This window comes from Cricetulus griseus, chromosome 2, assembly GCF_003668045.3.
Source record: "Cricetulus griseus strain 17A/GY chromosome 2, alternate assembly CriGri-PICRH-1.0, whole genome shotgun sequence".
Classification (NCBI taxonomy): domain Eukaryota; kingdom Metazoa; phylum Chordata; class Mammalia; order Rodentia; family Cricetidae; genus Cricetulus; species Cricetulus griseus.
In genome coordinates, this window is record NC_048595.1 from 192,947,535 (window position 1) to 193,091,713 (window position 144,179).

At 38.0% G+C, this 144,179-nt stretch overlaps 1 protein-coding gene across 3 annotated transcripts; it reads right to left on the minus strand.

Annotated features, from left to right (window-relative positions):
* Positions 1–41,309: 41,309 nt before the first annotated feature.
* On the minus strand, positions 41,310–101,411 carry Ythdc2 (YTH domain containing 2). 3 transcript variants are annotated; one of them, XM_027400849.2, is made up of 30 exons: positions 100,970–101,393; positions 99,522–99,612; positions 94,806–95,002; positions 93,274–93,473; positions 90,812–90,978; positions 89,855–89,957; positions 88,538–88,694; positions 84,823–84,930; positions 83,369–83,517; positions 81,993–82,128; positions 77,456–77,582; positions 77,168–77,233; positions 73,703–73,881; positions 73,394–73,490; positions 73,225–73,312; positions 73,057–73,137; positions 70,480–70,562; positions 66,809–66,914; positions 65,217–65,336; positions 64,655–64,927; positions 62,398–62,524; positions 60,706–60,911; positions 60,211–60,406; positions 55,859–55,968; positions 53,723–54,015; positions 51,383–51,560; positions 45,636–45,839; positions 44,525–44,707; positions 43,361–43,454; positions 41,398–43,258 (listed from the first exon to the last, which is right to left on the minus strand). In XM_027400849.2, the coding sequence occupies exons 1-29, from the start codon at positions 101,163–101,165 to the stop codon at positions 43,374–43,376; spliced, it is 4,302 nt and encodes a 1,433-aa protein (XP_027256650.1). In that variant the 5' UTR covers positions 101,166–101,393; the 3' UTR covers positions 41,398–43,258; positions 43,361–43,373. The 3 variants fall into 3 exon arrangements, with proteins under 3 accessions (XP_027256651.1, XP_027256650.1, XP_035296045.1); XM_027400850.2 differs by lacking the exon at positions 84,823–84,930 and having other exon boundaries at positions 41,310–43,258; positions 100,970–101,396; XM_035440154.1 differs by lacking the exons at positions 41,398–43,258; positions 43,361–43,454; positions 44,525–44,707; positions 45,636–45,839 and adding an exon at positions 45,899–46,944 and having other exon boundaries at positions 100,970–101,411.
* Positions 101,412–144,179: the final 42,768 nt, after the last annotated feature.

Sequence of the window (144,179 nt, forward strand, 5' to 3'; positions counted from 1 at the left end):
TTTTTAGTACTGTAATAATAAATACCTATAACCACCAACTCACAAAGAGAAAAAGATTCATTTAGCTCAGTTTAAACTCTTGGTAAAGATCAGTTGGCACTGTTGATTTGGGACCTGTCATGAGACAAGGCACTGTGTCAGAAATATTTGGTACAGCAAGCCTGCTCACCTCTTGGCCAGGTGTGAAAGAGAAAGGCAAGGAACAAATGATGTTGCAGGAAGATGTGGACATTAAATCTTTATTTCATCTGTGGGTTGGGAAATGTCAAGAAATACATTTCCCTTATGTACACATTCTGGGACACTTAGAAATCATCAATCAAAACCCACAATATGGTTACTGTTTTCATTTGATGTTACTGTCATAGCAAGCAGTTCCATAGTCGTAGCATAGCAAGGATACTTATATTTTGATACTCCAGTTCCTTCATAACACACCCATACACATATGTGTAACAATAAGTCTTTCTGCCAAGCCACTCAAGCCCCGCCACCACGTGTGCACCCAAAATAACACACAGAGTCCAATATTAATTACAATGCTGCTGGCCAATGACTAGGATTTCTTATCTGCTATCTCTGTCTTAAGTATCAACCATATTTATTAATCTATATATTTTATAAAGACTTGTCTGATCAAGGACAACAGCAGCAAGCATCTTCTCTTGTCAGGCTCACATGGCGGCTCCTAGAGAAGAGAGCAGGAGGAAGAGGAAGAGAGTGATTTCCTGCTTATCCCTGCTTATATTCTGAGTCTACCTGCTATGTCACTTCCTGCCTAGATCACAATATTTCTTTTTACTACATTTCCCAGAATCCTCCTAGACTCCTAATCCCACCTAACTTGCTTCCCTGTTGGCCAACAGTGCTTTATTTATCAACCAATAAGACAAACATATACACAGAAGGGCATAGTTAGACTCAATAGGTTATGTAAGAAAGAGAGAGAAAGAGAGAGGGGGAGGGAGGGAACGAAGGAGGGAGGGACCGAAGGAGGGAGGGAGGGAGGGAGGGAGGGAGGGAGGGAGGGAGGGAGGGAGGGAGGGAGGGAGGGAGAAGGCATGAAGTTCAAGGAAGAGTGGATGAGGGAGCCTGGAGGGAGTTAGAGGCAGGGACTAAGGCTGGCTATGATCAAGACACATTGTACACATGTATGAAATTTTCAAAGACTAAAATTGTAAAAAGAAACACTAGCAGAATGTGTAAGTTCTATGTCTTTTCGTCTTTCATCTAGGCCCAGAGTTTCTCTCCTTTAGAAAAGCCAAGTTACACACCTGGAAGATGTTGGCAGTACCTGTGGGAAGACCGACACCAGTTCTCCAGTCAGACTCTATCCATGAGAGACCATGGCTTCCCTCTGTGTGATTTTCAATAGAGAATAGGGAGGAGACTGGCTGGAGAATGGCAGCAGTGTCTGGTCTACCCCACAGTCTGCAACCTGTGAATCCTCTAGGTCAAATAGGCTACATGGAAGTCATCTAGGCTGAAGGTGTGAGGCTGGGGACTGACCACTGTGCAGTCAGAGAACTGGCATTACATGCCTGCCCTATAGAAGATGTGGTCAGGAATGGAAGAAATACAGCATTTTTATATAGGAGCTATATGCTTTTTCCCTAACCACCCCAACCCTAACATATCCCCCCCCAAAAGAACACTCCCAAGGAATACCAGGAAGGAAAAGAAACAGCAAGCTGGACTCCAGCCACAACAGTCCCTTCACAGCAGAAACTCCAGCCATAACAGTCTCTTCAAAGCAGAAACTCCAGCCACCACAATCCCCTCATTGATGCAGGTGCTGTGCACCCAGGGTTCCTGAGGATAAACTTTTTTCTCTATTGGATATGAAACAGAGATTTTTAAAGTATTAAATTAAACCAGTGCAGAATTTCATGACCCAAAATGTCCACAAAGCAGTGAAATTTTCCCAAAATAATCTTAAGGTACAAAATATTTGTCAAAAGTTTATAGTTACAAAAAAGAAAACAGACATATCTACTTCATATTTGTATCACCAAATTTTGATTAGCAAGAAATATTCTCAGTTGATAATTTCTCTACATCAAATCAGTAAGATAATCTTTACATGGGTGGACACATTTCAAAATTAACAAGCTAGTTAAAAAAAATGCTTAGTACTTAAAGATATCTCCATGGTCAACAATTGGAAGAAACAAAGAGATTTTAGTTCTTGCAAGCAAATAGTAAATTTACAGGAAAATATAGCAGGCTCATAGTATTGGTTCATTCAGGAAGTACTTATCAAGTGTTCTTCTGGGTCAGGATGAACACGAGATAAATTCACTTCTAAGCTCGTCACTTAAGGAGAAAGTACACTAAACCAAATAAGAAAAGTATACACCATAGCAGATGCCATGCTTAAGGAAAAATCAAAGCATAAGAGTAAGGAAGTCTGTGTGCAGGGAAGCAAATGGCACTCTGTAAATAAGAATAACCAGGGAAGGTGGCCAAGGAAGTTGGCATTTGAACAAAGTCACAAAGGAGATGAAAGGGCAGAGCAATTCTGCCAATACATGCACTGTCACCACCACTAAGGCTGCTGCCTCTGCAGATAGTCACCACAAGGCCCATGACTCCAGCATGGGGAAACCCTCCTATCATCATCTCCCTCACCCATTCCTCCTCATACTTCAGAGAGAACATCTACATAGCCAAGCCAGGGTTATGTGTACTTCTGCCCTGGTCCCTGAAAGTGGACAGTGGGAGTGATGCCTTGCAATTATACTCTTTGGGAGTTCCCTAAAGGAGGTGACTGGCTATCTCACTGTTGTTTAACTTTCTCTAAGGCATTAGCTCACCAAGGAGCAATTCTGGCTTTGTAGGAGTAAATTGCTGATCTAACAATGCAGGGTGGAACAGCTACCAGTCTCAGCTGTCTCCAACTCAAAGAGATCTGTTTCCCTCTTATTCTATTGCCAGTGTGCATTAGAGGAAGGCACAGATTGTCCCCAAGTATCCTAGGTTGTTTTCTGTTGCTGTGATAAAACAAAAACAACTTGGGAAGAAAATAGACTAAGTGGCTTATACTAGGTCACCATCTGTCACCAAGGAATGGCAGGGCAGGAACTATGGAGGAGTGCAGCTTACTCAGCTAGGTTTCTTTCTTTATTCATTTATTTACTAATTATTTCTTAATTTACTTATTATACATACCTTTCTGTCTCCTTGTATGCCTCACACCAGAAGAGGGCACCATTATAGATAGTTGTGACCCACCATGTGGTTACTGGGAATTGAACTCAGAACCTCTGGAAGAGCAGAGGTTAGTGTTCTTAACCTCTGAGCCATCTCTCCAGGCCCTCAGTTGGGTTTCTTATCTGCCTATCTAGGGATGGTGCTGCCCACAGTGGACTGGGCCTTCTCGTCTCAATCACCAATCAAGAAGGTTCCTCACAGACATGGCCACAGGTCAAGCTGATCTGGGCAATGACCCCAGTTGAGACTCCCTCAAATGACTCTGCGCCACGTGACACTGACAGCTGAAACTAACTAGGACACCAAGGATCCTGTCAACTACAGGCTTCCTTGAAAGTATTTCACATTAAGTCTCCTGATCTTTTCTCTCACTGTAGGCATTCCCTTCAGCTTCCCTTACCTGCTTGTCTCTGGGAAGCAGACATTTCCTAATCAAGCCCAGTGGGTACATTGGCCCTGTAGGTCAGTGTTTCTCAAAATGTGGTCTTCAAATGATACACGAGCACCCTTGGGAACATGTTTGAAATGTAAAACCTCAGATTCCACATACAAATACACTAAATCAGGAAGAAAGTTTCCTCTTAATATGACTCCCTGGTAACTCTGATGAAGGCTTCTATTTGAGGATGCTGCTGTCAATTGCACAGCTGTTCTGGATGCTATGGCAACCCAACAAAGTTCCAGACACCTGGAATTGCTATCATTCTCCATCTTAGCAAACCCTAATCATCTGCTATGGGTAGCCCAGAGCATTCAGGGTGTAATTTCAGTCCCTGCACAGGGATAGCCCTGCCTTAAAAAGCCTTTAAAAACCTGACCTCACCTATGATGTCTATATCAAACTGATAAAATCACAAGAGAATAAAATAAACATGCTCACAAAAGCAAAGTGTACATAAGTACATATGCATGTAGGTAGGTACACAGACATATTGTATTCAGACAACCAAAGGAGCAAGGCAGTCCATACCTTGAGCTGTGACACAACAGAAGGAAACACAAGCCATTTTCTATAAGGCATGCAAGGTAATAGGCAGCAGGTACTTAAGTACCGTCCACTGTCACTACAGCTGGATCCTGAGCTCTGTACATTACTGAGTAACTCCATACTGTGGGCTCTTGGGTTCGGAACTGACCCACAGTACAATGAAAGCCATGAGATGGCAAGATGACTAGAAGTAAGGCTTTGCTGACATTTTTACAAATACAGATTCATGCCATTGGAAATGAACACAGCTTCACATTGTTCTCTTTTTCCACTGAAGCAAAATGAGACTCCTCATTTTCCATGGATTTATGATTCTCATGGGTCCTAAAAAAAATTTTAGTCTTCTTCCTCAATTAGATTTTACCTCATAATACTTAGTAATATAACTTACTTTTTTTATTTTTCTCTGAATAGCTCCCCAGTGTCTTTTGACAGGTAACTTTCTTTATTAATAACATTAAATTTTTCTTATTATAAAAAGCATATGTTAATTCTAAAACGACAAATTAAACTCAAGTATTTGGTATTTTCTTCATTTTTATAATTCACTTTTATAATTAGTAGTATTCATCAAAAGACTGGAGCCATTTTTATAGCTATAAGCAAGAAAGCACTTCTGGGCTCTCTCTAATGCTAAATAGTAGTGTTTATCAATCTGCTTAAAATATACTGACTACCAGTATTTAATACCATTGTGTTTCAGTGAAAGAGGAGTGGAAAACTTAATACAGAGGTTGTTGTTTTCATTAGAGATTCTATGTAGCTTTCTGAGAAGTAATCTTCCTACTCACCACTTCCTTCTACTGCTGCTAAAGAGAACATCATCTCACTCCCTATGGGAGCCATAAGGACACTCACAATTTATTTTATACAACAAAGCCAAGTCATGGTGTTTCTTATAGCTTTGTGTTTTGTATTCAGATAAAGAAAATGTATACATGGGATCACATAATCTAGGTAGGTCTAAACATGTTTTGCTATACATAGTAAATCATAATTTATTGGATTATGAAAGCACCGCTAAATTTCCAAGAAACAAAAAGAATTCCTTAAAGACTTTAAGTCGTTAAATAAATAATTGTATTAATTCTTTTAAAACTTCTTGTCATGTTTTTAATCATATTCAAGTCCAACTTCTCTCCTTAACTCCTTCTAGATAGACTCTACCCCTTTGCCCTCACAACTTTGTGAATTGTTTTTTTTTTTTCAATTTAATTTAGTAACCCATCAACTCCATTTTGTTCTGTCCATATATTTCTTGGTTTGAGGTCATCCACTGAAGTGTGATCAACCTACTAGAGAGCACACCCTTAAGAAAACCGACTCTCCCCACCCCAGAAGCCATCAACTATAGCTCCTCAGTTGGGGTGGGGCTCATGAACCCCTCCCTATCTCCATTTATGTTTGACAAGCACAGAATTTTTGATGCACAGAATATAATGAAGAGCCACTTGTGTCAGATAAAAGGTAGTTTTGTGGGGAGGGGTGTTGAGGTCACCTATGCCCATAAGTCTCAGCCAGCTGCAGAGATTTCTCTGAAGTAACCTCAGGAGCACAAATGGCCATTAATGACCAGCATGGCTTTGGGTGGAAAATACAATCTGGAAAGGGGAATTGCTCTTAAATGACAACGTAGCAAATAGGAAGCTAGGGTTTTTACAGAAAATAATGGGTACTTCATTTCCTGCTGTCAGCCATGGGGTGTGACCCACAACCCCCACTTCTCTGTGTTGACACTCTTGTGAAATGTCTTTGTGCATGGATGAGCCTTATGATGGGATGCTATCCCCATAGCTATGTTATATAAGACTCCACCTCAGCAAACAGAAGAGAAATAATGCTTGGTAGCATTTCAAGTCTAGTTAATATAGGTTTCCTTATAAAATATACAGAAAATAAATAGTTTAAAAAATACCCAAAAACTTAGGGATCAGTTCTTGTTGTGAAAATATTTTGTGATTCATTCATTTGAAAAGTAGTCAATGAATTCCTTTTGCTACTATTGTTTCTTAAATAAATCCTTATGTATTTATTTTATAGAACAGGCTAGAGAATGTGTTTGATTCCATTCAGTAACCCGAGTCTAGTCTTCTCATCCATGATAAGTTAATCATGGGTCATTTTAAGCCAATAAATTGTGATAACTTATTAAGCATGGTGGAAAACTCATATATGGAGTCAATAAATACACTGTCAACAGCTAGGACCTTTTTTCACTTTGAAATAATCAACATTTAGGAATATCCTCTCTGGCCTATTTGTGATGATTACAGTTCCCCAATCTAAGAGGCATGGTACTTCTGCCTAGGTTTCTTTCTTTCTTTTTTTCACTTTCAAAAAACCAAGAGTTTCAGCTTAATTCCTGGAGATTCTTATCCATCCTTTCAGACTAATGGCTAGCCATTGCTGGAAGACAAAGGGACTCAGTAAATACAACTCTTGGTACATGGCAGCCTTGTAACTAAAAATCAACAACGAGGAAAAGTATATTAGTTTCATGAATAGTAGAGGAGGAAAGGAGTAAGGAAGGACAACTGAGCAGCAGGGACAATGGGGTGCATTGTAAAAGAGGTACGGGTGGTAGACCTCCTTTAGAATATAAGATATGAGCAAAAGATTTTTCTGCAGGTGATAAATTTGGCTGTCAAGTTATCTGAGAAAAGCAAGGTCCAGAAGGGAGCAATGAGAGCCGAGGCTCTGGAACTAACATGTTCCCACCTCTCCTCACTGAGCATCAAAGAGCCCCTGATGGGAGTAGCCCCAAGATCCCAAACTTCCTGTGATCACTCTAGTACAAAATAAATACTTAGACATTCCTTTTGTTAAGTAATAGAATAGAAATAAGGTTTCAATGCCAACAATTCTAGAAATCATCCAGTTTAAATCATTATAATATGTTTTTAAGAGAGAAAGTCCTTTAGTCTGTTATGGCAGCTTTCAGAGACTGTGAGAAGCAGCAGCACCCTTTTAATTTAATGTTTATTTTATTCTATTATTTAATTTTTGAGAATGGAATAAGCAGTGGCTTTAGAGGAGGAAGGACTGGAAAGCACCTCCCTGCCATGAGGATGAACCACGGCCTCTTCCTTTCTCCAAATCTCAAGTCACCTCTGACAGCTCCTGTGACACGGTGGTAGAATGACTGCTGCTATAGCCCATTACTAATGCCACACACTGTGAGACAGAGCTGCCAGCAGCCTGGCCTTCTCTCCTTAAAAGTGAGAACTAAATCAAATTGAACTTGCTTTCTGCAAGATAAAATAATACAGTAGGCCTCTGTCCCTCCTCCATTATTTTGAAAGGTCATGATTCCGTGTAAAGTATAATGAGAGGGAAATTACTTAAATTAAACCTCTGTTATCTACACTGTGGGCTAATTACAAAATTAGCAACCCCCTATCCTCCACCCCCGGCACTGCCAGCACCCTACAGTCCTTATGGTGATAGAGCTCCATCTAGTGGGGATATCCTCATGTGCATTCAAAAGCAGGTGAGTAGACCCTTAAAATGAGACTATAAAATCAAGTCAAATCAACAAATACAAGTGTCTACTCAGTAGCTTTCATCTAGCTTTCTTTCCAGCTCTGGATAAAGCTTTAAAGAACATGAAGTACTCTAGGTTTTGAGAAAATTATCTTCATTGTCAGAGGAAAAAAGAAACACTTTAGTTGGTTGGAAATTTTACCAGTAACTTATATGGGGCTAATTAGCATTTATATCCCATTAGCTTTCTCCAAACCACTTTGCAGAACTTCTCAGGCTAACTCCCCAGCATCTCTGCAAAGTAGTTATTATGCTGTCCTATGACCTTCATCATGAAAGTTATGGACGACCCCTGCCATTGTATGTCACTGAATGGAACTTACTGAAGAAAATTTCCCCAAAGATCTGTGCCAAAACAACTAGCTTAGTAAACCTTTATTCTCCTTTTACAAAGAAGCAAAGGTTTATAACCAAATGTTCAGCACAACACTTCTTCCTATTTAAAGAGAAGAAAGTCCATAAGGAAAACATGTGGCATCAGTACATGTTGCTCCCCTATTCTCTGCTTACTGTTCCACACAAAACATGCTCCCCTGAAATCACAGCAGTGTGTACTCAGAGTACAGAGAACCCAGGCGGTCAGTGAGATGGGAGGAACTCTTAAAAGCAGGAATACACTTAGGAACTGATGTAATTTGAACACCCATCATGTCTAATTTAACCAACTTTCATTATCTACTTATGCAATACTTAGCTTAGTAGCATGATATAGGAAAAACAGTAAAGAGAATGTCATTTTAATGAGCCACATTCACATTTTTCCATACACAATGTAAGTGTGAATGGAAAGACTTGAGTCTTTTCTTTTTGAAAAGAAAACAGTAGTCACATATGGTGATATGAACCTGTAACCTCAATACTTTGGAGGCTGAGGCAGGAGGATATCTATGAGTTCCAAGCCAGACTGAGCTACCAAGCAAACCCTTTCTCTGCAAAAGAAAGAAAACAGTTTTAAAATGGCATTTTTAGACCACAAAGCTTGTTAACCATGCCATCCCTACACTCTATGACAAGTTATGAGTGTGTCAACAGGAAAGAGCCACATTAAGACATATCTTCTGTTGCGGGGCGGGGGGCGGGGGGGGAAGAAAACAGATCAGGCAGAAAAGGTGGGACTGGAACCTGAACAGAGTGCAATGGCCGGGGTGCACACTGCAGCAAAACACAGCAACACGGTGCTTGGGGGGCTCTTTTACCATCTTTCTCTGGTGACATTACCAAGAGACACATGACAAGTATTTCATAATTGACATTTGATGACTGGAAAGAATTTTGACATTAGCGATAATCATCTATTTTTTTCGGCTTTAAACATTTTTAAAGAATATTCCATGGCATGTGGGAAGCAACGAGTTGGAATTAATACTTCACACGTCATCTCCTAAACCCTCTCTGCAGACCGGGGATGTTTTTAGTGGTATTGCATTGCCAGCTTTTGAAAAAACAATCTCTAGTTATAGCCACTTTATATAAGGAGACTCATCACCATTCTGTTATCTAAAGTATTTTCATATATTTTAGGATTCAGGAAAAGGAGATATGTGAACTAAAAATATACATAATAAGCATATTCATTAGGCCCGATTATTTTAGAGCTTAAAAGAAATCCCACGGTGAGAACATTGAACCTCATAATTTGTATAAAAATTCTTTTATTTTGGGTTGTAGTGGAAGTAAAGGTGGTTTCTGTTCTTAGAGCTGGGCTTTCAGGAGAACAAGGAGGTCTGTAATAGAGAAGGTGCCACTGCCACCTACATCAGGGAACCTTCAAAGACATCCACTACCTTGGAAATCAGAGCCATCTCCTCAGGCCACAGTCTGATGCAGCCAGGAAGCTGCATTTCCCTTGATTATCTTCCTCATGAACTCATTTTGTTAAGCAGCATGGATAATTTTGATTTGCAATTACTAATATTTTAATCTTTTCTATTTAAGGCAGATTAAATGATGAGATAAATAGATATACTGTCATTCAGAGTTAGCTTTATCTAGCGTCTAGTTTTGGCAATTTCCCTAAGATAACAGATGCTTTTTTTCCTATTGTTTAGTTTTTCTGATTTTGCTCTCTCAAAACCTACTTTCCCTGAGTTTGTCAGTATCTTTGTAAATGAAACTTACTCTGACATCCTGGACAAGGCAGAAGGAAGATCTTTGACCTTTATAGCACACCCTGGCCATTGATCCTTGCTACAGAGTGACCAGACTGACTGATCCCTAAAGAACAAAGGCACATGTCTGGCTCTTTGAAGGGGATGTGAGAATACCCCACTCTGGGACTGTGATCCTAGTCATCAGCCCCAAGGCTATGGAAGGCAGTGGTAACTCCAGTAAAAGTCTGTGCTCCAATTCAAGCCCTCATCACAGTCAGTAACACACTTTCCTAGAGCAAATAAGAAATACTCCATATCACCCCAAATTCATGACCAACCAGAAGACTGCCACAGGGCTGTTTACAGAGGTCTCCCTCTCCATGTTGTTGGTCACCAAAGATTGTTGCCATGTTAGTCAGGCACATGTATTTAGACAGCTCAAGTCCTACATTCCCTGTTCTCTCTAATCCCTGGAAATCCCCTGCCCCTACTTCCCATCCTCATGGCAAACATAAAATGTGATGATTATTCCACATAATTGGGTTAAACTTGAAAGTATGTCTGGACATCTTATACATGGCTTATTGAAAAACTTACTAATTGCTGTACAGAGTGGACTTATTGAAGGGACTCTGGCCAGCCCAAGCATGGTGAACATGGCTCTGACAGGCCTTCCCCTTCCCCCATTCATTCTGCCTTACATTAGATTACACCACTAAAGCTAGCCACCAAAGTCTATTCCCTTATTTTGTCACTTCCTCCTCCTGGGGCTGACTACCAAGGTCCAGCTATCAAAGCTGTGAAGTCCAGCAATCAGAAGCCCCCTTTGGCTCACCTATTTAACATGTCCAATTAAAATTAAACACCTCATCCCAACATGGGGTTTCCCCTTGTACCTTTATAAACCACCATTTTGCTATGAGCCATATCTGTCCCCTCTCTATCAAGTGACAGTCCTTTGTTCTCCTGGACAAATGCCCCTGCCCCCTCTTCTTTGTTCCCTTCCCCTCTACCCTCATCCTCCATCTTCTGTCTTTGTCCCTTATCCCTGCCCTCTGTCTCTCTGGGGTAAATAAATCTTGATGAGGGACGTCCTTCTGTATATGTTTCTCTTATTGGTTGGTGACTAAAACACTGATTGCCCAGTAGCCAGGCAGGCTGTATAGGCGGGGCTACCAGATGAGGAGAATTCTGGTGAGAGGAGGCAGAGAGGAGCTGCCAGGGAGATGCCATGTAGCCACTAGGAAGGAAGGATCCCCAGGCATTCTCCGGTAAGCCAAGACCATGTGGAAATACTTAGATTAATAGAAATGGGTTAATAATTTAGAGAGATCTAGCCAATAAGAATCCTGAGTCATCGGCCAGTTTATGATTAATATAAGCTTCAGTGTGTTTATTTGGGTCCAAATGGCTGTGAGGCAGGACCAGGAAGAACAGAAACTCCGTCTACAAAATCTCCTTTGTGCTAAGAAGTTGATCTTGAGGGCCCTGAACTGATACTTTTCCTTTCATTTATAATAAATATGATGAAAACCTTCTGAATTTGGATAAAACATACAAGGTATATTTCATTCTTTTACAAGAACCTGGAGATTGATTCTAGGGACTTAAGTTTTCAGTCTTCAGTCTACATCCTTAATGAACAAGCAGAGGCTAGAGATATGTTTCCATGGTTAAGATGAACTGTTGTTCTTGGGAAGGACCCAGATTCAGTTCCCAGCACCCACATGGTAGAATATAGCTGTCTGTAACTCCAGTTCCAGGGCATCTGATGCCCTCTTCTGATCTCTGAGGGCATGAGCATACAGGTGGTACACAGACATACATGCAGGCAAAACACCTACTCACACAAAATCAATAAATCTGCAAGCATTTAGCAATAGGCATAAGCAATTCCTAATTGTAATGGTTTTGCTTGTTGACACAGATTGGTTAAAAAAAAGTCTAGGCAGTCTCTCCCAAGTATGTTGGGGATACAGGAAGCATCAACAGCACCAATAGCAAAGGGGTAGTAGACCTGCCTTTATACTTTGAAGATTTCCTAAGTATTAACCACCCTGCAACTGTGGTTTTCAAGTAGACTACTAGAGTTTCAGTCTAAAAAGTAGCCACAACCTATCTCCCTGTAGTATTCACCCCCAAATGTTGTTGCCAATTTAAGCAATGTTCATTCATTGAGCAGACTTCATGCAGCCCCTTTGCTCTTCTGTTGCTCTCCTGCCATTCTGTTTAGGAAGCCCTTCCTTTCCTATCTTTATCTGCTTATTTTTAACCACGTATTTCTTCCTGTTCACATTTCCTGCTGAGTCTCTCATCGTATTTACTCTGCTCCAAACTTGATACAGCTCTCACTCCTCAAAACTCTTGCAGCATTTGCATAGCTCCTTTATCCTGCTTTACCTTGTGAATCCTGAAAGTTTGTCTGTTTTGTTTTTGTTTTTCTAGACAGGGTTTCTCTGTGTAGCTTTGGAGCCTGTCCCAGAACTTGTTCTGTAGACCAGACTGGCCTCAAACTCACAGACATCCTCCTGCCTCTGCTTCCCAAGTGCTGGGATTAAACATGTTCGCCACCACCACCCAACCAAGAGTTGTCTTCTAAACAGGTTCATAAGCTGTTTGAGAGTAGGGACGACATCATATCCTGTTCACATGTATGCCCATTCAATACTCACAGACTTGAGTTTAAAATAATAAGGGGAACCCCCTCAACTAGAAGAAGAAGGTTTAGTAACAGCAACATATACAGGAAAGTAACAGTAATTGAAATACGAAACAAAAAATAGCAGAGAGAAGCAGCCAGCACTGCCATCAGCACCCCTAAGAGTTCTCTTTCTGCTTTGGGACCTTCACCCTGGAAGACTCAATCTTCAGTCATGACAAAGAAAAGAAATGAACTTCTAAGTTGGCCAGGGGACAGCAAATCTATTTTCTTTAGATCTAAATTCAGAATTTAGTCCCTAATTCTATAGTTAACTATTTTTACTTTCTTTTTATTTGTTCTTTGTGTCTTTCACATAATGCATCTTGATCCCATTCATTTCCCCATTCCTTAATATCTGCCCTCTGCCTGTGCAACACCCCCCATAGAATAAATTTTAAAAGAAAAAAATGAAAACTCTTCATCATTGAAGCTGCAGTATGACATAGTGAGTCCTGCAGTAAATCCTTCTATCCATATATCTTCACTTGCAAGTGTTCATTGCAAAGTCACCTCTTAAGATATGCCTGTTCATGGGACATAAACCATTCTGTCTCTTTCTCCCATATCACACAATACATTTGCTCACACAATAGTGCCCATCTACCTGGTACTGCAAGGTGCTAGGTGGACACGTTTTCTCCTTGGATCACTGGCAGGACCACCCCAGGCCTGCATGTGCTTTTCCTTAATCTGTTCAGTCCATCATGGTGCTGGGAAAAATCATGCTTGTTCATCACAAAAAGATCATAACACTGCCCTACCTCTCCATGCCTCGGTGGGCTCCTGGTTGGTTGAGAGGTGTTGCTAGAGTCCTCTCATGGGTAGGATCTAGAAATCCTGGGCTGTGTTTGACTGAGTTCCACCTGCCCCAGTGGATTGTATTGTGTGGGTCTTAATTGTTGCTGAAGTCCGTTCACAGGCCTGGGCTAGAGAAAACTACAGATAACTATTATTGACTGCATTTTGGCTAGACTTGACTAAGATGAGGACCTGGAAGAATCTCTCTTATAAAAGACTCAATGACTTGACAATTCTAAATAAGAGGGCAGATTTGAAGCTGCATCTGTCACTCCAGGTGAAAGCTAAAAATCAACATTACAAAACAATAATGATGTCTATCCCTACAAAAGAAATCATGACAAGAGAAGAAACCTGGATAAAATCTCTACAAAGAAGGACTTGATTTGATTTGGGAAAGTAGGATGTCCTTGTGAGTATGGGGGAGGGGGACCTGTTTAGCCCCAGTGGATTGTAGGGCAAATTTGTGGGGCCAGAGTTCCAGAAAAAATTAATGGCTATCAAAGGTCTGTTCATAACCTCTGATTTCTTGACTTGAGAATTTGAAGACTGAAACTCATGGACCAGAGAATTCTGAGTTTCAGAAGAGAGCTTTGTTCTAGAATTATAGATAGGAACATAAGAGATAGAGACAAATCCTCTATACAGCAGGAGTGGGACCTTGGAAATGAGATGGCACTAAACTGTCAGCCAGAGGCTCTTCTTTATAGGGGACATAAACTGGGGTGAGGCAAGCTATGGAGGTATGAGGTAGTATGCCCAGCTAGCCCACACATAAGGTATCCAGATGCTCAGTGTCAATCATATCTTCATGCATGGATTCATCAGTATGCATCTCTCCTTACATTGGTTCTAAGTCCCCTACCATAGCCGCAAGTCATTGCATAATCTTAACAGACTAGGAAAATTAGAATACAGTAAATATTTACCTAAATTTTCTGTTGGTTATCTACTTCTCAAATTGATTTTTCCCTACAGTATAAGTCTGATACAAGTAAGGAGCTATTATAGGCATAGCTCATGTGAACATATATTATACCAAGCTGATGAGACGTTTTATAGTCTACTTTAAGATGTGCTGAAAACTTTAATAAACCCCATAGAATTTGTTTCATGTGCTCCATGAACTCATAGCCAAGGGACACAGGAAGCTCATTTTAAAAAAATGAGCACCCATTTTGTGTAATATAGTTTTTTTAGTAGTGGGATGTCAAGATCAACATCAGTCATAGGGTGGAGATTAACGGAGTCTTGAGTGATGAGCAAGGAAGTTTCTAACCGATAAAATAAGTAGGAGAAAAGAACACAGATATAAAAGTATTGCCACAGCAACATATATCTGACAATTGTTTGTTTTGTTTTTTGGCAACACACCCCAACTTCCTTTGACATTCCATTCTTCTTTGCTCTTCAGATATTACAGCTTAGGAATCCTGAGAAAGACATTAAACTCCTAGATTAACAGACAAACCAGTTCCTTATAGTAAGTAAATAATACACATTTCCTTTGTGCCAGTGTTAATCCCTCTTCCCCAAAATGCAACAACAACAGAACCTAGTAGTGTATGGTATGTTACAATAACCAAATATTTTACAATGGATCACTGGGCATGGCTGAGAAAGAAGACCTGTTTGTGGATTATTCAATCAGTCAGCTAAATGCCATCTGTACCTTCATATACCAAAACAACAATAACCATAAAAAGGAAAAGCCAGATCTCTATCTGGTACTATATAACTATACCTTAGAAAAAATCACAGGCACTTTGCTGAGAACTTTTATCCTAGACAGCAGCTTCAGAACTTTAAATCTGAGAAAGATCCAGCTCTCTGGAGAGGGAGCATCCATTTCAGAAATAAGCAGTCCTTTACTGGAGTAGAACGTACGGTGTCTTCTGCCTGCTGTAAATTATTTATTCATGTGTCAGGTCACTTTCAAGCTATCTCATCTACAAGATAAGTGTGCATCACCAGAATCAAAGAATCCTTTACTTTATTTCCTGTGTCTGATGAAATAGCAAAGGGTAGCATTTGCATCTAAAAAAAGGTAACTTGAGAATAAATAATACAATTTCTTGTTGGCAATATGGACAACAAGTTGAGAGAGCCCATTACCTTTAGGAGATGAATCATTCAAGTGAAGATTTTTAAAGTCTTGGACAAATTCATGAATGAGAAATGTCTCAGCCAAGGATGCCATAAAAAGGCCCAAGGCTGGGTAGCTTAAATGACTGAAATGTAGCTCTCTCCATTCTTAACATGGAAGTCTGAAACCAAAATGTCAGCGTGGTTAGATTCTGGCAACAGTCCACTTCCTGCCTTGCAGGGGGTGACATCTTTTGTGTTGGGAGTATGGTGGCAAGAATGGCATTGGGCAGTATCTGAGAGCTACATTCTGGGGGAGGGAGAGAGAGAGAGAGAGAGAGAGAGAGAGAGAGAGAGAGAGAGAGAGAGAGAGAGAGAGAGAGACTGGGGCATTGGGCTTTTGAAACTTCAAAGCCCACTCCCAGTGACACACTTTCTCCAACAAGGCCACACCTCCTAGTTCTAATCCTTTTTAAATAGTGCCACTCACTGATGACTAAGTATTCAAATATATGAGCCTATGGGGGCCATTCTCATTCAAACCACCACAAGCACCTACTAACTAGCTGCATTTTTGTTTTAGTTTTTTGGAGGCAGGATTTCTCTGTGTAGCTTTGTAGACCAGGCTGGCCAAGTAGCTGTGTTTTAATTCAATCTATTGCTCTGTCTACCATCATACTTGTCTCTTTTCGAAGGCTGCAAGGCAAAGTTGCAAACGAATATCATGTAAGAGACAGATGTGGCCAAATTCTTACTGAAGTTTTCAGAATATTCACTGTACCCAGAATATTCAGACTCCTTCCCTTACCCTCAGTGGCTAGATTAGTGTGGGACAGGAATAAGCTCATCGTAGAATGTCTGAAATCTGGTGAGTCCTCTGGTTTCTCTGACCTCTCCATCAATTTCTATGGACCAGATGGTTCTTTCTTCTTCTGCCAGGTTTTACACTTACCCTTGCACTGTAAGCTGCACTTTGGATTGAACTGGAGATCTAGGAGTCTCATCAGCTTACCCAATCCTAGGTTGATGTGTATAATCCTCCCCAGCTGCTCTGCTTTTCAGCCTTAGGTTCTACTTTGGATTTCCTCCTTCCAAACCCCACAGCCCAGAGCAAATTATTCCACTAACCCTTACCAAATCCTACGTATTTCCCTAAAAGGACCCTGGAAACTGTTGAATCTTGTCTCAGCTACCAATTAACAAGCTGCATGTGTTTCTTGGGTTAGAAAAGTAGAAACTGTAGGACGCATAGAAAGTAAAAAGAGAAAAGTACAATTCTATGTGTATTTAATTTGTACAAAGTTTGTGACATTTATTTAACTACTGGGGGGACAGAGAGGCATGTGCATTCCACAGCACATGTGTGGAGGTCAGAGGACCACATGAGAGTCAGTTCTCTCCTTCTACCATGTGGGTCTCAAGGATCAAATGAGATCATCTGGCTTTGTAGAAAGTAATTTTACTCACTGGACTATCTTACCAGCTCCTATTTAACATTTTTAATTGTTTATGTTTTCTAATTCACTTTTCTTTTTAATTTTGACTGACATATTAATATATAAAGGGTACCATATGATGTTTCAACACATGCAAAGGCTATGTAATATTCAAATCAGAGTAAAAATATCTGTCTTCAAACATCATTTCTTTATGGTGAGAATTTCAAAATTCTTTAATTTTTCAAAAGCCTTTAAAAAAAACTACATTATCATTATCCATCATCTGTGAGGTAGAACACAAAAGTTCTTGTGCCCATCTCATTCTAACTTAGTGCTCTTTAAGTTGTGTTTCCCCATCTCTCTCTCCCCCTCAGTGCTCATCTTAGCCTCTGGCCATCAGTATTCTATGTGATTGAAATCAGCTGTTTTAAATGCCATACAGGAGAGCATCCACTATGCTCTTCTATGCCTGACTTATTTAGCCTATGCGATGAATATCATCCCATCTGTGTTGTCAAGAACTTGGGGAGAAGCCTTGAGTGAATGCCTTTCAACTATGAAGCCTTTTCAATTCCCACCAAAAAAAAAGCTAGAAGAATGTATGAAAATGTATGCAACAGCACCATCTAGTGAGCAGAAGATGGTAACACTGGCAACAATTACCAAGGCAAATGCTAATTAAGTTGAACTTCCCATGTACTATTCTTCAACTTTTTATAGATTGTGAACTTGATGGAGAATCCCACCGAAGTTATGGATGCTGTCACCTTCTGAAATGCCAAAGGCATACAATGTTTCTCCACATGGTTTAGGAAATTACTGACCTGCATAGCTCCCCTCAAGGATCTGAGGGCCAATTAAAAAGTTTCTACGGAATATGTGATTTCAATCATTGGGCAAATGAAAAGGAACCTAGAAACACCATAGTCCTGTCTAATGTCTTTTTAAAAAACCTGGCCAGAATCCAAAGCCACTCTGTTTCAGGGATAGCACTGCATTAGGAAGGGTCTCAGCTTCCATGGCAGAAGAGGCCAGCTCCTGCTTTTCTACCCACTTGCAAATAAGGATGACAGCTTGATCATACATTTGTTCTTGTTAGCCATTGTTTTTTAAGAAAGGGTGACAAGGGCATATAAAAATGAAAAATGGCAGAACAGAGAGGAATAGCACTAGGAGAATCTAGTGGCAGCAGGTATGGAGGAGATGCTGGACTAACCTTTGTTTGTTTGTTTGTTTGTTTGTTTGTTTTTGAGACAGGGTTTCTCTGTGTTTCTTTGGAGGCTGTCCTGGAACTAGCTCTTGTAGATCACGCTGGCCTAGAACTCACAGAAATCTGCCTGCCTCTGCCTTCCAAGTGCTGGGATTAAAGGCCTGTGCCACCAACACCCAGCTTGGGCTAACCTTTTATCAGTTCAAATTCCATCTCTACAAACACTCATCCAGTTGCTACCTGACTGTTCAGTCTCACTGACTCTGTGAACTGCTTAGTATCCTACCAATAGACCTCTCTACTGCTTAAATCAGAACCGGCCAGTTACAATTGAACGACAGGAGAACTGTTGATGGACACTGCATCAAATATCTGTTTGTTTATTTATCTATTTGTTGAGTTTCTTTATATTCTTTATTTGTTTGGGTTTTTTTTTTTTTGAGGCAGGGTTTCTGTTCTGGAACTTGCTTGATAGGCCAGGCTGGCTTGAACACACAGAGATCTGCCTGCCTCTGCCTCCTGAGTGCTAGGATTAAAGGCCCGAATCACTATACCTAGCTAATGTTCTAGTTTGCTTGCTGTTGCTGAGATAAAACACTGACCAAAAGCAACTTATAGAGAGTGGGGAAAGGATTTACCTGGCGTACAGGTTACAGTCCTTGATGACAGAATTCAAGGCAAGGACCTGGGGGCAGGAAATGAAGCAGAGAGCATAGACAAATAATGCTGCTTACTTCTCCCTCCCATCCCCATCTTATTTAGCTTGCTTTCTTATATAGCCCATGCCTACCTGTCCAGGAATGGCATCACTCTAAGTGAAGAAGGGCACAGATAAAAAAATTTAATTAAACTATACATTAATTTTATATAGACTTATGTGCACTGTAGTTTTGGGGGATATTTTGTTTGTTTGTTTGTTTGCTTACTTGCTTTTGGTAGTTAATATGTTTTCTCATGGCTTTTTCAGAAATCCTTGCTGTTATTTTACCATCTTTCTTCTGTACTTATCTCCATTCCCCTCTCTAATTAGAGCCCCCTTTCCCATTTCCCTGATCAGATTACTTATACACTGCTATGTTACAATAAATCTTTCCTCCAAAGCCAGCTGAGCCCCACTACCACTTGTGAGCTTTACGCCAGTCGCCCACCCCAGTTAAGCCCAAATGAGTACACAGAAACTTGTATTAGGTTCAAAGTTGCCTGGTCAATGGCTAGGATTCCTCATCTGTTAGCTCAGTCTTAATTATCATAAATCTATATATTTTATAAGACTTATCTTATCAGATGCCTTATTGGCGTCCCTCCTTGCCGGGGATCACATTGTGCCACTGGAGCAGGAGCAGAGGGGAAAAGAGAGACCCTTCCTGTTTCTCCTTCGCTTAAATATGAGTCTCCTTGCTATGTCATTTCCTGTCTGGATCATCACTTCTCTACTACATTTCCCAGGATCCTCTTTGACTCCTAGTCCTGCCTATCTTCCTGTTTCATTGGCCAAACAGAACTTTATTAAACAATCAATATGATAACATACACAGAAGTACTTCCCCATCATCTCCTCTTTTCTGTCTAAATAAAAAAGAAGGATAACTTATCTTTTATAATAACTGAAGAAAACTATAACCATAACTATCTGTCTTTAACTCTATCAAAGACCATAGAAAAAAATATAAACTCTAAAATTGACAGGACATCCGCTACCTGGACCCAAAGTTTCTCTATAACATTGGGGCATCCATCTTTAGCCTATAGGCCACAGTGTGTCTAGCACACTTCTCCATTTCAACAGGAATCTTTCAGTACTGTCTTGTTTTGTAAGTTCAGTAGTCACTTTCTTGTGGGTCCTGCATGTCCAGTTTATTCAGCAACAAACAGTCCAGGCAAGAGCAGTTTCTTGCCCAAATGGCTAATCTTGCCATGTTGAAAGTAAACTCCATAATGAGTTTCTTCGATGCCCATCCTTCTTTCTGATGTAATTGGTATGTCAGGAGCAGTTGTGTCTTACTGCCAAGAAAAACCCTAAACCATTTAAATGCCATATTTTTGTAGGTCTTTGAAAGGTTTGAAGAATACCTATCCATCTCAAATATATCTCTATATATCTAGAAAACCTAACTAGCCTAATTATAAGTTCTGACTATTATAGGTAGCTATATAACCTGTATTTCATTATGCATATCATTTTAAAAGATCTATATAAACACAATACCTAAACAAGAGGAGACATATACATATCATAAAATTGACTTTAAAGTTGTATCAATAAATGAAAATCTATACCAATGCAAAGTATTCATTCCTATATCCTATTTCCCTTTTCTTTCTTTAAAAAAGAGATTGACTATGCTCATTATCATTTATAGCTAACCCCATTTAAATGAAAACAAACATTTATAAACAATATTTGGGAATGTGGGTGTCGTTCTTTCTAAACTGCTTCCTGCTGATTGAGGGCAATGTTCATATACCATGGGGATCATGATAAAACATAGAAACCTGACCAAGTCCTTGTTTTTGTAGTCTGTAAGGCTGTATCATCTCAGCTTCAGGGGGTCTTGCTTGATCAAATCATATTAGTCTGGAAGGAATCCACAGCTTTTCATTTTCTGTGGAAATACAAGCAGAACCTTTATTTCTAAGTAGCCTGTCCTTAAACTTAAATTTTGAAGTTAGAGCATTTCTAAAATGTATAAGTTGGATTAATTTAGCAGTATTTATAATCAAATGTATTTTAGCAGCAGTAATTCTTTCCTTGGCAATCAAACAATTTAGAGACAACCATATGGCATGTAGTATCCAGATTCTCTGTGTATTTTCCATCTTTATGTGGCTTTTTTATTACTTTATTTTTACTTTCTTTTGTTTCTTTTTTTCTCTGTGGAAATCCTCCTGCCTCTGCTTCCTTCTCACAAGCCTACATATATTTTTAAACGCAGTGTAAACCTTTAGAGGTTTTTCTTTATCTGGATCTGTCTTTACTGTTAATCTTTACCTTTCTCTGACCACCAGTCTTTTAACTGTTAAACAACACTGCCAAAATTAAAGTGGCAGCTTTCTAAGCTGCTGTCTTCGGTTTTTTCCCGCTTTTGCTGAGTCAGGAAATCTCTCTTAAAGCAACCACTCAAGTCTCTTCTTGTCTCTAGCAAAACAGAGATCACCCAAGAAAACGCTGCTATCATGAAGTTGCGCTTGTCTCTGATCTTTTGCTGTTAAAATCCCTTTTTAAGCTTTTGTAAAGTTTACATGGAAGTTAGTAACACTACCTCCAGCTGCCCTCCACCAGGGACCTTCAAAATCTGTCATATCATTTGGGGGAGGGCCTAGGCCCTCTGCTGTATCTGGGCTGTAATAGTATCCCTCCATAGGGAATGGGTTTTCAAAGTCCATTTGTGCTATAGTGGTGAAGACTGGCTCCGCTGTTAGAGATCCCATAGACAGTCTTGGCCTCCTAGCTGGTACCCACATTCAGAGGGCTTGGTTCAGTCCAATGCTGTTTCTGCAGCTTTATGACTAGGATGTCCATGCTCTCACTAGGTCAGGTTTCTGCAGGTCTCTCCAGCCCCGTGTTGACTCCTTTGCTCATCCCTCCTCCCTCTCCACAACTGGATTCCAGGAGTATGGTTCAGTGCTTAGCTGTGGGTGCCTGTCTCGGCTTCGAACAGCTACTAGATGAAGGCTCTAGGAATAGTAAACAAGGTACACATCAATCTCATTATAGGAGAAGGGCATTTTCTCTACCACTGCTTGGATTTTTAGTAGGGGTCATCCCTGTGAATCCTCTAACATTTCCCCTGTGCCAGACCTCTCTAAAAATCTTTACTATCACCCTCTATCTAGGCATCTCCTTTCTTGCCCTCCTCTATTCCTCCCCTGTCTCAGTCCTCTTGTTCTCCACCCCGTCCCTCTTTTCCCTTCCCATCACCTTCCTCTCCACCTTCACCCCATGCTCCCACTTTGTTCAGGGGTTCTTGTCCCTCTCCCCTTCTTAGAGGGAATGTGCAATCTTCTCTTGGAGTCTTCCTTGTTTCCTAGTTCCTCGGGCAATATGGATTGTAGACTGGTAATCCTTTGTTCTATATCTAAAAATCATGTATGAGTGAGTACATACCATGTTTGTCTTTTTGTGACTGGGTTACCTCATTCAGAATGGTTTCTTCTAGTTCCATCCATTTGCATGCAAATATCAAGATTCCATTGTTTTATTCTGCTGAGTAGTACTCCATTGTGTAAATGTACCACATTTTCTGTATCCATTCTTCAGTTGAGGTGCAACTAAGTTGGTCTATTACAAATAATGCTGCTATGAACATAACTGAACATATTTCCTTATTGTATGAATGTGTGTTCTTTGGATATATGCCCAAGAGAGGAATTCCTGGATCTTGAGGTAGACTGATGCCCATTTTTCTGAGAAACCACCATACTGACTTCCAAAGTGGTTGTACAAGTTTGCACTCCCACCTGCAATGGAGGAGTGTTCCTCTTTCTCCACATCCTCTCCAGCATAGACTGTCATTGGTGTTATTGAGTTTAGCCATTCTGATAAGAGTAAGATGGTATCTCAGAGTGGTTTTGAGCTGCATTTCCCTGATGGCAAAGGATATTGAGTACTTGCTCAAGTGTCTTTCAGCCATTTTAGACTCCTCTGTTGAGAATTCTCTATTTAGTTCTGCACTCCACTTTTTAATTGCATTGTTTGGTGTTTTGGTGGCTAGCTTCTTGAGTTCATACATTTTGGTATACAGCTCTCTGTCACATGTGGGGTGGCTGAATATCTTTTCCCATTCTGTGGGTTGGCATTTTGTCTTGCTGACTGTGTCCTTTGCCTTATAGAAGGTTCTCAGTTTCAGGAGGTACCATTTATGAATTGTCGATCTCACTGTTTGTGCTACTGGTGTTATGTTCAGAAAGCAGTCTCCTATACCAATTTGCTGGAGGGTATCACCTACCTTGTAGGAGGTTCTGTGTGGCTGAATTTATGTTGAGGTCTTTGATTCATTTGGACTTATGTTTTGTGCATGGCGATAGATATGGATCTATCTGCAATCTTCTACATGTCTGAATCCAGTTATGCCAACACCATTTGTTGAAGGTACTTTCTTTTTTCCATTGTATAACTTTAGCTTCTTTGTCAAAAATCAAATGTTTGAAAGTGTGTAGGTTAATATCAGGGTTTTCAATTCGGTTCCATTGGTCAACCTGTCTATTTTTGTGCCAATACCAAGCTGTTTTCAGGACTATGGCTCTATAATAGAACTTGAAGTCCAGGATCGTGATGCTTCCAGCAGTTCCTTTGGTGTACAGCATTGTTTTGGCTATCCTGGGTTGTTTTGTTTTTCCATATAAAGTTGAGAATTGTTCTTTCAAGGTCTGTGAAGAATTGTGTTGGGATTTTGATGGGGATTGCATTGAATCTGTAGGTTGCTTTTGGCAAGATTGCCACTTTTAGTATGTTGATCCTACCTATCCAAGAGCAAGGGAGATCTTTCCATTTTCTGGTATCTTCTTTAATTTCTTTCTTAAAAGACTCAAAGTTCTTACTATACAGGTCTTTCACATTTTTGGTTAGAGTTACCCCAAGATATTTTATGTTGTTAGCTGCTATTGTAAAGGGTGATGTTTCTCTGAATTCTTTCTTAGAGCATTTATCATCTGTATATAGTAGGGCTAGTGATTTTTTTGAGTTAATCTTGTATCCTGCCATTTTGCTGAAGGTGTTTATCATCTGTAGTAGTTCCCTGGTAGAGTGTTTTGGGTCACTTATATAAAGCATCATATCATTTGCAAATAGTGAAAGTTGACTTCTTCCTTTCCAATTTGTATCCCCTTGATATCCTTTTGTTTTCTTATTGCTCTAGCTAGAACTTCAAGTACAATATTGAAGAGATATATATGGAGAGAGTGGGCAGCCTTGTGTTGTTCCTGATTTTAGAGGAATCGCTTTGAGTTTCTCTCCATTTAGTTTGATGTTGGCTGTTGGTTTGCTGTATATTCCTTTTATCATGTTTAGGTATGTTCCTGTTATTCCTGATCTCTCCAAGACCTTTATCATGAAGGGGTATTGGATTTTGTCAAAGGTTTTTTCATTATCTAGGGTGTTGATCATGTGGTTTTTCTTTTTTGGCTTGTTTACATGGTGGTGGATTACATTGATAGATTTTCATATGTTGAACCATACCTGCATCCCTGGGATGAAGCCAACTTGATCATGGTGGATGATTTCTCTGATGTGTTTTTGGATTCAATTTGCCAGTATTTGTTGAATATTTTTGCATTGATGTTCATGAGGGATATTGGTCTGTAATTCTCTTTTTTGGTAGTGTCTTTGTGTGGCTTGGGTACCAAGGAAATTGTAGCCTCATAGAAAGAGCTTGGCAATGACTCTTCTGCTGCTATTGTGTGGAACAATTTGAGGAGTACTGGTATTAGCTCTTCTTTGAATTTCTGGTAGAATTCCGCACTGAAAGCATCTGGCCCTGGGAGTTTTTTGGTTGGTAGACTTTTGATAACTGCTTCTATTTCATTAGGACTTATAGGTCTATTTAAATTGCTTATCTCTTCTTGATTTAAGTTTGGTAAGTGTTACAATAAATCTTTCCACCAAAAGCCGCCGAGCCCCACCACCACGTGTGCACTCTACGCCAGCTGCCCGCCTGAGTTAGGGCCCCAATGCACAGAGATACTTGTATTAGGTACAATGTTGCTTGGCCAATGACTAGGATTCTCATCTGTTAGCTCAGTCTCAATTATCATAAATCTATATATTTTATAAGACTTATCGGATGCCTTATTGGTGTCCCTCCTTGCTGGTCAATCACATTGCACCACTGGAGGAAGAGCGGAGGGGAAAAAGGGACACTTCCTGTTTCTCCTTGCTTAAATATGAGGCTCCTTGCTATGTCACTTCCTGCCTGGATCACCACTTCTCTACTACATTTCCCAGAATCCTCTTTGACTCCTAGTCCTGTCTAACTTGCTGTCTCATTGGCCAAACAGTATTTTATTCAATAATCAATAAGATGAACATACACAGTACATTCCCCATCAGGTAAGTGATATCTATTCAGAAAATTGTCCATTTCCTTTAGATTTTTGAATTTTGTGGAGTACAGGTTTTCAAAGTATGACCTGATGATTCTCTGGATTTCCTCAGTGTCCGTTGTTATGTCTCCCTTTTCATTTCTGATTTTGTTAAGCCCTCTCTCTCTCTCTTCCTTTTGGTTATGAAGGTCTGTCTATCTTGTTGACTTTCTCAAAGAACCAACTCTTTGTTTCATTAAGTCTTTGTAGTATTTTCCTAATTTCTACTTTATTGATTTCAACTACAGTTTGATTATTTCCTGGCATCCACTCCTCTGGGCAGACTTTGTTTCCTTTTTTTGTAGAGCTTTCAGTTGCGCTGTTAATTCTCTAGAGTGACTTTTCTCCAGTTTCTTAATGTGGGCACTTAGTGCTATGAACTTTCCTCTTAACACTGCTTTCAGAGTGTCCCATAAGTTTGGGTATGTTGTGTCTTCATTCTCATTAAATTCTAGGAAGTATTTAATTTCCCTTTTTATTTCTTCCTTGACCCAGGAATGGTGCAATTGTGCATTATTCAATTTCCATGAGTTTGTAGGGTTTCTGCAATTTGTGTTGTTGTTGAATTCTAACTTTAAAGCATGGTGGTCTGATAAGATACAGGGGGTTATTCCACTTTTTTGTATCTGTGTAGGTTTGCTACATTGCTAAGTATGTGGTCAATTTTAGAGAAGGTTCCATGTGGCGCTGAGAAGAAAGCATATTTTTTTGTGTTTGAATGGAATGTTCTATAGATATCTGTTAAACCCAATTGGGTCATAACTTCTGTTAGTTCTTTTGTTTCTTTGTTAAGTTTCTGCCTGGTGGTCCTATCTAGTGGTGAGAGCTGGGTGTTGCAGTCTCCTACAATAAGTGTGTGAGGTTTTATGTGTGATTTGAGCTTTAGTAATGTTTCTTTTAAAAATGTGTGTGCCTTTGTATTTGGTACATAGATGTTCAGGATTGAGACTTCATTTTGATGCACTTTTCCTGTGACGAGTATAAAATGCCCTTCTTCATCTCTTTTGATTGATTTTAGTTTGAAGTATAATTTGTTAGGTATTAGGATTGCTACACCAGCTTGTTTCTTGAGTCTATTTGATTGGAAAGTCTTTCCCCAACCCTTTACTTTGAGGGAACATCTGTCTTTGACATTGAGATGTATTTCTTGTATGCAGCAGAAGGATGGATTCTGTCTTGGTATCCATTCTGTTAGCCTGTATCTTTTTATAGGCAAGTTAAGACCATTGATATTGAGGGATACTAATGTCCATTGATTGTTAATTCTTGTTTTGTTTTGGATTTGTTATTGTTGGTGTTATTATGTGTAGATTCCCCTCCCTTTTTTCTTTTGGTGCTTGGTAAAGTGAGATTATCTATTGCCTATGGGTTTTTGAGCATAGTTATCTTTGTTGGGTTGGAGTTTCCCTTCTTGTAATTTCTGTAGGGCTGATTTGTGGATATGTATTGCTTAAGTTTGGTTTTGTCATAGAATATCTTGTTTTCTCCATCTACAGTGATTGAAAGCTTTGCTGAATACAGTAGTCTGGGCTGGCATCCATGTTCCCTTAGCGTTTGTAGAACATCTATTCAGGATCTTCTTGCTTTCAAAGTTTCCATTGTGAAGTTGGGTGTAATTTGGATAGGTCTGCCTTTATATGTTACTTGGCCTTTTTCTTTTGCTGCTCTTAATATTTTTTCTTTATTCTGTAAGTTTGGTGTTTTGATTATTATGTGGCAAGGGGACTTCTTTTTGTGGTCCAATCTATTTGGTGTTTTGTAAGCTTCTTGTACTTTCATATCCTTCTTTAGGTTAGGGAAGTTTTCTTTTATGATTTTGTTGAACATGTTTTCTGTACCTTTGAGCTGCATTTCTTCTATATCTATTTTTCTTATGTTTGGTCTTTTCATGGTGTCCCATATTTCCTGGATATTTTGTGTTAGGTATTTGTTGGACTTGAGATTTTCTTTGGTCGATGACTGTATATCCTCTAGTGAGTCTTCAGCACCTGAGATTCTCTCTTCCATCTCTTGTATTCTATTGGTCATACTTACATCAGTGGTTCTTGATCATTTATCCGGCTTTTCTATTCCCAGCATCCCTTCATTTTGTGTTTTCCTTATTGTTTTTAATTCTGCTTTCAAACCATAAACTGTTTGAATTGTTTCCTTTACTTGTTTGTTTGTTTTTTGTTTGTTTGTTTTGGGGTTTTTTTTTTGGCTTTCTTTAGATTTTTTAAGAAATTTGTTTATTTCTAGAATTTTTTGGTTTGTCTTTTCCTCTCTTTCATGTAAATTTTTGCTTGTTTTTTCTTCTATTTCCTTAAGTAATTTTCTTGTTTCCTCTTCAATAGTCTCTATCATCTTCATAAGATAATTTTTAAGGTCCATCTCTTCTTCATCCTCTGCAATGGGCTTTTCAGATCTTGCTGGTGTGGAGTCCATAGATTTTGGTGGTGTCATATTGATCTTTCTGTTGTCATGTTCTTATTCTGTCGTCTTCCCATCCCTTCTTCCAGTGGGTGCACGTGGGGTCTCTCCCTCTCTTCTAGTCTCCTCAAGCAAAGAGCAGAGGTCAGAGGGGGAACCAAGAGTGAGGTGTGTCCAGTCTCAGAGTGGGCCTTCCGGTCTTGGTCGGTCCACTCTATTTGAGGGGCAGGCTCAGGAAGAAGCGAGGAGGGTGTAGTGGAGGAAGTTGGGGGCAGAGCAGCACCCAGACTCACCGCAGGTGGCAGGCGGAGGGCAGAGAGCACAGGGCGGACAAGGGTGAGGTGTGGCCATTTTCATTATTTTAAGAACATTTAGGTTGTTTTCATTTTCTAGCGATTGTGAATATAGCAGGCTGAGCAAGTATCTGTGGAGTTGGATGACAAGTTATTTGGGTATATGCCAAGGAGTGACATAGCTGGGTCATGTGTTGATTTATTTTTAGCTTTTGGAGAATTCTCCACTCTGATTTCCATAGTGGTTCCACAATTTGCAACCCCACCAATGGTGACTGAATCTCAAAGTTGTCTTGAGTTGCATTTTCCCCTAATTGCTAGAGAGAACAAACATTTTTTGGTGGGGAGATACTTCTTAGCCATTTGTTTTCCTTGGGATCCTACTTGTCAACCATTGGCCTTAATTCTCGTACAAATGAGTCCTGTTGAGAAAGTCCTTTCCTGTATCGGGTAGGGTGCAGTCTATGTTTTTTTCTAGCAGTTTGAGTGTCTCAGGTTCCACATTTAGGCCTTTGCTGCATTTGGAGTTAGTTTTTGTGAAAGGTGATGGACATGGGTCTAATTTCTTTCTTCTCTGTGTGCATATCCAGTTTTCAAAACCCCATTTGTTGGAACTGTTTTCTTTTCTCCAGCTTATGATTTTGAAATCTTTATGAAATATGAACTGGCTGAAGGTATGTGTACTCATGCTTAGCTCTTCCATTTTGGTTCGTTGGTTTACATATCTGTTTTTGTGGCAGTATTATATTGCTTTTATTGATATTGATCTATAATATATCCTAGGATCTGGAATGCTAATCCCTCTAGCACTGTTCTTTCTGTCCAGGATTTTTTCCCCCTTATGTGGAGTCTTTTGAGTTTCCATATAAAATTTATTTTTGCAAAGAACAAGAGGAGTATTTTGATTGGGATTGCACTGAATCTGTAAATAGCTTTTGGTTAAATGGTCATTTTTCACAATATAAATTCTGACAATCCATGAGCACAGGCAGTCTTTCCATTTTCTTGTATGTTTCTTAATCTCTTTCTTCAGAAGTTTATTTTTCATGTTAGAGGCCCTTCACTTCCTTGGTTAGTGTTATTCTTAAACACACACACACACACACACACACACACACACACACACACACACACACACACACACACACATTTTCAGGCCTTCATGAACAGGAGCATGTCCATGATCTTTCTCTGTATGTTTTGTTACTGTATAGAAAAGCTACAGATTTATGCAAGCTGATTCTGTACCCTGCCACATTAATAAATTGGTTTATCATTTCTAGAAGTTTTCTGGTAGAATTCTTGGGATCTCTGATACATAGTATCATGTAATCTGCAAATCAGGGTAATTGGACTTCTTCTTTCTCTATTTGTATCCCTTTGTCTTCCTTCTCTTGGTTGCTTTAGCTAGTACTTCAAGGACAATACTGGAAAAGAGTGTGGATGGCAGGCATCCCATTTATGTTCCTGACTTCAGTATGATTGCTTCAAATTTTTCTCCAGTTAGGTGTTGGATATGGGATTCTCATATATAGCTTCTATTATATTGTGGTATATTCCATTTGCCCTACATTCTCTGGGGCTTTCATTGTGGAAGCATGTTGGGATTTATTAAGGCCTTTTTTTCTGCATCTACAGAGATAATCATGCCATGTTTTCAAGTTTTCAAGTCAATTTGTGTGGTTTATTGCATTTATTGACTTGTGTATGTTATACTATCCCTGAATTTCAGGGATGAAGCCAATTTGATCATTGTGCTTAACCTTTTTGATTTATGTATCTGTTCAAATATATTTTACTGAGAATATGTTCATCAGCAATATTGAACTATAGTTTTCTTTTTAATCTTTATCAGTTTTTGGTATTAGATGATACTGTCTTCATAGAGGGTGTTTGGGAGTGCTTCTTCTATTTCTATTTTATTTTGAATAGTTTAAGGAGGATTGGCTGCAGATCTTCCTTGAAAGTCTGGTAGAATTCTGCTGTGAATTCATCTGGCCTTGAACTCTTTAGCTGGAAGGCTTTTAATTACTATTTCAATCTCCTCATTTGTTATGGATCTGTTTAGGTTGTTGACTTCTTGTTTTTTTTTAATTTATTTATTAGTTCTAGTGGGCCCTTCCCCATGTGTCCAGGGCCAGAGTGTAATCCTTCACGTGGGATGGACAATCAAAGTCCCTTCTTGCACCTGGGAAAAATACTAATCCACCACCAGAGGCTCCCTGGAGTGCAGAGGCCTCCTTATTGACATCCATGTTCAGGGGTCTGGATCAGTCTTACACTGGCCTCCCCGACAGCAACTGGGGTCGATGTGCTCTCCCTTGTTCAGGCCAACTGTTCCTGTGGGTTTCTCCAACCTGGTACAGACCCCTTCATTTTTCATTCCTTCCTCTCTACAAATAAATTCCCGATTTCAGCTCAGTGTATATCTGTCTCTGCTTCCATCAGCCACTGGGTGAGGGCTCTAGTATGGCATAAAGAGAAGTCATCAATCTCATTTTACGGGAAGGAATTTTAGGTTATCCTCTCCACCTTTGCCTGGAATGTCAGATAGTGTCATCCTTTTAGGTCTCTGGAGATCTCCTGGCTACAGATCTCTTCTCAGACCTATAGTAGCTCCCTCTGATATGGTATCTCTCATCCTGCTCTCTTTCCTCTATTCTTCCCCCAACTCAATATTTCTGCCCCTCCATTTCCTCTCCTCTACTCCTCTTCTGTTGCTCTTATTGTAGCAGCTCCTTCTCCCCTACCTTCATGGTCCCAATTAGTTCAGGAGTTCATGCCAATTCCATTTCTGGGGCCAATTTATCCCTAAGAGTCCTTCATGTTTCCTAGTTTCTTTGGTGAAGAGGATTATAGGCTGGTAATCCTTTGCTTTATGTGTAAAATTCATATATGAGTGAGTACATAGCATGTTTGTCTTTTTGTGACTGGGTTACCTCACTCAGGATGGTTTCTTCTAGTTCCATCCATTTGCCTGTGAATTTCAAGATTCCGTGGCTTTTTTTTCTGCTGAGTAATACTCCATTGTATAAATGTACCACATTTTCTCAATCCATTCTTCATTTGAGGGGCATCTAGGTTGCTTCCAGGTTCTGGCTATTACAAACAATGCTATGAACATGGTTGAACATATGTCCTTGTTGTATGAACATGCGCTATTTGGGTATATACCTAAGAGAGGAATGGCTGGATCTTGAGGTAGACTGATTCCCATTTTTCTGAGCAACTACCATACTGATTTCCAGAGTGGTCTTACAAGTTCACACTCCCACCAGCAATGGAGGAGTGTTCCATTTTCTCCTCATCCTCTCCAGCATAGATTGGCATTGGTATTTTTGATTTTAGCCATTCTGACAGGTGTGAGGTGGTATCTCAGATTTGTTTTGAGTTGCATTTCTTTAATTTTGAGCACTTTCTTAAGTGTCTTTCAGTCATTTCAGATTCCTCTGTTGAGAATTCTCTATTTAGTTCTGCACCCCACTTTTTAATTTCATTGTTTGGTGTTTTGGTGGCTAGCTTCTTGAGCTCCTTATATATTTTGGAAATCAGTCCTCTGTCAGATGTGGGATCGGTGAAGATCTTTTCCCATTCTGTGGGTGGTCGTTTTGTCCTACTGACTGTTTCCTTTGCCTTGTAGAAGCTTCTCACTTTCAGGAGGTCCCATTTATTAATTGCAGACCTCAATGTCTGTGCTACTGGCATAATGTTCAGGAAGTGGTCTCCTGTGCCAATTTGTTCAAGGGTAATTCCCACTTTCTCTTATAGAAGATTCAGTGTGGCAGGATTTATGCTGAGATCTTTGATCCATTTGCACTTAAGTTTTGTGCATGGTGACAGGTATGGATCTATCTGCAATTTTCTGCATGTCCGAATCCAATTATACCAGCACCATTTGTTGAAAATGCTATCTTTTTTCCATTGTATAGATTTAGCACCTTTGTCAAAAATAAGGTGTTTGTAGGTGTTCGGCTTAATATTATGGTTTTCAATTCGATTCCATTGGTCTATCTGTCTATTTTTGTGCCAATACCAAGCTGTTTTCAGAACTATGGCTCTATAGTAGAGCTTGAAGTCAGGGATGGTGATGCCTCCAGAAGATCCTTTATTGTAAAGAGTTGTTTTGGCTATCCTGGGTTTTTTATTTTTCCATATAAAGTTGAGTATTGTTCTTTCAATGTCTGTGAAAAACTGTGTTGGGATTTTGATGGGGATTGCATTGAATCTGTAGATTGCTTTTGGCAGGATTGCCATTTTTACTATGTTAATTCTACCTATCCAAGAGCATGGGAGATCTTTCCATTTTCTGGTATCTTCTTTAATTTCTTTCTTTAAAGTCTCAAAGTTCTTATTGTACAGGTCTTTCACTTTTTTGGTTAGTGTTACCCCAAGATATTTTATGTTGCTTGTGGATATTGTGAAAGGTGATGTTTCCCTGATTTCTTTCTCATTGGATTTATCATCTGTATATTGTAGGGCTACTGATTTTTTTGAGTTAATTTTTGTATCCTGCTACCTTGCTGAAGGTGTTTATCAGCCGTAGGAGTTCCCTGATAGAGTTTTTTGGGTCACTAATTTGGACTATCATGTCGTCTGCAAATAGTGAAAGTTTGACTTCATCCTTTCCAATTTGTATCCCTTTGATTCCCTTTTCTTGTCTTATTGCTCTAGCCAGAACTTCAAGTACAATATTGAAGAGGTATGGAGAGAGTGAACAGCCTTGTCTTGTTCCTGATTTTAGAGGAAACTCTTTGAGTTTCCTCTCCATTTAGTTTGATGTTGGCTATTGGTTTGGTGTATATTGCGTTTATCATGTTTAGATATGTTCCTGTTATTCCTGTTCTCTCCAAGATCTTTATCATGAAGGGATGTTGGATTTTGTCAAAGGCTTTTTCAGCATCTAGTGAGATGATCATGTGGTTTTTCTTTTTCAGTTTGTTTATATGGTGGATTACATTGATGGATTTTCATATGTTGAACCATCCTTGCATCCTGGGATGAAGCCTACTTGATCATGGTGGATGATTTTTCTGATATGTTCTTGGATTCGGTTCGCCAATATTTTATTGAGTATTTTATCATCGATGTTCATGAGGGATATCAGTCTGTAGTTCTCTTTCTTAGTCATATCTTTGTGTGGCTTGGGTATCAAAGTGATTGTAGCCTCGTAGAAAGAGTTTGGCAATATCCCATCTGCTTCTATTGTGTGGAACAGTTTGAGGAGTACTGGAATTAGCTCTTGTTTGAATTTCTGGTAGAATTCTGCAGTGAAGCCATCTGGCCCTGGGCTTTTTTTGGTTGGGAGGCTTTTGATGACTGCTTCTATTTCATGAGGGGGTTATAGGTCGATTTAAAATGTTTATCTGATCTTGATTTAATTTTGGTAAGTGATATTTATCCAGAAAGCTGTCCATTTCCTTGAGATTTTCCAATTTTGTGGAGTACAGGTTTTCAAAGTATGATCTGAAGATTCTCTGGATTTCCTCAGTGTCCGGTGTTATATCCCCCTTTTCATTTCTGATTTTGTTAATTAGCATGCTCTCTCTCTGCCTTTTGGTTAGTTTGGCTAGAGGTTTGTCTATCTTATTGATCTTCTCAAAGAACCAACTCTTTGTTTCATTGATTCTTTGTACTGTTTTCCTAGTTTCTACTTTGTTGATTTCGGCTCTCAGGTTGATTATTTCCTGGCGTCTACTCCTCCTTGGTGTGTTTGCTTCTTTTTGCTCTAAAGCTTTCAGTTGTTCTGTCAATTCTCTAATGTGACTTTCCTCCAGTTTCTTCATGTGGGCACTTAGTGCTATGAACTTCCCTCTTAGCACTGCTTTCAGAGTGTCCCATAAGTTTGGGTATGTTGTATCTATATTCTCATTAAATTGTAGGAAGTCTTTAATTTCTTTTTTTATTTCTTCTTCAACCCAGGAATGGTGCAATTGGGTGTTATTCATTTTCCACGTGAATGTAGGTTTTCTGCAATTCGTATTGCTGTTGAATTCTAGCTTTAATGCATGGTGGTCTGATAAGATACAGGGGTTTATTTCAATTCTTTTGTAACTGTGGAGGTTTGCTTTGCTGCCAACTATGTGGTCAATTTTTGAGAAGGTTCCATGTGGCGCTGAGAAGAAGGTATATTCTTTTGTGTTTGGATGGAATGTTCTATAGATATCTGTTAAACCCAGTTGGGTCATAACTTCTGTCAGATCCTTTGTTTCTTTGTTAAGTTTCTGTCTGGTGGTCCTGTCTAGTGGTGTAAGGGGGGTGTTGAAGTCTCCTTCTATAAGTGTGTGTGGTTTTATGTGTGGTTTGAGCTTTAGTAATGTTTCTTTTACAAATGTGGGTGCTTTCGTATTAGGGGCATAGATGTTCAGGATTGAGACTTCATCTTGATGGACTTTTCCTGTGATGAGTATGAAATGCCCTTCTTCATCTCTTTTGATTGCTTTCAGTTTAAAGTCTAATTTGTTAGATATTAGGATTGCTACACCAGCTTGTTTCTTGAGCCCATTTGATTGGAAAATTTTTTCCCATCCTTTTACTCTGAGGTATCGCCTGTCTTTGAAATTGAGGTGTGTTTCTTGTAAACAGCAGGACCGATTCTGTCTTCGTATCCATTCTGTTAGCCTATATCTTTTTATGGGTATGTTAAGACCATTGACATTTAGGGATGTTAATGTTCATTGTTCATTGGTTCTTCTTTGTTTTGGATTTATTGTTGGTGGTGTCATTGTGTGTGGATTTCGCCCTCCTGTTTCTTTTTGTGTTTGGTAAAATTAGATTATTTTTGCCAGTGTTTTTGTGAGTGTAGTTATGTTCGTTGGGTTGGAGTTTTCCTTCCAGAAATTTCTGTAGTGCTGGATTTGTGGATATGTATTGTTTAAATCTGTTTTTCATGGAATATCTTGTTTTTTCCATCTATAGTGATTGAAAGTTTTGCTGGGTACAGTAGTCTGGGTTGATATCCATGCTCCCTTAGTGCTTGTAGGGTATCTATCCAAGACCTTCTGGCTTTCAGAGTTTCCATTGAGAAGTCGGATGTGATTCTGATGGGTTTGCCTTTATATGTTACTTGTCCTTTTTCCTTTGCTGCTCTTAATATTTTCTCTTTATTCTGTAGATTTGGAGTTTTGATTATTATGTGTCGGGGGGACTTCTTTTTGTGGTCCCGTCTGTTTGGTGTCCTGTAAGCTTCTTGTACTTTCATAGGCACATCCTTCTGTAGGTTGGGGACGTTTTCTTCTATGATTTTATTGAATATGTTTTCTGTACCTTTGAGCAGTGTTTCTTCACCTTCTTCTATACCTATTATTCTTAGGTTTGGTCTTTTGACGGTGTCCCATATTTCCTGGATATTTTGTGTTAGGGACTTGTTGGGCTTGAGGTTTTCTTTGGTTGATGAATGTATATCCTCTAGCGAGTCTTCAGTAGCTGAGATTCTGCCTTCCATCTCTTGAATTCTATTGGTTATATTCACATCTTTAGTTCCTGATTGTTTATCCAGCCCTTCCATTTCCAGCATGACCTCATTCTGTGTTTTCTTTATTGTGTCTATTTCAGCTTTCATGCTTTGAACTGTTTCAAGAGCTTCCTTCATTTGTTTGGATGTTTTTCTTGGCTTTCTTTAGATTCTTTAAGAGATTTATTTCTTGAAATTTTTGGTTTGTCTTTTCCTCCATTTAATTTTTTGTTTGCTTTTTCTTCTATTTCTTTAAGGGATTTTCTTGTTTCCTCTTTAAAGGTCTCTATCATCTTGCTGAGATAATTTTTGAGGTCCATCTCATCTTCATGCTCTGTGTTGGGCTTTTCAGATCTTGCTGGAGTGGAGTCCCTAGATTCTGGTGGTCATATTGGTCTTTCTGTTGTTGAGTGAAATCTTATTCTGTCTTCTTCCAATATCTTCTTTCAGTGGGTGTAGGTGGGGTCTCTCTATCTCCTCTTGTGACCCAGTGGTGTGTGGGGGCCAGGAATTCAATGCCCACAACTCTGGATGGTCGTGCCTCTCCTGGTAGTCTCCTCACTAGTTCCTGGGTCAGTCGGTGGAATGGAAGAGTGGGGTGCTACCAGATTCAGGGAGCAGGGAGCTCCTCCCTGCCTGGGTGTGTCTACTCCAAGCCAGCAGGCGCAGGCGGGGGTGGGGGGGAGGAGGGGGTAGTCAGGGCGAGTGATGTTTTGGGCGGGAGTTGGGAAAGGGCAGAGACTCACTCACCTAGTTCCTGGGTGGGTCGGCAGAATGGAAGAGTGGGGTGCTAGCAGATTCAGGGAGCAGGGAGCTTCTCCCTGCCTGGGTGTGTCTACTCCAAGCCAGCAGGCGCAGGCGTGGGGTGGGGGTCTGGGTGAGTGATGTTTTGGGCGGGAGTTGGGTAAGGGCAGAGACTCACCTAGTTCCTGGGTTGGTCGAGGAAAGGAGTTGACTTCTTGTTTTAATTATGGTTTGATTGAATCTAAAATTTCATTCCTTTTTTTTTTTTAAAAAAAAGATTTTCCTGCTTAATGGAGTATAGGTTTTAAAAGCATTTCTTTATAATAGTTTAATAGTTGATTTTCTTTGGCATCTGTTGTAATGCTTCCCTGTTAATTTGGGTCACCTCGTTCTTCCTTTTGGTTAAGCAAAGAGTCTGTCAACTGTGGTTATCTCCTAAAGATCCAACTTTTAGATTCATTGATTCTTCATATTGTTTTATTTCTACTTCATTAACTTCTCTGATTTTCACTATATTTTGCTATCTACTGTTTTTGTTGTTTTTAGATGGAGTCTCCCCTAATAGTTCTTGCTGTCTTGGAATTCATTATATAGATCAGGTTGGCTTCCAACTCACAGAGATCTGCCTGACTCTGTCTCCTGAGTGCTGGGATTAAAGGCATGCACCATGACACCTGGCTTCAAGCTGAGTTTGGATTTAATTTTTTCATGGTAGCTCATATATCTTGCATCACCCTTTCCTGTATGGTATTTTTTTCTCATATTATTTGGTTTAGACTCTCTATTTTCAAGCCCTGATAGAATTCTGCTTGGTTCATTCTCCTTGTAAGCCTTTTATGTTTTCCATCTTCATTTCAGACTGAGTCCTCTTCAGTGTTTTTATTTCCTTATTGAATTCTGTTCTCAGGCATTTATTTTCCTTAAGTTCTTTGTCCTTAATTTTACTGAGCTGTTTGTGTCTTTTTTAAATTCTTTGAACTGTTTCTTTGTGTCTTCCTTTATTTCCTGAATTCTTTTTTTTTCAACCTATCTTCCACTATTTCCTGAATTCTTATGTGTCCTGACGTTCAGATGACTAGTTTTCATTGGCAAATATTTTGACAGGACTGGTAGGTTTTAGAGAAGATACTGGCTCAGTCTTTCATATTATTTGTGTTTTTGCAATGATATTGGACATGTGAACTTTTGTTATAAGATTAATATTAATCAGGCAGGTTAGGGCAGGAGAGGATTTGTGGGTGGGTTGTTGGAAATGAGTGAAATAAAGTCAGGTAGACAGAGGGGACTGGGCTGGTGTATAGGATGTGCCTTGTGATCTAAGCCAGAAAGGGTGGGGGTAGAATAGACTGGGTAGAGAAATTGGATGTAGCACAGGCAGGGATGGCAAGCCTAGGCAAAGGCAGGAGCATTGGATGTGAGACCACAGCTAGATTTGGTGGGCTGGGGAGGTTCAGAGAGACTCACAGGTCTAGACCCTGGAAAAAGTTGTAGGAGATCTGGTTAGATGGAGAGGCTGAATGTGGTATGAGAGGGGCCTGGGAGTTGTGACAGACAGGGAAGGCCTTGGCAAAAGTCTAGACTTTTGTTACAGCACAGGCAAGAGTAGCCAAACAAAGCCAGGACAAGGATGTTGGGTTGGACAGGATTCAGGGGAGTGTCAGGGAAATTCACCAGTCTAGACCCTGGAGAAGGATCTAGCTGGGTGGAGAGATTTCTTTGTATTGTGTTATTTTGTTTCATTGACAATCTCAGCCTTGAGTTTGATTATTTTGTCTGATCCACTATTTTTATTGCTCCTCCTTGCTTTTCTAGGGCTTTCGTGTATGTCAGTAAGTTGCTAATGTGAGATCTCTCTAGTTTTTTGTTTGTTTGTTGATGTTGGCACTTAGTGCTGTGTCTCTCATAGGTTTGGGTATATTTTCATTTTCATTCAATTGTAAAATGTTTTTAAATTACTTCTTGATCTGTCATCCAGTTTTCACTCAGTAATGAGTTATTTTTCATTATTTTGTGTACTTTCTGCTGTTTCTGTTGTTGGTATCCAGCCTTAATCTATGGTGGTTAGATAGGAAGCAGGGTGTTACTTCAATTTTCTTATATCTGTTGAAACTTGCTTTGTGTACCAATATGTGGTCAATGAGCTGCTGAGAAGAAAGTATATCGGTTACTGTTTGGATGTAATGTTGTGTAGAAGTCTGTTAGGTCCATTTGTTATGTATTTAACTTTGTTTAGTATTTGCCTGAATAACCTGTTGGTGGGGTCAGGTACTAAAGTCCTCCACCATCACTGAATGAGGGCCAATATGTGATTTTAGCTGTAGTAATGTATTTCTCTTATGAACTTGAGTGCCTTTGTTTGATGCATGTTTAGAATTATAACATCCTCTTGGTGGATTTTTCCTTTAAGGAGTATGTAATGTCCCTCTCCAGATTAGGTTTGAAGTCTACATTGTTGGAGACTAAAATAGCTACATGTATTTGCTTCTTGTATCCATTTTTTAAATAATACCATTTTTCATGATTTTACCCTCAAGTATGTCTTTGATGATGATTCCTGTTAAGACTTTTATGGTATGGAGGTGCCTCATGCCATCTCTGATTTTCTGGTATTATGTATTCCTTGTGTCCTCTTGGGTGTAGTTAATCTCTTCCAACTAAAATTTTCCTCCTAGTGTCTTTTGTAGAGCGGGATCAGTGAATAGAAATTAAATTTGGTGTTATTATCACTTTTTTTTCTGTCAATTGTGATTGATTGGTTTGCTGTACATAGAAGTTTGTGTTGGCATCTGTGGTCTCTCAGAGCTTGTAGCATATCCATCCAGGATCTTCTGGTTTTCAGACTTCATTGAGAAGTCAGGTATTATTCTAAAGGGCCTGTCTTATATGTGACTTGCTCTTTTTCCTTGCAGCCTTTAACACCCTTTCTTTGTTCTGTACATTTAGTGTCTTGACTATGTATCCTAGAGAATTCTTTTTTGGTCCTGTGTATTTGGTGTTCTGTATGCTTCATGTACCTTGATAGACACCCCTTTAGATTCAGAAAGTTTTCTTGTAGTTTTATTAAGAAATACTGTCTGTGCCTTTGACTTGTATTTATTCTCCTTTCTCTATTCCTATTATTCATAGGTTTGGTCCTTTCATGATATCTCAGTTTTCCTCAGTGTTTTGTGCCTAGATATTTTTTAGATTTAATATTTTCTTTGACTAAACCATCCTTCTTCTACTTTGCCTCAAGACCTGGAACTCTCCCTTTCAAGTCTTTTAATTGGTTAGTTAGGCTTACCTGTGAGGTTTTTGTTTGATAGCCTGACTTTTTCATTTCCAGTTCTGGTTTTCTTTGGGGGGTGGTGGTTCTTTAGTGACTATTTTGTTGTTAAATTCTACTGTCACACTATAAATTGCTTACATTACTTCATTCCACTGTTTTCAGTCTTTATTAAGGCATTTACTCAGAGCCTTTTAAGGTCCTTGAACACATTCTTAATTGCTATTCAGAAGTCCTTCTCTTCTGTGTCAAAAGTCAAATTGCTTCTCTTAGGGCTTATTGCAAAATGGTTGCTGGCTTCTGGAGGTGGCTTTTTGTCTTGGTTGTCAATGGTTGTGTTTCTGTACTATTATCTAGGCACCTGGAGTTGACATCTTTAGTATTTCTTAGCATAGATATTTGGTCTTACTTTGTTGAGTTCCATAGGGGATGGAGGAAGGCTAGTGTATTTATAGTTTTCTAAAACTGTCATTTGATCCTTCCAATTCTCCTATGAGAGATGTTAGAAATATTATTTTCATTCTTCACATATAAAAATTTGAGGCAAGAAACTTTAAACAATTTTCTGTTTTCATACTGTGTTGGTACCTGTCCTCAAATGCAAGCACTTTAGTTCAAATCCAAAGTTCTTTCCTGATGTAACATGGCACTTATCCTATCAAGGTATTCATAAATACTTTTAATGTGAATATTGCAGGCTGGTGTCATACAAGCTTTAAAGCATATATCCAAAAGAGTATCTTTGGATGTACTGGCCTAATTCAGCAAAACACACAGTTTATCTGAATTAACAATGTCTGAGGCATCTATTAAAATTAGGTTCTTGAGCTCTACTAAAAAGCTATTGATCTGTCAACCAGAACCTGCATGAAGGCCAAAAATGTCTTTTTACAGGTATCTCTATTTGCATATTAAGTTCAAAATTTTTTAGGTTTATTTACCATTTCTCAACTTTTTTTAAAACAAACCTATTTCACCTAAAGTTCTTACCTAACATTTTAGCAGGTAGTAATTATGTCATAAACTCCCCAAAATATCTTGCTCTTTCCCAACTTATCACTACAGTTTCAATTATCTTTCTCAATTATTTTACAAAATCTATCAGTTCTTAAAAGGCCTCAAATATAGGGAGGAGAGAAATGACTCACTCAGAGGCCAGGAATGCTTCCTGATCTTCCTGAGGATCTGGATTTGCTTCCCACATCCCCACTAGATGCTTCACAACTGCCTGGATTTCACAGACATCTGCACTTACATGATATACACTCACATACATAAAGAGCTTAATCATTAATTTTTCAGTAGCCATCCTCCTCAAATGTTTTAGTACTTTGTCTACATTAACTTAATTATGCTACACTGCACAAAACAAAATTGCCACCTTCAAGCATATCAGCTCTTTCTAAGCAGCAAGAACTGTGGCTGATATATCTAAGTATTCCATTATACAGTATACTAAGTATTTATTATCAATAGAGGCTCCTGAATTTGCTTCCAGTGAATTAGTAATAACAAATTTTAAAATTCAAAGATTAAAGGACTGATGGAAGTCAAATTTCTCAGGTACTACTACTTTTCTACAAAGATACAGGCAAGTGGTGTCTGGCAAACAGCAAGTGTTCTTATTTGCTAGGTGGAAAACGACTAGCATTTGAAGGCAAGGTACTCTTTGTAATATGCAAAAAAATGTTTCAATATGGTATAAATCCCCACTTTTCAACAACTAATTAGTAGTTAACAGATTTCATGCTAAAGTATTTTTAAAGGTTTTATACTAAACACTTCTTGAGATTTTTGCCATTGGAAGAGGGTTACTGATAATATGAATCGTCTTCAAGGTAAATGAAATTCATTGATATCAGAAGTATTATCAATTATGGCTACTTTAGTCTTAGTATCAGATAAGTGTCTAAAGCAAGCTTCAAACAAAACAATCACAATTACAAAATGACTGTGGTAAATGTTACATGGAAGGGAGGAAGGATATGGTACACAAGACCTGAATAACTTCATAGAATTTCATTTAATAAGTATATTTAAATTCATTTCTCCAAAAGACAGCATTTTAATTACATTCAAATTATATTCACTCTACTAACAAACACATCATTTATTTACAAGGCTAGATATTACAAAACAGATGAAAATTTAAACAAGTTTTATGTTTTAAAAGTCCTTTCAAATTTGGAATCTTGAAAACTTCTACATATACACCTAAAAAAAAGTATACATTATCAGGAAAACTGTAAGTTTTTTGAATAGGAAAAGAAATGTAATACACATACAATGAAGCATAATTCACTTTGGCTCAGGTTACAGGTATGTATCCAAGTGTGTGAGTGAGTGGGTGAATGAGTGTGTGTGTGTGTGCACATGTATGCATTCATATATTATATATTTATCTATATATCACAATTTCTAGTACAGGCAAAAGTCACAGCGGATATCTTAAAGCAATGCACCAATACGTTTTCTCAGAGAAAGTAGAAAAGCTCTCAAGACTTCATGCTGATCCATGATTTTTCAAATCTTTGTTCTCAAATATAGAACCAGACTTTTGTTTTCTTTTCAACTTTAAATTCATTTTATAACAATGACTCAAAGGCCATGAAAAGAACTGTCAGGATTGCTCTATTTAGAGCTCAGTAACACAGACATTTCTATTGTTTCTATCCTGTACTTCTACTCTCTCTAAAAAGTCCGTAAGGAAACCTTTAACCAGTGATAGGAAAGACGTCAAACAGTTACTCTGAGATGGTAAAGAAACATGAGACTTGGCATTCACAGACTTACAACAATAAATGCCCCATTTATATAAAACATAGGAGAGGAACAAAGATTGAAAACTAAATGGAAGAAGACAAAGAATTGTGGTCCTTGTGAGCTTTAGTTTCACAGATAATATAGCAACCAAGCTACCAACAACCGATGAACATTTTTTTAAAAACTTGTATGAGTTTTCATAAATTTTAGTTTTGCTAAACTGTGTTTCTATAGTAAAACAAAGAGGTCATAATGGTAATAATTATGTGAAGGTTGTTTCATGGGAAGAAAAAAAGAATGAGTATACCGTACATTAGCTAAAAGAGTCAGGACCAGGAATAAAATTAAGCACTGGTCTAATCAAAGGCAAAGAGAAACTACCTTTCTTCAGATCTTATCTCATTCTGTAATCAGAGAAAAGTGGCATTCCTTCTGTTTTTTTTTTTCTTTCTATATCTCAGGTTAAAATAACAAAATGAATAGCCCTTATAAATACACTAGTTCTTCAAGAGATAACTTAAACTTTTAGGGTTTTATTATTTCTTTTCTTTCTTCCTTCCTTTCTTTCTTTCTTTTTTTTTTTTTGTTGCTTAATGATAAACCTAAAAGCTGACTCTTCTAGAAGGGTGTTTAGATGTACTGATATATCCATGCCTTTCCCAAATTAAACAGTCAGCAATTAAGAGTTTGGCATCACTGGGAGGTGGTAGCATATGCCTTTAATCCCAGCACTCAGGCGGAGGCAGCAGGCAGATTTCTGAGTTCCAGGCCAGCCTGGTCTACAGAGCTAGTTCCAGGACAGCCAAGGCTACCCAAAGAAATTCTGTCTGGAAAAACAAAAACAAACAAACAAAAAACCCAAACAAACAAACAAATAAACAAAAAAATCCAAAAAGTTTGTCATCATCAACAGAATGTTTTAAAGAAATATTACAAATTAAGTGCTGTTGTATCAAACATCAAAATTGCTATTTTGTACATCAGAAACATATCATTAACATTATATAATCACTGCCTACAATCACTACAAAAATGTAAATGATCTTTTCCTCTAAATGAAAATGATGATTCGGTAGTAACACTCTAAGCTACAGAACCCACTCATGACATACAACACCTCACCAAGGCTTAAACAAGTCAGTGCATTCAGTAGTTACAACAGGAATAATGTTCTTCCACATCCAGGAGTTCTGAAAAAGTTGAAAAAAAAAAAAAAAAAAGGTGAATCACTTGAAAGTCATTCCAATGAGAACAAATATTTTGAGTAGTGCCCAAGTCAAATATTGTATAACCTGAATGTCAATGTCAATCAGCTGGAGTTTTTTCTCCCAATGGAAGGCGTTCCCATAACTGGAGCAACTGTTCACCAACCTGAGGCTCTAGCTCCTAGAAAAGTCAAAATTTAAACATTAAAAATAATCTGGGCTGAATATTTTTTAATCATTAAAAGAATATGTGAAAAAAGCACTTTAAATTTCACGTTTAAAAAAATCAGATCACTCTAACCTCAGACAGTACATACTATTTCTAATTCTCTGCTTTTATAGAGTTGACATTTAGATTTGAAATTCTACTTAGGGTGAATCTCTTTCCCTTTTTGTGATGAACTGGCAACAGATTTTCATGTAATGAATTTTGAATTTTGTTTAGATGGAAATCCTGCATTATTTTAAGTGGAGATTCAATAGAAGTGCTTGACTTAAACTTTTAAAGGTTTGAAACCTAGAAGCTTTGAGACTTTCTCCCCAAGAAAGCATCTTGTGACTACATATTCCTACCTTAGAAATTACTTGAATGATACCTCTAAACAGTATATAGAAAGAACTCAAGTTTTTGCTCAGGGTGGTCTGAAGTGAGCCCCTATGCTTCTAATAAATTACTGGATGTAATTTTTGGTAAAATTGACCTCTGAATTTACTTTCTCCCATGTAGACTGGGACCAACAGCTCACTGTACTGTTAGTAAGAACAGATTACATGATGCAGCTAGCACAGTATTCTACCACTATTCATTGATTCTCATCATGTTACTAGCTTAAATGCACAGGGACAGCATCAAAAAAAGCAGAGGAGACAGAATTAAAGCAAGCCACTAGAATTAAAAGGCTACATAATGTGCTTAAACTACAAGGAAGCTGACAGGGCTGTCAGCGTGAGACTTCAGTCACATTACCTCACGATGGTACTCTGCTTTGGTCACATGTCTCATTAATCAGACAACAGAAACCTCCAGGATGTGACTTATGAAAGATTCCATACAGCAAGAAACAAAACTTAACAAAATGTTTTAAAGGATATATACAAGATTTGCAAGCTTTTATACTCTTTATAAGTCAAAACCACTGTTGTTCATGTGTATTTGGTATATGCAATTTATATTTATACATTTTTTCCTTTGAGCAGTAACAACCAAAGAAAACAAAATCAAAAGAATAAACTTAAGATGCCAGTATATACCTGCCCATCTCTGCTTATCTGTACTTTCTTGTTGTCATTCCAAGGATTGAGTAAATGGTGTGCAAACTGAAAGGGTAGGCTTTCTTTGCGTATCCACTCCACTTTAAATACTCCGCCTAGTCCAGCTGATCCCCAGTCCTGGCTCTTCTCCCTTCCTATCTCAGAAGACATCCTAGAGAATCCCTGTATAAAAAAATGAAGGGAAGAGAACGAAGCAAAGATGATATTAAAATATCTATATCTATCCAATAGGGTTAATTACAACTTTTAAAGGAATTTTCAAGAAAAAGATATAATATTAAAATAATGTCAATTTATCAAGAACCAAAAAAAGCTTCTTTATCAAATTTTGGAAGATAAACCAATTCTAGCTTAACATAATGCCAAACATTAATAATTTCTAAATAATGTATCAACAATTCTAAGTCAGCATTTATTATATAAAATAATCATCAAACTTGGAATTTTTATCTTTGAATACTGTAAATATGAAATAATTCACTAGTTTAATTCAATGGTTTGAAAGTTAAGTCAGAGGCTGTTAAGAAACCATCTCAGAGATATAGATGGCTTAACAGAGAAGCGCATTAGCCGCTCTTCCAGAGGACCTGGGTTCGATCCCCACCACCCATTTGGTGGCTCACAACCATCTATAACTCCAGTTCCAGGGGATCTGACTCCCTCTTCTGGCCACTACAGGTACTGCATGCATGTGGTGCACATACTGACATTCAGGCAAAACACCCATATATAACATAATTTTGAAATTTCTTCTTAAAAGTAGCATGGTCTTTTAATTGTCAATAGCTTTTCTAGTCCACACAAACATTTTACAAAGGCAAAGCTTCATGGTATTTCATCCACTAAGAGATCCAAAGCTGCTGTCAGAAGGAAGACGACTCACCCGAAACACTCTGGAAAGTCAAGGTAAAAGCACAGTTCTAGCACCCCCTCACAGAAATGTGAAATCAACCTCACTCCCAGTCACTACAGACAATTTTATTGCACCCAATACAATAAAAACCTATGGCCTGGTTTTGTTTTTCTCTGAATTTGAGAGTGTAACCTACAGGCAAAACAAAGCCCATTTTATTGATTCAGGATGGCTCACCTGGAAATGTCCAGATCCTTGAACAGAAAATACCAAGTAAACCATGCTGCTCTCCCAAAAGGCTCGGTTTAGCTTCCGCTCATTACTAGGGGTTGTAGACCAGATACCCTTCTGTTGAGAAATTTCAAGGTTTCTCAGATTGCTACTCTTCATTATGAAGTAACGAATAGGCATGTTTGGTCTTGGTGAAGGAGATTTTGAACCCTATGAAAGAATGCATATGTTCTTGAAAGGTAATTTGACCTTTCAAAGCCAGTAGGCTCTCACAAACATCTTCATAAACACATAAACTTTACCAAATATTCAACAAATGTAAACAGTTTTCATGCATTGAAACCTTTACAATCTTTAATCAAAAAGCCAAAAAGCAGCACTTATTTCCAAAGAATCCAAAATGCCTTGGATCAAGAAAAGAATTTTATTAATTTTAATTTACACTTAGAATGAATTTTCAGAAAATGTTTTTAAAACCTTTCAATGCTGGAAACACAACCAAAATTGCTCCAGTTTACTGCCTGGAGGCAGTTTCAAGATGACAAAGAGGAACAGTCTAGTACTCCCACAAAAGACACCAAAATGACTAAAAAAGGTGCACAGCAATGCAAAAAGGCATTGCACAAACAGCTCCAGAGAAACTGCAGAAGGACCCCCAAAAGTGGATGGCTAGGCACTGACCTGACCAAGCATTTACAAAGACTGTTCTGAGAATAGGCAAAGAATGAAAGGAAAGCAGTACACTAAATAGCTCCCATGTCTCCCACACAGCTGGGAATACTTGCTATCCTCAGCCAGAGCAGAAACATTGTCATACACAATGCACCTGCCCTTAGAAGGTCGAACCTAAATAATGGAAGAAAACTAGGACCAGAACAAAGATTACTCATGATCTACTGGAACACATCTTTTAAGCAAACCTCAATAGTTCAGCAAGTTAAAGTGCTTGACAAGAAAACATGATGACCTGAGTTTGATCCCCAGGGACCCATGGTGGAAGAAAAGAACTGACTCTTGAAAATTGTCTTGGCATGTGAATGCACACATGCACATGCATGTACATGAACACAAATGGTTTTCATAATTTAAAAAGTATTAAAGTAATTGTAACTAACCTAGATAACAGAAACAAATCTAACACTATTCAAAGGAAGATAATAAGAATCTAGCAGCCAAACAAATGTATAAGAAATGCAAAGAAAATAAAGGATAGAATCCATAACCAGGAAAAAAATCAATATATGCAGACTCACATGGCTGATTTTGAAGACGGTAGACAAGATTGGTAACGTACCTATTATAAAATGTGTGAATACTGTTGAAGAAGATGAAAAAAAAAAGCATGAATACTATAAAAATGTATTTTAAATAACAGGAGATATTAAAGACACACGGGGAACCCTGAGACAAAATAGTAATTAAAAATAATAACATTACAAAAACAAACAGTTTATACTCAAATATATCACTGAATGAAGAGATAGCAATAACACTATCTAAAAATGAAGCCAAGAGGGAGAAATGATTAGGAAAAAAGTACCACACTATTAAATATTGAGTGGTCTTGTATACATATACACATAGATATTGAGCAAGAGTTCCAGAAAAGAGGGGAGAAAGGGTAGATATGAGAAATAATATGAAGAAGCTATATACTTAGATTTTCTAAGAACTGATGGAATTCTAGATATACAAATTGAAAAACAAAGATCAGAGGAAGTACTATCAAAATCCAGTTCCTCAAAAACAGTGATTGATGACTCCCTTAACTGTTATCATAGAACCTTCATTCAGTAAGTGATGGAAGCAGCTGCTGGATGAAGGAGAATCAGTTTTCTTCAGGGACCAAGTCCCTGATAGGTTAAGTAATCCCAAGTGATCAACTCTAGCACAGTAAGGTGTAGGTGTGTGTGTGTGTGTGTGTGTGTGTGTGTGTGTGTGTGTGTGTGTGTGTGTGTGTATACACATATATGTGTAACAATAATCATAGAAGGAAAGATCATGAATGTGAAGAATTGTTGGAGCAGGGAGTGTTAGGGGTAGAAATGATGTAAACAGAGTACTCATGTATGGAATTCTCAAAAATAATTAATTTTTTAAATGGCTTTACTAGTGAGTTCTACCACAAGCATAAGGAAGAAACAATACCAATTCTAAACATGTATTTAAAAATTCTGAAATTGAGTATTTTATAACTAATCTCATAAGACCAGCATTAACCAGGTGTCTTAGTTATTGTTTTATTGCTGTGACACCATGACCAAGGCAAGTATTACAAAAGAAAGCATTTAATTGGGGGTTTAAAGTTACAGAGTGTTAGCCCATTAAAATCAGAGTGGGGAGAATGGTAACAGGCAGGCATGGTGTAGAAGTAGAGCTTTACATCTTGATACAAAGGTGAAGAGAGGGGAGATGGGGGGAGGGAGACACTGGGTTTGACGTGGTCTTTTGACACATCTAAATTCATCCCCAAGGACACACTTCCTCCAATAAGGCCACACCTCCTAATCTTTCTAATCCTTCTCAAACAGTCCACCAAGTGGTGCTAAGCATTCAAATATGAGCGGCTGTGTGAGGTCATTCTCATTCAAAACATTACACCTGGTTTCAAAATTCTACAAAAGTAACACAAGAAAAAAAATAGTACTGAACAGTAACCCTCATGAACAACACTGACAACCAAAATCCCTCACAATAAAAATTTTGATTCAACAAAGCCAAATCTAGCAATATACAAAAAGGCTGGCATGACTGAACTACTGTGGTGGTTTGAATATGTATGATCCCCATAAGTTCATATATTTGAATGCTTGGTCATTAGAGTGGAGAACCACTTGACAAGGATTAGGAAGTGTGGCTTTGTTGGAGTAGGTGTAGTGTTGTTGGAGCAGGAAGAAGTATGTCACTGGGGGTGGGCTTTGGGGTTTCAAAATGTCAAGCCAGGCCCAGTGTGTGTGTGTGTGTGTCTGCTGTTTGTGGATCCAGATGCAGAACTCTCAGGTGCCATGTAGGCCTGTGTGCCATCATGCTCCCCACCATGAGGAAAGTGTACTAACCCTCTGAACTGTAAGCCAGCTCCAATTAAATGCTTTCTTTTTCTAAGACTTGCTATGGTTATGATGTCTCTTCACAGCAAGAGAACACTGACTAAGACAAGTAAAAGTGTCAGAAAATGAACAAAATCTATCATCTACACACAAATAATTCAGGCAGAATAGGTAGAAAGAACACTGAACTTAATTCTGACTCATAATCAAAACCAAGAAACTAGATCCAAAGAAAATGTTTATAGTTACAGTACATCAAAAGGTGAAACACTTAATAACTTCCTGCTAAGACCAAGACAATGGTTACTTTTCTCAGTACTTACACAGCATTTTACTAAAGTCCCTAGACAGAGAAATAAGAGGTAGAGGAATAAACAGAAATCAGATTGGGAAGGAAAAAATGTGGCAAGTAAAAGTAAAAATTATTGGAAAGAAAAATTATATTTATAGACAGAAGTCATGAAAAAGGCATGGAGATACACACCTATAGTCACAGCTGTTTAGAAGAAAAGGTGACAGGTCAGAAATCAAACACTAACTGACTGCAAGTCTCATTACAGTCTATATAATCAAGTCAGTGTAACACTGACAAAAAAAAAAAGAAAAAAGAAAAACACTTATCAATGAAACTCAATAGAATCCAACAGAAAGATCACACATTTATGATCAAAATATTCATAACATATGCCAAAATAATTTAATGGGAGGGTGATCTTTTTGGAAAATGATAATAGAACAACTGTATAGATAAGAAAAAATTATCTGTATGATAAAAATTAATTCAAAATAGTATCACATACCTCTATGTAAGAGCTCTAATTTTTGGATTATGAAAAAATTTCTCAGTACACAAAAAGTACAAGTCATTAAGTGGAAAAAAAACACTGAAGAAATAGATCCAATCAAAACTAAAAACAGAAGGGCATGGTAACATATGACTTTAACCGTAACACTTGCAGTCTGATCTCTGTGACATCAAGAACAGCCTGGTATGCATAGCAAATTGAAGGTCACCCAGGACTAGAGTGAGAACCTCTCTCAAAGCAAACCAAAAAAAGCTATAAAGAGCTGTTTTTCAGAGGAAGGTTAAAAAAACATACTGTAGGTTAGGGAAGAAATCTGCAAAACATGTTAAAAACAATTGCTCTAAATATATATATATATATATTATATATATATATAATATATATATAAAGTTCTTATAACTTAATTTTAAAAAGATATCCAATAAAGAACAGCATAAAATAAATAAAATCTGAAAACATAATTCACCAAAAACTATACACAGAATGGTATGTGAGCACAAGAAAAGACGTTGAACATCAACAGATACTTGGGAGATGGAAATTAAAACAAGGAACTATCATTATATAATCCACTAGAATGACTAAGTTATAAAATGAAAAGTTTTGTCAATATGGAACAAAACAAATTCTTATAGATTGTTAAAATGGGAACTAGTTCAGCCAATTTGAAAAGCAGTGGGGAGGTTATTTTTAAAGCTAAACAAGCATTTATGATACGACCCACAATCCCACTCCTAGGATCCAACACCAAATACAAAACATCTGCATACAAAGGCTCCATTCACATGTTATAGCACTTTTAGTACAAATACAAAGTAGAATAACCCAAATGTCCACATCAACTGGTAAATGTGTAAACAAACTATGGCATATCCATACAATGGAATACTACTCAGAGAAAAACATAGTTGTTAAATTTAACAGCATAAGTGAATTTCAAAGCAATTCATTAAGTAAAATAAACTAGACACAAAAACAGCACTATTCCACTTATAAGATGTTTAGGAAAAATAAGCAGTGCTTACTGGGGTGCTTACCAAAGGTAATAAAAATGTTCTGTATATGACTATGGTACAATTACAATTATATACACTTGACAAAATTCACCTAAGTTGTTCAGTTTAAGCTGATAATTTTTCTATTACATATATTTCTTTGTGTGTGTGAGGAGGGGTATGTTCACGACACAGTATACTCATATGGAAGTAGGAAGACAACCTGCAGGACTCCATTCTCTACTTCTACCATCTGAGTCCCAAGAGTCAAACTCAGGTCATAGGGATTGGTGGAAAGCACTTTTACTCACTGAGCAATCTCAGTGGCCCATAAACTAGTAAGTTTTTTGAACAAAGTATACCTAACAAAGGGGTTTAAAGTAACCCCCCAATAAAATGTAAGAATAAAAATGTACTCTCTTCTTATTTAGCAAGTGTTCAGCAGACATTGTTCACCAAACACAAGTAACTCTCAATCAAATACTTCCTTATTCATGTACTAGTAACACAAGTAAAAGTAAACACTTTCTATATGTGTGAAACCACTCACATTTTTAAGGCAGTTTTCAATTCTATATCAAAGATTTCTATCTTTCATATTTTTTTAATTTTTATGTGTTTAAAATACTCATTGAGCTATAGAAAACACTTGAAAGAATTATAAAACAAAATTATCAAGGCAGTATTTTTGTTCTAACCAAAAAATTCTACAGAAATAAAGAAGAAAAAAAATGAGCTGCATGGCTATCTGCCATCAATAAAGAATCACATTTAAAATACAATAAGTGGTAGTAATTAGAACACAGGCCACAGCTACAAAAGTACAAGTTTTATAATTGTGTAAAACTACGTACATGAAATGTGCTGTGAACCCAGCTCCTTACTATAGATTGTGGATGCCCTACCTTCCCTGAGGACGGAGGAGAGGGACTAGCACAAGGACTTGGGTAACTGCTGCTGTCTGTAGATTTCACAGATGATTGATCTGATCGGTCATCAGTGCTCCGCTTAGGATGTAAAATTCCTCTGTCTTTGTACTTCTGAGGTGGATGTAAGGCTGGAGATGGAGATTTCATCAGTACTCTTGAGCAAGAAGAAGCACAAGTCAGTTATACATGAGTTTATAATACAAAGGGAATGCTATTTCATAACAAAATCTCAATGACATATAATTTATGGAATACTTTTAAGGGAATTTCATTTTTCTATTTACATTAGTAAGAAAGAAAGAATGAACTAGAATGGGTAGGAGTGTAACTTAGTGATATAAAACTTACCTAGTATGCTTGAAGCCCTGGGTTTGATCCCCAGCACAACAATGAATAAATAAGTAATATGTAAGTAAATACACATATAAGAAACAATAGAGAGGTGGAAGATGGCTCAACTCAGTGAAATGCTTACTGGTTCAAATGTAAAATGCCCCCATATGCTCTTCTGTCTGAATACCGATAACCAATCCTGTTCAGGAAGGTTATGAATACTTGAACAGCTGAGCCTTACTGGAAGAAGTAAACCACTGAAGGCAAGCTCTCGCTACACTTCTTGTTCTTTGAGGAAATATGACCAGCTCACTTCCTGCTCCTACATCCATGCCTGCTATGCCTTTCCTCCCTGTTACCATGTCTTCCCCACCATGATGGACTCTATCCATCATGGAAATGTAAGTCAAAGTAAATCCCTTCTCTCTAAGTTTTCCTTGTCAAGTATTTTATCACTGCAACATAAAAGAAACTAATCTACCATGCAATCACGAGGATCTGATCTCAATACCCAGTACCAATAGAAAAGCTGGTTCTGTAATCTTAGAACTAGGGTGCCAAAGAAAGGCAAATCCCTGGATCTCATTCCCCAGCCAGGCAAATTAGTGAGGTCTAAGTTCATTGAGAGACCTTGTCTCAAAAGTGAAGGTGGAAAGCTACTAAAGAAGACACCTAATATCAATTTCTGACACTGGCACACACATATGTATTTGTGTGTATGCAACACACACATACACACCACACACACACACACACACACACACACACACACACACACACACCCCATATAAGACAACAATAACAAACAACCTCAGACTATAGGATACATTTTAAAAAAGAGGTAAAACCACATTTTGAAAAATCAGAAATAGTATTGCATAAAATAGACTTAAAAATAATAGTATGATGACACGGAAAGAATACTGCACTAGAGAGAGGAGACTGAAATCTATATATTAGAATAACACTAAATGAACATATAACTCTGTGCATGACACTGAACTTTAATTTATTTGTTAAAGTTATCTTAATGAACTCTAAGATTGTTCTAAAATTCTATAAATATCATGAACATATCATTTAAGCTTTTTAATTTTTTAAAAAAATGTACAGTATGTACTCTGTGGTACAATCAGACAGTATATTCTGGTTTCAGTATAAGGTTTCCAATACCATCTAAAAATAATCTTGCTAAAACAAGGCATATACCTTCAAACCTTGAAAGCTAGCCACTAATTTACACAGAATAGGGTAGAAGATTTAATGATGCTAGTTGAAAACAGACAAGTTCAATATGTTGGGCATCTCAAAGTAGCACTGACCTAATTTCTTCTAAAAGGTGAGAGGAAATACTCCATATGGCAATATATTAAAAAACAAAAACAAAAACAAACAAAAAAAAAACCCTTAACATCCTACCTTGTACAGACACAGAATTCAAATAAATCTACAATTTACAGCAAGTGGGAAAAGTTCAATTTTGCTAGAATAGAGAAAAAATATCTTTCTTCACTACTGTTGTCCTCACATCAAACAGGCATCCAGTGCATCACTGAATAGGCAGCATGCTCTTCTGTAGCACTGCTACCTCGTAGTACTGACAGTAGGTAGTGGTATACAAAAACTGCTCCTTAAAGAGCACTGCCAGGGTTTTCTATGCAGTGTGTCTAGGAAAAATGTCTTTTGACATGTATCCACTAAAATGGATCTTTTAGAATTTATTATCTTCCAAAGAGACCTTAAATTTATGAATTCTAGATATATAATATTTTCAGTTTTTTCTTAAAAGAATGGCCTTACTGAATCAAAAGCACTAACTTAAAAATCATTCATATTCTCTTATTACTTATAAGAAATATCTTAAACAAATTCTATTTTATTGTGATCCTTTACATACACTACATTATGTGTGATTATGAAATAGTACAAACAGTTCACTGTCCTGGAGAAAATGTAGCCATCTAAATAAAATGCCAGATTCACCTTTCTGCAGTAGTGGATCCATCAGCAAACTCGGTGTCAGCTGAACTTTTCCTACTATTATTGGATCTCCAAGATGAAGCCAAAGGAAGTTCTTCTGAAGACATGGGTCTTGGCCTCTGGCCAATTCCAGATGGTTGCTGTAAACCTGCAGACTGCTCTTCAGTGCTTAAAACAGCTATAATTGCTCGTATGGTAGCTTCATCAACTTGAGACCAAGGTTTAGATGGAGCTCTCATTCGGCGTAAAAACAAGCTATGCCACTTCTGCCTCAGCTGGAGCAATAAACTGGCAGCCTGTAATCAAAGCATCCTCAGTTCAAATATAAGCAAAATGTGTATCATATATGTAAGAAGGTTCTTTACATTAGTTATGGTCTGTAACTGTATGAAAAACAATACAATTTTCTATTCATTTATTCTGTTGCATAAATGAAATTTTTAGACATCATATTCTAGGCACTAGACACACAGAAGGAAACAAAACAACTAATAAAGGAGATAGTAAACATTGAAGGTTGTATGTGGTTAATATTGAAAAGGCAGCAGTAAGGTAAATAAGGAAAAATGCACTTAGCCTATTCATATCATACTTTAGCATCTACAGAGCAAATGATGACAGCCAGGACGCACATGGATGAATAAGAAGGCTGAATCTAGAGATAGACTTGAAAGACATAAGTGCCGTCATTTCTAAATCTACAGAGAAATAAAGTTAGCAGAAATTATGAAGAGCAAGAATGAAGAAAAGAGCAAGGCACTTAGAAGTAGAAAATATTATTATTATTATTATTATTATTATTATTATTATTATTATTATTTTGGTTTTTCAAGACAGGGTTTCTCTGTAGCTTTGGAAACTGTCCTGGAACTATCTCTGTAGACCAGGCTTACCCCAAACTCACAGACATCACCCTGTCTCTGCCTCCCAAGTACTGGGATTAAATGTGCTTGCCAGCACCACCCTACTACAAAATTTAATTAAGGCACAAGTACCTACAACTTAAAGCAAAGCACACAGGTAAAAAGAAATGACTACAAAGGAAAAAGAATAAAAAAGGATTAACTTTATATAAAGCAGAGAATTTGGAGTAGGATTCAAGAGGAAAAAAAATGGAGAGGAGCAATATTAAAAGGGGGAGGCAATACACAATAGTGCCAAGTATTAGAGCAGGTTACCAAAGACAAACTGGCAAATAACACAGAAATGCAGTCTCAGTGAAGTAAAGGACTGATGTGAACGGGAATGAGATTGCAGTATGCTCATGTGATAAATACATCAGTAAATACAGTGATGGTTAAGAGTCAAGCTAGCCAGTGCTGACCACTGACAGCTCGGTTGTACCCCCAAATGGACAGAGAATAACTATAAAAAACAACCAAAAACAAAAACAAAAACAGACCTGGAATGTCAAGAGAATCTTAAATTTGAAAAACAAAAATTTATTTCTCCCAATTCAGTTATGAAAACAAAATAACTCATATCTTTCTCTAAGGAATGGCAAAAATGAGTGCTCAGTGGCACAATCAGTGTGCGGTACTTATATGAAAGAAATGGCAAAAATAAATGGTGCTCTGTACTCAATGCTCAGTAGTTTACATATCCAGAAATACTAAAATATTACTACTATAGCTTTAGATGGTTTTGGTCCCTCTAAAAATTTACATCGATACTTAATTCCCAATGCAACAGTATTGGGAGATGTGATCTTCAGAAAATGACAATGACTAGACATCCTTCCAAAAAGATAATGGAGTCTATGCGTTTTGCCCTTCAGCTTTCCATCAGATATGGACACACAGGGTTTAAGATGTCATCTGGTTAACTCTCATCGGCACCCTGATCTTAGAGTGAGGAATTTCTGGTTTTTAAAAATCACTCAGCCTATGGCACTGTGTTATAGAAGCACAGATAATAGTCATACATAAATGCTAGGCTGTAACTATGTTGTTTTGAGTCCTCTGACAGAAGAAAAGCCCAATGTGGCAGAGAATGCATGAGGACTCTATGAAAACTAAAAAATAAGCCATAGGTATTTTCTAATATTATGAGATCAATATTGAAGATAAAAATTTTAACATGCTATTTTATAATTCATATTAACTAAAAAAAATTATGTCATATGAAAAAGCAACTTACCTCTGGCTCTAATTTGAAATTAAGCCACTCATCAAGTTTCAAAGCAGCCAAATTAGCAGTAGTTCTGTCCTCCATTTCACTGTCACTACTATCATTGGGAATGCCATCCGCTGTTAGAACACACATGAAAAAAAGTAATCACTTTACCTTCTTATAATATGGCAGAGCAGTGGAGCAGATATTCTTATATGCAAAACTCCTTTTCACAGTGTAACAATCCATTTGGTAAATTCATCTAATTAGATTATAAGCTTAATCTAAATACATAAAATATGGTTCAACAAGATGGCTCAGCACTGTACAAGCCTGACATGTTGTCTGATGTCCACAACCCATAGTGGAAGAAAAGAACAGACTTCAGAAATACACCCAATCTTTACAAAAGTTACCAAGAGTGTACTACTAAACCTAATATATAGTACTGTTTAATAAAACAGACTGAACTTCCTGAAAAAAGTTAAAAAAAAAAAAAAAGAGCTGTTGCATTCAGAAAGGAGTACAAGAAGGCAACAACCAAATTTTAAAAACAGGGACAATTATCAAAGAATACTTTAGCAATATAAAGGCAGCAAAGAGTTACAGGTAGGTCCTTCATTAACAGATATTGAATTTACTGGTAAACAAAAATACTAAATGAATGTCCAGTGTAAAAATAATTAATAGTTACATTAAAGAAGATAAAAGAATATGCACAAAGCTTACATAAAGATTCCTAATTTAAAAGGCATCTTTAAGCATTCTAGAAAATGATACACAAGTAGTATTTAATAGGTGATGCAGATAAGGGAGAAGCACTCCCCAAAGTGGAGGGGAAATACATTAAATCAAATCTACCTCATTGACAAAAATAAAACTCTTAAAAATCAAATTACAGAAAATAAAAACTATTCATCACAGCAATGGAAAAATTACAATTCCTCAGCTCTGAAAGTAAATAGTTTAAGATTAATCAATCTGAACATATAGTAATTCAAACAACTCAAAGTGTGATAGAAAAGGCTAATACCTTTAAAGCTATATAGCCACATTCCTAGGTTGGCAAGATTAATACTATGAAAATATCTATACTATTAGAAGCAATTTACAGATTTCAGTGCAATCTCTATCAAACTCGCAAGGACATTCTTCACAGAACTAAAGAAAAATAAACTAAAATTCATATGGAAACACAAGAAACTATGGACACCAAAGCAGCTTTAAGCAAAAAGAGCATAGCTGAAGATCTCAACATTATTCAACCTCACACTACACTATGGAGCCATAGTGATAAAGACAGCATGGTACTCACAAAGAGACTTCTAGCAACTGACCAATGGAATGTAACTGAGATAAACCCAAACAGTTCTGGACATCTAACTTTTGACAAAGGTACAACAATCAAAAACCACTGGAATACAGAAAGCCTCTGCAACAAATCTTGCTTATAAAACTTGGTATCTACTTACAGAATGAAATTAGATATATAGCTCTTACTCTGCACAAAAATCAACTTAAACAAACAAACAAAAAAAAAAACACTTAGAATGTTTAACAAAGAAACAATTCAAACAAAGGGAAAACAATTCAAGGCATTTGCCAATTCCTGGACAGAATCCCCACAGCAAAGGAAAAAAGCCTCAGCAACTGACAAATGTGATTACATAAAATTAAAGCTTCTGCATGGCAAAACAAATTATCAGAATTAAGGGACAGCCTTCAAAAGAGGTTACTTTCTAAAATAAATAAAGAACTGAAAAAATTAAACAAACAAAATATGCCAATCAATATTGGCCAATAATCTGAACAAAGTTCTCAAAAGAGGCAACACAAACAAGCACTAAACAGTTTTAAAAATGTTCAATATCAAGCCATCAGAGAAATGCAAATTAAAACTACATTGAGATTCTACCTCACCCTTGTCAGAATGGCCACCATCAAAAAATAAAGACAATAAATGCTGGCAAGGATGGACAAAAAGAGGAGCCGTTATCGAGAAAGACCACTGTGGAAATCAGTATGGTGCAGCTCAAAGGCTAATATAGAATTAGAATATGCCCAGCTATACTAACCACATGCACATACCCAAATGTTCCATGCATTCTTCTGTAGAGATGTGTTTATACTATTCTTTTCACAAGAACTACCAGATTGTAAATATGTTAAAGGAATGAGAATGTTTTTGGAGAAGAGGAAGAAAGTGCTGAAGGTAAATATGTTTTAAGAAGGAAATGGTTGGCTCTGTTAACTATTACTTTGTATGAAAATCTATAGACTGAAAATTATAAGTTGTGTTTGACAATATGACATTTATCAATGGTCTTGTCAAGAACAGTTTCAGTGACATGATTGGCTCAGAGGAGATTTAGTTTCATAGTGAGAGAGTAGAATTAATATGACAGGGACCCAGTATGGTAGTATACCCTAGTAATTCCAGTCCTTGGGTGGCTGAAGTATCAGGATAGTTGTAAGTTCAACGCCAGTCTGGTTAACACACTGTGTTCTAGTCAGGGCTACACAATGAGATACCATTTCAAAAAGCTTCAAGAGAGTTGCTATAGTAGGAGTTTTGGTTCATTGACATCTTTAATTCTTTTTATTCATTTAATAATTTCCTTGGCTTAAACTTTATCAAGTAATTGCTTGATAAAAACATGTAAATGTTATTTATGGTTCTTCCTTATACCCAGGCCATCCAGAGTAAATGGCTCTTTCCTTGCAGTTGCTATCATCTTTAGGTGCTAGTGTTTAGAATGCTATTTAAAACATTAAAGATTTCATTTCTGACATGTCTACTTCCCACTGTCTCTTTTCTGAACTCCAAGAGATACAGATAGCACCAAATGCCTTCTAAAAAGACTTCCCTTAAGGTGTCCTAAACATCTCAGCCTTAAGCATATATAAAAAAAGACTTCTTGACTTTTAACCTACATAGCTTCAAGGTTTAATCTACTCCTGGTTTTTCAATCAAATGTGTGACAGCAGAGGCTGGAGAGACAGTTCTAGGCAGTAGGACCACAATACAAACCTGGTACATGAGCTAGCTTGTTGGAGCCCACTCCCTATGGTAGGATGTCATGCTCAGCCTTAATGCACGGGAGAGGGGCTTGGCCCCAACCTATTGTGCCAGACTAATAGTTGAATCCTCATGGGAGCCCTTACCCATGAGGAGTGGACTGGGGCTGGGCTGGGAGGAGGTGAGGGGGGACTGGAGGAGGTATGGGAGAGAGAACTGTGGTTGGAATGTAAAATGAAATTAAAAAATAAAAAAAAATAGAAAAAAATGAATGTCTGATGCACAATGACAGAGTTAGGATGCCAACACATATATAACATGCCAGGTGTTCTGGCCACACACAAGAGAATCACAGGGCCTTGGTGGCTTCCAGCCTAGCTGAGAAAGCACAAGCCTCAGGCTCAGGGAGAGAGCCTGCCTCAAAGTACTAGGCAGAGTGAACACCAATGCCATTTTCTGACAGTACCCCAACACTTGCAAATTTATTAAATTCTTTTGTTTTTTTGTTTGTTTGTTTGTTTTTGTTTTTGTTTTGTTTTTTTGAGACAGGGTTTCTCTGTGTAGCTTTGGAGCTTATCCTGGCACTCGCACTGGAGACCAGGCTGGCCTCGAACTTACAGAGATCCTCCTGTCTTTGCCTCCCGAGTGCTGGGATTAAAGGCATGCACCACCAATGCCAGGCAAACATTTATTACATTCTTTTAGACCACCAAAACACAAAATAAATAAAAATGGGCATCATTATTCAGCAACCTTCTATAACCAGAAACCTGGGAAAATACAAAAAATAGTATGGGAGGCCTCATCCTCCCTGGGGAGTGGATGGGGGATGGGATGAGGGGAGTCAGTGGGGGTATGGGAGGATTCGAGGGAGAGGAAACTGGGATTGATATGTAAAATAAGACTGTTTCTAATTTAAATAAAATATATATACATATATAAATAATTAAAATATATGTAGATAAAACATATTAAAAAGTATTTATATAAAGATGAGAATATCAGTTATTTGTAAACATTATCTTTATTTATATGGTCACTTACACTTAAGTAGAAAACAAGCATCTTCCCATCAGTAAGATTAATAAAAATAAAACAACAATGTGTTAACTGAAAGTCAATTTCAACAAAAGTGGTATATCTTACTACAGTATTTCCTACTTGTCTCACTGTATCAACTGTACCTTAGTACTCCCTAACTAACTCATTATACCAAATACATCTTTGCATTTCCTAATTGTCTCAATATATCAAATATAACTCAGTATTTTCTGTCTCGTGTTACAAACGGCACAAGCTTTTTATTTTTATGTTATTAGTTTATTTCAAATAGATTTTTACTTCTTTATACTACACTTACCTCTAAAGGATGAAGGTTCCTGGAGAGCATTACTTGCCAGCCTAGCTGGTCCACAGAACACCACAACAGTAACAGGTGTCACTGCTGAACAACACCTGATATTAGCAATTCTATGGGCTCTGGTCATTTCATCATAAATAAGCCAATCTGTGGGCAATGCCTGAATTGCTGCAGCCTGACCATTGGCTGGAGGAATCTATTAAGACAGTTAAAAAAAAAGTGTTAATTAATTTATTGGGAATACTTTTAAGTTCTTTAGTGAAACAGATGATGTACATTGATATTCAAAAATTAAAGCAAGTCATTGCTCTTCTGGTTTATAAGATTTCTTCAGTACTTTTCCAATGTTACCTCTGCGATTTCTAGAATTTAGTATTTCATTACACATATTTTGCAAATTAATTTGCTAAAGGAGAGATAGTTGGAATATTTTTTTATCTTCAACTACCTAAATTTGATTCACCACAAGGTCTAAGAGCATTAAAAATGTTTTACCTTTTTATACTGAGGCTGACTGAGAACTGAAGTGGGATGAAATCGTACTTTTTTTTCCTTTGGCCCTGTCAATACTACATTCTCTCTGTCCACATGGACTAAATTAGGATACATGCCTGCTACCAATGCAGCTTTAACAACGGCCCAGTTCTCGGAGTTTGTGTTAACATCTCGAATGTCACCACCACCTCGTGCTCTAACAAAACCTGGATAGACAAAAAGGGCACACCAATCTTCTCTGTTATGCAAAAAGCACTTTAGCATTTGTATATGTTTGACAACAAAAACTGTAACCTCCTATAAATTTAACAATATCCAACTCCATGATTAATACAATCCATTCTAGCAAGTGTGAAGTATAAAACTAATAGGGCAAAGTTTAGATCTGTTCAGGCTAGATTAAGTACAGTATTTACTGGCACAAGATCTCATTATGTAATTCCAACTAGCCCTGAATGGATTCTCCTGTTTCAACCTCCTGAACATTTGGAATGTCAGTGGATAGCTACTATGCCTGGCCTTATATGAACATTCTTTAGTAAGTTCATTCATCAGTGTGTTGGTTAGCTTTTTCTCAACCTGACAAAAGCTAGAGTCATCTAAGAGGAGGGGAACCTCAATTGAGAACATGCCCCCATCAGACTGGCCTTTAGGCAAGTTTGTGTGGCATTTTCTTGATTGCTGACTGAACCACAAGAGGCCAGCCCACTGTAGGCAGTGCCATCCCTGGCAGGTAATCCTGGATGGTATAAGAAGAAAGGCTAAGCAAGCAATGAAGAGCAAGTCAGTCAGCAACATTCTTCCACAGCTTCTGTTTAGTTCCTACCTGACTTCCTTTGGTGATTGACAACTGTAAACTGAAATAAGCCCTTTCCTCCCCATGTTGCTTTTGATCATGGGCTTTATCACAGCAAAAGAAACCAAACTAAGACAGCTACTATTAGAAACATTCTCCAAGTTCACAACTTGAAAACAAAATCATTATTTTTACTTGTATGCTTTCATTTTCTCAGACATCAACTTTAGAAGTACAGTTAAGTATAAATGCTATATGCTTAAGTTTCAAAAATTCTTCATATTTCCCCATATTTAAAACAAATTTAAATTCTCAATTCTCTGGTTTCCTTGAATACTTCAGCTAACCTGTAAATCCAGATTCTGATACTATTGACTATCACTTCAGTTAACGATGTTATTAAGAAAAAACAAAAAACAAAACCAACAACAAAAAACCTTCAAAATAATAGAAAACAGTAACATTAGAGTCTTCTCAAAAAAGAATGCAGTACCTTCAAGTTATTATCAATCATTTTAGTGTTCAACAACTATACACACTGTTGGCCATATCAATCTACTTAAATTCTTATAATTGCTGTTCTATAGAGTTAAATAATTTCTGACTGGTAGAGGCAAAAGTAAAAATAACATCTTATTAAATCTAAACTGATCTTTAACAAAAATATAAATTGCTCACTACCAACAGTTATCAAAAGGGTTTAGAGACTATAGTTTACTTCTACAACCTGTGTAATGTTTTATTTCATCAATAAGCAAAAATCCACATAATAGAGAAGGATACACATCAGCTCAAGAATACAGACACATAATATGATATAAAAACCACAGAAACTGGCATCACTTTAAATCTAGAAACATGAAGGATAAGCAGGTGTTCTACATAGGAAACTTTACCTGATGCTCTAAGCTGACCAAGCAACTGTGTTCTCATGCCTATAATGATTTCCATCGTGGCTTGTGAGAGAAAATTCTTTTCACAAAAGGCTCTCTCCCAGCCATCACTTCGTGCTTTCTGCCATGCCTACAAAAACAGGATATGTACAAGACGTATTTACTAATTACACCTCAGTGATGAAACAAAGTAATGCCACTATGATCAATCACTAAAGGTAAAGTATTATTCTGATAATTTACAAAAATGTCTAAGATCTTATCATCAAATTAAACTTGTCATTTAGTTTATACAAACTGCTATCATGTCAAATGAGTTTACAAAATTCCAATGAGAACTGAATATCAAGTGACTCAAATGACCAATTCTCTAAGAATTATACTTATAGATACAGTTTTTGGCTGGTATAGATAGCTAGTTTTATTACACATAAGTGAGAGGCTTTCCAGTTACATTTTCCATTAAAATGCTTTCATATCTAGGAATTCTGAAACTCCTAATAATAGTAATAACAATAATAATAACAACCTCTGTGTTACTCTCTCAACTGACTGGAAATAGAAAGTGGGATTTTGAGGCCTAGAGAGATGGCTCAGTTGTTGAGAGTATTGGCTGATTTTCCAGAGGTCCTGAGTTCAATTTCCCAGCAACCACTGGTGGCTCAGAATCATCTCTAGTGGGATCTGGTGCCCTCTTCTGGCATAAAGTCATACATGCAGATAGAGCACCCACATACATGAAATAAAAAAATCTATTTTTTTTCAAGTGGGATTTCTAAAAACCATACATATATACAATATAAAAATCTGGCCTTTGAAAATACGCTATCCTGGCTTGGAAAATTAAAAGAAAGCTGCATCTTATCTCATCAGCTTTCAAAAGAGCTGGAAAGAACACAATGCAAGGAGTCTCCTCCAGATTTATGACTATTACTTAATATATAATAGAGTATAAGATAGTATAATATATACTACCTAATATCTGAACTGAACAATCCATCATTCAACAATAATCATAAAGGAACTTTATTTATATTACATATGTTGGAAAAATATTGAATACCTGAATGGTTGTTTTCCACAAAGAAATGCAAGACTACAGATAGAGGCATAGCCTCTAGTCAGAAATTTGAAGAATTAAAAACAATATTTTTAAGAAATAGTATATCCTTTCCTACATATCTAAATTTCTAAATTACATTGCATTTTTCTACTCAGAGGCTACTTCAGTCTTAACATTTTCTTTACTCAATATCTCACTATTTTTAAAAGTTTTAAATTACCTTCTTTTGCTTTATAAAATTAAATTATTGGCATAGTGTCTTGAGTACAAATGGAAAAGAAACACTGTAAAAAAGAATTTTACAAAAACTAAATTGAAGATAATATTCTTCCAATCTTTGTGCTATGTCCTCCCTCTACATAGCAGAGACATTCTAAATAATTTAAGAGTATTTCTCGGCCAAGTCATTCATTAATATGCATATATACAGCCTAATTAGGAGTAAATAGTGGTGACAAAATAGAGACAAATTGGTCATGTTAAACTACAAAGAGCAATCAGATATTTTTTTATTATTTTTCTTTTTTTGATATTTATACTATAGTTACATCATTTCTTTTGTCCCCTTCTCCCCCTCAAACTCTCCCATACTACTCTTCTTGCTCTCTTTCAAATTCATGTCCTCTTTCTTCATTAACTGTTATATATTCTTAAATATTACCTGCTCTGTCTGTCTGTATAATGTTACTTATATGCATGTTTTCAGGGCTAACCATTTGGTACTGGAATCAACTAGTGTTCCCTGGGGAAGAATATTTCTCCCACCTCAGTATTCCTTAGTTCTTTATGTAGGATTGTGGCTCATGGTCTTTTCTCTATCCTCTTCTGCTCTATTGATAAAATGTGACTTCTGAGACTAGAGAGACAGCTCAGTAGTTAAGAGCATTTGTTGCTCTTGTAGAGGCCCCAGGTTCAGTTCTAAGCACTGACATGGTGGTTCATAATACTCCATAACTCTAGTTCCAGGGAATTAACCCTTCTTCTGATGATCACAGATACCAGGTACACACATGACACACATATATACATGCAGGAAAAACACATAAAAATAAGTAAATCTTAAATATAAACAAATAAAATGTGGCTTCCTAAGTAAAACAAAATTAACAGAATGTTATTTAGTCTTTTTATTAATTTTTACTTGCCTCAGAATGTATTTAACATAACATGTTTAGCAATAAACAAAAGTAATGGTACCTGGAATGCTCTGAGAAGTGCCATGTGGTCACTGAAAGTCCCTGCAGTGAAACGTTTCCTACAAAGCATAGCTGCACGTTTTTGAGAGGCCTGGGTAGGCAGTACAAAAGGGTCTCGATAAGCTAGAGTGCAGGCAATTGTAAGGATGGGGTCCAGACATTTTAAAACAACAGCACACAGGACCATTTTACCAAGATGAGGTTCTACTGGCAAATCAGCCAAATGATACCCAAGCTCAGTCAGATCTTCCCAAGCATCCATTGCATCTATTGTCTAAGTAAAAGGAGAAAAAAAGTTGACATAACCCAAAATGATACTTAAATTAAAAACTCATTAAGTATAAAATAACACATAATTCTTTTGCTGTCACATTGCATAAAATACATTTTGTATTAAATGTATACATATATATAAGAACTATATCTACTATTATAAATTATAGGAGTGCTATTTAAAGTACTCTTCAATTAACATTTTAAAAAGAATAAAATTACTTAATATCTATTCTCACTTAGCTTTAATTCCCCATTGAAGAAACAAGTAAAATAATTAAAATACCAACCTTAAGCATCTGAACAGCATTTCTTACAATTAAAGCTGGAGGTGGTTCAGGAGCTTTCATAAGGAAATCAGCAATGGTACAATTAACTGGGGCTAACAGCTTAGTATGTAAGCAAAGCTCCTGTAAACCACAAGAGCAAAAGATTTAGAAAAAGTAAAAATCTAGTACTGACTCGTATTTTAAAGAAACCATGAGAATGGTTTCTTTAAAACCATTTTTTAATGGCCAGCCTAGCAAAGTCTCAGAGTCAACGGAATAGGAGGAACATCTTCAATGAAACACATGCTTATAACACCCTCAATCAACTTATATCAAAATGATCACTGCCCCCTATAGCGATATTTTCTCACATAGTTTTCACCCATAAAACTTAAGAATCACTACCCATATAGCAAGTCATTTTCCTCCTATTATGCTCACTTCATTCTATCATCTTTTTCCATTCAACAAACAGACAGGCACTATGCCACAAGTCAGAGAAAGAAAAGACAGTGCCTGTTCTTTTGGAGTTTACAGGAGGGAAAAACAGACCTTACAAAATTTAGCAAGTTAATTATATCTGTGCTAAGTGCTATGAAGGATACTGGGTGCCAAGGAGGGTAGGGGTGGGCATAAATTATAATCAAGTTCCAGCAAGAACAGGAAAGTCAAAGACAGTTTCCTTTCTAGGAACACCTACACTAAGATGTAAGGAGTAGCAGTAGAAATTTACCATAGAAGAAATACAGACAAGGAATTTGGAAATGGAATAGCACATTAAAGCAAAAGATATACACAAAAGAAATAAATATAACTTGAAAAACCCCACTAAATCTTTTTATGAGAAGAAACATGAGGATGGGGGGATTGGAACACCTGAAGAGTTTATTTAGTAATTTAGGTTCTAAGAATTTTTAATTATATATAAAAGGAACAAAAAATCTTGCAAAGACACTGGGAATAGGGAATCATCATAGGGATATGGATGTCAAAAACATGATTCTGTATTGTTTGAATGATAGAAGCAAGCATCCAGACTGAGACTAAAGAATCAAAGGCGGGTGGGCAGGCGGGTAGGGGGTAGGGGGAATGCTGATGCACGACACACAAACATGCATATAAAATTAAAATAAAGTAAGTAAATCTTTTAAAATACAGGATCAAACTGATTTTCTTCTAGTAGTTTTGCACGAGGTCAGAAAACTCAAAGAAAAATAATAAAAGTTTGGAAATCTCAGTGAATGCAGTTTCAAAATTACAAAGGTAGAGGTTCAGAATCCTACACTATGATGTTGGCATTACCTTTTGCAACTTAAATAATTTGCAACTTAAATAATTCCTATCCAGAATTTACAAAATCCATACTATGTATTTGAGACAAAATGTAACAATTAAACACACACACATGCACAGCTCCATAATTTAAATGTATTCCAGTAACTTCAATTACTGAAGGTTCGGTAATATTTGTATTAAGAAAAATCTTTTTTATGGATACGTCCTCCTTCATACAATTTAACTTAAGATTCAAGCTAATTCAAGCCCAGTCTGTAGAAGCTGAAATGGCAGCTGTCCCCTCACTCACAGACAAAGCCTTAGAGCTGTAGGTCTACCTGCAATGGCATTCTCAAGAGCTCTGGCGTCTGAAATTCCAGCATGTTCTGAAATCGGAGTCTACTAAACAGACGGAAACAAATTCCAGGTCTACATCGTCCAGCTCTTAAAAATAAAACACAAAATTCACACTCAGATAAGGAAAATAATAATGGAACTATAAACTAATGTGATTTAGGAGAGCAAAAAACTAATCAAGATCAAGACATCTGAGTTCTAATCCTTATTTATCCTCTATGAATACTTTTAGAAGACGTTTTGTGCTCTAGGACTCAATGTTATCATTTTACTGAACTAGATTAAAACACAATACCTTCTACAGTTATAGCTATGCCACATCGCACATGCACTGGTCAGAGTACATGGCTTTCTGGGACCAAATTCAGGGTTATGAGCCTTTCTGTCAGCCCAGCATTCTTAATTCTGCTTAATTCCTTACCCCTCACCCCCATACAGATTTAAAATGCCCAGTATTATTTGTGCACTATACTTTGAATATCCATCTCTCTGTTTTCATCCTGCTGCAACAATTCTGCCCATTGTCTCTCTCTTATGGAAGTGAAAGTATTAACAAACCCTTTATCCGAAGTGCTGAAAGAATACTATAACCATAACACCACCTTTTTTAGCGAGTATGAGGGTTGGAAAAATGGCTCAGCAGTTAAAAATGAATACTGCTTGTATAGAGGACACAAGTTCTCCCATATAACTCCAGCTCCAGGAGGTCAGCCTTTCTGGCTTCCACAGTAACCTACACACAGGTACTCACACACTTCTTTAAAAAAGAGAGAAAAATGAAATGGTCCCTAAGGACTTGTTCCAAACTTTCAACCTAGTTTTCACCATCTTCTTCCAAACCAAACTATATAAACAACCTTCCTGCTCATTTTGTCCCACAGGCCTATCTGACTATTCACTGGTTCCCCTCTTTCCTTTCTTTCTTTCTTTCTTTTTCTTTTTCTTTTTCTTTTTTTGTTTTGTTTTTGTTTTTTGAGACAGGGTTTCTTTGTGTAGCTTTGGAGCCTATCCTGGCACTTGCTCTGGAGACCAGGCTGGCCTCGAACTCACAGAGATCCGCCTGCCTCTGCCTCCTGTCTTTATTTCTTTTTCTTTCTTTCTTTCTTTGACATTTTTTTATTTAGAAACAATCATTTTACATATTAATCGCCCATTTCCTCTCCCTCTCACCCTCCCATGCTCCCTACCAATCCCCCCAAACAACCCCCCACCAACTCACCAAGGATAGTGAGGCCTTCTATGGGGGAATCATTAAAGTCTGTCACATCATTTGGGGGAGAGCCTAGGCCCTCCTCTGTATCTTGGCTGAAATAGTATCCTTCTCCCTCTTTCCTTTCTTAAATTCACCCACTCCTCTAAAACCATAACCCAATTACAGCAAATAATACTACTCATACTTCAACATGGATTATACCATTTATTTCATCTTAAAATTAACCTACTCTACTTCAGTCCTTACTATTAACCCAATACATCACAACAAAGGTTGCCAACTGATATGTATGGAAAATATAACAACGAGATTTACTCTGATTTATGACCTAGAATAACAGAGAGTTAATATTATAAATCAGCTCAATGTATCAAGAACATTTTGTTATAAAGAGAACAGCCTGACATAATTGTAACAATGTCTGACTATATGGAGTTACACAGCACAGAAATCCTGTCCTTAAAGCCTTTCATATACAAGGTATCTTTTCTGTTGGTACTTTTGAGTCAGGATACAAGACATAGCTCAGTTTGTCCTTGAGGTAGCAATACTTTTGTCTATATCTCCCAGCTGCTGCCATTGCAAAAGAGGGCATGTAACTGTGCCTGAACATTTCACTATTGATGGACTCTATCCAGTTCCCAGATCTTTAATTATAATGTTGAAAGAACAATGTTAAAAACATCTTCACATACATGTAATAAGTAAAATTAAAATATATTGTAAGGCATGGATTACACAGTAAAACAGAGACTTAGAAACATTTCTAATTTAGCCTCTGAAAAACTCATACCAATATACATTCTCATTAGCAAAATACCAGAGCCAATATTTTTGCCTCTATGTTCTAAATTCTATAAAACAAGTTCATTAGTCTCAGAGTGATAAGAAAATAACAGTACTTCCTTAACTTGCATTTATTTTGGTATATATGAGGTAAAAATGTTTTTGAGACTATTCTTTGCAATATTATAAAAGATAAAAGAGCTGGGAACTGGGTAGTCTCCATCAATAGTGAAATGTTCAGGCACAGTTACATGTCCACTCTTGTAATGACAGCAGCTGGGAAATACAGACAAAAGGATCTAGCTCAAGGACAATATGTGAAGCAATGCATTAGCAGGACATATACAGTATTTGGATAAACTATTTTGACCTTTACTAAAAGCATTTTGATTATAAGGATTTTATTTGTATACTAAAGAAATTATTCCTTTGTCCTATATTTTAAATGTTCATAATTTTTGCTTCCTTTAAATGTCTTTTATCTTAGCATGAATTATAATATAGTTTCAATTTGTTGTTTTAAATTTTATTAATTCCTTGAGAGTTTCATTTAATGTGTTTTGACTACACACACACACAAATCCATCCCTACTTCCTGTCTATCCAACCTTGTTTAAAATAATAATAATAACTTCAAGACCAATTTGTGCTGTCCAAATAGTCTCAGATGTCTCATCTTCCACCAACACATGGTCAACTTAGCAGAAGCTACACTCTTCAAGAAAACTGTCTCTACCTCTCCCAGAAGCTTAACAACTGTCAATAGTTCCACAGATACAGGCAAGAATATGTGCATAACTCCCCTCCTCTCCCTCCATGCTGGGATTTGGTCTCACATGGGCTTGAAAAACAGCCTAAATTTAACTTTTGAAAAAGTACCCCAAGAAAGGACAGTGAGATTGATGGGGGAGGTCCTTCTGTGTATATGTTTGTCTTATTGGTTGATAAATAAAGTACTATTGGCCAATAGGAAAGCAAGTTAGGAGGATTCTGAGAAATGTAGGAAAGGGACACAGCTACCATGTGATCCCAGGAAGAGAGGACACATTCCTCCGGCGTCCATCATAAGCCTTATAAAATATAAAGATTAGTAGTTATGGTTGATAATTAAGACTGAGTTAGCATATAAGGAATCCTAGTCATTGGCCAGCAGCATTGTACCTAATATAAGTCTCTGTGTATTATTTGGGGCCCTAAAGCAGCGGGCAGAACTTGGGTGGCTGGCAGAAAGATTTATTGTTACAGTGAGATGGTACAAAGGTTAAAAGCACTTGTCACCAGGCCCAAACAAAACCTTAGTTCTATTCTCAGGAAACACATGGTAGAAGGGGAAAATCAATTCTTGAAAGGTATCCTCTGAATGCCACATGTGCACAGACAGACAGACAGACAGACACACACACACACACACACACACACACACACACACAATAAATAAATAAATAAGTATAATTTAAATCTTTTTAGTTAATTAATTTTAAAGCACCAAAACATTTACTTGGCAAAGACAATATAAAATTAAGACCAATATGAAACTAACATATAAAATGAATATACTAGAAATATATAATACATATAATATTACTATCACACAGGCAATTAAATGAATATAGATTATGTATGTAATTATAACATAAAATGTACATTAATTACCTGCCTTTCCGCTGTATGGCACTAGCTTTGGAAATCCATACCATTTTTAACATTGTAACAAAATTCAGTGCATCAAAGGATTTCTGTAATATGTAAATCATTTTTATGTGAAAACATGATTGGTACTAGAGAGGAAATAGATATTATCAATATATTTCACATACCAAGCTAAACGTAAATCTCCCTCTTGATTAATTAAAAAAACTGATTCTTTTTTGTTTGTTTGTTCTTACATATATATTTTTTATTTTCTTGTTTTTAAATCCTAACCAAAGCTTCCCATCCCTCCCCTCTTCCCAATCTCCTCACATCTTTCCCCACCCCATCCACCCCTCCTCCACTGAAGAAACTGATTCTTAAAAACTCAGATTTGTTGGTTATAAATGCTGTCCTTTGTGGAGCAGTCTGCAGTTCTCTCCTACTGATTTAATAACAACTGATTGTCACAAAACACTAAGACTTAATCATGGCATGAATATGGCTGCCTTGACATGACCAGAAAAAGGATGACACCAATGGACATCCTAGCATGGAGAGGCAAAGTTTGCAGGGTTTCAGCCCTAGACAAAGAACTATAGGCAACTGGGGAATGCAGAGAGCAGGAGAAATGGTCTTTCTTGAGCAAAACACACCAGTTAGTTATCCTATATCAAGTGATCAGTCCTGAGATCACATGGGTACAGGTTACATTATATATACACACTGAGCAGGCTGGATTTATATATGTAGGAACAGAAGACATGGATTTTTAAATAGCAATAGAGAAACAAAGGATCAAAAGGAGAAAAGAAAGGGAATGATGCTATTACCCTGTCAAAAAATAAAAATTATTATAAAAAACAAAACACAGTACAGAATACAAAAATAGGATTCTCTGGTAATTATTTTCTGTCACATTCACATCATTCTAAGAGGTAGGAATAACTAGAAAAAAACATTTGCCATAATATTTCTCAAGGAGTAAAGATTTGGAAGAATGAGAGTAATAATTACCAAACTAAAGCCCTCAAAGTAAAGTATTTTTAGCCCTTGCTACTTAACATGCTGCTGAGTTACCAAGAAAATAACCTTTCTTGAATGTCTCAAACAAAAATATAATCATTACTAACACCAGACTTCCTTAAATGGCCTAGTAGAAATCTGTTGTAGAAGAAATGGTTTTAAATACATTTCTAAGTAGAAAATATACTTCAAACATTCAGTGCCCTTGCTTTGTCTTGCATAAAATTAATTACATAGAGCACTTATAAATGTATCCTCTAATAGGTTTAGTCAAGAAATTTTAGAAAGTATGCTGCTTAGCTTATAATATTTGTTTTATTTGTTAGTTTTGTATGTATGATAACTTTTGATACTGTGCTTAAGTCATGATTTGATAACACTTGAAAGAATTCATTTCCAAAATACTCAAAACCTACTCCCTTCAGCTTTAAATAATTTAAGAGCAATAAATCTGTACATTTTGCTTTTTCCTTTTTGAGACAGGTTCTAGCTATGTAACCCAAGATAGCCTTGAAGTTTAGATCCTCCTGCCTCAGTGTCCCCAGTACAGAGAGGGCAGGTATATAGCACATCTAGAAAAGCTTGATATTTAAAGGTTCATCCCTTACATTTAGTAACACTATTAGAGCAGAAACAGTTTATTCTTCTTTTATGATGAATTTGATCAAAACCTACAATAAATTTTATTCTCTGTAATATAATCTTAAAAGTAGATTGAAAACATGAATTTTCACACTAAAAACAATTACTTATATCCATTTTATCATTTCTTGCTTGCGAAAACAATTACCTTTATCATTTGATCTACCAAAAGTTAATGGCACTGGGAATTACTATCATGTTGACAAATGTTATCACTTATTTATCAGGGAAGAAAATTTTTTGCAAAGGGCCCAGTATAAATAGTTTATGCTTTGAGATCTCTGTTACAATTTATGAAAGGCTACAGCTGTATGAAAGCATCAACAGACAGTAGATAAAAGAGTAAGAAAATACTCTTTTTTGCACAAAGCCAGGTGGTGATTTGCATTGCTGGCTAAAAGTGGTGATGTTCAACCCAATTTATGTTGCTGTTGGTTTTGTATGCATGTGTCTGTGAATGTGTAAACGGAAGCCCAAGGTCCACAACATACATTTTTCTCAACTTTTAGGATTTTGTTTTCCTTTGTTAATCAAGGTTAACAATCTAAATGCCTAATAAATACTATATGTGGGGCATTAGGTTCTATCACTGAACACAAGTGATACAACCCATCCATACATATAAGAGGAAAAATACAATGTATAATCAAATTGCCACAATGTGACAAGTTTTTATTGTGCATTATTTAAACTCTCTACTTTTTTACTACTAGTTAGTAAATACAAGGGAATCTTCTTGTCTAATTTGTTAGAACACCAAAATATATTCCATACTAAATATAAGGTAGAATAGTTTAGTACTAAACAACATTTATTGTGCTAAATTCACCTATAAAGAAATTTGCAACTAAAATGAAGTCTTTTATTATAGTAGCTGTTGGAATGGAACACAATCTTCTTCATCTGATACAAATATAACTTATTCACACATACCTCTTTCACTTTACCAGAATCAATAACAAAGACAACATCATTGACAGTGATGCTTGTTTCAGCAATATTGGTGGAAAGAATCTGCAATGGAATGTTATTTTATGATTAATATGAAAATAGATCAATGAATAACAAAAATAGAACATAAAAGATCTTTATGATGCTTACTATTTTTCGAACACCTGCAGGAGGATTTTTTAATACCTTCTTTTGATCAGATGTCTGCATATTTGAATGAAGCATAAAGACTTGATATCTGTTTATAATTGAAAAAAGAAAATGAACTATAGAACCTGTCTGTTAGCTTAAGCAGCAAGTACAAAGCTTTATAGTTTACCTGTGTGTATTGTCAGCAAACCGCTTGTCATCAAACAGGATACGATCCCTCAAACCAACAATTTCATCATACCCAGGTAGAAAAATTAATATTGCACCTTGGAGAAAATATTTTCAGTATTTAATCTTGTGAAGTCAGACACAATCAACAAAACTAATTACAATAATATGGTGTGATTTCACACATTGGTACATGATTATAAAACAACTACTACTCACACATTACTATCAATTGAATTACAGAAAACTCTGACAACTAAATACTAATTTTTCAACAAAGTTTACTCCAATTCCTTCAGACAGTACTTACCAGCATCACAGCTATGGCAGATATTATATAGAAGATGCATGATCAAATCCAAGTCTACTTTTTCATCATCAAAACTATGATGGTAAGCTTTCAGCAGCTCTCTGTCTTCTGCACTGAGGTCATTTCCGTTTGTTTGAACCAAAGAACTTTCATCTAGATTTCCAAATTCTAATGAAGCACTAAGAAAAATACCAAATCAATTTTTATTAAGAAGAGAAACACTTAAAGACTAAGATTTCCCATTATTTCCTCTGAATTTCCAATATGCCCTAAGGAAAGTGTCCCTTAATGTACAGTTAATTTCTGTGTTGGTTGCAAGCATCTTTTTAAAGCTAAAATTGAAAAGTGATAAATTTCATGAGAAAAATCACAATCTGAAGACACTTTATCAAAAAATTCACTAATAACTTACAAATACATCAAAATATTTAGCATCATCTGATAAGGAACAAGATCGAACCTGGGATAGGTTATTAACTGGTAATTTATTAAGAAGATACACTCACACAAGGAATCAGTAACCAGATTTGGCACTCCAAGAAGTCCCGTCCCAGATGCTTCCAAGACCTGGCCTGAACCCCAAGAGACAGCATGTGCCTCCTGTCCTCTGTCTTTATCCTATCCTCTATGTACCTGTGACCATGCCCAAATGGACGTGGTAAATGGAACAGGTATCCAGAGTCTCTCCCTACAATCATCTGTCACTAAGGAAATATATTACAAAACTACAATGGTACTATTCCACAACCAAAAGGAAGGCTATGTCAAAAGGACAGTTAAGTGATGGGGATGGTGAAGAAATATCAGAACATTCCTAGAGTAAATATAGACTAGCACAGCAATTTTGGGACACTGTGGCAGTTCTCTAAAGGATAAACAGTGTTTACTACATCCCTTAGCAATCCTACTATTAGGTCTAAATGGAAGAGAAATGGAAATGGATGGATGAGTAGATAGATAAACAGATAAATAGGTAGGTAGATAGATAGCTGCATTAACTGTCAATTTAGAGATCTGTGTTCATATTCATAATAGCCAAGAGTGAAAATAACCCAAATATTGATAAAATGGCAAATGCATAAACTATGCCATATCAAGAGAAGGGAGTACTGGTTAGAAATAAAACAGATAAACTTAGAAATAAGTAAAAGAAAAAAAATAAAGCTACAAAAGGCTATCTATCATATGGCACTATTACATAAAATGCCCAGAACAAAGCTACAGAAAGAGGAAATAAATTAATAGCTAGCCTAAGAACTTGGAGAGTTAAATGAAAAAGAAAGTAAATGCTGATGGGCACCATTTTTTGTATGAGACAAAAATGTCCTAATACTGTAATGACACTATGAACATTAAAATAATGTACTGAATGCGAATCAAATTGTATATGCAATATTTCAACAAAACTTTATTTTACAAAAGTATCATTTATATTTTTCTTAATAGATTATTTATATTGTCAGTTCATGTCATCCTTGTAGATCTCTGGAAATCTCCCTAGTGCCAGATCTCTCTACAGACCTATCTGACAATCTAGGCAATGGTGGAGAGGATAACCTAAATTCCCTTCCCCTATAATGAGACTGATGACTACTTTTTATGCCATCCTAGAGTCCTCATCCAGTGGCTGATGGAAGCAGAGGCAAACATCCACAGATATACACTGAACTGAACTCTGGAACCTAGTTGCAGAGAGGGAGGAATGAAGATAAAAGGGGTCAGTACCAGGCTGGTGAAACCCACAGAATCAGCTGGCCTGAACAAGGGGGAGCACATGGACCCCAGACTGCTGTCTGGGAGGCCAGCACAGGACTGATCCAGACCCCTGAACATGGATGTCAATGAAGAGGCCTCCGCACTCTAGGGGGCCCCTGGTAGTGGATTAGTATTTTTCCCTGGTGAAAGGGACTTTGAGAGCCCATCCCACATGAAGGGATGCACTCTTGGCCTGGACACAGCCCAGGGTAAGGCCTAGGCCCAGCCCAGGATGATGTGGTGAACTTTGGGGAGCCCCGTCGAGGGCCCTACCCTGACTGGGGAGTGGAGGATGGACGGGGTGGGGGCAGGCAGGGGGTTGGGGTGAGGGTTGGGGGGAAGGGAGGGGGAAGGGATTTACATGTGAAGCCAGCTTGTTCCCAATTGAACTAAACTTGGGTCCCATGGACCCAAGTCTGACATCTGGGGAACCATCATAAGACTGAACCAAGCCCTCTGAATGTGGGTGTCAGTTGAGGGGGAAGGGGTAGGCAGTCTATGGGGCCTCTGGCAGTGGAAACAGTATTTATTCCCAGTGCAGATTGGGCTTTGGGAGTCCATTCCCTATGGAGGGATACTCTCTCAGCCTAGATACATGGGGGAGGGCCTAGGTCCTACCCCACATGATGTGACAGACTTCGATTACCCCCATGGGAGGCCTCACCCTCCCTTAGGAGGGGATGGGGATAAGGGAACAGGGATTGGTATGTAAAATAAGATTGTTTTTAATTTAAATAAAATTATTGTAAAAATAGATTATAATTGGTCAGTATTATAAACAAAGATGATAATAATAGTCTCTATGTATAATTCTATAATTAAAAACAAATTCCTTATATGGTTTTTCAAAAGTCAAAATCAGGACAAATGCTGGGCATTGGTGGTGCACGACTTTAATCCCAGCACTTGGGAGGCAAAGGCAGGCGGATCTCTGTGAGTTCTGTGAGTCTCCAGAGCAAGTGTCAGGATAGGCTCCAAAACTACACAGAGAAACCGTGTCTCGAAAAAAAACAAAAAACAAAAAACAGAAAAACAAAAAACAAAATCAGTACAAATTACTGAAATAATTTGCTTCTTCGTTATATTTATAAAAATATTAATAATAGCTATCATTAAAAATTATTGATAAGACTTCTAGGAAGTTCAATTCTGCCCAGTTCTCCTCAGTGCAGCACTCAAGGGTCCACCAAAGGGAAAAAGCAAACAAGATTGTTTCCAATAGGGGAAATACAAAACTTTTTAAGTGAAGTATTTTGAATCTCCAGTTTTGTTTACAATTGTTTTATTGCTTCAAGCCAACAAGTAAATGAACACATATTTTTTTAAAAAAACATAAGATTTAACTAATAGTTTCAATAATCTAGCAAACTTAATAAAACTTCAATATATATGGCTTTCTTGCAAGGGTTCTAATGCTCAAATTTGGGTCCTCATTCTTGCCCAGTGAGCACATTACTAACTGAGCCATCTCCCCATTCTCAACATACCACGTTTAAGTGGAAATCTCCCTTCCAATTTTTCAAAATTGTTAAATAAGGTAAATATAGTACAATGTGTCTTATTAACAATATGAGGAAAACTATTTTATAATTACAAAAATAAATCTCTGGATAAAAGACTATAAGTAGCTTACCTGTTTCAAAATCTATGATTTATATGACTAAGATTTTTTTAAAGATAGAATTAATTTTAAATAGTGTAAGGTTTTACCTGTAAGATTCTAGAAGATCCACAATTTCAGTTTGTCCAAAGTGCTTAGCCCAATCTAAAGCCATCCTGTAAAATTCAAATATATCAAACTGAGAAATAATTTGTAAATTTGCAATTACAAATTTTTAAAAATCACATAACTAGTCATCCAAAACTATTTATTTACTCATTAGAGATGTGCTAGTAATTATTATATAAAAGATTTTAAAATAGGGATAATCATAAGAATTTTAAAGGTATATGCAACTATATCATGACATACAAAGAATGGATACAATCTAAAATTACCAGCCATTTGATGCTTTACTGTGGACATTGGCTCCCATACTAATTAACTGCTCTACTTGGCTTGTAAAACCCCGTCCTGCAGCAACCATCAGAGCTGTTGCACTGGTCTCACTATGCCTATAATCAACTAAAAGAAGAAAAAGATGAAATGTTAAATGTCCAAATTTTAAAGACCTTCATTGTTTCAGTTAAGTAGCAGAACTAGCATAACTAACCTGGGACTTGTTCCTTCATTTTAAATGACAGCAATATTATATAATCTTTAACTATCCCATTCACAAAGAAATCCAAGATGTTCTTGCATAAACAAGGTAGAATAAAAACTATCTTTGGAGGGATAAGAAGAAATTATTTAAGGTTTACTTCTATAATTAAGAAAAAAACTACTGGGTTGCAAAAATCTTTAAATGATGATTTTTTTTAATCTGCATGTTGCCATGTTCACTTAGTAACAAAATATACAAAGAATTTAAAAATTAATTTTTCATCAATAACTAGTAATAAATGCTTTAGGACTTGCAGCAAAGTTCTTCAAACTTTTCTTCATATGACTTAAGACACTGTAATACTGAACTCAAAGAAATAAAAACTCAGGAAGAAAGATAAACACTACACACTTAGATGACCATTATCAAAATAATCTAGTAATCAACAGAGAAACCAAGGAAGACAGTCAAGAGTCATAGTTTATTTAGTATTTAAAATACTTTATGGATCTTTTAAAGCAGTACTTTTAAAGCAGATTTTAAATCTATAAACTTTCACATAAGACAAATAAATTATGCAGAATAAATACTGAAATAATGGAAAAAACTAGAAAACAGCATGAAAAATTATGTCTGTTTCAAAACAAAATACTACCTTCCCAGAATAATTTTTAGAAACAGGATGAACTTTAAAAATGTATGTCAATAGAGGCCAAATACATTTACGATGAATAAGAAATCCTAAAAGATCATTTTTATGAAGAGCTCTGTTGACTGGTAGATGTACAGGATTATGACTTAATAACCATACCCAAATATTAAACTAAATAATATTTAGGTTAATACACAATAGTTGACCCAGCCTCACCAAATTAATAAACTAAGAAATTAACATAAGGAACAGAAGGTTTTAAAAATTGTTTTTAAAACAGCAGGACAAATCTACCTATAAGATGAAATCCTTGAGGAACAAAAGGAATTTTTTACACTTAAAATAATTCAAAACAACAAATACAAAACAGAGGTAAATGTAACGAATTTCCATGTTTAAATCATGAACTAGAATTTTCAGAAACAATATGAATCAGCAAGACAGTGTAGTAGACAGAGTGATATACCAACAATAGGTTTGATTCATATATGTAAAAATAGTAATTTTAAAAAGAACAGACAATTTTAAGCTCAGAACCAGAGAACAGGCATTTACATTTATTTACTTATTTATTGGGGAACACATGATATGGCATCGGTGTGAAGGTCAGAGGATAACATGGGAGGAGTCCGTTCTCTCCTTCTACCACGTGGACTTGGGATCAAACTCATACCCTCCAGGCTTACAGCAAGGCTCTTTATCCTCAGCCCCTGCTAACTTCTTGAAAGGGTTCTTAAACTAAAATATATCCAAAAGTGGTGGAACTAAAGGCCTAGATGATATGTCATGTTAGAAAACAAACAACAAAGAAAAGTTGGTGAAATAAAGCAAGTATGGAGGGCTGAAGAAAGCGTAAAAGGAAAAACTGTCTTCACAATATATAAAGTTTGTCAGGCATAAACAGACACTAAATCTCGTAACACACCAGAAGCAGAAAAAGACGTAAGATATATATGTGAGAAACATATATTGATTCAATATATTAACAGACAATTGAAAAACACCCTCAAGTAAGAATGCTGCAAGGTGTTGTGGTGTCCATATTTAATTCCAGAACTTAGGAAGCGAAGGCATGAAGATCATGAGTGTAAAGCCAGGCTGGTTTAGGAAGCCAGATCCTCTCCAATAACAAACAAACCAACACAAAAAAAAGGAAAAAAGGAAAGAGAAAGGCAAGAGGCAACCTGTCACCTTACATATTAGACATGACCATTTGGTAAAAATGCTTAAAGGTAGGATCATTGAACAAATATTTGATCACCTATTATGAACCCTTTGAAGCCAGAGAAGAGTAAAGCAGACAAGGCTTCTGCCCTCACAAAGATTACATTCCAGTGTAAGATGGGTAGTGAATAGCAGCAGCAGCAGCAACAACAAATGACAAATGATCAAAATCAATTAAAAAAATAACATAGTAGATTAACAAAATGGTAAGAGTAAGGGTACAGCTTTATTTATTTACCAGAAAAGGCCTCTGTGAGAGGCAATAACTAACCAGAGGCCTAGATGAATGAGGCCATTGTCAGATTCTAAAGTCAGGATTCCAGGTAAAATTAAAAGAATTAAAAGCTGAAAGACAGGAATGTATCAGCACATAAAAGGAAATCAGGTCCAGCGAAACAGCTTAGCAGGAAAAGACAATTGCCCACCCGGCCTGAACTGAGAACTAAGTGCCATCCCTTAGAACCCACAGGGAGGAAGGAAGGAACCAACTCCTGCAAGTTGTTTTAGACCTTCACATATAATCCAGGGCATGTGCGCCCCCAAATACATACACAAACACACTACATAAAATGTAGTAAAAATATTAACAAGAAAGGCAACTCATGTGGCTAAAGAACAGTGGAAAAAAAAAAAAAAAAGAGTGGTGGAAAATAAGATTCAGAAGCAAACAGAAGGCTCTGAGTCAGCTACCTTTCACTCACTATGATCTAGTACCTGACAAGGAGCCAGTTAAGGGAACAGGTTTATTCTGGTTCTTAGCTTGTGAGTTTATAGTCCATCCTAGAGGTGAGGACATGGTAGTGGCAGTGGCTGATTGGTGTGGTGGCAGGAGCATGAGACCACTTGCTCACATTTTACAGCAGGAGGCAAGGCTGGGCTATAAAAGCCTCCCTCTAGCAAGTTCTGCCTCCTAAAGCTTCACCACTGTCTTAAGCAAAGCCACCAACAGGAACCAAGTGTTCAAATACATGGGCCTACAGGGAACATTTCACATTTTGAGCCACCACAGATTCAGTCATGGAAAGGACTTTTTCCCCCCTTCACAGTATAATCGGAAGCAAGGGAAAAGTAGGTCAGTGGGATTTTTGTATAGACAATCTGATCCCTCTAAAAAAAACAGAATGTGCTGACCAAAGAGAAATGGTTGGTGGATTACTACTACAGTCACAGGACATCATTTAAAAACAATTTTTTTAAAAAAAAAAAAATTAGGGTTTATTTAAAATGGATGCTTAAAGCCATTGTTCTAGCTTTAGTTCTGTTGCTATGATATACTGATAATTAGGAATGTAGGGGAAAAAAAGGTTTTTATTCAGCTTACAATTCCAGGCTATGGTCCATCAGTTTGAGGAAGTCAAGGCAGGAACTTAAGAGATTCAGTAAAAAGTAGAGAGAAATGAATACATAATGTTACTTTTTGGTTGTTCTCAGTTTGAATTCTCCACTCTTACCCCCACCTGAAGCCCACAGTGGGCTGGGTCTTCCCATATCAATTATGGCAACCCTCCCATACACCAGCCCAATGTAAACAATCATTCTCTTCCCAGAAGACTTCAGAGTTTGACAATTAATGCTAACCATCACAGCCATTAACAGATGAGATCCATCTAAGAAGTAGATGTAAATAAAAAAAATAAAATGAAAGCCTTAGAATTAAGGCCCATGGACTTAAGCATGACAGGAAGAGGAGGAAAATTTTCTGCCAGACAAACCAACAATTAATAGAGTGAAAAACAGAAAAAAAGCCAAGTTGAAACATCAGAAGCTGAAGAAAATGTTTAAAAAACAAAATGGTCAGTAATCATAACAGTAACAATGCTAAGTTTAGGTAAGGAGGTAAGAATATTTGACTTCTAAAGCCTTCCCAATGCTGTTTTTCTGTGACCATTCTGCCTATTGACTAGAAGCCTACAGAACTATAAAGTGCATGCCTGATTATCAATATCCATGACAGTCAGCTAGTAGAACAGGATGACTTCATTAGTGAAGGTATATCACATGACGTCAAGTATGTAAGTGTATATAGATCAGAACCTAAGCCCATACAATAAACATTAAAAAAAAATCATCATTTAATAGATGACTTTAAGAATCCCAAAGTTATTACCCATTTTTCATCCATTTTTTTTTCAATCACAAACCTCTTTGAAACCCTAATATTTTTCCTACAGCAGTCAAGGACCAGATTACATGGATACACACAACACAAATATAGAAATGATTACGTGGGTGCATTACAACACAAATATATAAAAGCATTTTTGTAAGTAACAGTCATATCTGTGAGACCCTTAGAAAATCATTCTGGAGACATCAGCAAATTTGAAACAATACAAAGCACTTCAAAATAAAATTAATGACAGTAAACAAAATGTGTCATGCATACTTTTAAAATTAGACTCTATTTGTATCACAAATAATGGCAAGAAAAATTTTTTAATTTAAATAAACTTACCACTAACATTTTCAGTTAAAATAAGGTGAAAGACCTGAGCAAAGGCATCAACATCTTTATGCAGCCATATGTCAGAAAGGCAAGCATCCATTTCCTTAATTAACCATGGTTCAAGGCAATTCACATCTTTTTCTGTCTTTTAAAAACAAAAAAAGCAAAGATTACAAATTATCTAATTGGTTAATATTTGATTACCACAGGAAAGTAAAATGGCTACAATCATCACAGGAACTAAACAGCATATACATACAGTACTCAAAAGTCTCGAATTTCATCTTATAAACATTATCTTTCATAATACTGTATTTTGATATTATAGTCATCTTTTCTCTAAAAGTGAGCTTGTCAGCAAAGTACTAGCCACATGATCTAGCCACATGAACTAATTGTGCTTCTGATAGTAAAAGTACCTATGTACCACAGGGCTCTTTTCCAGCTACAGAGGAAACATCACCCTAGAGCTTAACTAATACCAGTCTCTGTTCTATATCAAGTACATCAGAGTCTCTACTGGCATGGAGGCTCTCACCTATAATCCCAGCATCTCAGGAAACTGAGGCAGGAGAATACAAGTTTCAAAGCCACCCTGTGCTATATACCAAGTTCCAGACGACATGAGCTGTCTCAAAAAGCCAAGAAGAATTCTTTTCCTACACTAGCTCCCCCAGAGAAGCTCTGTAGGGAAACAAATTATACCAGGCTTTAGAAGTTTCTCTTATGTATAATGTCCAATTCGGTTCTTAAAACCACACTAATATAGAATGTGAGCATCCATGCATCTCATGCAAAACAAAGAAAAAGAAAAAGAAAGGAAGAAAGAGGAAGGAAGGAAGGAAGGAAGGAAGGAAGGAAGGAAGGAAGGAAGGAAGGAAGGAAGGAAGGAAGGAAGAAAGTCAGCTAAATTCAGTTAAGAGCACTTGCTGCCTTTGCATAGAACCCACATTTGGTTCCCAGCAGCATTTACATGGTGGCTCATAATTACCTGTAACTCTAGTTCCAGAGGACACCATTCCCACTTCTGGGTTCTGAGGGTATCTGCACTGATGTGCACATACATACATCAGGCAAAGCATTCAAACACATAAAATAAAAATAAATAAACCTTTAAAATAGCTAAATTCTTCTTCTAAAGACAAAGTTTGGAACCATGAGTATAGCTCAAGAGTAAAGTGTTTACAAGGCCCTAAATTTAATCATCAACCCTTTAAAAAGAGTTAGATTATTCTGAAAATATGTTGTAGAGTAAAATAAACTAAGAAAATTACCCCCTACTAACAAAGTAAAAAAGTACAATTATCTCATTAAAGTTGTTTAACCTATAAAACTTTTGCTAAAAATATCATTATGAACCATTATATTAAAATATCTTATCTTACCAACTGACTAAATACAGCATCACCTCCATCATCCAATAAATCATATTCCTCAGACACACTTGCAACAGCCCGCTGCCTCTGAGATTCGGGCTTGAAAGTATTCTCTTGAGCTGAGTACCATTCTGTGAGTGTGGTCTGCTGTTTCTCCTCTAAATTAAAAGGGAAAAAAATAAGACAAGTCATTTCATTTTGATAATGTGTTCATTTGTTTAAAAAATAAGAAAACCAAAAACCTAAGTGAATCTCATATCACTTGAAAGTTGGCTTTACTTTGAAGTCACTCTTAAAAAATATACTGGGTCTTTCATAAGGCTGTGCAACATAAAGACATATGAAGCTACATAAAAATGTTCATTCATCTACTGGTAAGAAGTTTGCTTCGACCCCAGAGTTTCAAGAAGAGCATCTTTCCCTATAATATACCTACTGTTTAAATCAATAACTAATATTCATAAGGCACTTTTTAGAAAACTATTAAATATATCATCTCAAATGTTTCAGATACAAAAAGTCAGAAGTTTCAAAATTTTCAACATCTACATTTCATAATTTACATGAATGATGTATGTTGCCGTGACATAGGAATCACTAATTACATATTCAAGTGGAGAATCAATAGTTGTATGTCCATAATCATAAACAGTAAACAAGATTATAACTAAGTAAACTATAAAAAGGAAAAGGGGTCCCAGCAATCGGGAGGCAGAGGCAGGCAGATCTCTGAGTTCGAGGCCAGCCTGGACTACAAAGCGAGTTCCCTATAGGACAGGCTCCAAACAAAACTGAGAAACTCTGTGGATTCAGACATACTCAACCTCCTTCATTCCAGAATGTGGTTTACACAGATTATATATCTGTGCAAAAGTATATCCCAGGGGTTAGAAAGATGGCTCAGCAGTTCAGAACACTGACTGTCCTTCTAGAGCACCTGAGTTCTGCTTTCAGGAACATAGTCATAGTCACCTGCAACTCCAGTTCCAGGGGATCCTATAATCTCTTCTGGCCTCTGCAGGCACAGCATGCATATGGTACACAGACATACATGCATGCAAAAACCCCACACAAATTTAATAAAAATAAATAAATTTTCCTTTAAAAACTATATTTAGGGGCTGGAGAGATGGCTCACTGGTTAAGAACACTAGCTGGTCTTCCATTGGTCCTGAGTTCAATTCCCACCAACTACATGGTGGCTCACAACTGTCTGTAATGAGATCTGGTACTCCCTTCTGGCCTGCAGGAATACATGCAGACAGAACACTGTATACATAATAAACAATCTTTAAAAACAAAATAAAACAAACTATATTTAGGACAATAGTATCACATAATTTTATCTAATTACACGTAAGGGAAAAATGTTTGCAAGTGTCCTGTTCTTCTATAAGCTAAAAAAAAACTACAGCTTTATAAGAAATAATTCTTCACAGAAATTTCTTTGCTAAAAACCTCACCTCGTTGCTTTTCCTTTTTGTACTTTAACATTTCTTTGTTGGTATAACCAGTAGTTCTTAAAATATCTTCCAGAAACATTTCTTTTACTTCAAATGGTCTTCCCTGTACTAAAAAATAAAAATGTTTAAATATCTACTCTGCATCCTATAGATAATTCACAAAAAAGCAAGAATTCCCATATTTAATGAAGCCTGTTATCATATGCAAAAGCTGTTCCAAAACTCCAGTGACTCTCCTGATACTTCCCAGTAACTGTAATGATGCTCTACAGTCATCTGACTACAGTGGACAACTGACTTCATATGCTGGACAAGTGTTCCCACGCTTTCCCCCCTAGTGTTTACTATCTACTTGCCAAGTGTGTAGCATCACATTAGGGACCTGGAATACTACGGTAAGTACAAACAGTGCTACTTCCTATTTCCATGAAGCACACGAAGCAGGGAAGACCAGTAACATGAAAAAAGAATGTAAACAGAAAGTTGTGCAAAGTCCAATGAGAAAGTACTACAAGAAAGAAGTATGGGATATCATGGCAGTATACCACAGGGAAGTGATTACATCAAGAAAAGGTTTTTACTGAGACATTGGAGAACAAAGACATAAAGGAACTGCATGCCACAGAAAGTACATAGTATGTGAAGAAAACACAACATGCACAACGACACTGCGGTGGAACCAAAATGAGGCTGTTATCAAGAAACTAAAAGGGAAGTGTGAGAATAGGAGAGGCAAAAGAAGTTAAAGCCAGAGAAACAAATGAAGGCATATCAGGGTGTTTGTCTTGAAATAAAGGTCACTCAAGGCGTAAGAGAGTGGTAACCATCATCAGAATTTGACTTCAGAAAGAACTACCCGGGAAACAATATAGAGAGTGGATTTTTAAAAACAGAAGAGTAGAACCAGACAAAGTAGTGACATGTATAATAGTTCAGGAATAGATGAAAACAAGTTATATAACAATAGTGAGAGTAAAGATTAAAAAACAATACAAAAACATAGATCGATTATTAAAACAGAAAGTAAAATAGAGAAATCATAGTTATATTTGTTATAAGAATATTTTTTAATCTGTTGCAATACCTGGCTATCTGGTTTGCCCAACAAGAAGGCTGTTTCTCTGAGTAACAAGGAAAGCTAAAGAGAAATATGTTGGGCACTGAGAGGTGAGCTTTCCTTTCATGCTTATCAAAGGTGACAAGCAAACTTTCAATTGGCATAGGTATCAATTTTATGTGCCAAATCATCCAAGAAAATATTACTAATATTATCAGATAAATGTACAAGTTTAAGACTTAGGTGACTCTAGATATCACCCAAAATACACAAGACAAAAAGAAAACCATAATTTATTGCCACACCAAATCCAGTAGATTCTGTGTGACAAGTTCCACAGAATGAGGCGATAACTTCAAAAGAAGGAGGTCTCCTGGAAATAGTTGTGGAACTCTCAACCGGAGAAAAATATTGGGCTGTGATTCTCGTGGCAATTTCTGTTTGTTCTTCTATTCCTTCTTTTTTCACATTAACGAAATGTTCCTAAAAGCCTATGCTGACATTTTAAACAAAAGAAATAGATAAGAAACCATCCCCTAAGATGGGTTACTAGCCATGATCTCATCTCAGGAAAAACCAGCACTTTCCAAATCATTCACGTCATTCACTTAAGTACAAATAATAAAAACTTTCCCAACAATAAAATTTCATATGGCTGTACATATGTCACTGAAAGTGGGCTTAAGTGTCTGGTAATGAACACTTTTAATAAGGAAAAGTTAAAATAGTTTAAATAGTTCAATACTTCAAAAACTCACAAGAACTAGGTAATAGATGTTAAACAATAACTGACCATAAAAACATATTAATTTGATTTAAGAAATATGTGGTTAGCCTTGGATGATACTATGTTAATCAAGGATGGTCCTATGTTTTTACTAATCAAAGACAAATTTTATGTTTTGATTAGCCCTGGATGATTCTATGTTCTGGATTTCTGCATCACTGTGCCAAGTAACAATAAATGTCATATGTTTGGGTTTATTTAACAAAAATATCCCCTGAGAAAATATCTCTATAAAAAACCTTGTTTGAGAACTGCAAAATACACTCAGATTCAAACTACTTCTGTGTTTGTTTCTGTTTGTCACCGCTAAATCCTTGCCCACCTATTCTTTGAGGATCCTCATCCCAGGGACTCCCATAACCGACTGGGGTGGTCTGTGGCAATTTATGGTTGAAGTATTCAGTTTAGGACATATTAGAGGTGATGCACCCATAAAATCTCTACTTCCAAAACTCTGGAGAAAAATTATCAGTATACAAAAGAAAGTAGGAACCACACGCATTAAATAAAATACTCTCCATGAAAATTAAATGCACATCTACAATATCTAGTAGAGTTGCAAACAAGGGCAGAAAGAGAGAAGGAAAGAAGAGTGAACAGAAACAGAAAGGAAAGAAATTTAGGGAATAAAGGTAAAAAACATCAACATATCAGTACATGCCCATGAAAAAAAGCCCAGAGAGAAAAGTAAGAAAAGCTATAATGTAGATCAAGACTCAAGAAGTAATGATCCCAAACAAACTGAGCTCTGAGAATCACAAACACACACACACACACACACAAAGAAAAAGAATAAAATATAACTTCAAATAAAAATGCTAAGTGAACAGCTTCCAACAATTGAAAAATGTAAATCAATCATCCTTTAGAAAAACTTATATAGTGAATCTTAATAAAATAATGATGAAGGGACCTCAGGATATGATGGCAAATTAGAAGATGTCTTCCTGTGACCCAGTGAAGAAGTACCAAGATAAGAAAATCAAATGAGGAAGGGCTTGGAAAACATACAGAGTTATAGTATGGATGAAAAGTGCAGGGACACAAAACAGAAAAAAAGCAAAAGGGATGCATAGTTCTCTAGTATATGGAAGGGAAGCAGAAGCCTCCTCCAGAAGGTAAACTAGGCAGCCCAGAAGAAAAGAGGCTACAGTGTCTATCTACAGAACTCAGATCCAGCTAAGACAACTGACTTCTTAAGCAGAATAGGTCAGGAATGGACAGGGGGCCCCCAGCTTAGAAGTGGTAGATCATACTAAGAAAAAAATCTATTGTTTAAAACTGACATACATTGGTATTCTGAGACCAAAAGTACTCAACAAGTCATGGAACCTAAATTCAAACTGTCACAATTTCAAGGTTAAAGACAATGTAAAGAGGTAGCTGGCCTGGACTTTGACAAGCCAAAACATGAAGATATAAGATGTATAGCTCAAGCAGGACGTGTACAGGGAGTACAGGGAATGGAAGTCTAATGTCCTAACATTAGGAATAGACCTCACCAACCAAGAGTTAAGTCTGGAGTTTGACAGACTCCAGCCTGGAGTCAACAAGTAGATAAACTTGACAGTATACATGACTGTCTCCAGGCAATAAAGTACAGAAGCTGCAGAACAATGTTTGAAGAGAAACACAGGACAAAAAGAAGCTCATTTCTTTTTAAGATTAGAAAATTGGATTTGCTACACAGCATCTGAAACTACTGAAGCAAAAGAGAGGTCAAAGTAGAGACAGACCACTATGAAGTCTGTCTCAGGGGAAGCATAAATGAATATCGTCTACTTCAGAGTATCTCCCAAATTCTGATTAAATAAATAAATACAACTGAATCACACTTCAAAGAAATTATAGAAGATAACTGGTAGCCATACTATATATCACTGGACAACTTCCAAAATATCTGATGAAGAGGTTCACATCCAAGGCAGCACTAGAAAGGATTAGTTTCAAAGTGGGGTGTTTTTGCAACAAATCTCTTAACTTTGTAAGTAAAAAATCACTGAATCGATCCCTTTCATGCACTTCATCCTGCAAGGAATAGAAACAGAAATGAAACCATGGATCAGGTTAAACTCTGTGGATGACTCAGTCTTTAAAAGAAAAACACCACTAAACTTAAATTGCTCAAATTAAATAAGGAAAGGCCAATCAATACCACAGAACATTTGCAGTATGTACAATTCAGAAATCATCATACATTAATAACTTACTGTAGATGACAAAGTATTGTCCCTTTTCATACAAAATGAAAATCAACAAACTACAAAAAATCTAAATTATCTCAGCCTATTAAATAAATGAAGTCTTAATATAAACAAAATCAATTTATATATACAGTAGTGCACCCTTGTAATCTCAGCTACTCAGGAGACTGAAGCAAGAAGACAGCAAGTTGGAGGCCATCCTAAGCAATATAGCAAGATCCAATCTCCAAACCAAAACCCATGTATGTGTATCTGTTAGCACTAGGGAGCAAGTGAATCCTTTGGTTAGGCAAGGCCTCTAAAAGCCCCTTATTAAATGCTACAACTTTATTTTTTTTCTGACAGAAACGAGAAAAAAAGCTTAGAATATTTTAATAGAAGGGTAGTTCCCACTTTACAAGTAGCTAATTAATTCAGAAACTTAACCATGAAGTTAAAATGACTATAAAGTATATAGTTGTCATTAGGAAATATGTGACACTAAAGGAGTAATTAGAAAGCTTACTGAAGGTGTACAGTAGTGGCACACATCTTTAATCCCAGCACTCAGAAGGCAGAGGCAAGCAGATATCTGCGAGTTCTAGGCCAGCCTGGTCTACAGAGTGAGTTCCAGGACAGACTCCAAAAGCTACACAGAGGCACTCTGTCATGAAAAAAACAAAAACAAAAACAAAAGCAACCATAGTGACTAGAGGAAAGTTTTTACCATTTCTAGAAAATTATAAATACATGCATCATTTTCACAGATGAAAAGCTTATTTTCAAAAACAACTTTCTACTTGTTTATTTCTCCATGATACCCAGTGGTAACAGCACCTTTATGTAATATAAGATATATTCCTGATAGTTACACCACCAAATTACCTTGAACAGAATGTACTAAAGACAATAATTCATTCTCAACTTACCCTATTCTAAAATTATCATTATGTAATTAAATACTAAGCTGTCTCAGTAATATGGCAAACTCAACAGCAGTCTTACCACAATGACATGGGTCACAGTTGACAATGTACTATCGCCTGCCATCAACGTACGAAGTAATACCCCATTAGTGCAAAATGTCAGAAGTGTCTTTGGAGAAACCCTTTTTAAAAATCAAAATAAAGTGCACAATTACAAATCTTTTACATAATTAAAATACAATTACTTTAAATGTCTACCATATATACTTCAGCAAATAATATGAATATAGTATGTATATTGTTATATTATTAATGTTCTACTACATGTGGCTTATTAGAAAAGTTATATAAAACATATATGTAATACCTGACAATCACAAATTTCATCAATAATAGCTTTTAAGTTATATATTTTGTTAAACATAATTAATGTTTGTAGGTTAAAAACAACCTTTAAAAATTTAATTTAGTTAAAAGAATTATACTACAAGTGAAAAAAACTTTTCTAGTCATTGCTACAAACCAAGAAATGCTAACACTTGTCAAGAAGGTATTAGAACTATTAGAGCAGGCTAAGCATCCTTGGTCTGGAAATTCAAACTCCCAAGTGTCTAGCTTCAGATTTCAGAACATTCCATATGCTCAACCAGTAAAGTTTGTTTGTATATACATTGATATACAAAATCAAAAATATTCTAAAATATGATACACATGACCCCAAGCATTCTGTAGAAGGAATGTACCCCCATATTTTCAAGTGACACCCTTTTTCCTTATTATTGTTACATATATGTGCACAAATAGCTACATTCAACCTGCTAAGTACAGTTTTGTTGTTCATGTGTTCATAGTTTCAGAGATGACCACTTAATTCTCCCTCTCTCCAGTACTCATTGCCTGTGTTCTTTGTCTTGGAGTGGGACCCTTGAGACTTTACCCCTTCTACTTACTATGATCATTTAATCCTCTATTTTTAGTCAAATGTATATATTTAGCCAGCTTTAAGCATGATGAATGGTAGGAAGACTGTCTTTACCTGCTTTCTAATCGGATCTGATAACCAATTGTTTGGCCAATTCTTTCCCTTCTTTCTGCAGCAACTCTTTCAGCCACAGCAATAGCAGCTAATCGTCTTGGTTGAGTACAAAATATTCGGCAGGGGATGCCATTTTTAAAGCAGTCATCTAATAGGAACTGAGGAATCTAAAACAAAAATTTTAAAGTACTATGAGATAGCATTCACTTTGCATACCTAAAATATCAAAACAAATCAAATTTCAAAATTCCATAACATGTCAAGATATTAACTAATCTTCAAATCAGTAAGTCTCATATGACTGCCAATAATCGATGAGAAAGTGTATGTTAACAGATTTTGTTTACAATGAGAAAAAAACAAATATTTTAAATCAAATCTAACAAGAAATATTCAAGGTAAAGAAGACCTTCAAATACTTCTGAAAACCAAAAATGACCAGACTATACTGATAAATGACTCCTGGATGGTTACAATCACTACTGTAATGTTAATTTATCCTATAAAAACAATGACAAAGTCCCTCTGTGATCTTTTAATATTCAAATCAACAAGAAAACAAAAATAACCTACTATATATATATATATATATATATACATTCTCATAATAAAATTCAGAAAGATCATAAATATCTACAATGAATCTTTTTTTTTTTTTTTTTTTTTTTTTTTTTTGGTTTTTCGAGACAGGGTTTCCCTGTAGCTTTGGAGGCTGTCCTGGAACTAGCTCTTGTAGACCAGGCTGGTCTCGAACTCACAGAGATCCACCTAGCCTCTGCCTCCCAAGTGCTGGGACAAAATATTTGGAGCCAGAAAGATGGCTCAGTAGGTAGGAGTACTCATTGTCCTTCCAAGTACCTGGTTCATTCAATTCCCAGCACCCACATGACAGTTCACAACTATCTGTAACTCCACTCCCAGGGGATCTGAGACCTTCTTCTGGTCTCTGTTAGCACTGCAATCATGTGGTACACAATGATAACTGAGATAACCCAAACCCAGAAAGACAGGTGCTATAAATTCTCTTTCATACATGTATACTAGCTAAAGTGCATTTAAATTGGAATAACAAAGAAGGGAGGAAACTAAGGGCAATGAGGGTGGGTAATTTCAGGGGATGGAGGTAGAATACAGGGGAAAGGGGAATAAAGTAATAGAGTTCAACTGGTGTAGGGGAACAGAAGGCAAGGTAAAGGAGAGAGTGCAGAAAGAAATAACTAATGCTAAAGACCTCTAAAATTACCACATGGAAACCTACTATTGTAGGAGTTTCCTAAACTACATATAAAGGAGTTTTAATGGAGTTGCCCTATATAATAGGCAACAATGTTTCTCCCAGACACAATAGGCTATCATATAAAAAGACCGTAGGATTACATCTTTTTGAGTTGTTGGTCATTGGGGTTCCATAGGCCCACACAAACATTACAGGCTATTGTCACTGTTCTTGGTTACACTTCAGAACTTGGTAGGAGCCTACTGTTGAAGATACCACATACTTGAGTCACAGGACATGAAAAATCAAGCTGGTAATAACCTGGAAGCATCCTCCCTACTGGCCAGCTTCCATGGTGCTGAAGGTACTATGCATACTACTAGAGAAGAAAAATAATTAATAGTCTTACCCAGATGTGAGCCCTGTGAGCTATAATAGCAAATGGCCTACAAAGATATGCTACCTGAACAACTGTGGTATGAATATCCATTTCTGACTGGATAAAGCCTGCTCCACAAGACAGAATTCATACCTGGTACTGTTAACTGGGCCAAAACTCTGAAGCTGGCTAGGTCATAGGCCCTGGGGGATAGTACCGAATAGTATTATTCTGTTCAATAGATATAGTAATAAATCCCTCCTATTCTTACCTTTATAATCATAGATAAGTACAGTACATCTCTAAACCCTCATTGGAGAAGCTTCTTTACACAGTAGGTGATTAATACAGAGATCTATAACTGGCTACTGTGCTGAGAATAAGATACTATGTTCAACTCTAAATGGCACAGCAATACCACATCCCTTCCCCCAAGGCTCAGGAATCATAAACAGAACAGAAAGACTGCTAGAGCCACAGGCAGTAGATGTCTGCAGGAAAACAGTGTTTGCTAAACATGTCAGTACCACTGTACACATGAACTCACAGTAGCAGTGACTACTTGCACAGGATCTGCACAAGATCTACCCAAAATCCCAGCATGGATAAAAGAAGGGTTCATGAAGCTCCACTACTAGCTGAGGACCTATCAGCAACTGACGGTTGTTGGTGAAGGGAAAGTCAGTTTTCTTCAGAATGTAGCCCCTACAGATTTTCTGTATGCACTCAGTAACAATTTGTGTATGAAATAACTATTAGTAGAATAACCACTGGCTTGTTTTTAAACATATAGTAGAAATTTGACATAAAACTATAAAATAAAATAAATTATATTTTCTTTAGTAAACTAACAAAGAAAAAACAAACCTGTGTGGTCTTTCCAGAGCCAGTTTCTCCTACAATCAAAACTACTTTATTTTCTTTTATTATTTTAACTATTTCTTCTTGTTTCTCAAAAACTGGTAAAGACTGCCTGAATGAATCAAATTCAGATTCTCCCCTTTTCACAGGAACTTGAGGTATGCCATTGTTGAGTCGCCCACTTGTCTTGCTCATTTCTCGGTTTTCTTCAAAAATGAATAAACAGAAAATAAGCTTAGGATCTACACTCAAATGACACATTGAAAATGAAGATATATAATTTCATATGCTTCTTTTGGATTTTTCTTTTCTATCCAGTGCCTCAACTATTGCCCTTCTGTACATGTTATTTTATACGCTACAAGTCTTGCATCAATTACACAGCAAGTCTTTTTCAAAAGTGTTTCCAGTGCTTAACAAATAAAAGCCAATAAAAATTACTCCACAATCACTAAAACAAAACATAATCTTAATCACATAAATTTTTTCAAGTTTGCCATAAGTTTCTATCAGTAATGTCAAAGAAAATTAAAATTTTAAGCAGGAAATAATGTACATTATAAAATCTGATGCATATAATATAATGTGAAAAAGGAATATAGTCTACATGTTTAAAATGACACATATACAATTAAATGATTCACAGAGCAATATTTGTAAATACAAGGTTCTAATGCCTAACAAATTTTCCAACACAGCATTTCAGCCAATATCCACACATACCTAAGCTGGTGTAATAAAGAATATATTCTCCAAATAGCTCAAACTATTTCTGTGTGTCCACACTTAAGACACTCTTTTTAGGGTTTGGGTTATAGCTTAATGGTAGTGTGCTTGCATACCATTCATGAGTCCCACAGTATGGCAAAACAATCAAAACTTTAAAAATATATGAAACAAGCCCTTTGATATCTAGGACCATGTATGACCTATGACTTGTAGACCCACTCCTTAGACAACAATAATTATGTAAAGTCTACAGTAGGCAGCTAGATAACTTTCTCACTTTGAAAGCTATTTTTCTGAATAAAATTATGACTTCACTTTATAACTTATATACAAACTGTCTTTGAATAATTTAACATACTACAGATTCTTCCCCAGCCCTTAGCAGAAGTTAAAGTCCCAGTTTAAACTCTTACTCATTAACATATCAAAGCAGTAATAGAGAAAAGGCCCAGACTTTGGAGTGGAATCTCAGCAGTGTTTACTGGCTAGCTGAGTAACATGAAGGAATCATTTCACCCTTCTGAGCTCCAGCTTCTCCACTGCCCACAGTTTCACCTCTCAAAGATAGCTACTGTGAGGCTATAAGGAATGAGGATACTACCAAGTGCAATGAACAGTAGCTATTACTACAATCTTTAAAAATCTTGGTTTGATTGCATGATATACCTTAATACCTTATTTCAAACTTTTTATAATTCTTAATCATCTCTAATTCAATATTAAAACTAGAAAAAAAACTTACACCATATTAGTTCTAAAAAGCAAATTTAATAATAGGATAAATAAGGAAGCTCCCAGAAAATACATACCAGCTTCGACTGCAAACACATTTCCTCTTTCTGTTTTAGGCAGAAGTTCAGTACGCTCTTTATTGGTGACAGGAAATCTCTGAATTAGGCTCCTAACAGCATGTTTTGTATTATGAGTCAAATTACAGGTCATCATTGCATGAGCTGTTTCTGATCCATCTTTCTTCTTCACAGTTAGGTATCTATTTGCTCCCTTTCTGAATATTAATAGAAATCATTTATTTACTATATATAGTCACCTTGTCCACATATGACATATGCCTACTTAGAAAATAAATCTCAAGCAAAACAATGAAAAAACAAAAATTCTTTGAGATATTAAAATTCTCTCCAAAAAAACAACAAAGAGAAATTAAGCTGTCACAAGAGTATTTTCAATTAAACTATCAAAATGCTACAAATCCAATTTTAAATAAATAATAACAAAAGAAAAAGCCTAATATATCCATAAATGTTAAAATTTGAATTTAGCAGACTGTGGTAGATAAACCATCACCAGTTAATATGTACTGGGAAGAATATAAAGATAGGTGAAATCAGAACAAAAGAACCTAATACTGAAAAGGTGATGGCTGACTATTCATGTTAGCACACCCCACAGCAGGTTTGAGAATGTGTTAACAATGTTTCATTCCCAGGAGAGCCTATTAAAAGAGCCACTTTTAACAACTGAACCCAAACTGTGCAACACAGCATTACCAATAATTACTTTAAGCACATACTTTAGAAATGAAAAGATTTTTCCCAAAGCTTCTCATATATTCTTCAACTCTGTAACAGCTCAAGGTCCTGGCTTTAAGCCCAGAATAATAATATATACTTTGAAGGACTATTTATATAATTAACAAGATAGATGTGAAATTACAGCATTTGTCACAGAGCAGGCTTTAAATGAAAGCCATTACAATAAGAAAAAAAAACATGTCTCAAAATTACCCAAAATATTCCAAAACAGCATTTTCATTTGCTTATATAGCTATCATATAAAAATCAGCAAGAGAACCACAAATATGGTGAAATGACATTATTTTATACTTTTCCCAATTTTCATTACATTTAAATTCTGTCAACAACATGTTCTTCATAAGAACATTAAACTGGAACCAGACTGGTCAACCCTGACAACCTAAGTTCAATCCTGGGAATCAACAGGATGGATGGAGAGAATCAACTCTCCAAGTTGTCAGCTGACGATACGTGCTGTAGCATTTGTGTGCATACTTATGCCCTCAAATACGTAAGTGACTACATAAATGTAAAGAACACTAAAAGGTAGTTTTAACTGAAAACACTAAACTGTAGTTTTAACTGTGTCTAAATACAGCTCTTACTTTACCAACATTTAAATGTCTGCATTTCCTTACTGAATACCATAGTGAATGATAAGTTCTCAATGCTGTTGTCTACTCTCTGAGTGCTTAGCAACACTTAAATGGGATAAACAACTGTCCAGATTAGCTGGGTGTGGTGACACACACCTGTATTCCCAGCACTTGGGAGGTGAAAGCCTGATAATCATGGCATTCAAGGCCAGCCTAGGCTACCTTAGACTCTGATTCAGTGGAAAAAAGAATAATTAAGATATAGCCTGGTCTAGAAATTTATTATAATTTCCACGGTGAACTGGAATTACTAAATTCTAAGCATGCTCTCCATAGTAGGTTCTTTCCCTTGTGTTGCTCATTCAACTGCTCATTCTCCTGTGCTGCTCTTTGCATAAATTTTAACTACAGAGTGATGTGGGATGTCTTTCTGTATGCTGCCGCCAGGGAGGCAAAATGCCAGGGCATCACTGGTAGGTCACATCCACGCAGTGACACACAGATTAGTAGAAATAGATTAATTTATAAGAGAGAGAGCTAGACAGTAAGAAGCCTACCATTGACCAAACAATTATATATTAAGTCTCTGAGTGGCTATCTTAAAAGTGTCTGCAGGGACCCTGTGGGCAGAGAGAAGCCAGTCAAGTGGGACCAGGATAGAGAAAAACCTTCCATTTACAATAGAGGGTGGAAATAATTCTGAAATGAAATAAGCATGAAAGAAGTCTGAAAGCTAATGTTCATTCTGTACTACTTTTTCAATTAATTAACTATCTGACCAAAAGTACATCATTGTAGTTCTCTAACACTGTATGCTGGTTAATAAAACCATCTCTAAGGTATCTGTGCTATCAAGACACTTTCATTTTCTTTAAAAAATTATCTCGGCAAGGTTTGTTATTTTTCACCTTTTTCTCTCTGAAATTACTCATAATTCATAAATATATGCCAGACACTATGGCATAACCTGTGATTACAAAATGAAGTAAAATATACTACTCTTTCCTGAAGCCCACAACCAAACCAATGGATCAAACTAAAACTTCCCTAACACAGGCTATCTCTGTGAGTAAAATAATTTAAATAAGCAGGTTCAAATTTAAATTACCATTGAACATTTAGTTTCAGTACATGTAGCAGAAAGATAATAACTTGATAAAGATTTTATCCTTGGCAATTACCATTCGTGCTTATACATTAAGCACCACAAAGACAATGGTATATACATGATATTTGGGATAAAATATTCATATTATCTTTGTGAGAATGAAAATATAAAGTAGAGATTTGAATTAGTATGAAAACTAAAACACTGGGATCCCCTCATCATGTATCTACTCCAATGTAACTGATGCTACTATGGCTTTGATAAAACACAAAAAGCACCCTTTCCCAAATAAAACTAGAAACTAGCTGTACAGGTAGAGTGCCACTAGATAAGTGGATTGCCTTGGAAAGTTTTAAAACAAGATATAATCCCATATGCAATTATTAAACATAAAAATAAATTTTGAGCACCAGCAAGATGGCTCAGTGAATAAAAAGAGGCCACACTGCCCAAGTTTGACAACCTGACTTCAACCCCAGGGACCCAGAGTAGAAGGAAAGAACTGAGAATGGACTCCTGAAAATTGTCTTCTGACATCCACATTCACAGCCATGGCATGCACACACAAAAATATAAACATACACGCTATAATTTAATTAAATTAGAAGTCAATGTTAGGGGAGGAGGGAAGTGAAGATATTCATCAACATGCATAAAATTAGGAGAAGTAAGTCTGGTGCTCGTTGCTGGATACCAACTACTGTTAACAATAAGGTGTTTTTAAATAGCTACAAGAGGATCCTAAATGTTCTCATCATAAAGAAAGAACTATGTAAAGCAACAGATATGCTAACTACCCTGTTCTCCCTAGTATATATGTGTGTGTGTGTGTGTGTGTGTGTGTGTGTGTGTGTGTGTGTGTGTGTATATATATATATATATATATAATATTATATATATATATATATATATATGTCAGTTAAAAATTAAAATTAAAAGGACCGGAAAGATAGATCCATGGTTTAGAGCACTTGTTCTTGCAGAGGACTGGTGTTCATAACTAATATGGTGGTTCATAACCATCTGTAACTCGAAAAGATCCAACACCCTCTTCTGACCTCTGCAGATATTATAGGCAAAGGGTGCACAGGTATACAGACAGACAAAACATCCATAAAATACAATAAAAATAACTCTTAAAAAAAAAAAAAACTTCATTGACTCACCAAGCTAGACTTCAGTGCAATCTTTACTTTAGTCTGTCCTAAATTATTTCTCTGAGTTAATAAATATATATGTGCTATATCACCACATGAAAAAAAAACTGTCACTCAACACTCATTACCAAGAATACCAATATAACTCAATTTCAGAGACTACTTCTGACTTAACCTAGAAAGAGTACCAGAAGAGCCCTTATAAAACTTGCTGAAGAAAAAAAAAAACCTCTATCTTCTCACAGTTAGATCCTATGTTCCCTTCCCATAATTTGCAACTGTTCGTTCAAGGATCTTTCCTTTGTCACGTCTTCACTAAATTCTGTATGCATATGTGCAAAGCAGTTTTTAATAAACCAATTTCTTTCTCACAGCCAGATGTAGTTGTACATGCCTTTAATCCCAGCACTTGGGAGACAGAAGCAGACAAATCTGAGTCTGATGCCAACCTGGTCTACAGAGTTAGTCCCAGGACAGTTAAGGCTACACAAAGAAACCTTGTCTTAAAATAAATTAATTTGTTAAATGAAAAATAAAGAAACCTGTTTGTTTCTGTCATTAATCTGCCATTCACCAGTCTAATGGTAAAGAACCTAAGATGAATATGGAAGCAATATTCACTTTTAAATTTTTTCAAACTTATTTTATGAATATATACAAATTCAGGGCTTCACATGTATGTCATTGGACAACTATCTGGAATTAATTTTCTCCTTTCACATACTTAAGGTTGGGTCTCACTCAACCACTGTGCTAACTTTGGGCCCATTCTGCAGTCTCCTGCTCCCACTTCACCATGAGGGTATACAGTTGCCGTTGTTTTAACCAGAGTCATCTTTACTTTACTCTCTTTTTTTCAAGGTGGGTTCTGGGGATGGAATTCAGGTTGTCAGGCTTACAAAGCAGAAGCTGTCCCCAGATGAGCCATCTCCCTGGCCCTAACTTATTTCTGCACCTGGGTGGTAAGGCCAGTTGGAGGAAGAAAAGCTGACCTTGGTACAGGCCTAAATGAGTTTATCTACATATTAAAAACATGGAAGTTAAAACAAAAATAATGATTAAAATTAGTCAGACACATTTGTCCTCTTTTGTAGTAACTTTGTAAAAATAATAAAAGTTGTAAACTTACCCTTTACTTTTAGAAACTAAACCAAGAGACTGACTCAGTCGGTGGATAAAGGCTCTTTCCGTACTGGTCAAAGAAGAAGGAAATTCCATTTCTACACAGAAAAAAAGGTTCCACTTATAGACAATGATAGGTATAAAATATGAAAAAATACATGTAAGTATACAATCAAGTTATACATTCATGTGAAAGCATATTAATTCAGTAACTCATATCTAATAGGATATTAATCTTAATATTTATTTAATCGTGTGTGTGTGTGTGTGTGTGTGTGTGTGTGTGTGTGTGTGTGTGTGTGTCTTATATGTCCACCATATGTGTGCAGTGCAGTGCCCACAGGTCAGATCCCCTGGAAGTGAGTTATGGATGATTTTAAGTTACCAAGAGGGTGTTGGAAATCAAACCTGAGTCTTCTGCAGGAGCAGCCAGTGCTCTTTAACTACTGAGCCATCTTTCCAGTCCAAAATTCTGATACTAATTTTTAAGCTACACATAAAACCTAAATATGATAAAGGACTATGAAATTCAGCAGAGATTATACATCTGTGTTGAAATCTTGAATTGACATAACAACTATGGACATATTTTACTAATTTAACTTATTCCTGTTTTGCTTGGCAAAAAATTGTATTTTCTTCAAAAATGAGGTATGGTCAAGCATTGCAAATTCTAAAGTTGAAACTCCTATGTCACTGTTCTTAAAACTGCATAGCTCTCCTATTCACTATTTCTGGATTTGTTGTGACATTTTGCAAAGGCGTTGCTTCTGTCAAATATATGTTCAAAATCATTTCGTTTGCCACTTTGAATCGTTAAGCCTCATCAGCAAGAGTCTCCCATTTAATAAGTCAGCAAATCGGAATGAGGGATGCAGACACTATGGGTCACTTCAGTACTGTATTAAGAGGACCGTGGCAAACAGGTCTCTAACCCGTTAAGGCATGAAACACGCTTAGAATACCAAAACAAGTTTAATTTGTGTTTGATACGATGCTTTTAGAATTTCAAAAAAGTCCTTAATATTGTCAGGGTTTTTACTTATCTGTTTCATTTCCTTCCGCTCCTTTGAAGATTTTGCAGCTTAAAGTAAGGCTACACCTTCTTTTCAATAATAACCAGGAGGAGGACGTTGGTGATGGTAGGGGCTTATCAACTCCTTGAAAAATAATGTTGACTTAGCATAGCAGCCTAGGGCTGCAGAAAAGTACCCAGGAAAATAAAAAAAAATCCCACCTGGGAGCACCTAACCTTTTCACCCTCTGTCACCCGGCCCCTGCTCTATAAGTCCCCCTGACCCCCTGACCACAGGGCATCCCACTCCACGAGCGACAGTCGTCACGCGACAGGCGCGGGTTTCACCTCTGCGGCCCGGCCCTCGGTTCCTCTGCCCCAGTTCCAGGCGGGCCCGGGGGCGGGTGTCAGCCAGCCAGGACCCCCGTCAGGAGCCTCACCTCGCTGGTCACCATATCGGAAGCGCTCCAGAGCGATGTTGACGGCGATCTTCACCTCCTCGTCGATACGAATGTCTTTGAGCCCCTTGGCTCGGCCACCGCCTCCCGGACCACACGAAGCCGGGCCGCCGCCGCCTCCGGTGCCGCCTCCGCCAGGAGCCGGAGGACGCGGCGAGACGCTGCTCGGCCTGGACATGGCCCTGAGGAGAAGCTCGCTCCGCGTGGGAGCGGCCAGGCCTGCTGCCAGCGAGCAGTGACAGAGATGGAGAGCCTGTGGGACCACGGCCGACCTACCGCTCGGCAGGCAGCGCCACGGGCGACGAGCGGGAGAGCTCCACTCACAGCACCGGTGGAAGCGAAAGCGCCGGCACCACTAAATCCCAGAGAAGCCCTGGCGCGCGTGATGACGTCACCGAGGGCGCGACGCGCGTGACCCCGGGACGCCCGGCCGCTGGCCCGCGTTAGGGGTTGCGGTCCCCGGCGGGATGATGCGGTCCTCGCGCCCCTGAGGCTTTGGTTCCCAGACAGTATAATGTAATTGGAGGACATGTTACTCAGTTACCCACTCGTTCATTTAATGATTCACTCCTTTCTTCGGAGCGGGCTTCTTGCCCACCGCTAGACTCACAAACTCGAATGCATTGGAAGCAAATGTTTTCCCGCCTTTCCGGGATTCATGGTCTAGTGGGAACAGAGTAAGTACAATGAGTACACCAACTGGTTTAATTCTGAATAACAAATAAGCTTCTTAGTATATATCTTTCATTCTGAGGCACATGAAAACCTGGTTGTCGGAAATAAAGATATAACTGTGGTTTACCTGGGCAACCCTAAATGGGAGTGACAGCACCAAAAGGGAAAATAAAAGGTAAATGATGACATAATAGTGAGTGCTCACAGTTTGAAGGAACAGCCCATCGTGGAGGCAGGATGCATAGCAATGAGATCAGCAATGTTTTTGTGGCAAGATTAAATACAGAGATAGGACCTTCTCAAGAGTTGCAAAGACTATGAGAACTCCCATTGGCTCAAAAAGCATCCTGCTAACGTGAATCTATTTCTAATTAACACCATTGCTTCCACACTGGTGTTAACCACTGGTTTACACATCCACAAGGATGCCTCTGTACCATGATTTAAAACATGATTCTGTCCCTTACATAGACATGCTTTCTAATCTTGTGTATCATTTGCCACATTTGAAAGTGTTTTACCTGCTCTTGCCAAAAATTCTAAGCACCTAACAACATGAAGGTTACCTCGTTTGTCCCATCACCACACACAAGCATTTTTCAAATCTAAGGTTAAAAGTGGCAGCTCTGCTCCCAGAAATTATACACTGTTGTCCTTGAGATAGCTGTTTCTTTGACTGCTAGAAACAGCTTTAGGTAACTAGAGGTGGGCCTATAGTAAACCTTTTCCAAAACAAGTAACTAGCTTTGATGGTAGACTAAGCTAATTTCCAGAAGCTATATTACAAACTTTGTTTAGAAAAATCAGAAAATATCCCACAGACACCAATTATCTACTTCACCAACAAAGAAATGACCATGAAAACCCTGTACATCTATACAGAATTTGAGCAGAGATCCCCTTCAGAGTCATTCCTAGTTTAGGTTCTCTCCAGTGAGTCTGAATTTTCACTGGTTGGATCCTTTGATGGATGGAATCTTGCCCTAAGAACACCTTTCTTATATCCCAGTGTAACGTGGACGGTTTCTCTTTAAAGGTGTAGTCTCTCTAACAATTACACTTGTTTTCTACATGCCTGCCTTATTTGCAGCTTAAAACTGGTTTAAACTCCTTTCCTCACCAAACTTTACATCTCTCATATCTTTTTGTTTGGTCTCACTCTCTCACACATGCTGTAGATCTAGATAAGAGCAGTAAACAATAGCCACAGCCTGAATGCTACCCTGTCATTAAATTTCCTCCTCCAAACAAATTAGTCCATTTCTTTTTTATTCAGTCTCACACAATTTCTTGTGACGTGGGCAGTATGAAACCAGATTCCTTGTCAGATTATAATGCAAATGGTTTGTAGCCCAGTTCTTAACCAAATTCTTACTCTCTTTCGAAACTTCATGCACCAGGCCTCTACAGTTCACTTTTCTCTTAGCATTCGCATTTCTAGATCCCTACCAGCCTGACCCATTAAGCTCTGTTTACAGCATTCTATGATTTCTCTAGTCTGAAACTCCAAACTTTTCCTCATTCCTCCTTTCAAAGGCCTAAGAACAGAATGGTCATGGTTACTTTAACAGGAGGCTACCTGGTAGCCAACCACTGTATTGCTTTTCTCATTGCTGTGATAAAATTAACAACAAAAGCAACTTAAGAAAGTAAGAGTATATTTCAGCTCAAAGTTTGAGGGAACAGATCATGCCATAGGGCGGCATATTGATAGGAACTGGTGGGGGCCATGTGACTTCTTCGGGGGACAGAATGAATGGCTCTCCTTATGGCAAGACCCTGGAGATCCTGACCCACTTGGCAAAGACCTGTGGACAGTTTGATGCATAATTCTGGGCATGATCCCAGGAGCGTGTATGCTACATGCTCTCTTTGCTTTCACTATGCTAGCCATAATGTAGGCCTGAATAAGTCATAGTAGGTCATGAAGTTTAAGTCTACATATTTGTATAACTGTTCTGGAAAAAATGACTTTAACAAGAATCTTTGAGAAATTTTAATGAACAGGTGGTATCAGGAGATAATGGGAACAGTCTAGGAACAGGGAATGAAGCAGAATCATAGAAACCCACAGTTCCCTCATTTCTAATAACTGTGCCAATGCCCTAAGAAGTTAAGAGAGACAGACACAAGGACAAGGGATTAAACAGTACCACCTATTAACTTTCCAAGTTATGTTGCCTATAGGATAAATGGGAAAACCTGGTATATCTCCAGAGGAGATGGAGTAATACAGAAGGTAGAATGGATTGATCCAGCTTTGGCTGGTGAGCTGATTGTGACAACCCAGACCCTACCAGATGTAAATATTAACCATTAGAGACTAAACTGTTTCTCCCCCTGCATGAGGCTGTAAGTGCAAACGATGCCAACTGGACATACTGCTCTACCTGTAGGTGTACCTAGCTAGAAAAGTTCCTTTGTAGCTTGCAAGATTTGCAAGACTACTTATGCAGTAGAGATATAGATCAAAAAGGTAATGGTTACTAGTGAGAGACTTAAGAAAAGGAAGGGGAAAGAATGCAGGAACAAACTGCCAATTGTTGTAACCATTTTTAGAAACTTAGGAAGTAAACACTGATTGTATAATTGTTCATGCAAACCATTGAAAGTGTATAAAGACAGCCCAGGCTATCCAGGGCCACTTTTTTTGAATAACAGGTGGTCACAGTCTCTTCTTGGCACCTTCTTTCCAACTTCACCCATCCGTCCCAGGTCATCTAACTGTATGGAGCAAGGCTTCCAGCACAGAACAGCTCTGATTTTGTGACCCCAGTGGGAAGCAGCTGGTCACATGTGCATCCACAGTCAGGAAGGAGAGAGATGAGTGCTGCCACTAGACTCACATTCTCCTTCTGTATTAGTGTAGGGCTGAAACCCAGACTGAAAGTGCCTTCACACATATGCCCAGAAGTTTGTCTCCCAGGTGACTGTAAATACTGTCACGATTAACCATCACACCACAGGAAAGGCCTCTTGCATGTCTACCCAGAATGTTACAGTGAGTGTGTGTTAAGTTCCTCCCTTTCTTAAATAGGAATTTTTAATACAGTTATTCTAGCTCTGCTTATCATTTTATGTACAGCATATGGGTGGAGACATTGAGTGTACATATTTACACATTACATAACTTGCCTGACCATGTGGTGAGACATTTGGACCTGATTAGAGGACTGTGACTCAACAACAGATCCTGGTTGTGGTGAATAAATAGAACTGTGTATTTCTTGGTCACGGAATATATGTGCTCTGTGCAGGGCAAGAAGTAAAATTACAAGAATTTTGTTTAAAGGTTTTGATTTTCTTCATGATTCTAGAATCAGGCAAAGACTTGGTTCATAAACTAGAGGATGCCAGCTTTGTGAAAACTAAAGGGCTGAAGAAAGCAGAAACAAAGGACAGATTGGTCATTTTTAAATTACTTGCCTTGAGGCAGAAAAAGAGGGATGTAGCAATAGAAACCTGGTTCACATGACATTACTTCAGCTTATTTTTGTTGTTATTTATTCTGTTGACACAGGGTCTTATGTAGAGCAGACTAATCTTGAACTCACAATCCTCCATCTTAACCTCATGATTGCTAGGATTGTAAACATGCCTGCTTCCTCTGTTTCCTTTGGTTTGTTTATTGACTGGTTGATTTAGGGGAAAGGTTAAAGAGACTGAAAGCAGTCTACCTGTGAAAATTGCTGATTAGTCTCTCACTCCCCACCTCTGCTTTTCCTTCTCCTTCCTGCTCCCCCACCTCTGCTTCCCTTCTCTCTCTGACTGTCTCCCCCACTCAGGATTTCTCAGAAAGCCAGAGAACAACTTAGTTTGAGTTAGGTGGCATATGACTTTATTTGGGCTTTCTTTCTAGTTTGTTGGATTCTGGTGCAAGAATTTAGTACAAAACAATATTTTTGTTTTGGGTTTGGTTTGGGTTGGGTTTTAATTTTCATTTGGCATTGTTAATCATGTCAACAAATTGCAATGCTCACAAACAAATGTGCTCATTGTCCTTTGGTCATTTTATTAATCCCATCTCCCTTTCAGTGAGAGACTAGCTATAAGCCACATGGCTAAGTGCTATCCATTGGAATGTTGCTGGAAGCAACATACACTGATTCTGGGATTTCTTTCATCATTCCTCCATTTTCTGCTTTTACTGGTCAGCTAAAAGTTCTTAGAGAGTGATAGAGACTCTATATAAAAAGATGCTGCTTTCTATGATGATTTTGATAGAGTCCCCTTACCAAACTGGTTTGATCTGAGTGAGAAATAATACTTAACTGTGGGAGCCACTGAGGTTGTTGGGAGTGTTTTTATGACACTGTATAGTTATTGCATGAATTGCTCCTGATGAATCACACTTCCTTGTACTCATATTTTTATATACTTATACTGACTCTGTCCTTCAGCTATGAACATACCTTTCACCATCTGACATCAATGAACAGAGGTTTGAATAATACTCACAAATTCATATTTAAGCTCCTTTACTGTGAGGCATTCTGCTTGCACCATGTAAAGGAGCTGAGGCTAGTCAGCAAAGGCTTATGGACACACCATTAGTCAACACCAAGGGCTAGATATATGGAAAACAATATATTGGAAAAATGGAGCTTCCAACAAGTTTCAGAGAGGGGAGAGGGGAATGCAGTTCACATATGATGCAAAATAAAATCAAAACGCTCTCCTGATCGCATATCCCAAGTTTTTTTGCTCACTGAATACATGGATAAATGAAATGCATATTACACTGAGCAGTAAAATTTAAGTTTGATTTGTTATACAACAATAACTAAGATATAAAAGTTAACTTATTCTTCTCTGGAAAGTGGCATACACCTGTAATCCTAGCACTTGATAGGTAAAGACGGAGAATCAGGAGTTCAAGATCAGCTTCAGCTACATAAAGAGTTTGAGGCCAGACTAGACTTCATGAAACCTTTTACAAAAAAAAAAAAAAAAAAAAAAAAAAAAACTTAGTGTGTTCTGACTATTATAGAGAGACACAGATAAGGGTTATCTTGCTGGGAAATCCTGACTGAATCCATCCCTGAGGACCCAGGGACCCTGACTCTGCTGAGATTGCTGGGCTATTCCGGCCCCGACAGAGTGCAGAGTTGAGCTGCTTCAGCCCCTGCCTTGGGCCCACCTTCTGCCTGCCCACTCTGGGAGATCCCACCCCGGGGTCTACAGACAGACTGAATCAGTCCCTGAGGAGCCAGGGACCCTCACTCCATGAGATCACTGGGCTACTCCATCCCCAGGCAGTGCAGAGAGTCCAGAGGTGAGCTACTTTGACCCCTGCCTTGGCCCCAACTTATGCCTGCCTACTCTGGGAACTCCCACCCCAGGGGTCTACAGGCAGATTGAATTGGCCGCTGAGAACCAAGCAACCCAGAGTCTGCTGACATCTCTGCACCAATGCTGCTCTCACCCACCTGCAGGGCCAGTGCCTCAGACCTGCCTGCACCCAACTTGAAACCCATCAGAGTATCAAAGCCAATTGCACACACCTGAAGAGAACCCATACACACCAGGAAAGGAAGAGACACCACCTGCACCCACTGGAAGAAGAGACGGGAAGACGACAATATAAGAACACATCCAACAACAGGAAAACCAATATGACACCACCAGAGTCTAGGGACTCTACACCAGCAAGACCCGAACATCCCAACACAGATGAAGCAGAAGAGAGCAAACTTAAAAACAATTTCATGCAGATGATAGAGACCCTAAGAGAGGAAGTCAGAAAATCCTTCAGAGAAATGGAAGAAAAGACAAATCAAAAGATGCAAGAAATCAAGGAAAGCCAAGAAAATACAATTAAACAGCTGAAGGAAACAGTTCAGGACATGAAAATTGAAATAGACACAATAAAGAAAACACAAACTGAGGGACTGCTGGAAGTGGAAAAGCTGAGTAAACAATCAGGAACCACAGATGCAAGCATAACCAATGGAATACAAGAGATGGAAGACAGAATCTCAGACACTGAAGATAAACTAGAGGAAATAAATTCATCAAGCAAAGAAAATCTTAAGTCCAATAAATCCTTTACACAAAATATCCAGGAAATATGAGACACTGTGAAAAGACCAAACCTAAGGATAATAGGTATAGGTGAAGAAAGCTGACTCAAAGGTGCAGTAAACATATTCAACAAAGTCATAGAAGAAAACTTTCCCAACCTAAAGAAAGACATGCCAATGAAAGCACAAGAAGTCTATAGAACACCAAATAGAGTGGACCACAAAAGAAAGTCCCCTTGTCACATAATAATAAAACACAAAATGTACAGAATAAAGAAAGAATATTAAGAGCAGCAAAGGAAAAATACCAAATAACATATAAAGGCAAACCTATCAGAATTACACCGGACTTCTCCATGGAAACTCTGAAAGCCAGAAGGACCTGGATAGATATTCTACCAACTCTAAGAGAATATGGATGCCAGCCCAGACTATGATACCCAGCAAAGCTTTAAATCACTATAAGTGGAGAAAACAAGATAATACACACACACACACACACACACACACACACACACACACACACACACACACACACAAAGAAACTGATTTACAAAATATGCAACTACTATTCCAGCCCTACAGAACGTACTGGAAGGAAAACTCCAACCCAAGGAAATTAACTATACTCAAAAAAACATAGGCAATAGATAATCCCACTTTACAAAAACCCAAAAGAAAAAGCAGGGTAAATCCACATACAATACCACTACCAACAACAAATAAAAAACAAACAAGAATAAACCTTCAATGGTCCTTAATTTCCCTCAATATTAATGGTCTTAACTCGCCTATAAAAAGACACAGGCTAGCAGATTGGATCTGAAGACAGAATCCATCCTTCTGCTTCATACAAGAAACACACCTCAAATTCAAAGACGGATATTACCTCAGAGTAAAGGGTTGGGATAAGATATTCCAATCAAATAGACCCAAGAAAAAAGCTGGGATAGCTATCCTAGTATCTAACAAATTAGACTTCAAACTAAAATCAACCAAAAGAGATGAAGAAGGCCATTTCATATTCATCACAGGAAAAATCATAGGGAAGAATTCTCAATTCTAAACATCTAGGCCCCAAATACAAAGGCACCAACATTTGTAAAAGAAGCATTATTAAAACTCAAATCATGCCGGGCGTTAGTGGCACATGCCTTTAATCCCAGCACTCGGGAGGCAGAGGCAGGTGGACCTCTGTAAGTTCCAGGCCAGCCTGGTCTACAGAGTGAGTGTCAGGATAGGTGCCAAAGCTACACAGAGAAACCCTGTCTCGAAACAAACAAACAAACAAACAAACAAAAAAACCTCAAATCACAAAAAGACCTCACACAGTTATAGTGGGAGACTTCAACACCCCACTCTCATCACTGGACAGGAACACCAGACAGAAATTTAACAAAGACACAAAGGAACTAACAGAAGTTATGACCCAATTGGGATTAACAGACATCTATAGAACTTTCCATCCAAAAACAAAAGAGTAGTCCTTCTTTTCAGCATCACATGGAACCTTCTCAAAAATCGACCACATACTCAGCAACATAGAAAACCTCAACAGGTACAAAAATATTGGAATAACCCCCTGTATCTTATCAGACCACTATGCTTTAAAATTAGGATTCAGAAACAACATAAATTGCAGAAAACCTACCGACTCATGGAAATTGAACAACACGAAATTGCACCATTCCAGGGACAAGGAAAAAATAAAGAAATTAAAGACTTCCTAGAATTCCATGAAAATGAAGACACAACATACCCAAACTTACGGGACACTTTGAAAGCAGTACTAAATAGCTCTAAATGCTCACATGAAGAAACTAGAGAATAGTCACACCAGAGAGTTGACATCACAGCTGAAAGCTCTAGAACAAATGGAAGCAAATTCACCCCTGAGGATTAGACACCAGGAAATAACAAACTGAGGGCAGAAATCAATAAAGTCGAAACAAAGAAAACAATTCAAAGAATCAATGTAACAAAGGGTTGGTTCCTCGAGAAAATCACAAGATAGACAAAACTTTCTCCAAACCAAAAGGCAGAAAGAGAATATGCAAATTAACAAAATTAGAAAAGAAAAGGGGGACATAACAACTGACATTGAGGAAATCCAGAGAATCTTCAGGTCATACTTTAAAAACCTGTACTCCACAAAATTTGAAAATTTAAAGGAAATGGACAATTTTCTGGACAGTATCACTTACCAAAATTGAATCAAGAACAGATAAGCAACTTAAACAGACCTATAAACTCTAAGGAAATAGAGGCAATCATCAGAAGTCTCCTAACCAAAAAAATCCCAGGGCCAGATGGCTTCAGTGCAGAATTCTACCAGAAATTCAAAGAAGAGCTAATACCAATACTCCTCAAATTGTTCCATACAATAGAAGGAGAAGGTTCATTGCCAAACTCTTTTTATGAGGCTGCATTTACCTTGGTACCCAAGCCACACAAAGACACAACTAAGAAAGAGAACTACAGACCAATGTCCCTCATGAACATAGATGCAAAAATAATCAATAAAATACTGGCAAACTGAATCCAAGAACATATCAGAAAAATCATCCACCATGGTCAAGTAGGCTTCATCCCTGGGATGCAGGGTTGGTTCAACATTCGAAAATATATCAATGTAATCCACCATATAAACCAACTGAAAAAGAAAAACCACATTATCATCTCACTAGATGCTGAAAAATCCTTTGACAAAATCTAACATCCCTTCATGATAAAGGTCCTGGAGAGATCAGTAATAGCAGGAACATACCTGAACATAATAAAAACAATATACAGTAAGCCAACAGCCAACATCAAACTAAATAGAGAGAAACTCAAAGCTATTCCTCTAAAATCAGGAACAAGACAAGACTGTCCACTCTCTCCATATCTCTTCAAAATTGTCCTTAAATTTCTAGCTAGAGCAATAGGACAACAAAAGGAGATCAAGGGGATACAAATTGGAAAGGAAGAAGTCAAGCTTTCACTGTTTGCAGATGATATGATAGTCTACATAAGTGAACCAAAAAACTCTACCAGGGAACTTCTACAGCTGATAAACACCTTCAGCAAAGTGGCAGGATACAAATTTAACTAAAAAAAATCAGTAGTCCTACTATATATGGATGATAAATGTGCTAAGAAAGAAATCAGAGATACATCACCCTTTACAATTGCCACAAACAACAAAAAATACCTTGGGGTAACGCTAACCAAAAAAGTGAAAGACCTATGCCATAAGAATTTTGAGTCTCTAAAGAAAGAAATTAAAGAAGATACTAGAAAATGGAAAGATCTCCCATGTTCTTGGATAGGTAGGATCAACATAGTAAAAATGGCAATCTTGCCAAAAGCAATCTACAGATTCAATGTAATCCCCATCAAAATCCATACACAATTCTTCACAGACCTTGAAAGAACAATTCTCAACTTTATATGGAAAAACAAAAGTCCCGGGATAGCCAAAACAACCCTGTAAAATAAAGGAACTTCTGGAGACATCATCATCCCTGACTTCAAGCTCTATTTCAGAGTTATAGTCCTGAAAACACCTTGGTATTGGCACAAAAATAGACAGATAGACCAATGGAATCGAGTTAAAAACCCTGATATTAACCCACACACCTATGAACACCTGAATTTGACAAACAAGCTAAATTTATACAACGGAATAAAGAGAGCATCTTCAACAAATGGTGCTGGCATAACTGGATGCTAGCATGTAGAAGACTTTAGATAGATCCAAGTCTATCACCATACACACAACTTAAGTCCAAATGGATCAAAGACCTCAACATAAATCCAGCCACACTGAACGTATTAGAAGACATAGTAGAAAATACCCTTGAATTAATTGGTACAGGAGACTGCTTCCTGAACATAACACCAGTAGCACAGACACTGAGATACACAATTAATAAATGGGACCTCCTGAAACTGAGAAGCTTCTGTAAGGCAAAGGACACAGTCAAAAAGACAAAACGACAGCCCACGGGTTGGGAAAAGCTATTCACCAACCCCACACCCGACAGAGGGCTGATCCCCAAAGTTTACAAAGAACTCAAGAAGCTAGTCTCCAAAATACCAAATAATCCAATTAAAAAGTGGGGTACAGAACTAAATAGACAATACTCAATAGAGGAATCTAAAATGGCTGAAAGACACATAAGAAAGTGTTCAACATCCTTAGCCATCGGGGAAATGCAAATCAAAACAACTCTGAGATACCATCTTACACCTGTCAGAATGGCTAAAATCAAAAATCAGCAATGACAGTTTATGGTGGAGAGGTTGTGGAGAAAGGGGAACACTCCTCCACTGCTGGTGGGAGTGTCAACTTGTACAGCCACTTTGGAAATCTGTATGCTGATTCCCCAGGAAATTGGGAATCAGTCTACCACAAGATCCAGCAATTCCACTTTTAGGTATATACCCAAAAGAAGCACATTCCTACAATAAGGACATCTGTTCAACTATGTTCATAGCAGCATTATTTGTAATAGCCAGAACGTGGAAACAACCTAGATGCCCCTCAACTGAAGAATGGATAGAGAAAATGTGGTACATTTACACAATTACTCAGAAAAAAAAAAAGACAATGGAATCTTGAAATTCACAGGCAAATGGCAGGAACTAGAAGAAACCATTCTGAGCAAGGTAACTCAGTCACAAAAAGACAGGCATTGTATGTACTCACTCATATGTGGATTTTAGACATAGAGTAAAAGATTGCCAGCCTGCAGCCCAGGCTGCCGGAGAGGCTGGTAAACAAGGAGGACCCTAAGAGAGACATACATGGTCCCCTGGAGAAGGGGAAAGGGACAAGATCTCCTGAGCAAATTGGGAGCATGGGGGAAGGGAGAGGGAACTATGAGAATGAGAAGAGGAGAAGAGGAGGGATGAGGAAGACGTGATGGGACAGGGAGGTTGAGTTGGGGGAAGAACAGAAGAGAGCAAGATAAGAGATAATATAATAGAGGGAGACATTATAAGTTCAAAGAGAAATCAGGTACAAGGGAAATGTCTGGAGAGCTACAAAGATGACACCAGCTAACAATCTAAGCAACAGAGGAGAGGCTGCCTTAAATGCCCTCCCCTGATAATGAGATTGACGACTAATTCATATGCGATCGTATAGCCTTCATCCAGCACTGGTGGAAGTAGAAGCAGACACCCACAGCTAAACCTTGAACTGAACTGAAATCCAGATGCAGAGAAGGGGGACTGATGAGCAAAGGGGTCCATACCAGGCTTGTGAAACCCATAGAAACAGCTGACCTGAACAAGGGAAAACTCTTGGTCCCCAGACTGATAGCTGGGAAACCAGCATGGGACTTATCCAGACTCCCTGAATGTGGGTGTCAGTGAGGAGACCTTGGAAATCATGGAGCCTATTGTAGTGGATCAGTACTTATTGCTACTATAGGAATGGACTTTAAGAGCCCATCCCACATGGAGGGATACTCCCTGAGCATAGACACAAGGGGTTGGCCTAGGCCTTATCCCAAAGAATATAACAGACTTTGAAGACCCCTATGGAAGTCCTCACCCTTCCTGGGGAGCAGAATGGGTAGGGCGTTAGTGCGGGGGGGGGGGGGGGAGACCTGGGATTGACATGTAAAATAATTTTCTTTCTAATTAAAAAAAAGGAAAAAAGGGGTTATCTTGTCCAGAAGCAACTGGGCCAAGAAAATTGACTGGAACAGCTTCAGTTTCTACCCATCTGCCCAAACACTGGTGGTGTCAGCATTTTGACATGCTTAGAAACAACTCATGGCATACCAGCATGCTATGTCGAGAGCTCTGGAAAGTTCTCTAGATGGTTCTCTTCTGTCTTTGGAATTATCCTGTTGCTGTAAAAGTTAAGATGGAACCACCCTGCTTTTGTTATTGCTGTTACAGATATTTTCTTCCATGCTTTGTCCCCTTACCACACACATTTTCTACCACTCCAACCCCTTCTTGTTTAGGTCGATCATTTGGGGTCTTTTATTTCAAGGGTTGTTGTCTTTTGGCTCCCTAAAACTTGAAGGAGAAAAGTCATATACCACTAGGCAAAAAGGATCCTGATCAAAGTCCCATTTGGAAAAGCAACAACGAAAAATTTTGGCAGATTTGGGAGGTCAAAAATATGTAGAAGCTAATACATACAGAAACGGTGCTGTTATGGTTTGAGTATGTGTTGTCACCACTAAAACTCATGATGAAGTTTCATCTTCATTATGAGGTATTAAGACAATAGAAACATGATCCATATGCAGTATTCACCAGTTAGGCCTTTACAGGTGGTTAGGATTAGATAAGGTCACAAGAGAGAGATGCCCAAGGTTGACTGATGATGGCTTTACAGGGGTGTGGGGGAGTGGACATTCATTAGTTATTTTATTTTTCTGTTTCAAAGATAAAAGTACTACAGCAAAAAGCAACTTAGGGAAGAATTTATTCTGGCTTGTAGTTCCAGAGGGTTAGATAGCCTTAATGGCAGGAGGAGGAACATGAGAAATTACATCTCAGCCTCATACAGGAAGCAGATATAGACAGAGAAACAGAGCAGGAAGTGGGGACAGTTCTGTAAACCTTCAAAGACTGCCCCAAGTGATGCACTTCCTCCACCAAAGCTTTATCTCCTAAAGAGGACTTGGCGACCAAGTTTTCAAATATATGAGCCTATAGAGGACATTTTTTCATTGTAACCATAATAGGGCAGGAGGAGGGTTAAGCATACACATGGACTCCCTGTTTCTTTTTTCTTTTTACTTTCTTTTTCTTTATTCTTTGAGTCTTTCACATCTTCCATCTTGATTCGATTCATTTCCCCATCCTTTCATATTCTCCCCTCTGCCCTTACAACTTCCCTCCAAAATAAAACAAATTTTAGTAGAAGAAAAGAAAAGAAAAAGGGAAAAATCTCATAATGGAAGCTGTCGTGTGGCATGGTGAGTCACACAGTAAACCCTTTTGTCCATTTATTTTTAGTTGCAAGTGTTCATTGCAAAGAGTCATTTGTCTGCTTCAAGGCTCTGGCTTCTATACATTATTGATGGTGGGTCCTCATTGGAACTTCTTTTGGATATCCTCTTGGATGCCCTGTGTTGTAGAGATCCTGCAGCTTTGGTTCTGCAGGACTGGCCCCATCACATGCTCCCACAGATTATAGATGGGGTGGATGTTGGGGTGGGCTAACTGGGTAGTTTCAGGGTTGGTCAGCCTTCCAGTTCTCCCCTGTCCTCACCACCAGGGTGAGCTCTTCAGCATTGCCCTGGCTAGTTCATCCCTTGTAGCAGTGAACAAAGAGTAGGACCCTCAGGTTTGACTCTCCCAGACTCACACCACAGAGCCATCTCTACTATGTTCCCAGACAAGGTGCAGGGGTCACTGTCCAAAGTGGTGAGGAGCAGGGACAACTCTTCTACTCTTAAGATCTCAGGGCTAGTTCTCCCACCTGCCATAGGCAGGGAGGGGCAGACTCCATGTTTCTTGCCATGTGATTCTCTTAAGAGACTTGATCATCGACAATACCCTATATAATTTGGCCCCTTGGCTCTAGACCACAACTTTGAGCTAAAAGAAACACATTTTCTTTATAAAAGATCCAGTCTTCCAGTCTTGTATTATGACTAGAAAAAAGGACTAAAACAGATGCTCTCCTAAGTAGACTCCTGGAGTGACCCCTCTCCCCCAAGAAAAAATAATGATGGGATATGTGTAGGCAAGTAGGACTCTTCGTGATAAACATAAGTAGAGGGGTCTAGAATTGGCAAAGACAAATACCAGGGAATAAGTAATGAATGACTTGGCATGACCTATATAGACAAGAAAGGATCAGAAACAACCAAATGCCCTGATAGCTAATAACTCCTCTAGAAATTGGAAGTAAATCTAAGTATGAGCTGAAGGACCCTGAAATAATCTCAGCTTAAGTTAATTACAGAGAAATTAAGCCAGGCCCTCCCTATTTAAATCTTATGCACATTTTCTCATTGCCCAAGGCTTAAGCAACTGTAAAATCACCTCTAACTCTTTCATTTAATGCATATATAATGATGGATACATCAAAATGTATATGTTGCTGCACAAATATTTACCAACTCTTCTATCTTTGAAGCAAGTAACCTAAAAAATAGGCATTCGTAGGTCTACCACAAGGTGGTAGTATTAACCTATCTTTTGCTTTTAATTAGGCTCTCTATTGCTGTGAAGAGACACCATGACATGGCAACTCTTATGAAGGAAAACATTTAATTGAGATGCTCACTTACAGTTCAGAAGTTTAATCCATTATCATCAAGGTACAACATGGTGACATGCATGCAAGCATGGTGCTGGAGAAGTAGCCAAGTGTCCTGCATCTTAACTTGCAGGCAACAGAAAGCAGTCCTAGTGTCACACTGAGTGAAGATTGAACAGAGGAGCCCTCAAAGCCCACCCCCACAGTGACATACTTCCTCCAACAAGGCCACACCCATTCCAACAAAACCACACCTCCTAATAGTGCCACTCCCTTTTGGGGACATTTTCTTTCAAACCACCACATAAGACATAATATTATTTATCTAGGGAATGACTTGAATTCAGTTAACATTAAACTTCTGCCAGGTAGTTCACAGCTAGCCCAACATATCAGAGTAGAGGTGGAGAGGGCTGGAAAGCCAGCCATCATGAGGAGTACTAAGAAAGTGGTGATGATGTATAGGCATTACTTCAGCCCACTTCACATATCCCCTGTGGTGGTTGCTACAGAAGAAACCACTTTCCTCTATCTGAGCCTGGGAATAAGACTAGAAACCATCAGTGTGGAGAGACAGCTCAGCAATTTTCAAAGCACTCTTTTCAGAGGACCCAAGTTTGGTTCCCATGATGGCTAACAATTATCTGTATCTCCATTCATTTATTTGTTAATTTTCTATTGCTGTGATGAAATGCTGTAAGCAAAGAAGCTTATAAAAGAAAGAGTTTATTTGGGCTTACAGTTTCAGAGGGTTAGAGTCCATGATAACAGAATGATGGCATGGTGGTAGGAGCGGGAAGCTGAGGGCTCACATCTTGTTCAGAAAGGATGAAGCAGACAAAGCATACTAGGAATGGATCTAGGCTCAAAACCTGCCCATAATGACGTACTTTCTCCAGCAAGGCCACACTTCCTAAACTACCCAAACAGTTCTACTAATTGGGAACCAAGTGTTTCAATGCTTGAGACAATAGCAAAATCTCATTCAAATCAGAATACTCCAGTTCCAGGAAGCACCTGTCCTCTGAGGGTATACCATGAACATGGTTCACAGACATGCAAGCAAAACACACACACACACACACACACACACACACACACACACACACACACACACACACTACACTACACTTTAAAAGAATAGAAAACATTTTAAAAGACAGAGTCTGATGATACCTGATCTCAAACATTAAAAGTCATGAAAATGTGATATACAAGCTGATCTAGTTTTCAAATAAAACTCATGATATATGCTCTTTCTAGTGATGCAACGTGGTTTAGATGAATAATTTACAAACACCTATGAAATAAGTGATATTATAATCTCTGTTTTACAGACATGTACACCAAACCAGTCTAGATCAGATGTATTTCGAAATATATTTGAATAGAAATTGTCCATAAAAGGAGTTTTTGATGGTTATCAATGGAAAAAGAAACATATCCCATTGTTTGATGTTGCATGTGCATGCATCGCAGTGTATATATGGAAGGGGCTCTAGGTTGCTAATAAGTTTTCTACATGCACTGCTCAAATAGGGGCATTTGTTCATAGTACATGCAGGTGATGTTCTAAGGTTTCCAAGTGCATTGTTAGAAGGAGAGTGTGTGTATAGCCTAAGCCAAGTGGAGTTCTGGTGGCTAAACTATTCCTTATACTTTGCTGCCTTGATATTTGATGAAGATGATAAATTATCTCGCAGGACATGGACTATACCATGAACCAAAAGCCTTAGCTTGTGCTATGTCCTCAAAATGAAGGCTGCATTGGTCTGTGATCCAGAAGTTAGAAACAGGAGTGATCACTTTTACCTCAAATTCCCATTATTTATTTGATAAACTTGTACCTCCTATCACTAAAATTCTGGGTTCAGGGTTAGATGTCCTGATGTCCAAATTACTAACATTCTAGCCAGGATGCAGCAAGAGTTGCAGATAACTCCTGAGTGCTTCAGGTTCCTTATGTCCCCAAGCCATCAGTCATGTAGAGTCATCATTCTGGCTGGGGAAGTAAGCCTATTCATGAAGAACAGAGCTACAGTCAATAGCACACAGAGTCAAGGAGGAACACATTTCCAGCCCAGGTGATTGATGTGGGTAACTCTTGTTCAGCTCTAAGAGTAGATGAGTATATACAGCAATCCCACCCTCAGCAGACATGAGCATCTAACATGTGCCAATTGGCAAGTAGCCTGAGTCAGCTCTATGAGAGTGAGGTGAGTCAAGACTCATTAGTGTTGGAGGAAAACAATGAGGATCAGTTGGGTCCCCAGTATCTGAAGCACTGATAATAAAGACTGTAATTCTTCTCTCACTAAACTTCCTCTTTTAAGATTTCCAAAAAGGGGGATGGAGAGATGGCTCAGAGGTTAAGAGCACCAACTGCTCTTCCAGAGTTCCAGAGTTCAATTCCCAGCAACTACATGGTGGCTTACAATCATCCCTTATGAGATCTGGTGCCTTCTTCTGGAAGCAGAATATTGTATACATAATAAATAAATAAATAAACAAACAAACAAAAAAGATTTCCAGAAAGGGTGTTGAGTATAGCATGGTGTTAGGTTGAGTACATGCTTGGCGTATACAAGTCTTGGGTTCAACATTCAACATTTTTAAAAAGTCCTAGGAGTTGGGGAGAAAGCTCAGTCATTAAGAGCACTTGTGATTCTTACAGAGAACATGAATTCAGATCTCAGAACCCATGTGCCAGCTCATACAACCATCTATAATTACAGTTATAGGGATACAATTCCCTATTCTGGTCTATCTGGAGACCAGGTGTGCATGTAGTACACAGATACACATATACATGAAACAAAAATAATTAATGTTAGAAAACATTTCTCCCAGGAAAAAAAAAGCTCCACAAAATCCACAAATAGTTCTGCCCCAATCTGAAGTGAACCCACATGGCTTAGGGGTTGTCTTACTTAGGATTTCTATTGCTATGAAGAGACACCATGTCCATGGCAACTCTTATATAAGGAAACATTTAATTGGGGCTGGCTTACAGTTTCAGAGATTTAGTCCATTGTCATCATTATGGGAAGCATGGCAGTGCACAGCAGACTGGTTCTGGAAAAGGAACTGAGAGTTCTACATCTTGATCCTTAGACAGCAGCAGCCGCAGAAGACTGTGTGCCACACTGGGCGTAACTTGAGCATATAACACCTCAAAGCCCATGCCCACAGTGACAAGCTTTCCAGAAAGGCCACACATACTCCAACAAGCCATACATCCTAGTAGTGCTAAGCATTCAAATGCTTGATCTATGGGTGCCTTTCCTATTCAAACCACCATGGAAGTTGACTATGGGGATATTCACTAAGCTCTCCCTTCAGGAAAGGACTTGTGCCACAGCTACTAGGAATGCTGTTAGAAGATCCCTCAGTTGCTAACCCCTTGGTAACCCTGCTTCACCCTCCCTGCATGGTAGATCTAATGTCTCAGTGATCTCTGCCTAGTGATCACTTGATGTATATGTTTAAAGGCCTAACCATTCCATGCCAGTGGAGAACAATCTGGTAGATTTAGGCAGTTTTGTGCAGTCTCTGCTTTCTCCATCGTAAATCCTGGAATCTATGAGAACACCTACATGGCAAAACTGCAGATAGAATCGATTGCTAAGCAGCTGGCCTTAAAGTATGCATAATCCTCATTGATCTGGGTGAGACCAGTATTCGTGGGACCCTTTATTCTGTAAGAGGAAGAAAGTGATCACATTTGAAAAGTCAGTTTTCTTTGAAGATGGTAGCACTCAAGGAATTACAGACAGCCTGCAACAGCTGGAAAAGAAAATGGCTCTCTGCCTCAGCTTCCAGAAGGAACATGTTCTGCCAACACTTTGATTTTAGCTTGATGACACTCATTTCAGACTTTTGGCCTTCCGAATTGGAAAATAAGAAACATGCCATTTAAAGGTAATAAAATTGTGCTCTGGAAATTTGTTGTAGCAGCAGCCATAGAACACTAATACAAACTATCTTAGAATTTTCTTCAAAGAGATGAAGAGATGTTTCAGTGGATCGGAGCACTTGTTTCTTGGCAAAGGACCTGGGTTCAGTTCCTAACAATCACATGGTGGCTTACAACCAACTGTAATTATAATCCCAATTCAAAGCCTCTTCGGCCCACTGTGGCAACCAGACATAGTGTAAGTGCGTATGCATGTGTGCATGCTTGTGTGTGTGTGTGTGTGTGTGTGTGTGTGTGTGTGTGTGTGTGTGTGTGTCAGAACACTCATACACATAAAATACAGTAAGGTAATCTAAAATACAGAAGAAAATTATCTGTCGTATCAGATATGGGTGCTCTGAGGCATTCATCACAGCAGCTTCTCCATTAGTCCCATCCTGCTTCCTATGCTTTTTCCAATAGCTGGACTGGAGCACTTAGAACGCTTACTTCTTCAAAACTTGTAGCTGAAACTCTGCCTTGGTTTTGATTGGTGATTATGAACTCAACTCCAGCTGCTTCCTTAACTTTGATTTCTAATGTAGCCCATTGGGATTGTATTACTCTTTTACCCCCCACATACTCTGCTACCTCCCACACAGTGAGATGGCCAAAGCCTAAGTCCACTGGATAGCATTAAGGAAGGAAGCTTCATAGGGTATCAGTAACTGATAAGAACTCCATAAAGGTTAATTTAGCTACCTTAACTTTACCTCAGTATTTTCTCTCAGAAACTTGCAGCCTCATTTAATAATAATTGACAGTAAGGGACAAGAGAGGTGGGGAGACAGCTCACAATTTCACCATAGGATCCTTCCTTAACAACTGTGTGCCTCAAGCTAAGAAAACCATGGAAGACTGAGGTGATTTCTCAAAGGATATGGGAATTTAGCAGGGTTTATAAATAACATGTTAGAGAGAAGGTGGGCAGATGGCTATAGGGAGCCCTACTCCAACATTTGCACACAGTCTTAGTTCATTTAAGTAGTTGGGAAGCATAAGCAGGAGATAATTAGATTTACGAAGTGTTTCGTTTGCTTTCTTTAGCTTGTAACTTTAGATAAATGAGTCAATGTATCTTGCAGTGTGTATAGCAAATACATTAAAATGTTCACATAAATATGAAAGGAAATTATAACCTAGACAAATCTGAGAAGAAAAACAGAACTAGAGAAGGAAAAGGCATTGAGCTATGCACCTATGTCAGATAAATACATAGAGCCTCTGAAATTATGACATAAGCAGCATTGCTAGATTTATGACCATGCCTATTGCTCTCGTTCCAAGTTCCTATCTTATATTTATCATCTTTATATTCCTATGACATCTCTATTTTCAATATCTTGCAAATATCACCCTCTCTCATAACCTTTTCAGCATAAATTTTGCATGCTTGTGTCAACTCAGAAACAAATTCTCTGAAAAGTTGAACCTTTTTCTTTTTAACCATTTCTAAGTTATCCAAGCGTGGGAAAATGGTGTTAAGGACATTTGTCAAGATTCACTTTTAGAGTATTCAGATATAATACAGGATTATTTAAATGTAAACCTCAGGAGATATTGTATATATTCTCTAACAAGAAAAACAGTTTTTTAGAAATGTCATCATCTTAGAAATATCATTTCTTAGAAATAAAGTTGATTTTTAAACCTCCACTTTCTGTAGACATGAAATTATAGAAAGACCCACTCAAATCTTGAGAAAATCTCTAGGTTTCCAAGCTCCTTTATACATTTTATACTTAGGAAAAAATGTTTTAAAATCTCAAGTCATAGAGTCAAGGTGGGTGTGAAGGTGAACAACTCCTGTTTTGATAACAAAATTTTTATTCTAAGAAAGTGGAAATACAAAAAGTTTAAATTTTATATAATATAAGCATGAGCTTGCCCTAAGAATATTTATGATGTTGGTAGCATCTTTTAAGCAAATATTATTTGCACAATTTTTCTAAAGAGATTCCATTTGTGAGAACTATTAATGGAATTGCTGTCTTTTCTATCAAAGGGTTAAGTGAGGCAATGGGAACTATATCTTTAAAGATATCTGAAAAGATGCCTTCTGGCAAAAACTCTTCTCTAAGATCAAATATGTGCTCAAGGCTCCCTCCTGTTCTCAAAAGTTGCCCATCAGTTGTCAGCTGTGCGGAAGTAGGAGGCTGAGCTCCGACCACTCATGGTGAGGCACTGGACTCATTTGCATTAGGAATGAAAACCCAGAGGAACACTTGCTGGGTGTGCCTGCATCCTTTCAAAGAGGTAAAACTGTTTAAAAGACTGGTTTGTTTGTTTCCTGTGTTTGAGTGTTTTGCTTGCATGTTATCAATGTGTACTGTGTGCATGGCTGATGCCCACAGAGGCCAGAGGAGGGTACTAGATTCCATGGAACTGGATTCAAGCAGGTTTGTAAGCTTCCCTGTGGCTGAATAAGCACACCACCCTAAAATTCAGTTATTTAAAACTACAACCGTCCTTTTATGGTTATCATAGCTCTGGAGTTTTGGCTGAGCTCTGATAGGTTCTGGTTTTGCTTATGGACTACCAATATGTAGAGAACGCATATCTCGCTCCTGTGTGGCCCCAGGCCTGAGAAGGCTCAAACATCTTGATACTGATGGATATCTCTTTTGTTTTTACATGCTCTCTTTGCATGGATTCTCAAGCATAGCAGCTTCTGGGCAGCCAAACTTCTTTCATAGCAGATTGTAGCATCCAATGTTCTTGTCCCAAAAGAGAGCCAGGTAGAGTCTGCTGCCATTTTAAAGCTGGCTGCAGAAGTAAAGGCAGTTATTTTGAACCAGACAAGTTGGAGAGGAGACAGCATACTCCACCTTCTGATGAATCTTTGGGCATGTTTTTCAACCGCCACAGGACTTCACAGACCTCTGACAGAAAGACTGCAACAAAATAATGAGTCATTCACTAAACCACTAATTGTTTCATTGTGCTTCTTTGCTATGATGTATTAGTCGGGTGTTTAAAGATCTGGAGTTAAGATTGCTTAGGCTTGCCTCTGCTCTGACATAAGGCTTGGGACCTGGAGCAAGCCTTAGTACCTCAGCAGTCCTACCTGCAGATCAGGGGTAGTATCCATCGAGTATGTGGCTAAAGCTAGGTATTGTCCTATTATGTAATACCTCCGTTACCCATAAGATAACTGCATAACCCATGAAGTCCTTATCTAATTACCAAGCCATAGCGTTGGTGGAAGAAAAAAAAAGAGGGATTTTCTAGATAGGGTGGATCAAGAGAGACTATCTATTATGTTCAGTGTTGATTTGATTAAAGCGGTTGGGATAAGGACTAGTGCAGCCACCCAGCAGAGTACTGTTATTAAAAACTGAATCAAAGTGCAGAAGGTCCTCCTGAAAGGCAGATTGCTCCAGTGGAAGACACATACGGGTTGTAAAACATAAAACTGACAGCCTTTCTGGGTCTCATTCCGGGCGATGGAGTCAGGAATCCAGCATATTCTGGAAAGTAAGGATCACATGCAGAATCGCCACCGCCCCTCTCCCTGCCGAAAAAGAATTCTCTACTTTGCACACAAGTGCTAGGAGAACACCCGGCTTCTGCGTGAACCGTCTCCAAGTGTCAGGAGGCCCGGAGCCTTCTCTGGCGTCCAGGGAGACACCCTGGGATCCCTGATTCCCACAGTCACCTCGTTCCGCAGGTACCAGTTTGGCGATTCCGGGGCACCCATCTTCCCCAGTCAGGGCAAAACCCGGAGAGGTGGAGTCGGTCTCCGGGAGCTTCAGGGCGGTCACTGGGCATGCTCTGTCGTCGAGCAGGTTCGGGGCTGCCAGCGGTGGTGCGTTGTGCTGGTCCTGCTGTTTCTCCCCAAGAAGGGCGCCCGATGGCGGCTGCGAGCAACAGCGACAGCAGCGGGGGCAGCAGCAACACGTCCAGCACAGGCGAGGAGGAGCGGATACGGAGGCTCTTCCAGACATGCGACGGCGACGGCGATGGGTACATCAGCAGGTAGGAGACTTTCCGGCCGACTCCAGCAAGTTACTTTTGAGCTTGCAAGGAAAGTTGGTAGGGTTATGGGAGCTGGTCTTCGGTTCGGCCACAGGGACCAGGACGGCTCTGGCTATTTTCCGGAGATACCTGTAGGAGGCGCTACTTTCCTGGGGCTGCTGAGATAGGGCAGGTGCCAGTGAGCAGCAGTGGACAGGTGGACTACCTTAGGACAGGGATGCTGTCAGTGACAGACCCCCTATAGGAAACGAGTTCAGGAAAGCGCCTGAATCCCAAAGTTAAGGGTTCAGAGAGAAGGCAGAATTTGTCTCCCAGAATCGATCTAGAACACACTGCCCTGGGAAAAGGGAAGCCACCAGGAGCGAAATGGTTTTTTGTTTGTTTGGTTGGTTGGTTGGTTTTGTTTGTTTGCTTTGAGACAGCATTTCTTTGTGGCTTTGGAGGCTGGAACTCGCTCTGTAGAGGCTGGTCTCGAACTCACAGAGGTCCGCCTGCGTCTGCCTCCCAAGTGCTGGGATTAAAGGTGTGAAATGGGTTTTGAAGATGAATCTAGAATGTAGACCCTGCTCACTACCCTCCTCCAACGTGTGTGCACCTCTGTTCATCCTTCTGGAGTTGACTTCCAAATTCATGTCTGGTGGTGTGGCTTTAGCCCATAGCACTGGGCCAAAGGATGAGTAGTGACCACATTTGTAAACTTTTTAGAAGGTGAAGTGTGGACACATAAAGTTCCAGTGTGCTTTTATGAAAGGTTGACGTCTGGAAATGAAGAAGTACGTGCCAGATTTTGAATTGCCTTCAATAAAACATGCAACCTAACTTTTGTATACTGTTTCTTTAGGCTTTTTCTTGGGGAATGCTCAATATCCTTTCTGAAAATTTGAGGTTGCCTGCTTACTGTTTGTCTTTGACTACCTAAAAGAAATGAGAGTCAAGGAATATCTTCCCCAAGTGGTTCAAAAGCTCTCTGAAATAGGTCATTTAGCCTGTGTCAATTTGGCAGGTACAAAAATAACCATTTATTTCATTTATTTGAGACTTATTCATTTATGGTGAATTATTATTTTTCAAAGTTTCATTGAGAAAGACCAAAAAAATTGTGGAATAATTCTGTTCTGAAATGAAAATAATATGTAATTCTGAAAGATCCCACATAGATTTTTTTTTTATACTTTGCAGTCAATGTTGTGATTTTTTAAGTCAATTATATAGTTTGTGGTTTAGTGGTTTGCCTATGTGAAAGGGTATTCTCTTATTGCAATAATAATAAAAGCAATCTATATCCAAGTTGGGATGCAAAAGGAGTTTAATTTCATACAAACAAGAATGCATACAGGAAGTTAGCAACATTCTTATCTTTCCCTTCCTAATTTGTTCTTTTAATATGTTGATTTATCTGAACTACAAATGACTCTGTAAATGCTCATTTTAGTTTCAATAATGAATTCATTTGCCCTGGAGAGTAATGCGTTCTCTAAGAAAAACTTGAGGGCTTTGTTTTGGAGACAGAAAATTTCTCCTTTTATTAAACAAAAGAGTTGGAGTGTCTACATTGAAACCTTAACCTTCACAGGTTCCTCAAAAGACATTAATTTTATGCTCATGCTAAGTAGCTTTTTCTCCTAAAAAGATAAGCACAGCCAAATAAAGACTAGCTTTATTATATTGTAGACATATGACAATGGGCTATCCAGGCCTGGGTGGCAGTTTCATAGGACCATCAGCGCCCAAATTCATTCTTTCTTGCCTTCTCCAGCACAATTCTTCATGTGGAACACTTTAATTATCTCATAACACAAGAGTAATTGCCCTAACTCCCGCTCCTTCCTCGGGTTCCAGGGGGGAAGAAGTAAAAAAAAGTTGAAGTATGTAAGGCCTATATCATTATAACAAGACATACTAAAACACCTTATTGTTCAAATTACAACACTTTGCCACCTCTATTTGCAACAGAATGTTGGGAAAATTGTAATTTGTCTAGGTACAGTGCTCCCTAAACAAAATCTGAGTTCTGTCACTAAGAGTAAGCAGTAGCTATTGGATGCAAACGTAGTAATCAGTCCATATAACAAAGCCCCCCTCCTACCCACTCCCTGTGATAATCTTCACTTGACTATGTTGGCTCTAGTCCTCTACCTAGCACATACCCTAAACTGGAGTGAGCTGGCAACCTTATGTCTGGAGGAAAGAAAAATAAAAGAGAGAAGCAGTTGGGGTGAACGTCAGGGAGACAAAAAGATGGGACTTCATGCCTTCAGTGTTCTCTTGGCTAGTCTTCCCATCAGGATTTGGCCAACTGAAGATTACTGGATTTGATGATTCTGACAAGGAGTTTCTAAACTGTAAGAAGGGTGCAGAACTATCCTCATTCAGTGCTGAGATGGTCCACAAAACTATCATCAAGTTTCTTATCCTGGGGCAGGATAGGGTTTGAATTGTGCAGTGACAACACAGCAGGCTTTAATACATTTAATTAACCTTATAATGATTTAACCCCATATTTCACAATAGTGAATTCTGGACCCTATATATCATATTATAGGAAGTAGCAGGGGTTAGATTTTGTTTTGTCACTTCAGTGAAAAGCAAGGTGAAGCTGCTTCTGTGTGTGTGTGTGTGCGTGTGTGTGTGTGTGTGTGTGTGTGTGTGTGTGTGTGTGTGTGTGTGTGGTGTGTGTGTGTGTGTGTGCATATGTAGGTGTTTATGTCAATGTGTGCATATGTGTGCTTCCATATACATGGAAGCCAGAGGTTGGCATCAGGTACCTTTCTTGATCACCCACCACTTATTTTTTAAAGCTTTTTATTTTATTATTTTTAAATGCATGTGTGTTTGTGCACTTGTCTCTGTATGTGAGTATGTGCATGAGTTCAAATGCCTGCAAAGTTCATAGGTGTTAGAGCCCTATTGGAGTTGGAGTTACACAATTGTGAGCTACCTGACATGGGTGCTAGGAATTGAACTCCAGTCCGCTGGAAAAGCAGCATGTACTCTTAACTACTGAGCCTTTCCTCTGGTCCCTTTATCTGTTTATTTATTTATTTATTATCTGTTATTTACTTATTTATTTATTTGAGGCAGGATCTTTCACTGGTCCTCAAGCTCATTGGTTTACTATACTGGCAGGACAGTGGGATGCAGGGATCCTAGTTTCTCCACCTCCTCAAACCTGGGATTATATTATACATGTACTTCAATGATTAGATATTTACGTGGGTACAGGAGACCCAAATGCAGGTCCCTGTGCTTGCATCATGAATACTCTCCCAACTAAGCCACCTCTCCAGCCCATGATGATATGTACTTAGAGTATATCTTTGACAAATATCTAAAGCCTAACACTGGCATTTTTAACCTTTACCCTAAATCTCAGCTCGAACTTTGGTGCATTAAAAGCCGAACAAACCAAAACCTGTTCTCTTTGGCTCTCATTTCTCCATCCTTCCCTTTGCTCCCAAACTTAGAGCCACTGATCAATCCTGTGTCTCTCTTTTGGATATTTTGTGTAAATGGAATTATATATGCTCTTTTGTGTGGTTTCAGTTAGTTAACACTTTGAAGGTTCATCCTATTTTAGTGTATATCAATGCTTCCTTCCTTCTTATGGCTGAATCATAGTCTGTTGTAAGGATACAGCATATGTTGTTTGTTCAACAGATAAGGAACATTGAATGTTTATATCTTTTGACTACTGTGAGTAATGCTGTTTTGGATATTCATGTACAAATTTTTGTGTGCACATATTCTCTTTTATCCCTAGATATATTCCTAGTAGAATTTCTGAGTGTCATGGAAGATCTATGTTTAAGACTTTGGAGAACTATTAGACTGCATTTCAAGTAATTGTACCACTTCTCATCCCTACAAGTAATTCTGACCCTTCTGAATCTTTGCAGGTACCAATTATTTATGGCCACACAGAACCTTCTGTGCAAACGGTGGTACCTCACTGCAGTTTTTATTTGCATTTTCCTAATGGCTAATGATGTTGAACATCTTGTCGTGAGCTTGTTGGCTATTTATACAGGTTCTTTTGGTGAAAAGTCTGTTCTGTTTTCAAGTTTTGTTATTTGTGTTTCATTATTGAGTTATAGGATTGCAAACCCCCAAAAGTTAATCTTTTAAAAAGAAATCAGTTTTCTTATATTTTGTTCACTCTATCTCACTTGGATTTCTATCATACTACCAAGCTTTGTTTTTTAAAACATTCTTTTCACTTTGCATGACAATTTACTACTTTGATTGTTACTATTTATTATTTTGCCACTGGCTTCCATGAGGGCAATAAACTCCATGTTTTGTTAAAACTCATACTTACCATAGTTTGTGATGGTATAGCACACACTCAGCAAATCCCAATGAAGAAACAATAAAGAGTAAACAGTGGTATGTTCTTGTATATTGAAAAGTCATTTGGACAATTTTATTTTAAAACATCTTTCATCTTCACACTTGATGAAATGATGTTTTCCTTTAAAATGACTTACTTTGGTGTATTCCTGTTGAAAATTTGAAAAATATAGAAATGTATAAAAACAAAATCCAAATTATCCATGATTCCATTACCCAGAAATATCATTCATTTTCCCAGTGGCATATGTATCATGCCATTCCTCTAGTACATTAAAAATGATTATATAGTTGGAAAAGCATCCTATATTCATGGACAGGAAGACAGTATTGTTAAGATGGCTAATTACATAAGGTGGTGTGCCAATTTACTTTTATGGATATACTGAAAAATGAATTGTGCACTTTAATGGGATGAATTTTCTAGTAGGTGAATCATTGTTCAACAAAGCCATCTCCTTGTCCTCATTTTGTGTGGTTTGAACATGTGCAGATCTTGTGTGTGCTGTCTCAGTCTCTGTGAGTTCACATGCGTTATCAGTCTTGTGTCTGGAAAACACTATTTTCTTGGCATCATCCACCACATCTGGCTCTTACAACCTTTCTGCTTCCTCTTCCTCATAGACACCTGAGCCTTGAGGGGAGGGTTTTGATAAACACATACTGCTTAGGGTGGAGTTCTCCAAAGTCTCTCACTCTCTGTCCTTTTGCCAGTGTGGGTCTCTGTTAATTTCTATCTATCTCAATTAGAAACTTCTCTAATGAGAGTTGAGTGGTGCACTGATCTACAGTTGTAACAATGTCACATTGTTACAGTTTTATTGCTGTGTACCTGCAGCAGAACAATAGTAGTGAGTTTTGCCCTAGGGCCCATGACCCTTCTGGTTTTCAGGTTCTTGGCCACTTTAGGAGTATTCAGTGCTATCTGAAGGAGTGGGCTCTAAATCCAATCAAAAATGGTTGTGTGTCTGTCAGAGAAACTGGTAAACAAGGAGGACCCTAAAAGAGACAAACTTTGTCCCCTGGAGAAGGGGAAGGGTCAACATCCCCGGAGCAAATTGAGAACATGGGAAGAGCGGGGAGGGAGCTACGAGAATGAGAAGGGAAGGAAAGGAAGAATGCAGAGGTCATGTGGGAGCAGAAAGGTTGAGTCAGGTGTAGATTAGAAGAAAGGATATGTGATAGGTAGGGTTTTAGTTGAGGGGTTGGTATGGGAGGAAGGGAGGGAGAAGGAACTGGGATTGTCATGTAATTCAATCTTGTTTGTAATTCAAATAAAATAAAAATGTGTGTGTGTGTGTGTGTGTGTGTGTGTGTGTGTGTGTGTGTGTGTGACTACTGAGCACTTAGCACTAAGATACACCTCCAGCTTGTTAGTATAATATACTGACAGTGTGTGTTTATATAAGCCAGAGTTGAGTCACTCCATTCTCTGTGTATTCCTTGTAACAGGAATTAATCTCTCCTTTTTGAATTGAGACACACAAGCAGCTAAAGCTTTTTGAGGGCCTTTTTACACTACCCAGAGAATACAGGTAAACTTGTTTTCTTCTTTACTTTTTAATTACTAGCCATCTATGGTAAGGATTACTCTATGTTCTAACTGCTTCTTGGCTTCAGTAGGAATGTCATTTACAATCTTGGTGCAGGCATTTGCATTCTAAATGAAATTACATAGGGATCTCAGCTGGAGAGAGTCTCTGTTATTTAGTAAATCAAAAATCTCTTCAAATCTGAGTCCCAAAGTGGAAGCCATATGGAGGGGAAAGGGCATTTCCTTGGAGAACAGTTAATTGCCAGCTTCTCATTGTCATTTCAAAATGTCAGTTTAAATATTTAAATGAACCATTACCAAACTCAAGCCATTGATTATTGATGACTCTTGCTAAAAGACAGGTATCTTAACCATAATTTATTTCATAGTAGATGAAAATTGCTGTGAGAACGTATTTGGTGGGGCATTCACTTTTATAAACAGCATGTTGGCAGAATTATATGTCTTGTAGGCAAGGGGTACCAATAATGGGGGTCATCCCCATCTTCCCATCTTGATTTCTTAAACTTTGTCTCTCTAAGCAGAACTACTGTGCTGGTAATTCTAACTCCCTGGCTTGCCCCTCCCACGCCACTCCATCACACTGAAGTTGTATTGTGTAACATGAAACTGAACAGGCTTCTCTTAAAATCCTTTACCTTTTGCCTGTTCTTTATAGGTAAGTTCAGATTACCTCTTGGGGCATTTAATTTAAGGCCTTCGCCTATTGCAATGGTCACCAAACTATCTCCCTGCCCATTCCTCGCACACTGAAGCCTTCAGTGCAACCAGGCTGCTCCAAGCACCAAGCTTAGCACATGTGGCCCCTCTGAGAGTGCCCTTCTCCCAACCCGGCTACTCGATGAGCACTATCTCATTTTTTCTGGACTCAGTTTCCATGAGTCTCTTCCTGTTTGGCCACTTTGCCAATGCCAGCTCCTTTCGCACTCCTGAACCAGCAAAGCTCATTCTGCTTCATTTCCCTTTGTTGTTGTTGTTGTTGTCCTGGAACTGGCTCTGTAGAATAGGCTGGTCTTGAACTCACAGAGAAGCCGCCTGTCTTGTCTCCCTCCTGTTTCATTTCCTTGCTCCATGTGCTCAGAACAGAGATTTATACTCTTAATGCCACACGGAAGCTTCCTGTCAATCAAACAAACGACATTTCTTTGTATAATGGCCATTTCAAATGTTTGAGAACTTTTGGGAAAAAATTTTTTAATTTAATTTAGAAGATGTTGTATTACTTATATTTGAAAATACATGCGTATATTTTTTATCTATGCCAAAATACTATGATAACAAAATCAGTTTTCCTTCTACAAAATCATCATGTGTCTTTAATCAGATACAAACAATTTTCTAATCTTCTCCTATGGCTTTTTCTGTCACATTTTCAGGATCAAATACTTTGATTTGATGAGCTATCAATAGCAGCTCAGGATTTTAGTGGTAGCATATTCTTATAAGAAGTTATACTGTTTCAGTTAGTCTCCACCAGATACTGTGTGGTATATGGTCATGACTTAACCTTGACAAATCCATACATTCTCTCCACCAGCCTTAGAGTTGACAGAAAAGAGTGTTTTCAAAAGCATTGAGCTACTACTGGCTAGAATTTCTTTCAGTTAGTACGTTAAAAAAAAAAAAGTTTATGGGATAGAGGAGGCTCTAAAACGACACCTAGATTCGTTTCTAGTTATTAGAATTTGATAGGTAGTTGCCCATATCATTTGGAGTATATGAAGCACAAAGAAAATTCTCAAATCAACATTTTTACCTGACCTTTCATAGACTATCTTCTGATATATATTGAATAGTCACAGTACATAATTTGTTTATCTTTATTTTATGTACATTAGTGTTTTGCCTGTGGGTATGTTTGTATGAGGGCCTCAGATCCCCTAGAACAGGAGTTACAGACAGTTGTGAGCTGCCAAGTGGGTGCTGGGAATGGGACTTAGGCCCTCTAAAAGATCAGCACTGAGTCATCTCTCCAGCCCCTCGCAGTGCATTTTAATGTAGCAAGTTAATGTAATTATAGAATAAAGGAGCTTACCCAATACTAATGTATAGTGGTTTGGTCTCTACTTAGCTTTTTCCCCCTAAAAGAGTGTAAGATACATGAATATAGAAATAGTGTTGGGGGCTGGAGAAATGGCTCAGAGGTTAGGAGCACTAGCTGCTCTTCCAGAGGTCCTGAGTTCAATTCCCAGCAACAGCATGGTAGGTCACAGCCATCTCATAATGAGATCTGGTGCCCTCTTCTGGCCTGCAGAGATACACGCAGACAGAACAATGTATACATAATAAATAAATAAAAATAAAAGTTAAAAAACATTAAAGAAATAGTGTTTGGGTATTTTCCACACCTGACACCATCCCTGTGCATATACAGATGTTAAGTCAACATTGAATGGAAAGATGGACTTACACTTCAGTTACTGGATTGTGGGGGGATCCCTACATGGTTGCCTGATGATATAGGGGAAACTGGAGTTCTTAGTCTAATATATAAAATATTTAAGAATAAACTCAAATGCAAGCTCAAGGGTAATTTTATTAGAGTTTAAAAAGAAAAACCCAGGACAGGCTGTCTGCAGATCTCAGCAGCTGCTTGGAGGAGGTGAACGATGGGAAGGAAAAGCTAGGCCATTTGAGTTACTGCAAGCAGGCCCACTACAAAACAAGGAGCAGAGATTTAGAGAGTAGTAAAGCCAAAAGTACCAGAAAAATCACACTTATGGTCTGGCCAGCATCAGAAACAGAGAGATAGAAAGCAAGGAAATGGGAAAGCTGTACCTTTCTGAAAGGGGAGCAGCTGTAGCCACTGTGTGCACTGATGTGCTTTGAAGTCATTGAGGCATATTAGTTCGAAGAGGCTGATCCTGCAGTTTGGGTGTGGGAGCCAGTTCTAGCCCCACAGCTTTCCTGAGTGTTGAAACTGCTCTGTGTCTACAGACCACATGTTAGCAGCCCCTAAATACAAGGTAGCCAGCTGCACTTGTTGCAGGGATTCTGCTGGGATTTGACAAGCTCTATGGAAGCCTGGTTTCAATATGAGCCACTCCCGTGCAGCTCTGTTGGTGCAGTGAGAGCTGATGGGGGTGCTGAATAGCCAGCAGGCTCACACAGTCTTCCTAGAGCTGTTAGTGGGGGGGGGGCACTTAGATTTTAGTTCTCTGGTGGTTGACCATGGGTGTGCATGTGTGTTCTGAGTGATTGGGGGTGGAGGTGGTGGGGGAGGAGAGAATGCTGACAAGAAAAGTCACAGAAAACAAGGTATCAATCCAAATATTAGTTAATAAGAGAATAAGTAGTAGTGGCCAAAGAGAAATGTCCTGTGGCCTCTTCCTTGGAGGGATCTCAAGTGACAAAGTACTGCAGAGGGTAGATCTAGGGACGTAGGCTCGACCTACTTCCCAGCTTCTGTAGATTGTCAGCATTTCCATTGGCAAGAGAATCTTTTCTTGTAAGATTTTTCCTAAAACCACAATGACAGTTAAAAAAACAAGTTACAAATACCTGGGGCATTTTGCTTCCTTGAAAAAAATTTTAATTGTTTTGATATAGACACTTTGTATAGGTAGGGCTCCTCTAAGCAGCTATTCAACCAATGCTTCCGTTATTTCTGTATTCAGCTTTCCTTGAAAATTGTGGGAACGTAGGAAAAGACTCCAACTCAGTTCCTTGTCCTAGGCTAAATACTTCTCTTTTCTCCCTCCCTCTCTCCCTGCCTCCCCACCTCTCTCTCTTTCTCTCTCTCTCTCTCTCTCTCTCTCTCTCTCTCTCTCTCTCTCTCTCTCTCTCTGTGTGTGTGTGTGTGTGTGTGTGTGTGTGTTCCATAGTGATTGGGACTCTTTTTTTGTAATGGATTATCTGCATTATCTGGTTTCCTTTGATGCATTTGTTTCCTTTTTGATTCTCTGGCCATTTTGGGATGGCTAAGGGTAGAACACTTAAGCAATGATAGATTTCTTAGGTAACATGATTACTAGGTGTTTCTGCTCTATGGGTCTCTCAAATTAAGATTCTTGTGGCCTATGAGCCTGAGTGAAACAGTATTTTTAGATCAAATTAGAGCCAGTAAACACAGAATTACTTTTCAAAAGATTTATTTTCCCAAGCCTTTATTCATGTACACATAGACACACACACACATACACACACACACACACACACACACAGAGAGAGAGAGGGGGGGGAGGGAGAGACAGAGGGAGAGACTGCTCCCCAAAGTTTTCTGAGTTCCACTACATATTCAGCCCCAGCCATCATCCTCCTCTTGCTCATATCCTCTCAAGCAAGCTATTTGAGAGAGGCTACTCTACTCTATGGCAAGCTCGGAGTGGGTGTCTGATCTCAGGATGAGGAACAATCAATCAATAACTCTGACACACAGCAACTTGCACTTTGTTATGTGAGACCTCTTTTATCTCCCAGGCCTTTCATCTAGGTGAGTTGAAGACCCCTCTGGTCAATCCCTGGAAGTGAGGTCTTATTAAAGAGGGCAGTTGGCTTTGGGTTGTGTCTTTATAAACATGAAGTTATATGTAACCTTTCTAACCAGAGTCCTGTGTCCTTTCTCTGAGTAACCCTTCGATTCATTTTGAATAGTCCTATGCTTCTGTTATACTGTCTTGTACCAGAAGATGCCTTAGCTTGCTCTGCCCTTAGACAGTGTTACATTTTGACTGGAGTGTTGTCATTCAGAAATTCCATCATTCTCTCTTTGGGGATGTATATACTATCATACTCTGTTCCATCATTCATCCCTTGATATTTCTAAAGGATTTACCTTTTCTATTTATGGATGAGTGGTATCATAATGGTGTGGTCTCTTGAGCCTCACCAAGAAGCTGACCACTAAGAGTCAACCTGCTAGTCAAGTGTGGTGGCTTGCTTTATCCACAAACTCAGCACGGGAAATTGAAGCAGGAAGATTCTAAATTTGAAGTCAGGCTAGGTGTGTATGTGTTCTTTCCTTTCTCTGACAAATATTTTCTTGTATATAACAAAAAAGAAAAAAGTATTTAAATAACTCCTCAAACATGTAATAAATGTTCACTGATTTTCCCCTACATATATACTTTAATTCTCGTCACTTTATAAGTAGTAGAATTCTTTAAATTGTCTGTCTCATAAAGCAAGTATTAAACATTCCAGCTCCCTGATGATATAGAAACATACTTGGTTGGGATTTATGTGCACTTGTAATTTTTGCTACCAGTTCTCTTTTTGAAGTAGGCTCATGTGATGAAGCATTTAAAATTGTAGGTTAAAGTAGTCTTGCTTAGAATTACTTTATGACTGTCATTTAATTGAAAGATTAGCCTCTCTGCCTTAAAGCCTTGCTTCTGTGACAAATTTACTACTTATGTGAAAGCAAAAAAAAGCAAAACTATTTGGCTTTAAAAAAGTGTTTTTCAGTGGGCAGCGGTGGTGCTCGCTTTTGATCCCAGCACTCGTGAAGCAGAGGCAGGTGGATCTCTGTGAGTTCAAGGCCAGCCTGGTCTACAGAGCACATTCCAGAACATCCAGGGTTGTTACACAGGGAAACCCTGCCTCAAAAAAACAAAAACAAACAAACAAAAAAGTGGTTTTTAGATTTACATATTTTATTTTATATCTATTAGTGTTTTGTCTCTGTGTGTGTGTGTGTGTGTGTGTGTGTGTGTGTGTGTATGTATGTATGTATGTATGTATGTATGTATGTATGTATGTGTATTATAAGTGTGCAGTGCCCATGGCAGCCAGGAGAGGGCACCAGATGCTTGGAACTGTAGTTACAGATATGGGTGCTGTAAACAGAACCTGGGTCCTCTGCAAGAACAACAGTGCCCTTCACCACTGAGCCATCTCTCCAGCCACAGCAATCTGATTTTAGTAAGGAGGAATATGGATGATTTAGTGGTGCTTTAAAAATTCTTTAATATACACAAATTAACTTAGTAATTTTTAAATTAGATTATTAATAATCATTTAAATAAACAGCCAAAAATCAGTATTCATTTCTAAATACCAAACTGGTCTGACGCCCCTTGCCACATCCCCTGAAGTTACTGTCCCCTCACTACAGGAATCTTCTCTTCAGGGTCTTTCTCCTGTCATCCCATCAATCTGAACTGATGAGACACATGGAAGAGTGGAAAGGCAGCTGGAAAACCTCTTACAGCAGGCCTCCTTGGCTGGGATGGTAAATGCCTTTCCTAGGGTGTTCAAAGCCAGAAGGAATGCCTTTGCTGACCAAGGTCAAAGAGCATCAGCCCCTGCTGTGCACTCCCTGCTGTGAAGTCATTGTGATGACAGCCTGGGCTGACAGTCCATTTGGATTCCAGTTACAAGAAATTTGTAAAAGACAAAAAAAGTCTGAAATAATTTTCATTTACTCAAAATAGCTCTTTTACAGCACTGTTTAGTGGCAAAAGTCATATGCACACCTGTGTATGCACATGAACGTGTGTGTGTGTGTGTGTGTGTGTGTGTGTGTGTGTGTGTGTGTGTGTGTTCCTAAGAACTGGGGATAACTGGGTGCCTTAGGTGGGAGTTTTTATACAGAGAAAGTTTAATTGGGTGCCCACTCAGTTTCCTTCAAGCTGGAAGACTCAATAAAGCTGAGTCAATTTCGTAAACCTTCCTGCGCTCTCTCTGCCAAGTGGCTCCTTGCCATTAACAGTCATCAGCAAGTAGCCACATTCAGCCAGTTGTTATTTACAACACTCCTTGGGGTATAGTTTATCACCTAATACACTGCTCCTTACTGAGAATATTAGCATTAGGCAGATTATTGTGTTAAATGAACAAGTTATACTCAGGCCCAGCTTTATTGTTGCCTTCCAAATAAAGGACACATAAAGGCAAAGTTGGCAAGGGAGACATTGCCTAAGCCCTACAATTGTGTATACATCTGTAATGAAACCACAACCATGGATTTAAAGAATTAGTGGAAAAGTGACATTGTCCTCCATCCGAGTTTCAGCTGTGTGATGTGGTAGATTATCTGCAAATATACTGGCATGTTTGTTTGGTCACTGGTACAAAACACTATAAACAAGGTAGTTCAAAACAGCAGAAATTGGGCTGGAGAGGGTTCAGAGGTTAAGAGCACATATTGCTCTTCCAGAGGACACAAGTACAGTTCCATGTTGGGTGGCTCACAAGCACTTGAAACTCCAGCTCGAGGAGATCCAATGCTCTCTTCTGGTTCCCATGGTAACCTCCTCAATACATACATACATACATACATACATACATACATACATACATACATACATGCACACATACATACATAGAAATAATAAGTAACAGCAGAGGCTGTCTATGGCTCCCATTTCGTATTACAAGTATACATAACTCTGTCTGGCCTTTTTCACGGGTGCTGGGGATTTGAGTTTAGGTCTTTGTGCTTGCAGAATATGCACTCTTATCTAATGACCCGTATTCCCAAACCTTGAAATGATTTTTCTTGGTGTTTTTCCCTCCTCTTTCAACACCTTTTTTTTCCTCCTGCCAATTTGGGAGGTGGTGTATAAATAACACATATACATGTTTTTGTTTATTTGCAAATACAGAAGTATTTCACTGCTTCAAAGTGTCTCCTCTAAATTACCTAATGAAAAATCATATAAATAATAACAGGATTTGACATGGAGCACTATTCTTTGCTTTTCACTGCATATCTCAAAACTATATGAATGTAAAGCACACAGAATAGTGTGCAGGACACAATAAGTTCCTAGTATGATAATACAGGCATATCCCACACTCAATAGTCTCCACACAGTCTTCATTCTGCCATCTCTCCTGAGCTCTCTGCACATAGTCTACTCAGATACTGCCTGTGAGTCCCCAGGCTTCCTAGTGCATTGGACTTCACCTTAGGGGGCTGAAAAGGGGTAAAGGGTAAAGCACCCCATCAAGCATGCTTAAAATACACCACTAGATAGGAATTCTTATTTTTTCATGCATTCTGCTAATGGGGAGCAAGCTGTGATTACACTTGCTTGCCTATGAATAGGAAAGGAAAATAATTGTGGAAAAGGAAAGATTCATGAAAATAAAAGAAGCAGAAAGGAAGTGTGATGAAAGGGGCTCTTGAAAGGGTGAATAAAATCTGGAAAGCCCTCTGTTAATATATTTTGGCAAGAAAAGGAACATCAGGTGTCCTCAGCTACAACAATTACACTTCTACATATTCTGGGGCACATAGAGCATGCACACTCTGGAAAAGACAACTTGAAAGGAGCATGTTTTCAAATGCATATGGAAAGGAATCCTGAATCAGCTCTAGACTGGGGAGTGGAAATTCCGAGCTACTTTCCAGCATTTTTTAGTACTGCATATATTGTGCAAACATCTGTGAAACTGCTTCAAAGCCTTCGGGTCCCATAAGGGTCAGAATGAGCAAATGGTCCTTGCCAAAATGCATTATCTCCTGGGGTCCTCCAACATATCTATCTATTCATGATGCTGCCAGGTTTGTGGGCACCATATCAGTCCTTGATGGCTGTTTGCCTAAAGAACTGTTGAGGCTTACCAGGTCCAGGCCTGCTGTGACCCCCATAGCAGCTGTTGTCATTTCCCAGGAATCCTTAGCACCCTGAGTCTTTCTGTGGCTTCTTGGGTTGTTAAAAGTAGCTCTTTAGGCTCCTATTAATAAGCCAGTCCAAGGTAAGTAGCTTTCAACAAGGTAGCTTTAATGTCATTTCACCTCAACTCCACACTTAATTTTAATTGTGCATTTTGCTGAGTCTGGGAAATCATGAAAGGAATTTCATGCTTAGCAACTTTGGGGAGGGTGTACATGGGGAAGAACCCTCCAGTGTCCATAAAATACCTCCTTGTGAGACAGGGGCTCATTATATAGCCCAGGTTCTCCTTGAACTTCCTATTTTCCTCCTATAGCCTCCCCAGTGCCTAAGATCAAGGTATGCACCACTGTCCCTAGCCTTATGTTAAAAAAAGCTTTAAAATGTTATATTGACAGTATATTTTGTAAACTATGTATGATACAGATATAGAAGGAAAAGTAAACTTTTTAGAATACAAAATGTCAAATTTTAAGTGAAAACATATTTTCCAACTTTCCAAGATACTAACAAGTCCTCCCTGAGGAAAATTGTTCTAGTTTTTTTTTCTTTCCCTTTCATCCAATATAGGACTATAAATTTGACAGGAAAAAATAGGTGGTTGATCTGGTAATATGCTGTTTTAAAATCATCTTTTTTGCTATGGTTTGAGGACACTGCCAGGATTAAGTTTAGACTCCAGTATCCACAGAGATAAAGATTGTACCTCTATTTTGTTTCCCTTACCTCTGAAACCCATATGCACACTCTTCTGGGCTTAGCAACTGTAGCACACAAGTAGTCTTATCTCAGAAGCTGGTCCACCACTGCTTCCAGTTTAAATACAGTTCTCTTGTCCCACCGTCCTGTCAAAGAGAGAAGGAAGGATTATTATAAGCTGACTTTCCGTGGGTCCTGTTGTCTTTGGAGAAGACCCAACAAAAGTCATCCTGAGGAGGGTACTTGGCTTCTGCTGAGAGTATACTCTTCACATGCACTGTTAAAGGAATGAAGGGACACATGAAAGGAACCTTTGCAGCTCCCAAACATATGGTTGAATCCTTTGCATTACTGTGTTTGTCTCACTTTATTATTGTTCTTTCTTCCATGCCCCGTTCCTTCTTTTCAAAAACATGGAAATACCATTGTTAGGGAATTCTTTGGCTTAGTTAGTAGTTTCTTCTCAGATATGGAACTACCTTCATAGCTAATATTTTGTTCAGAATAGAACCATTGGTCAGACATATTTGATTAGCCATCAAATGGTCTTTATTCATATTCTGGTTTAGAAATCAAAATTACCTCTTTAGATATTTCCTATAAATTTGACTTCTGTTTATAATTTGAACTTATGTGCCTAAAATTTAGTTTTGAGACATTTGGTGGTGCTCGGGAGATGGCCCAGGGGGTAAGGGTGCTTGCTACACAAGTTTGAGGAGTTTGAATCCCCAGAATCCATGTCAAAACCCAGCAACAGGAATTTGTGCCTGTAATCCCAGCACTGAGAGGCAAAGACTGGAGGATCTGAGGTCTCATTGGCCAGTCTTTTGATCCAACTGATGAACTCTAGGTTCTAGAAATAACCCTCTCTCAAAAAATAAGGCAGAAAGAAAGAGGAAGATCAACTCTCCTCGATATTTGCACACATAGGAATGCACACGTGCACACACATTCACATGCCCCACACACAAAGTAAGGCATTTGAGCATTCAATTTATATACTTGAACTACAGTGAACCAACCTATACATGACCATCCTTCAGCTATTGCATACCCATGCTGAGGAATTTGCTTCTTTTCACTTTGCTCAAATGCTGTTGTTGAGGTTTTTGAGTATCAAAAGCAACTAAAAATGGGTTTTGTTATGCTATCGTTATAGATGTACATAATTGTTTCATCCATATCCCACTCTTACTACCAATAACCCCCGTTCTTCTTCCCAACCAATAAGCTTTCATGGTGTGTGCATGTGTGTATTTCAATGAGTCCACTGAGTTTCAATAGGGTTGTTTACAGGAGCATGACACCTTACCAATGGCTACACACTGAAGAAAATGTCCTTCCCCATCAACCATTCTCTGAACATAAATCATCAGAGAGGGAAGGATGCATGGGACCCATCAACAATTGTTCTCCAGCTTTTAAAATGAGCTGCTGTTCACTTACTTGACTCCTTGATGTTGAAGAATGTTAAATTGGCTCTCAGTTAAGATCTGCCCTGATCTAGAAGTAGTTCTGCAATTGATTAGTTTATGGGTCATTTATGCAGTTTTATTCCCAGTCAGAGAGAGGCAAGCTGGCCTTCTTTGGATTTCTGTAGTGAGCAGCTGAAAAGTTCATTATAAATCAGAACACAGCAGTGTTAACTTGTATGTGTTACATTTGCACTCCCTCTGTGTCTGTGTTTGTGTATACTACAACAGAGATTGATTAAACACTGAATATATGTTACAAACTTTCACTGAGGGGAATAAATAAAATACAAGGTTGATAAGATCAGACTCGAGTGTGCCCTCATTTGTGAAATTGCTCTGGAGCCATCTTGAAGGACCGCTTGTTTTTTGGTACTTCTTTCCCAGGCCATTAAAAGCTGAGGTCTTTATAGTACCTACCTTTTAGGATGATTTTTTTTAATGTCAGAAAAAGAAATAGTGGAGGAGAATATCTGGGTGTATAAAACAGGCTGTTTATTCCTGCCATCAACACAAAAGCTAAGGCTTAGCCTTAAGAACAATGACTGAGATCTGTTAGCATTCCCAACCAGGGCCAGAGCATCAGCTCTGAAGAGTGGAAGCCTGCAGGGATCTTCAGGACACAGCTGTCCTTCTGTGTCAGGAGGGCCTGTCTGTCTGGGGAAACATTAACTAGTTCCCTTTCACTTGAGAACATTGCTGCTTTTCTTTGCTATGTTGCCTGAACTCTTGCTGTCGTCTGGTTTTGCTTAAGCTTAATATTTAAACAAAATGTTTATCCTGGAAAGGTTTTTCTGATGTGAAGCCAGTTGTGTCTGCAACTAAGATCTTTGCACAATTTATGTATCCTTCCCAGACTCATAGCTCTTCTGCATATGCTCTCCCTTCAAAGGTTGTTCACCAGAAGGGGAAGAAAGGAGAAACAACTGACTCTACTGACAGTGTGGCGCCCGCCCACACCATGGGCAACTCATCTCTTTAAAGGGGGCTCAGAGGCTTTCATAATTAAAAACGTTTGGAATCTAGACACATGGCAGAAAAATTCTACTTTGAGATATGCGTTCTGTATTTTATTTACAGTGATAGTGAACCTTCACTTAATACTATTATTTCCACAACAGCTTTCATTTCCCTTCCTGGTCCTATTCCTCTCTTTTCAGCCTTTCTCTGTCTTGCCTCAAATAATGGCTGTATTCAAGCCTATCTGATTTCTGAAGCCACAGCTGTTTGTGGTGGTGGTGTTGTTTGGAAATGGAGTCATGCTTGTATTACACAGATTTGTCTCAAACTTCTAGGCCCAAGTGATACTCCAGCTTCAGCTGCCAAAAAGGATGAGAGCATTATTCCATACCTCCTGTCCAGTGACTGCCCAGGGATGGGGCAGCTGGCCCCTTCTCTCAAAATGTTCTTCCTCAGTATCCTGCATGAGTGGATAATGCTCCTTCTAGAAGGCATAAGTTACTAAACAAAATTTCCAGGGCCAGATGTGAGATACTTCCAGTTGAGATGTTGCTTAGGGAACCTCAGAGGCCACCAGAACAACCAGGCATTTTGCCATCATTCTTGGATAGCCCACCAGAATTATACAAATGAGGATCTATCTACTGTTGACAACCACACTCATTGGTTAAAAGGAGACAAAGAAGTCAAGCTGAAACAGAGCTAGAAGCATCCTCCTCGTTGTTAGCTTTCACAGTACTGGAAAATGTTATTCATTTGAATGTGAGGCTAGGGACAAGCCAGTAAACATGTTCCTCCATGGTTTCTGCTTCAAACTCTTGTCTTGAGTTCTTGCCTCAGCTTCCCTTGACAATGGACTTGTAAGCAGAAACGAACTTTTCCCAGCCCAAGCTGCACTTGGTTATGGTGTTTATCCCAGCAATAGAGAGTAAAGTAGGGTGATGATGGATAGTGGAAAGGCCTATCTCCCTTTCTGAGGGACTGTTATCAATTAATGATTGCTGGGAGAAGGCTTAGAATTTTGTGCAATGTTGTATCCACTTGTAAATTGTTCATGCTCCAGAAACACCCTCTAACTCATGCGCATTCAAGAAACCCTAATAAACTTAGTGGATCAAAACATGAGGAAACAGATGCTATCTCCAATTGGTAGCCACTTGCAAAGAAAAAATTAGTTTTCTCCCAGGGAGTCTTAAGGATAGGCCCAATGACAAACAGTAGATGGTCAACAAGAAAGGAATTCAATGGCAACTTTGGGGGTTCTTTTTTCATAATGTTAAGCCTTTTTTTTTTTAACTTACAGGACTTTTGAGTATACATTATGACTTCTGATTTGGGTTTTTTTATCAGATTCTTGAGTGTGTAAACATTTGTCTCTACATCTAAATGTTTTTCTTGTGCTTTTTTCTTTGGCTTATTTTCTTGCTTGGTTGTCTTGTCATATTCCAATCTGTTTTTTATTTACCTTCGTTTTTGTTATTGTTTCTTAGATGCCGGTTTTCTAAGGAAAAACAGAAAAGGTGTGAATCCAGGTGGGAGGTGAGGTGGGGAGGAAGTGGGAGGAAATAGGGGATGGGAAACCTTAATTAGAATATATTGTATGAAAAAATATGTTTTCAATAAAAGAAAAAAAGGGGAAATTAAAATATAGAAAGGGGACTTGATGGGAAGAAGATGTTCAGTGGGAAAGGGAAGAAGGGGAACAACAGGACTGAAAATGACCAAAAACTTATAAAAGTGTGTATATATGTACATATATATATATGTATATATATATATACACACACACACATGCACACACGTGTGTGTGCATGTACGTGTGTGTGTGTGTGTGTGTGTGTGTGTGTGTGTGTGTGTGTGTGTGTGTAAGTCAAAGAATTCTCCGTTGGTGGACCTCCATGTGGCCAGACACTGCTAGGCTTTTGGCTGGAGTACAGGGGCCGCCTCTGCTGAGTCGTTTCAGAGATAGCTGTGTCAGTCCCCAAAAGTCAGAGCAGATGCAGAAAGACAGAGGACAGGGAGGATGTGTTTATTTGAATTCTAGCCAGTTTAATATTCTCTCTGATTTGTAAAAAAAAAAAAAAAAAAAAAAAAAAGATGCATTTCTTACAAATTCCTTGTGGAATGAGCCAACTGTAAGAGAATGTCAAGATGCATCCAGATGGAACATATGGACTTCTTCATCTGTCAAAGAAAGTCATGGCACTGGGTGATTTCTAAGCCTTCTGATTCTAAATTCAGCTGGAAGAAAATCACAGTGGGATCTTGATATACAGGTACCTTCAAGGCCACAGAAGAGGTTTAATCAAAGCTGAGACAACGAGGAGTAGCCAAGGATCGACCCGGGTACTAGAAAGGTTATTAGGCTCCCAAACCTTCCTTGGGACCTCAACCTCATCACAGGACTCAAATAAGGCTGTCTTGGCCTTGGGCATGGAAACAGGTACAGCACAAGCCTAGGACCACATTCAGTGCTGGAGGGATTTGAAGTGACTGTATTTCAGCTACTGGGTTGTGGTCATGGTGAGATTGTTTTTTCAGAGGATGTATTCTGCCATAGTTAAGTGGATAGCTCTGCCCTTTGCTATCTTTGTCCATGTTAAATCACTTAAATTGAACTTCAGTTTCCCCATTTGTAGGAGTATTTCCTTGGTAGGATTATTACAGGGATTAGTTACAGAAAGCAGTGCAAAGGCCACTTTCAAATTATTATTATTATTATTGTTTTAGGGCATTG

Bases quoted from the DNA above. Each gene is read 5' to 3' on its own strand.
- Ythdc2 (XM_027400849.2), bottom strand. From the start codon at position 101,165: ATGTCCAGGCCGAGCAGCGTCTCGCCGCGTCCTCCGGCTCCTGGCGGA. The intron at 82,129-83,368 runs GTAAGATAAGAT...TGTTTTTAAAAG, and splicing joins ATGCTGTATTTAGTCAGTTG to ACAGAAAAAGATGTGAATTG. The intron at 62,525-64,654 runs GTACCATTACTT...CTGTTTTTGTAG, and splicing joins CACTTCTCAGAGCATTCCAG to GCATGGCAGAAAGCACGAAG.